Source organism: Loxodonta africana, chromosome 3, assembly GCF_030014295.1.
Source record: "Loxodonta africana isolate mLoxAfr1 chromosome 3, mLoxAfr1.hap2, whole genome shotgun sequence".
NCBI lineage: Eukaryota > Metazoa > Chordata > Mammalia > Proboscidea > Elephantidae > Loxodonta > Loxodonta africana.
Genome location: NC_087344.1, coordinates 62,086,368 through 62,227,783, shown reverse-complemented (window position 1 = coordinate 62,227,783; position 141,416 = coordinate 62,086,368). Strand labels below are relative to the sequence as shown.

General features: G+C 47.5%; 7 protein-coding genes across 7 annotated transcripts; 5 read left to right on the top strand and 2 right to left on the bottom strand.

The window, feature by feature from the left end:
- The first annotated feature begins 9,707 nt into the window (after nucleotides 1–9,707).
- TENT5B (terminal nucleotidyltransferase 5B) lies at nucleotides 9,708–19,180 on the top strand. The gene is made up of 2 exons (XM_003415420.4): nucleotides 9,708–10,144; nucleotides 14,942–19,180. The coding sequence occupies exons 1-2, from the start codon at nucleotides 9,881–9,883 to the stop codon at nucleotides 15,959–15,961; spliced, it is 1,284 nt and encodes a 427-aa protein (XP_003415468.1). The 5' UTR covers nucleotides 9,708–9,880; the 3' UTR covers nucleotides 15,962–19,180.
- A 1,762-nt stretch (nucleotides 19,181–20,942) lies between these two features.
- On the bottom strand, nucleotides 20,943–26,912 carry TRNP1 (TMF1 regulated nuclear protein 1). The gene is made up of 2 exons (XM_064281547.1): nucleotides 25,986–26,912; nucleotides 20,943–21,055 (listed from the first exon to the last, which is right to left on the bottom strand). The coding sequence occupies exon 1, from the start codon at nucleotides 26,821–26,823 to the stop codon at nucleotides 26,155–26,157; it is 669 nt and encodes a 222-aa protein (XP_064137617.1). The 5' UTR covers nucleotides 26,824–26,912; the 3' UTR covers nucleotides 20,943–21,055; nucleotides 25,986–26,154.
- Nucleotides 26,913–62,381: 35,469 nt separating this feature from the next.
- On the top strand, nucleotides 62,382–67,337 carry KDF1 (keratinocyte differentiation factor 1). Its single transcript, XM_023554324.2, has 3 exons — nucleotides 62,382–63,580; nucleotides 64,163–64,237; nucleotides 64,765–67,337. Exons 1-3 carry the CDS (start codon nucleotides 62,542–62,544, stop codon nucleotides 64,845–64,847), a joined length of 1,197 nt encoding a protein of 398 aa, XP_023410092.1. The 5' UTR covers nucleotides 62,382–62,541; the 3' UTR covers nucleotides 64,848–67,337.
- Nucleotides 67,338–67,392: 55 nt separating this feature from the next.
- Nucleotides 67,393–83,105, bottom strand: NUDC (nuclear distribution C, dynein complex regulator). The gene is made up of 9 exons (XM_010595117.3): nucleotides 82,918–83,105; nucleotides 79,952–80,029; nucleotides 70,723–70,926; nucleotides 70,562–70,627; nucleotides 69,676–69,798; nucleotides 69,388–69,582; nucleotides 68,446–68,529; nucleotides 68,231–68,349; nucleotides 67,393–67,817 (listed from the first exon to the last, which is right to left on the bottom strand). Exons 1-9 carry the CDS (start codon nucleotides 82,996–82,998, stop codon nucleotides 67,766–67,768), a joined length of 1,002 nt encoding a protein of 333 aa, XP_010593419.1. The 5' UTR covers nucleotides 82,999–83,105; the 3' UTR covers nucleotides 67,393–67,765.
- A 16,547-nt stretch (nucleotides 83,106–99,652) lies between these two features.
- Nucleotides 99,653–101,463, top strand: NR0B2 (nuclear receptor subfamily 0 group B member 2). The gene is made up of 2 exons (XM_003415261.3): nucleotides 99,653–100,222; nucleotides 101,222–101,463. The coding sequence occupies exons 1-2, from the start codon at nucleotides 99,682–99,684 to the stop codon at nucleotides 101,461–101,463; spliced, it is 783 nt and encodes a 260-aa protein (XP_003415309.1). The 5' UTR covers nucleotides 99,653–99,681.
- A 14,654-nt stretch (nucleotides 101,464–116,117) lies between these two features.
- GPATCH3 (G-patch domain containing 3) lies at nucleotides 116,118–123,231 on the top strand. Its single transcript, XM_003415260.4, has 7 exons — nucleotides 116,118–116,826; nucleotides 118,501–118,925; nucleotides 120,486–120,660; nucleotides 121,013–121,072; nucleotides 121,656–121,777; nucleotides 121,886–122,013; nucleotides 122,823–123,231. The coding sequence occupies exons 1-7, from the start codon at nucleotides 116,376–116,378 to the stop codon at nucleotides 123,037–123,039; spliced, it is 1,578 nt and encodes a 525-aa protein (XP_003415308.1). The 5' UTR covers nucleotides 116,118–116,375; the 3' UTR covers nucleotides 123,040–123,231.
- Nucleotides 123,232–123,343: 112 nt separating this feature from the next.
- GPN2 (GPN-loop GTPase 2) lies at nucleotides 123,344–135,287 on the top strand. Its single transcript, XM_003415417.4, has 5 exons — nucleotides 123,344–124,345; nucleotides 124,896–125,052; nucleotides 126,814–126,974; nucleotides 128,209–128,339; nucleotides 132,049–135,287. Exons 1-5 carry the CDS (start codon nucleotides 123,935–123,937, stop codon nucleotides 132,119–132,121), a joined length of 933 nt encoding a protein of 310 aa, XP_003415465.1. The 5' UTR covers nucleotides 123,344–123,934; the 3' UTR covers nucleotides 132,122–135,287.
- Nucleotides 135,288–141,416: the final 6,129 nt, after the last annotated feature.

Here is a 141,416-nt window from a genome sequence, read left to right as displayed (position 1 = left end):
CCACTGTGTCAGTCTACCTCATTGAGGGTCTTCCTCTTTCCCGCTGACCCCGTACTCTGCCAAGCATGATGTTCTTCTCCAGGGACTGATCCCTTCTGACAACATGTCCAAATTATGTGAGACAAAGACTTGCCATCCTTGCTTCTAAGGAGCATTCTGGTTGCCCTTCTTCCAAGACAGATTTGTTCCTTCTTTTGGCAGTCCACAGTATATTGGATATTCTTCGCCAACACCACAATTCAAAGGCGTCCGTCAGTCCCCCCACACGTCTGTCAGTTTGTCGTACTGTGGGGGCTTGCGTGTTGCTGTGACGCTGGAAGCTATGCCACCAGTATTCAGATACCAGCAGGGTCACCCATGGAGGACGGGTTTCAGCTGAGCTTCCAGACTAAGACAGACTAGGAAGAAGGACCCGGCAGTCTACTTCTGAAAAGAATCAGCCAGTGAAAACCTTACAAACAGCAGCAGGGAAATGGATAATTACTAAAAAGTACAAGGTTTCTTTTTGAGATGACAAAAGTGCTCTAAAATTGACGTGGTGCTGCTCACATAACTCTGTGAATATACGAAAAGCCACTGAATTATATGCTTTAAATGAGCGAGCTGTATATTATGTGAATTATATCTCAATAAAGCTGTTACCAAAAAAAAAAAAAAAAAGACATGACAACTGGATTTAGCAATGTGAAGGTCATTGGCAACCTTGACAAAGGCAGTTTTGGTGGAGTGATGGAAACAAAAGTCAGATTGGAGTGTGTTCAAAGGCGCCAGAAGAACAACTGAATGCAGCAAGCGTTAGCTTTTCCGGAGTTTTACTCTGTAGAGAACTGGGGTAGAAGCAGAGGGAGATGTGGGCTCAATAGAGGTTTTCTGGTTTTGTCGTGTCAAGATGTAAGACATTGTGTTTTAATGCTGATTGGAATGATCCAGTAGAGAGGAAAAAATCACTGGGGTGAAGTCCTTGAGCAGGTGATAGGCATAGGATCTGCTGATGGCCCCAAACAGGAACAAGGACAGCTCATCCACAATAGCAGGTGGGAAGGCTGAGACTATGGCACAGTCCCAGGGGAATGGGAAGGGGGTGCTGAGGGTCTTTGGAAACTCTTCTGATTGCTTCTATTTTCTCAGTGAAGTAGGAAGCAACGTCATCAGCTGAGAGGATGGAGGAGGAGCTGTCTGGTATTGAAAGAGAAGAAGACACGACATGGTACTATAGGACCGCGGGAGGGGAAAGACTGTGATCATATGGTAGAATTGCAACAACACTAAGGGATCCTGGAGGTTAGGGAACATGATTTTAAAGTGAGACCTGCAGCAGGCCTGTGTCTTTCTCCAGCTTTGGCCAAGTGCAGAGTTGATTAATCAGGGTGTGGTTTTGCCAGGTGAGCACAATTTAGCAAGAGCTGAGCGAAGGGGTTCAGGGTGTATGCAAGGAAATAATTATAATGATGGTCCATGGAATCTAAACTGATTAAAGGAGGAAAGTCAGGACATGAGGGAGGTGAGGAACAGTGAAAAAAAAAAAAAAGGTGGGAAGATCAATGGATTGAAGGTCCTGGTGGGTCAAGGAACTGTTGGAGTCAGGGTACTAGAGGGAGTGAGCAGGAAAGACAGGAGGTGGTGTTAGGAAGATGGAATACTTGTTTTTGAAATTATGTGGTGTGGGTAAAATTATGTGCTGGGGGTTAATGACAAGCAGGGCTTTGAACCAGAACCAGTCTGTTCTGGCTCAGACCCCTGCTGATAATTTGCATTTCTAACAAGCTCCCAGCTGAGAATTTGCATTTCTACCCCAGAGATATGGAATCAAAATCTATATTTTAACAAGATCCCCAGGTGATTCTTATGTATAACTTCCAGGGAACTGGTTAGAAATGTACATTGTCATTGACAAAACCCAAAACCAACCCCATTGCCAACTCATAGAGTAGAGCTGCCCCGTAGGGTTTCCAAGGAGCGCCCAGTGGATTTGAACTGCTGACCTTTGTTGGGTTACCAGCCATAGCTCTTTAACCACTATGCCACCAGAGTTTCCAAGGTCTAGGCAATTACCTTGGCCATGAGGGCCTGAGGTAAGGTGGAGGATGATAATCACAGGAAGAGGGAAGGGTGTAGGGGCAATCGTGTGTAATCAAACTCACTTCAGAACTCACCTCACGCCATCCTCAGTGACAGGACCCTAGGTAGGGGATAGGCCTAGGATTCAGCCAGACCTGGGTATGAAGCCCCTTTCCAACTGTGGACTCCTGCACAAACCACTTAGCGTCTCTGAGCCTCTGTTTCCTCCCTTGCAAAGTGAGAGATCACTTCTGCTTCATAAGGTTATGTTCTGAAAAGTGAACAAGAGACTGTGTGGAAAGCACCTAGCACCTAGTTCCAGGCACACAGAGGGTTCTCGGTAATGTGGGCTGATAACACAGCAGCTCCCAGAATACTCATCTGGGGTCTCAGAGCTGAGGTGGGGCCAATGAAGGGACAAAGACTTTGCAGAAATTTCTTCTCCTTCCCAATACCCCGCATCATGGAACTTGTAGGAGGAAGAGCCTCGCTCCTATTTTATAGAGTAGGAAACTGAGGGCCAGACAGGAAAAGTGACTTACTTTTGTCACTAACACTTAATTATCAGGGAATAAATTCCCCTTCAAGGAGCCCTGGTCGCACAGTGGTTAAACACTCAGCTGCTAACTGAAAGGTCGGTGGTTCAAACCCACCAGCATCTCCACCAGAGAAAGATGTGGTAGTCTGTTTCTGTAAAGATTTACAGCTTTGGAAACCCTATGGGGCAGTTCCACTCTGTCCTATGGGGTCACTATGCATTGGAATTGACTTGATGGCGACAGGTTTTGTTTTTGTTTTTGTTTTTTTGGTTAAGTTCCCCTTCAAAATCAGTTGGGGTCAGAATTAAGATGGGAAATTTGCTGGGGGCTGTGAGGTTCATATATAACATTTGAAAGACAGTTGGACCCTTGAGAATATACCCCATCCACTGCCCTTCCCTTCCATCCCCTGGGACAATTAAAAGCTGGTCTTGGTGACCACCAGTGACTGCCCTGACAGGAAACACAACAGAGAATCCCTGATGGAGCAGGAGAACAGTGGGATGCAGACCTCAAATTCTCATAAAAAGACAGATTTAATGGTCTGACTAAGACTGGAGGGACCCCAGAGGTCATGGTCCCCAGGCCTTCTGTTAGCCCAAGACTGAAACCATTCCTGGAGCCAACTCTTCAGACAGGGATTGGACTGGACTATAAAACAGAAAATGATACTGGTGAGGAGTGAGCTTCTTGGTTCAAGTAGACACATGAGACTCTGTGGGCAGCTCCTGTCTGGAGGTGAGATGAGAAGGCAGAGGGGGATGGGAGTTGGTTGAATGGACACAGGAAATACAGGGTGGCAAGGAAGAGCACATTAGAGGAGGAGCAGCTAGGGGTACATAGCAAAGTGTATATAAGTTTTTGTATGAGAGACTAACTTGATTTGTAAACTTTCACTTAAAGCACATTAAAAACATTTTTTTGAAAAGCTGGTCTTGGTGAAAGTGAAGGACCCCCTGAGTATGCCCCTGCTCTCTCTCAGGTTCCTACCACCCTCCCATATCCCCATCACATCTCCCAGCCCCACCCCACTGTCACTATCACAGCTTTTTAGGTCCTGTGATGGGGCAAACATTGGAACAGTTAGCTATGGAATGGAAGTGTCAACAGAAGGCTGATTCACAGTGCATGAATTTGCTAATTGCTCCTCCTAGCCTAGACAGAAGGGAGAGAGGAAAACACGCTCAATGTTTCCTTCCTTAGACCTTCCTTAGGCCCCACCACCTATGTGGTTTCCAGCCTTAGCCAGTCCTCTTAGGATAAATCCCTCCTGCTTTCTGGATCCCAGTTTCCCCATTTATTATGGATTGAATCGTGTCCCCAAAAAATATGTGTTGTAAATCCTAACCCTCATACCTATGGTTGTAATCCCATTTGGGAAGGGACTTTCTCTGTTATGTTAATATGGCAGTATTAGTGTAGGGCATATCATAAATCATTCTCTTTTGGAATATAAAAGGACAGATTAAGCAAGAAGCAAGGAAGCACAGATGGGGGACAATAGATGCTATGCCACATGAAGATCACCACGGAATAAATACCAAAACCCACTGCCATCAAATCAATTCCAACTAACAGCAACCTTATAGGACAGCCCATAGGGTTTCCGCGGAGCGCCTGATGGATTCAAACTTTCAACCTTTTGGTTAGCAGCAGTAGCTCTTAACCACTAAGTCACCAGAGTTTCTCACCAAGGAATAGGAGCTGAAAAGAGACAAGAACCTTCTCTTAGAGCTGACAGAGGAAGAAAGCCTTCCCCTAGGGCAAAAAAAAAAAACGAACCCTTTGCCATCCAATAGATTCTGACTCATAGCGACCCTATAAAAAAAACCAAACCCACTGCCTTTGAGTTGATTGTGACTCATAGCGACCCTATAGGACAGAGTAGAACTGCCCCACAGAGTTTCCAAGGAGCGCCTGGTGGATTCGAACTGCCAAACTCTTGGTTAGCAGTCGTAGCACTTAACCACTATGCCACCAGAGTTTCCAAAAAAAAAACAGCAACCCTATAAAAAAAAAAAAAGGACAGAGTAAAACTGCCCCATAGGTTTCCGAGGAGCGGCTGGTAGATTCAAACTCCCAACCTTTTGGTTACCAGCAGAGCTCTTAACCACTGCACCACCAGGACTCCAAGAGCAGGCATCTGAGTTCAGACTTCTAGCTTCCCAACTGTAAGAAAATAAGTTTCTGTTTGTTAAAGCCACCCACTTGTATGTTATAGCAGCACTAGATGACTAAGAGAACCCTGGTGGTGCAGTGGTTAAGAGCTCGGCTGCTAACCAAAAGATCAGCTGTTTAAATCTATCAGCCACTCCTTGGAAACCCTGTGGGGCAGTTCTACTTTGTCTTATAGGGTTGCTATGAGTCGCAATTGACTCAACGCCAGTGGGTAGATAATTAAGACATCATCTATAAAGAAGAGCAGGTTGAACAAAATGATTGTCAGAGGCCCAGCTTGGGCCTTCAGGGTTCTAGGAATGCTTTGCCCTGGTACATTCTCTGTTCCCTAGCCGTCCAGGGACAAACAAGGGCAGATGGGGCAGAAGTGGATCCAGTCAAGCCAGCAGAAATGCCACCTCCTCAGAGAGACCTCCCCTGATCACCACCTAAGACAATGTATGACGCTCTTTCTCTCTTACACACACATAAACACACACACTCACAGACACAGACACACACACTCATAGACACAGACACACACACACACTGTTCCTCTCTCTCCTATTACCACTTGCTATCGAGTTGACTCCAACTCATGGCAACCCCGTGTGTGTCAGAGTAAAACTTTCCCCCATAGCTTTTGATGATTCCATAGATTTCAGAAGTAGACTGACAGGCCTTTCTTCCAAGGTGCCTCTGAGTGGACTTGAACCTCTAACCTTTTGGTTAGCAGCTGAGTACGTTAGCCATTTGCACCACCCAGGGACACCCTCTCTCCCATTACCCTATTTTATTTTCTTCTTAGCACCATCTGAAATCTCTTGTCTGCTTGACTATTGTCTTACTAGTATGTCAGCTGTAGGGGGCAGGGCAACTAACAACAACACCCCATACACAGTAGGTCCTCAGTATATGTTGGCTGATGAATGAATGATCTGTGCCAAGCATGACTCTGTGATTTATGCCAACTCTTCCAACAAGAGCAGTTGAAAAATAGGGCTTTGGAGTCAAGACACCTGGATTTGAACCAACACTGCTATTTACTGGTTGTGTGACCTTGGGCATGTCACTTGACTTCTCTAAGCCTTAGTTTCGTCATCTGTAAAATGGGGATAGGGATCTCACACCTTGAGGTGTATATTTAAGAATTAGAGGTCATATATGTAAAGTGATCTGGTGCATGGTAGTTATTCAGTAAATGCTAGTTTCCTTTCCTCTCCTTCCTCCTCTGGGGGATGAAGGTGAAGGTAAGAGAGTGGTGTGTTTGAGCCTCAAGTTTTCATCGGTAGCCTCAAGGGCTTGGAGACTCCGCTCAGCTGAAAGAAATTTCTTATCTACTTCTTATCTTTCAAAGGAAACCCTGGTGGTGTAGTGCTTAAGTGCTACAGCTGCTAACCAAAGAGTCCGCAGTTCGAATCCACCAGGCGTTCCTTGGAGACTCTATGGGGCAGTTCTACCCTGTCCTATAGGGTCACTATGAGTTGGAATCAACTCGACGGCACTGGGTTTGTTTTCTGTTTTGTTTATCTTTCAAAAGAAGGTAAAACAGAGTTGCAAGCAATTGGGCTTCGTACACTGGGTGGGATTTACCCAAGGTTACACAGCCAAGAATTGGAGTAAGCAGCAGGGTCTCCTCCCTGGCGGCCAGAGGAAGTCCCTCACCCCAGAGAAGATTGTGTGTGTGGCTGGGCAGGAGAATAAGGGCAGAGCTTGCTTAGGGTGGCCTCCAGAAAGAGGAAGTGCCCACTCTGGTCTGAGAGTCAGGCCCTGTTCTAGTCTCAAGTCTGTCAGAGGCAAGTTGGTGATCCTGGGATACAGTTTACCATTTCTAGGTCTTGGTCTTCCCTTCTGTAAATTCAGCATATTGCTCCTTGCCCAGCTTGACTTACAGGAGAATAGGAAAATGTTAGACGAATGATCGTTAATTTGATATGTTGTTAATCCCAAAACCAAATCCGTTGCCGTCAATTCCGACTCATAGCAACCCTGTAGGACACAGTACAACTGCCCCCTAGGGTTTCCAAGGAGCAGCTGGTAGATTCAAACTGTCAACCTTTTTGGTTAGCAGCAGAATACTTAACTGCTGTGCCACCAGGGCGCCTGATATATTGTTAGGAGAATAATATTTAATCTAAAAAAAATATTGCAGTGATGAATCAAACAGACTCAATTTCTGAATTTTTGCCACAAGCACATATATTTAAAATCAGGAGGAAAAAAAATGAATTTAAAGGTAATAATAAGCCTCATCTCTCTAGGCGCTATAAACTGGGAGAAAATTATGTAAACATTATTTCAATAGACTATATGAACATGTTTTTGCAAACTTTAAATAAACAAATCAAACTACAGGTAGTCCCCAACTTAGGACATATTTGAGTTACGACCAACTGCACTTACAACTGTCTGTGGTTTGTTTTCTTTTTTAATTAATTTTTATTGTGCTTTAGGTGAAAGTTTACAAATCAGGTCAGTCTCTCATATGAAAATTTACATACACCTTGCCATACACTCCTAATTGCTCTCCCTCCAATGAGACAGCACAGTTCTTCCTTCCACTCTCTCTCCTCATGTCCATTCGGGTAGCTCTGGCCCTCTCTGCCCTCTCATCCACCCTCCAGACAGGAGATGCCAACATAGTCTCATGGGTCCATTTGATCCAAGAAGCTCACTCTTCACCAGTATCATTTTCCATCCCCCATTCCAGTCCAATCCCTGTCTGAAGAGTTAGCTTTGGGAATAATTCCTGTCCTGAGGTAACAGAAAGTCTGGGGACCATGGCCTCCGGGGCCCTTCCAGTCTCAGTCAGACCATTAACTCTGGTCTTTTTAGGAGAATTTGGGGTCTGCATCCCACTGCTCTTCTGCTCCCTCAGGGGTTCTCTGTTGTGTTCCCTGTCAGGGCAGTCAGCGGTTATGGATGGGCACCATCTAGTTCTTCTGGTTCAGGCTGATGTAGTCTCTGGTTTACTTGGTCCTGTCTCTTAGGCTCATAATTACCTTGCATCTGGTGTTCTTCATTCTCCTTTGGTCCAGGTGGGTTGAGACCAATTGATGCATCTTAGATGGCTGCTTGCTAGCGTTAAAGACCCCAGAGGCAACTCTCCAAAGTGGGATGCAGAATGTTTTCTTAATAGATTTTATTATGCCAGTTGACTTAGATGTCCCCTGAAACCATGGTCCTCAAACCCTCGCCCCTGGTATACTGGCCTTTGAAGCGTTCAGTTTATTCAGGAAACTTCTTTGCTTTTGGTTTAGTCCGTTTGTGTTGACCTCTCCTGTGTCTGTTTTTTTTTTTTTTTGTACATCTTATCTTTAGTAATACATACTACATACAGTGTTGCAGCAGGTAATTTGCTGATGATATCATTTGCAGATGTTCAAAGATTGGATTTATAGATATCAAAAACCAAAACCAAACCCAGTGCCCTTGAGTAGATTCCGACTCATAGCAACCCTGTAGAACAGAGTAAAACTGCCCCACAGTTTCCAAGGCTGTAAATCTTTTGGAAGTCGACTGCCACATCTGTCTCCAGCTGAGCAGCTGGTGGGTTCAACTGTCCACCTTTCTGTTAGCAGCCGGGCACTTAACCACTGCAACACTAGGGCTTCTTTGTATAAAGATACTGATAATAAAAGGCAATAATAATGAAAAGTTAAAAAAAAATGTATTCGGCTTATGTCAGAACCGACTTTACAACAGAGTCGTGGGAACCGAACCCTGTGGTAAGTAGAGGACTACCTGTAAAAAAGAAAATGTATTCAGCACCTTACCTTTTCTGGGGCAGATGAGGAAATGGTGGCTCAGAGAGGTTAAGTGACTTGCCTAAGGGCACATACCAAAACCAAACCAAACCCACTGCTGTCAAGCCGATTCCGACTCACAGTGACCCTCCAGGACAAGAGTAGAACTGCCCCATAGGGTTTCCAAGAAGCCGCTGGTGGATTCGCACTGCTGACCTTTTGGTTAGCAGTCGAGCTCTTAACCTTTCCATCACCAGGGCTCCAAGGTCACATAGGGCTTCAGAAAGCTGAGAAGCGCCGAGCAGGGCAGCTTATATATAAGGTCTGATGCATAGAATGTTCAGGAAAGGTTTTGGCCAGCCACCCAGGAAGCCCCACATGCAGGGGGCTGGGAAGGGCTGAGATACTGGGTGGGGAAAACTAATCTGTAGTCCCAGCTGCCCTCCATCCTCCAGCCCCGGAAAGGCCCCGTCTGCGTAGGTGCAGTGGAAACAGCACGCGCCACGATTCCATAGCCTTGTTCAGGACCAGAGCCCGGGATTACTCACTGTATATCCTCAGGGAAGTCATTCCCCTCTCTGAGCAGGTTTCCTCTCAGGAACGTTAACGCTGCCACGTTGTGGTTTGGAAAGGCCAATCGACACAGCAAGTTCGAAAACTTCTATCTGGGTTACCTTTCTCGACCTCATCTTCTGGAAGATTGCCGGAGGGCACGAATGCTGTGTGGAGTTGAGCAAGTAGCACAATCTCCCTGAGCTTCGGAAAACAGCGGATTGCCAAGTGATTTTTAAGTTCCTTAAAAAAAAAAAAAAAAATTTTTTTTTTCTAGCGCCGAATAAATAAATAAATCTGGAATGTCTCAGTGGTCGACTCCGCTGGGAACTTCACAGGTCGCTTCCCTCCCTGCTGCCCCTGGATGGCGCTATCTCTTTAAGCAGCCCTGCCCGCCTGGGCCAATCACAGTAGACAGAAGTTCTTTAAAGACCAAAGGAGGGAATTCGGCCCGAGAAGGAAGGCGGGGCGGGGGCGTGCCTTCCAGCCAATCGGAACCGCCCTAGAGACCAATGACTCAAGTGCAAAGCCCTGCTGACCAATGTCAGGGACGGCGAGAGCCGGGGCGGCTCCCGCTGTGTGACAGCTGGCCGGACCAATGGGCACGTGGCCCGCGGCCTATAAGAGCGCGGTGGGGCCCCGGCGGCAGGTTCTATAGGGTCGGTTGGTCGTCGCTGTCGGAGCTGTGCCCTGGGTTTGCCTCGCCGTCCCTGCCGCCCCATCCCTGCATCCACGCCCCCCGCCTTGGCCCTGGCCCAGCCGCTGTCCCTGCCCTTCTACCCTAAACCACCCCTCGGTTTCTGCCGTCGGGACTCCGGGGCCGGTCGGATGATGCAGTCGGAGAGCGGGGCTGAGCGCCGGGACCCGGCGGCCGCGCAGGTGGGGACGGCTGCGGCCTTGGCAATGGCCACGGCCGCCCCGGCAGGCGGCGGCCCCGACCCGGAGGCCTCGTCGGCCTCCTCCGGACAGCACTTTAGCGGGCTCACCTGGCCGCAGGTGAAGCGGCTGGACGCGCTACTGAGCGAGCCAATTCCCATTCACGGGCGAGGCAACTTCCCCACGCTAAGCGTGCAGCCCCGGCAGATCGTGCAGGTGAGAGAGAGCGAGAGTGGGGTGCGGGGCTCTATCCTGAGGCTCATTGTGGCTGGAAGGCACGTGGAGTCGATTCTACTCGCTGGACAGCTAGGGGAACAGGCCCAGAGAGGGGCAGGGTCTGTAATAAATCTCACAGCGCATTAATGGTAGATCAGATCCCTTCCTCCCTGCACCTCAGAATCCCACCCCACTCAATTCCTGGCCCTTGGAGGATCCCCTATTCTCCTCGAACCACTCACCCAGGCCTGGCTGGGAGGGGAGAGAGAGATAGCGAGGAACTTGGCGAAGAGGACAGCCCCGTCTGCAAGGACGAAAGATGCCAGGCAGCTGAGATGGGTAGGTGTACAAGCCTGGATCCAAAATAGCTCTTTTCATCCCAACCCCAGATCTCAAGGTCTTAGGGGCAGCCTCTGCCCTTGTCCTCTTGCAGCCTGTGGCTCAATAACCCACTTTGAGGTGGGATGGCTGAGAAATCCTAGCAGGGTTGTGCTCTTAGCTGGGGTTGTGTCAGGAGGGGATTAAACATCAGGCCAAGCCTGAGGCTCGCATCCCCCAGGACAATATCAGGTGTTCATTTTATGCGTCCTCCTTACTCCTCCCCAGGATTGGAAATGAAGGCCTGCCCAAGTCTCAAGCGCCAAGCCCCACCTCTCTCCTGAGAAGCCAGAGACTGGAATTCTGGCAGCCCTTCCTCATACTCCCAACTCTTCTTTTTACCTGACCCTCAACGACCCCAAAACTGCTCTTTTATCTCTATAGCTCGGGCATTGTCATGTCCCAATATACCAGGGTATAGTAATTATTGTGCTCATTTTATAGCTGGAGAAGCTGAGGCTTTTTTGCACCCTTGCCCCAGCTCCCAAGACTCAAGGCCTTAGGGGATCCCCCTGATGGAAAGAAAATCCAGCCACAATTCCTGCAGATTCATGCCAGCAGATGGACTATCTTTCTGGTGAGGCAGCCCACCAGCTAGGTGAAGCCAGCCATTCCCCTGTCTCCTGCTGCTTTAGCTTCTATCAAAGGGCGCAGGGTGCTTGCTGGGGGATTACCTCGCCCCCACTCCCAAGGAATGGGAGGGGGTGGAGGCAGATTCTCCAGGGCTGACTCACCAGAAGCCCCAGTGGTGCTGGACGAGGCATTCCTGGGCTGCCTGCTGTCATCTGGGTAAATAGGAAACCAATTTAGGCTTTTCTCCCCAGGACAGTCAGGCCAAACATGGAACCCCAGGAATGTGGCAGCCAGGCACAGGGGGAGGGGTCAGTGGAGCCCCGTATGGCAGCTTCCCTCTGCAGGGACAAGGGGAACACTGGACGGGAGTTTCCTGCCCCTGGAAGTTTGGTACAAACTGCCTTTACTACGGATACCTGCTCTGTTCATGGAACTAACCCATTGCCGTCCAGTCAATTCCGACTTATAGAGTCGAACCACCCCATAGGGTTTCCAAGGCTGTAATCTTTTATGAAAGCAGACTGCCACATCTTTCTCCCACAGAACGGCTGGTGGGTTAAAACCGCTGACCTTTCAGTTAGCAGCCAAGGGCTTAACCACCACATCACCAGGGCTTCTGGTTCAAGGCACCAGGGACACAGATGTTTGGGACCCAGTCTCCCTGCCCTCCAGACGCTACCAGGCAGGTGCGGGAGACTGCAGGTCAATAAGAGCTCGTTTTAAGTCAGGTAGTAGTACAGTGTCCTAGAGTAGGGTCCGAGAGATCACAGAACCCAGAAAGCTGTTGGCTGTTGGGGGAGGGGTGACAGACTTCTGAGCTGGACTGGGAGGTTCAAGGCCTGGATTGCTGTCAGTTACTTTGCTGGGCCCAGCGTCCCCATCTGTTCAATGAGGAGATGGGCTAGACTGCTCTCCACTGCCATTTCTGGTTCCAGAGTCCAAAGTGAACAGATAGATGCCTTTGCCTGGCCTGCACAGCTGCCTCCACAGGGAAAAAAGTCCAGTTTCTGGCAGGAATCTACAGCTGGCAGTTTCCAAAGCAGTGGGGATGTGTCTGGGGGGTGCTGGTTGTTGACTCTGGGCTTCTCCAGTCAGAGTTGGCTCACAGCTCAAGAATTAGAACTTTTCTCTCTCTCCATTCCCACAAGGCTTCTACAATAGCAATATGAGGAGCTAGAGCTGCTATTCTGGATTGTAGCTGGGCTGAAGGGACCCACCTCCTGTAGGAGTTCCCCTGCCTGTAGCTCTGGAGACCTGGTAGAGTTAAGTTCTGCCAGTGTTTATCTGTGTGATCTTGGACAGGTTCTTTGCCATTTCTGGGTCCTGATGATTGAATTAGACAATCCTAGAGATCCAACCTCTCCAGTTGCAGCCAGAGAGCCTGCATTAAGCAACCCTAAGTGTGAGTTTTGCAAGCCTGTAACTGACAACGCCTATGGTCTCCCTGCAGGTCTCAGCAGCTGGCCTGGGAGCAGAGTGGCTCTGGGGAGGGCCTTGGCACAGGAGAAGGGAGGGCACAGGCACTGCCTCCTCCATGGCTGGAAAGTTTGATTCAGGAGGTTCCAAGCTGCCCTGCAGTTGCTGGGCGTGGTGGTATCTGGGGACTGTCTGCCAAGCTGGCTGTAGTCACACCTGGAAAAGAAACAACAGCCGCTGGCTGGCTGACACAGCCGGTCCCATGGCCCTGACGCAGGAGATTTAACGAGGGTACTGCTACCTACTCACCAGGCCAGATGCCATGCTTTAGGGTGGGCACCAGCTGGGAGCAGGAGCTGGCACTGAGTCTGACTCCGTTGGCTCTAATGGGACATGGAGAGGGGGCTGCTCTACTCTGCAGGTCTAGCAGAGTCCTTGGGCCAAGGTCTTTGGACCACTTCTTTCGTTAGTCTGTGTGGGCATGCTGCCAGCTGGCATGGCATGGGTTAGAAGGACCACAGGATGGACCGCAGCAATTGACCTTTTACCTCTGGCCACTTCTGTCTCTCTGACCAAGACACCCCCAACTCTCACCTCTCCACTCCCCAACTGCTCCAGCTTTGGGCTTCAGTGACTTGAGGGTTGCCTTCACTTTGAAATTTGGAAAAGGAGGGAGGGTTAGAACCCTAGTTTCTAGTCTCTGCCTCTTCTGAACCCTGACACTGTAATGTAATAGAAAGAGTCAACCATATCTGAGTTTGAAGGCACCTCTTCCTGATTTTGGGCAGGTGACTTCATTCCTGTGAGCTTCAGTTTCTCCGTCTATAAAACGAAGATCATAAAGTCACCCCCACAGGCTCTGGTGAGAAGGTCCAGTACTGGTACCCAGCCAATGTTAACACCCCCCTTTACTTCCCTCCCCCCGCACCAGGTTCCTGATGGTCAGTTGCTTCCCCTGTAGCCATGTGGACACCTTCCCCTAGACAAGGTCCTCTTCTCCCCGGAAGCCTTCCTGGAAGGCACCGCCCGCCTCAGATTGCCCCACTGTGCTTGCCTCCTCAGCAGTTCGTTGCATTCTTTGCAGTAATTCGCTGTGAGGCGAGGAGGACAGCCTGGCCCAGGTGCTGACTTGGCAGCAAGGTGGGGTCGCATTGTTACTCGGGTAGGAATGCTGCCTGGTCACTTTCAGCATGGTGTCCAGCCCCAGCTTCAGTCTTCTCCCCACCTGGTGCTTCTGGCTAAAGGAACAGGTTCAAGGTGACTTTGTGGGTTTACCTGTCATGTTCCTGTTCCTCAAGCCTGAGGGCTGACTGAGGACAGAGACCAAGTCTCTTGGCTCCAGAAGCTTCCTGAGGTCTTCACCTGTCCTTTCTCCCAAGAGTGGAGAGGGCCTGGGTTTTAACTTCCAGCCCTGCCATTTCTGAGTAGCTTCCACTCTGAGCTTTGGGTGTTTCGGTGCTATAAGCCTCAGTTTCCTCATCTGTAAAAAGAGTATAAAAGCATTTGCTACACTGGGTCCTTGTAAGGATGAGTGTGCCCTAGTCAAAAGATCAGGCATGGACTTTAGAATCCAACTGGCCTGGATTCTGATTTCAGCTTGGCTACTCTGTGACCTTGGGCACGTTCCTTAATCTCTCTGAGCCTCAGGTTCCCCATCTGTAAATTGAGACAATAATACTCAAACATAGGATTATTGTAAGGGGAATGTGGTAATGCAGGTGACCTGCTAACTATATTCCCAACACATTTAGATGGACTAGCAGAGTGACTAAAGGAACCCTGGTGGCGCAGTGGTTAAGTCCTTGCCTGCTAACTGGGAGGTTGGCAATTCAAACCCACCAGCCGTTCTATGGGAGAAAGATGTGGCAGTCTGCTTCCATAAAGATTACAGCCTTGGAAACCCTGTGGGACAGTTCTACTGTGTCCTATAGGGTCGTTGTGAGTTGGAATAGGCTTGACGGCAGTGAGTTTTAGCAGAGTGATTAGGACATGTCTCTGTCTGAGTTTCTGAGTTTCGTTTTCAGGTCTGCATTTACCAGCTATGTGACCTTGGGCAAGTGACTTGGCCTCTCTATGCTTCTGTTTCCCCACCTGTAAAGTGGGAATGATAGTACCTCAGAGGTACTATTAGGGTTGTTTTGACGTTAAGTGGGTCTATATCTGTATCTTAGATCAGTGCCTGGTGCTTAGTGAATTCTATGTCTATGGCTGCTGTTGTTATTGCTGTTCTTTCTGAGTCATTCCTCCAAAGGGACCATTCTCCAGATTTGGAATTGAGGCTCAGCGAGATAAATGACTTTCCAATGGCCTGACAACTGGAAAGTGGTAAACAATGATTGGCATAGCTGTGAGAGTATTACATGGAAGCCCATGGCAGACCCCGGGGCCCAGCCTCCTGACTCTTCTTCCCCCTGCTCTCCGCCCCCGCAGGTCGTCCGCAGCAGCCTGGAGGAACAGGGACTGCGCGTGCACAGCGTGAGGCTGCATGGCTCAGCTGCCAGCCATGTGCTGCACCCCGAGAGTGGCCTGGGCTACAAGGACTTGGACCTGGTGTTTCGTGTGGACCTGCGCAGCGAGGCATCCTTTCAGCTGACCAAGGAGGTGGTGCTGGCCTGCCTGCTGGACTTTCTGCCGGCCGGTGTGAGCCGGGCCAAGATCACACCACTGACCCTCAAGGAGGCCTATGTGCAGAAGCTGGTGAAAGTGTGCACAGACACAGACCGCTGGAGCCTCATCTCGCTGTCCAACAAGAGTGGCAAGAATGTGGAGCTCAAGTTTGTAGACTCAGTGAGGCGCCAGTTTGAGTTCAGTGTGGACTCCTTCCAGATCATCCTGGATTCCCTGCTGCTCTTTGGCCAGTGCTCATCCGCACCCATGTCTGAGGCCTTCCACCCGACAGTGACAGGCGAGAGCCTCTATGGGGATTTCGCTGAGGCCTTGGAGCACCTGCGGCACCGTGTGATCGCCACACGAAACCCCGAGGAGATCCGTGGGGGTGGCCTTCTCAAGTACTGCCACCTCCTGGTGCGGGGCTTCCGGCCTCAGCCCAGCACTGACGTCTGTGCCTTGCAACGCTACATGTGCTCCCGCTTCTTCATCGACTTTCCAGACCTAGTGGAGCAGCAGCGCACTCTGGAGCGCTACTTGGAGGCCCACTTCAGTGGGACTGATGCTGCCCGCCGCTATGCCTGCCTGGTGATGCTGCACCGGGTAGTCAACGAGAGCACTGTGTGCCTCATGAACCACGAACGCCGCCAGACACTAGACCTCATTGCCACGATGGCGCTCCAGGCACTGGCTGAGCAGGGCCCAGCTGCCACCGCTGCCCTAGCCTGGCACCCTCCAGGCCCCGACGGGATTGTGCCTGCCACTGTCAATTACTATGTGACCCCTGTGCAGCCTCTGCTGGCCCGGGCCCACTCCTACCCAACCTGGCTGCCTTGTAATTGACTCGGACCCTGGCCAGAAGGGGCTGGACCTCACCAGATTGGGTGGGGTCTCCAGGAGAGTGTGGAGGACATGATCAGAGACAGGCAGCCTGTGGCAGGTGGCCCAGTACTGCTGCTGCAGGGTAGGGCCTTCAACTGAACAGACCAGACTCCCCGAGGGAGACCTCTGTGGGCTTACAGCCAAGCTGGGGCCCTTGGCAGCAGGGTCCTTTGGTTATTGCACCACACACTTGGGCCATATGATTATGGATGCTGGGACCATTTGTCTTGGGGGTAGATCACCTTCAGGAGACAAAGGAAATTTGGAATGGTAGCCATAATGCCCAGCATCTTGAGTTGATTTCCATGGCCCAAAAAGGGTCTTTTTTGGCTAGGGCCAGCCCACAGTGATCCCAACAGCCTCCTTGGAGGGCCAGCAGCCCACACACATAGCTAAAATATGGTATGTTATGGGGACTACTCACTTTGGGTCAGGCTGGGCCACTAACGGGGCCAGTGGTCCAACCTGTCTAATAACCGGGAGGAGGGAAATAGACATGTGGCAGATAGCTGAGTTTGTGCAGGGGTAGGTTTAGCCCAGTGCCCTAACACACCCTGAGCTGTGACACCTGCCTCTTGAGGGGTCTAGGTGTGCAGTGGACAGGAGCCAAGCAGCCTGGGGCAGGACCTACCCATGCCCCTTCCAAGGTGTTGCTCCCTTCCCCTGTGTTGTACGGAGCCCTCCTGCCGGGGAGCTTATTCTTTGGAAAGTGCTGGGCCCAAAGTGGCCACAGTCAAGTGCTCCCTCCCCACTGGCCTGGTTAGAGGGTCCTCACTTGGTAGGCGGGAGCCATGCCCCACCTCCTTCCATCCCTCTGGATTTATTACTATTTTGCACTCTTAACACCTGCCAATAAAGATCATCTAAACTGAGCATAGCACCATGCTTTCTCTTGGGCAAGAAGGACTTTCCATAGCTGTGGGGCCTGCACTGCCTCCTCCAGCCTGAGTCTGGCTCACACTGTAGGCATGGTGGGGTGTCAGACCTGAGCTGTGGCTAGGGAACCAGCCCTCCTTCCTTACTCTCTCCCTCAAGCCGGCCCCAGTGTGATGACTGTGTGCTGGGACCTCGTGTCTACACCTCAGCAAGTCTAGGACTCTCCCGTTAAAAAAAAATCCTGGAATCCTAATGGCCCTGGACCTGGCCTCACTCCAGGTCAGACTGCTTGACCCCAGCCCTGTACAGGAGCAGCTGGAGAATGAGCTGGGTGAATCTGGGCTGGAGGCCCCTCCAGGAATGGGGGCTAAGCCTGGGGGAATTCCAGAGAACCCCAGAGTTAGAGCCTGGGTAGGGCTTCTCTGTCTGGGATAGGGTCCCTCAGGCCTTCAGCTCTCTCCCTCACCCCAAATGCTGATGGGGAAACTACAGCTGTTCCAAGGCATGCCCTGGCTGTCTAAGAGGGTCCCTAGAAGGGCAAGATCTCTCCTTCCCAAACCCAGAGGGGCTATGCGAGGCTGTCTGGGAGCTGGTGTCAGCTGCAGGGGCCCAGGGAGCTGTTACCTGAGGGCATCAGCCAGTCACCAGCCTGGACGCTGCCTACTGTTTACCCAGCCTCTTTGATCCAGGAATTGCAAAGACCTTAACATATTCAGCCCCATTACGGGCCTCTGAAGTGGTGACTTTGATGGTTCTAAGCAAGATCGTAAAAAACAAGGCTGCAGAGGAGGCTCTGGGTCACCAGGGCGAGCCAGCTGCCTCACCTGCCCGGTGGGTCCCTGTGGGTGCCCCCCAGCCCCTACCGCTGGACTCAAAACAGCTGGAAGAATGGGTGGAATGACTTTCTCTGCTGGGTGACTGAAAACAGCCCCCCACACACAACCAAGCCCACCCAGCTAGAGTCCTAGGAGGAACTACGTTTGTCTTGCCTAATTTGGCCATTTGAGCCTGGGCACGAGGGCCTGCTCACAGTGGGTGTAGCTTATTGGGCTGGTGAGTGGATTCACCTGGCTGTGCTTGTTTTAGAGGGTGAGAAAGCCAGAAACCCATGTGGACACCTGCATAGATGCTGCATTCCGCCCAACATGTGCCGGACACCATTCTGGGCATTGGGAATGCCTCAGCGAACAAAACAGATCAGATTCCCTGCCCTCATGGAGATTACATTCTAATTGGGGCAGAAAGAAGATAAGTAAACTACAGTATATGATACAGTAGGGTCAGGGTTGGAAATGCTGGGGTTTGCAATTTTAAAAAGGCTAGGCCACATTGAGAAGGTGATACTTGATTGAGCAAAGACTTCATTAAGGTAGTGGGAAGCGAGCCACATGGACGTCTGTCTGGGCAAAGAACATTCCGGTCAGAAGGAGCTTGTCTGTGAATGTACAAGTGCTCCTGGCAGGCATGTCTGGGGGAGGGCACACGCGCTGCTCGGATGGGTGTGTGGATCCCAGGGTACCTGGCTGGCCTGTGCGGGTGTGTGTGTGCTCACTGCTGCTGATCCGAATAAATGCACAGGGGTGTGGATGTGGGAGGGTGAGACGGGAATTCACAGTAACAGCTACCATTTCTGGAGTGTCTTACTCCAGGCTAGGAACTGTACTAAGGTCTTGGGTGTTGAGAATATATATATACAGCAAAACACACCAATTCAACTGCTTCTCCATGTACAATTCAGTGACATCGATTACCTTCTTCAAGTTGTGCTAAGATCTTCTTGATCATTATTTCATTTCATCCTCAAAATTCCATGAGGAAAGAGGAAGTATTATCATCCCCATTTACAGACGAGGAAACTGAGGCCAGAGAGGTCAAGCAGGCTTGTCTGACTCCATGGCCATTGCTGTTAACCTGTTGGCCACCCTGCTCCTACATCATTGATTTCACATGGATGATTGTGACAGAGTATATCTCTTTAACATGTATGACAGCATGTTTGACATGTGACAGTGAAATAGTTTGTATTACTGTGACATTTGTCATTTTATGACTATGGCAGAGTGTAGCAGAGTGCCAAGATATTTTCTTGATGTACATATGACTCTAGCCATGGCTGCGGTGACCATGACAGGGGCCTGTGGTGGCAACAGGCATGCCTGTGGTTGTGTTTGGGGGTGGTACAGTGTTTCTGGGTGTGAGAAAAAACACTGACTCAGTGGCTGACATTGCTCTTCTCATGGACAATTTCTGCAGCCACCTAAGATGCCAGGACAGGCAGGAATCAGGAAGTGGGAGTCAGAGCCAATGAGGGGATGGCTGAGAAGAGGGGAGAGCCTTGTCCCTCCCCCCCAACCCCACAGTGCTCTCCAAGCAACAATCCACCCACGCCTTTGGACCCAAAAGGAAGAGAGAAAGTCCCAGAGGCGGAAGAAGTATTACTGAACTTTGGGGAACAGAAGATACACCCCCCAGGCAGTTAGTGATGTGCTGGTCCCTCCACCCTTCCTTCCCCCTCCCAGTGCCCTGGGGAGGCTGACCCATGTGGACTGCATCAATGACTCCCTTGTTCCCTGGCTTCCTGTTGGTTTTAGCCAATGAGAGGCCCCAGCAGGAGACTGAGGGGAGGGAGGAGAGAGAGGTGCTTATTCCCGCTGCTTCCTCCCCACCAGTTTGCCATGGTTGGCTGCATCCTTCAACCAAAGGCCAGTGCTCCTATCATCTACACTCTCAGGTTCCTATGCCCTCCTCTCCCTCACCCCTTATGGTCTAGGAGTTGTAAAGGCTCCCACTGTTGCTAGCTCCAGGGCACTGCACCACCCCTTGTAAGCTTCCTAATCGCCCACATCTTTGGAAACGTTGTTAGGTGCAGTCAAGTGGTTTTGAACCCATAGTGACCCCATGTGACAGAGTAGAATGGCCCCATAGGGTTTTCCATCTATGGAGCCACTGGGTGGGTTCGAACTGCCACCCATTTGGTTAGCCGTCGAGCACTTAACCTTTTGCACCACCAGGGCTCCCTCCTTTGGAAGTAGTCCCTTTTAAAAAAACTCTTCCCAGTTTGGTGTGCCATCTCCTGCTGGAACCCTGGCTGACAAAACAGATTCATCCAGTAACCAACACTGACACGCAATCCCACACGGGTCATCGTGCTGCCATGTTATCACAGACATGCACAACCTCCCTTAGTGTCACCAGCCTCATGTGCATTGCCATCCCCAGCCTTCCTCATCACATCCTTCATCAAGGAAGACTTCCTGGAGAGGGTCGGCTCTGAGCTAGGTCAAGGGAGAAATCAGTCTGCAAATCAGTGGACGTGTCCAGGCTGCCAAATGTAACTGAACAAAAGCTGCTCCAGGAACTGCCAACTTAAAGAACCGTGACAGATATAAGCACAAAGGAAAGGCGACATGGACACCTGCAAAGTAAACCTCAAAGCTATACACATTTGCCTCAAATTACTGAAATTTATTTTTCCAGCATGTATAAGTCAGGGGACTGTGTCGATATACATTCACTTTGCAGAATTCTACAAGGTCTGCGCTGTGTGTGAGTAAATGTGGCCCCTTCCCCTCTACGATTAGGATATTTGGATAACTGTGATTCCTTTTTCACATTTTTCCGTTGCCACCACCTCTTCCTGAGAAAAAGTTGTGTCCTCTCTAGGAACCAGCAGCTGATTGTCTTTCTGAGGGGCCACATGCACGCTCCCACACAGGGAGAGCAAGGTCAGTGGATGACGGACACTGAGGGAATTCAAACAGGCCTCCCAAAGCAGTTAGACCGAGAGGCAATGACATCTACCGACATGGAGACCCACCTGCACTGTAACTTGTTTAAGAATGATGACACTTCAAAAAGAAACTCTTTTCCTTTTCACATCGGAAATGTCTGCTGCACCCTTGAGTAATCTGATTACATCTCAGGGGCCTGTTGTAACATCTCCAATTGTACAACGTAAGCTGAAGTCCAGTGTGGCATACATAAGGAAATTCTTAGTATAGGCAACCTCCCAGGATTGAGTCCCTTGCCCCTATAAAGTGAAGGGCTCCTGTGAAGTGAGGAGGGTGCTGAAGTTGCGCAGGGTCAATTCAAGACGTCTTCCTGAAGGAGGTGCCCAGGGAAGAGCAGAATCCAGGAATCCAGATCCACAGAATAGAGGCTCAGAGGAGCTGGGAGGAGCTGGGAAGAATAATTTCAAGAGCTTTAATTACCTCTTTCCCACAGCCACCCGGCCCCACCCAATCCCTTCCACACCCACCTCCTTAAGAGGGACCACTATAGACAGAAGGTATAGGGGGCAATATTATGAAATAGGCCTCCACTGGCTCCCACCCTGGAAGGGGTGGGCCCCTGGAAGCAGCAGAAGTTCCCTTGGGCCTTTGTCCTTGGCTGGCATCCCCACTGGTCTGAGCAGCTAGAATGGAATGTTCCTGCCCCCTCTTCCACCTCTCCCCTTATGGCGTTCCCCAGGCATGGGGTGGGGAGGCTGGGAGGAGGACCGTTCTAGGGATTCCTGATATGGTGATGCTCTGGAAAAGCAAAGCCCACACTGCCTGGGGGCTCTGTTCTGTTCGTCTCTCCTGGACTGGGCAGCTTTCTTCCAGTAAACATTTATAGATTCCTACTATTTTACTATGTACTAGGCACTTAATGGAACCTCTCATTTAATACTCTGAAGTTATCTCCTCCCTAGCTGCCTACCCCCAGAAGAAGACTAAGAAGAGGAGGAAGAAGAAGCAGCAGCTCAGAGAAGTGACTTGTCCAAGGTAGCCCAGCTGTGAAGTTCCAGGCCAGGACTGAATCCCAGGTCTGTCTTGTTCCAAATCTGGGCACTTTCTGTACTCCACCCCACCCCACCGCCCCACCCCACCCCACGGAGCTTGTCACCCTCCTCCTCTGCTATCCAGGGCCAGGCTCTTTGCTCTCCTCTGCACCAAACATTCCAGCAGAGAGAGGAGGCAGCCCTCCAAGGCAAGCCCAGGCCCTGCCCCCAGCCCTCATCATCCTGGGCCCACCCCTGTCAGAAGCCAGGTGTGCTGACTCAACCTGACTCATGCCCCAGGGCCCAGACAACCAGGCTGGCGGTGTGCCCAGGGCTTGGCAGGATTGGGCACCTTATGCCACCCCTCTAGAGTCTCATCGCATCCCTCCCCAGAACCAAGGACCGGGGGTCACTGTACCCAGCCTTAAAGGTGAGAGCCCAGAAATCCTCCCCTCCAAATGGCGCCCTCATCAGCCTAATGAACGAAAAGCCACATAGCCTAATGCTCAAGGGATCCCTACTTGTAGGCTCCTTGACCCTTAGTTTCCTCACTGGAAATGGGGATGATAACCCCTACTTTGCACGGGTGTAATATGCTTAGCACAGAGCCTGGCATAGAGGAGGTAGCTACCATTATTACAGAAACAAGGGTTCCCTTCCAGGGTGCAGCCAAGGCCTAGCGGGGGAAGAGGGCAGCTGGCAGGATTTCAAATCGGCTCATTCTGGTTCAACGCTTGCTGAGAATTTGCTTTTCCAACCCAGATATACTGAATCAGAATGTACATTTTAACAAGATTGCCAGGTGATTATGTTAAAATGCAGATTCTGATCAATATATTATGGGGGAGAGGAGTAGAAGAAATGCAAATTGTCAGCAGGGGGTCGAACTTGAAGGAAGAAGAACCGGTTCAAAGTCCTGATGGCCTGGCATCTCCAAGCTTTCCCAAATACCTCCTCTCCTGCTGGCTATAAGGCACTGAGCCTCTCCTTCAGCTCTGAGAAGCCTGGGTGCCCAGGATTTTCTTGAGGGACCCAGCTGTCAGTAAAGGGATCCTCCTAGAACTTGGCCCCGTTGGTCGCTTCAGCCTAATCTCTAGGAGGCCACCTCAGTCTCCGGGTTGGCAGCTGGGCAGGGTGTTCTGATCAATTATCAGTGTAACAAATCTGCGTGGAGTGAAATGACTCCGGGCTTTTACTCTGATGGTAACTTCCACCAGGGGCAACCCCTCTTTCCAGGAAGCCTGTCCTGATAGACTCCCTCCCTGAGAACCGGGCTCCACCCAGCCGAAGGGTCTCCTCACTACTTCTCCAGGTTAGTCCCTGCCCCCAGAAGGCTGGTGATGGGTGCAGCTCCCGCCTCCAAACCCACCCAGCCCAGTAGGCTATCACTGAAACTACGTGCCCACTCTTGTGCCTCACCAACCACCACTACCTGCTCCCTCTGCCAAACCGACCCTTAAAGCGAAGGCTCTAGGCCAAGGAAGCCTCGGTACCGCCGTGAAGGGAACAGGTGAGGGCGGAGACACTAAGGACCAGGCCTGTTCCAAGCCACGCCCCACAGCCTGCAAGGTGCCATTGCTTACGGCCTGCGAAGCAGCCCCACACCGCTCTCTGGTGGCGTTGACCCGAGATGCCCTCATACAGCTCCGGCCTGGACCAGACTGCAGACAGATGCGCCAAACGGATGGAGGGGTTACCCAGGTGAGGGGCGGGGCCCAGAGAAACCCTGAACTGGTCTCCCAGCTTCGGACATCAGTCTGAATAAAGGCTCTTGTTGCCCTCATTTCCCTTTGCTGAGGTCCCGGATTCACTGGTGGCCACTAATGTCCTCACAGCACATCTCCCCCAAGATCCCTGCTCTCAGTCCAGCCCCAGAACTGGGACCATCAAGAAAGTGTTCATGAAGTTAGGAGGGCGGGGTAGAGCCAATTTCCTACCCAAGGGCAGGGTTGTAGCCCTCCAACAACACAAACTGTCCAGCCCCCAGGAAGCCCCCTGGGATGGGGACCACCAGGAAAGAAGGCTGCCTGAAGGAGGGCTGGGAGACATAATCTCTTAAAAGCCGAGACCCTCTGATTCAGCTCTGCTTCTTGAGGCCCTTTACTGAGTAGATACGAACGTCTGCTGATCAAGGAGAAAATGGAGCCAGGCTGGCGAGCTCCTAGAGGGGGGCCCTAGGTGGCCCACACAGGTGTGAGAAGGTGACTTTTGTTACCCAGGTGAGAGGTAATGGACAGACCACTACCAGGAGCCAGGGCTCAAGTCACAGAGTGCTGTGTGATCTGGCCAAGCCTCTTTATGAGGGACAGTGGGGCAGCCAGAAGTGGAGGGGGAGTCAGAAGCCACCTTTGACAGCAGGGCCAATCTCCATTACTCCTCTGATACAGCATTTTCCCCAGCAAGAACCACCTCTAATTCCCTGTCCCCTCCTCCTCCAAACCAAGCCAAAGCTGATTATCAATAAATCCCGGACAAAGGCAAAAGTGTGGTGGCTGATGAGCACTTTACACCATCAGCTAAAAGCTTCCCTGGGTCAAGTGCCCCCCTGGCACCCAGCCAGAAAACAGTTCTGGCTGCAGCCTAGCACTGTGGCCAGAAAGCCCCCACTGTGTCACCTCCAGCAAGTTCCTGTCCTCACTGGGCCTCTAGCTCTCAAAGGACCCAAGTGGCTTTGGAAGGTTCTCCCTTTCTGGGAAAGCCAAGGATGCCAGCATCCCTCACTGCTCTCCTGGTCTCCAATCTTTGTCTCAGGGGCTCTCGTCCTCCTGGTCCTCTCTTTGCCAGCTAAAAAGGGGTTCAGGAAGGCCTGGCTGTTAGCCAAGAAACCAGCCCAACTTTGGTACCCAGGAAGAGGAAGGGCTGATGGGGGAAAGTCAGGTGTGGTTCCCTGGGACTCAGCCTGTCAGAGTTGTGCACCTGACCTGAGCAGGATTAGACCAGAGTCCCGTGACTCTGACGTTATCCTCCTCCTCCTCCTTCTCCCCATTCCCAAACCCTGACATGGGGGAGGGACAGTTATGGTCAGAGAGTAAACTGACCCAGAGAGGGGGCTATGTTCTAGGTCACAGAGCAGACAAGGACCAGACCCCAACCCTCCCCAGTCCCCACCCCCCGGGCAGGGGAAGAGACACTATGGGAAGGGCACACACAAGCCTAGGACTGATTCTGTCCCTCACTGGTATGTGACCTTGAGAACTCCCCTCTCCTCTCTGTAAAAAGAGGACTCTTTTAAATTAGCTCCTGGCTCCATCAGCAAAAGCAGTACATGTTTCTAGGGCTAACCATGAGATCTAAAAGAATAAAATATTCTTGCATGACTTGTGGGGGCAGAAGAAAGAGCTCTGCCCCCATGCTAACCTCACACAGCCCTTGCGGTAGGTGGTGATACCCACTTCCCAGACTGACAAGTGAGGGAGGCTGCAGTCAACTCAGTCAGTGAGCAGCACGACAGCAGCAGCCAGACCATTCACAGCTGAGTGCAGTCAGAGGATGGGGAGCCCAAGGGGCATCTGAATAAGAAGAGAAGCAAATTTTATTTCAGGTTTGGCCCTTTAAGGCCCCCCTTTCCAGCAGCTGATGCCATACCTGTTCCCTGGGGCCTGTTAAAGAATATCACCTGGCTCCATCCCTGGCAGAGCCATCTTAGCGGCTAGGTTGGGGTAAAGGGTTCCCTAGGTCCTGCCATGTTACAGCCCCGAGAAAGGCAAATGAGGTTGTAGGTAGTTGCCAAACACCGGGCTCTGGTTTTCTGCCAGCTGTAGTCTTACGGGTTTTTTGGGGTAGTCTTGTCAAGGCTGCATGAGGGCATGAGAAAAGACCTGTCTCCTAGAGGCAGGAGTGCCTGAGTATAAGTATGATGGGAACAAACCTTCAACCCCTCTGGGATTCCATCTCCCCAAAAGGGAAACAGGGGTTTAGAAGAGAATTCAGTGGTACATCCCTGCGCCAGCTCCCAACCCATCCCTGACCTCATTATTCTGCCCTCCCGAAGACAGAACTGGGCACTGTCAGAAAGCAGCAACTTCAAGGGCAAGACTCTTGCTACACCCCCACGGAACCTAGGAAAAGTAACGCGGGTGGAGGTGAGGGTGGGGGGTGCAGCAGGCTCAAACTGGTAAAAGTTTGCTGCCGGACCCCTCCTGGGATCTGAGCACAGTGAATTTGTCCAACTCCCCACTGAGGACTTGGTGCTACCACCTCACTCCCCCAGGTGGTCTGGGAGAGGCGGCCACAGAAAGTGGACAGCTTTATCAGGGACCCAGCAGACTCCATAAATCCCAAGAGAGATCGGGAGCCCTACATCACCCACCCCGCGCCTCCCAGATGCACCAACCGCTAATACTGCACCTCAGAGTCCATTACTGGGCCCCTGGCCCCCCGACTGTCTCTTCCTGCGGTCAGTCTGCCTGTCCATCCCCGTCGGTGACACCGTCCCTCCAGCCGGCAGTCCACAATCCTTCGGTGGGTATCTCAGCGACAGCCGATCTGGCGTGGCCGGGGGGTCCGGGCGCCGAGGTCAGCGCTGGGGGGAGGCGGGGCCCCGGGGCGGGCTGCGGCGGAAGGGCGAGTCGGGCTCGGGGCCGTGGCCTCGCCGTAGGCGCCCGGCGCCCCATGGCACGCAGCCGCCCAGGCCGAGCGCCGAGGCGAGCAGCGCGGGCGGGCGGGCGCGGCGGCCACGGCGTGGGCCCTTCTTGAGGCGCGGCCCGTGCGCCGCCAGGTAGAGCTCGGCTTGCGCCACGCCGCCGCTCAGGCGACCCAGGCTCTCCGCGCGGTGCGCCAGGCGCAGCTCGGCGGCCAAGAAGACGCGGTGCAGCTGCAGCACGCGACTCTCCAGCTCCGACACCAGGCGCCGGCGGCCCTCCACCTCCAACAGCCGCCGCCGCGCCTCAGCCAGCTCCAGCGCGCGCCCCCCCGCCCCCGCTGCGCCGCTGCCCGGGACCGCTGCCGGCCCGGGACCCCTAGCGCCCCCGCCAGCGCCCTGGCGCCAGCGCTGCAGCTCCAGCCCCTCGACCGCGCCTGCCGGCTCTGGGACCGCTTCCGATGGGGCTTGGGCTGGGGTCAAGGTCGGAGTTGGGGGCGGGGGCTGAGGGGACGGCAGGGGCTCTCGGGGCGGCGGCGGGGACCCCGGCTCGGCCGTCCCTTCTTGGGCCCCCGGGCCGCAGGCGCTGATGCGGCAGCCCGGCATCCCCCGGCCCCCGGCGGCCTGCGGCTGTGGGTCCGCGGGTCTGGCCGGTTGCCTCCGGGCGGAGAAGGACGGACGCTGTGCACACGCGGAGCGAGACGCGCCCACAGCCTCCGCACCAGCGCCGCGTCGCGCTGCGCCGGCCGCCGGTGCGTCTTATGGAAAAACGGACGGAGCGACTGACAGCGCAGCCAATCAGAGACTGGCATGCCCTGGACCCGCCCCGCCCATTGAGGCCGTTACCCAAACATACCAAGTTAGTCGTTCTTCGCCTGGATGTGCCCGGCTAAGACATCCAAGTTTTGGGTGGAGAGGAAGCCCTGAGTTCCTTCGTCAGGACTCAAAATCATAAGCTCTGGTAGCTGGTGCTTAGGAATCATAGAATCCAGTCCTCACTTGGGGACGGTGAGAGCCTGGACTAGAACTCAGGAAGTCTGACTCTGCGCAGTGCTCGTCCCTGTACCGCACGCTGCCCTTGGCCGAGTCCGTTCTGCCTGGTCTGCTGGGCCACAGGCTCGCCAAGACCCCTTTCTCCCATCTCGCTGGGGCAGTGCAGGACTTAACGCAGAGGAACGACTGGAGTCCCGGTGGGATGGGATGCGGATTCGACAAGAGTTTGGGGTCCACCAGGCACACCCTTCGCTTGCAGAAGAACCACTTCAGTGCTGCCGCTGAGCCTGGGGGGCGGCTCTCGCGACCCTTGGTGGCCCCCCAGAGAAGTCCGGAGCTCCACGGACTCTTTCACTGTCCCTGTTTGCTCCTCCCAGCAGGTGTTCCCCACACCTTTTACACCGAGGGGGAAACGGATCCACAAGGAGCAGTGTGGTGTCTTGCCGAAAGTCATACACTGGGTCAGAGGCTGAATCTGGACGGGAATGGGGCCAGCTGAGCCACTCATGCCCTCTGGGGCCTCAGATGCCTGGGTCTCCACCCTGCTGCAGAGAGGCCATCCTTATCTGGGTCTTTGGTCATCCAGGTAAAATGCCTGCCCACCTTCCCAGCAGTAGAAGTCACCCTGCCATATCCCCTCCCAACACTGGCCCAGATACCATGACCCTGCCTGTTTCTGCTCAAAGGTGCCATCAGAGCTGGGGGGGGGGGGCAGAAACAAGTTTTTGAGATGACTGGGAAAGTCTGCAACAGACCCTGGGTTCAGGAGGACCTGCTGAAGGTGTGGCCAGTGTGGCTACGGCCCCAGCCTGAAGAGGAGGCTGATGAGGGAGTTGAACTCCTTCCACGTGGAGGAGATAAGAACAGAGCTCCCCACCGGCCATGTTCTCTAAGTGCTTTCAGGTGTTTCAGACTGAGTGATGAGAACTCCTGGGTGTGGGTGAGGCAGCTGGTTTCTAAGAGGCAGCTTAGAAGGGTCTGGGGGGTAAGCACTAGGAGGAGGTGCCAGGTTCACCAAAGGGGAAGGGAGGAGGCTTAGTTAAAGGGAGAGATGGAGCAAATGAGAGGAAAGCTGAGTGGCTGGGAGTAGTGGAGGGGAAGGAGGGGGTCACTGAGGGAGCATGGCTGAGCAAGGGAATGGGGCTTAGTGAGGGGGATGGGGCTCAATGAGGGCTGGGGCTTATGGGCAGGGAGGTGTGGAAGGAAGCCACAGTGGGAGAAGGGGGTTTTATGAGGGGGGAGGGGTACTCAGGGAGTCAGAGAGGCTCAGTGAGGATGAAAGAGGCTCAGAAGTTCCCAGGTTGTCCCCAGCAAGAAAGAATGCGCTGCTGAATGGTGTTGTCCCTTTGAAGGTCTCTTTTGTGCCATCAAACCTCATGTCTTTCTCAGTGCAGAGGCCCCCTCCCCATCATGGTGTTTGTGTGTGTCAGGCAGATCACTACTTCGTACACCTGGAGGATGAATCACAGAGAACAAGACCAGGATTTACCTTCCAGCCTGAGCCAGAGAGCCAGCCAGGCCTGGGTTCAAATCCCACACACACTGCCCATTTAGGTGACCTTGGGCAAGTCATTTCTCTGAGTGGTAGGAGATGCGCAACATAGACTTAATGAATGACTGTGCGTCATCCCCGGGAGAGAGGCATCAGCAGCATTTTCTTCCTGATGAGAAGCCAAAGCTCAGAGAAGTAGAGAGGCTTATACGAGGTCACACAGCAGGTAAGTGGCCAAGCAAGGATTCATACATAGGTCTGACCCACTCCAAAGTCATCCCTGACCTACCTGTTATTCTCTGACAATGTTCCCTGTTCCTATCCTTCATGGCCTTTCCTACAAGTCACAGGTATATATGTCTTGTATTTATTGTTTAGTTATTTAACAGTCTCCCCCTAGACTGGCTTTGCTTATCATGAGAATTCCCTGGAGTTAAGCAGAGTGCCTGTGCAAGAAGGCATCGATAACTGTTTGTTTGGATTGAAAAATAACACAAGGGTAGAGCTTATTGAGAATGGAGAAGGCTCCTTTTCCATCCACTATTTGTTCATTTTTTCTTTCACTCCTTCAACAAATTTGACTATTACCTCCTCTGCTGGGCTGGCTGCTGGAGGTACCACAATGATTAGATGGGGCCCTGTAAAAAAAAAAAAAAAATTTTTTTTTTTTCTGTCCTTGGGGAGCTCACAGTCTAGGGTTGATACAGACAGGAGATAGCAGTTCAGAGAGGTACCTGCTGGGATGGGGGAATGACAGGGACCATGGGGACACAGAGCAGTTGCTGAGCCCAGATAGGTGGGAAAGAGATCAGGGGAGGGTATCCTGGAGGAGGTGATATTTAAACTGAGACCTGAAGGATGAATCAAAAGTGAGTGATGCACTTCCCATCCGGAGTGAGGGAGAATGAAGGAGACCAAAGACTCAAGGCAGAAATTAGTCCAAAGGGCTAATGGACCACATGAACAACAGCCTACGTGACCTAGACCAGAAGAACTAGTTGGTGCCCAGCTACCACTACCAACTTCTCTGACTGAGATCACAACAAAGGGTCTTTGACAGAGCAGGAGAAAATTGTAGAACAAAAAATCAAATTCAAAAAGAAGACCAGGCTTACTCATCTGACAGAGACTGGAGGAACCCCTGAGACTATGGCCCTAAGATACCCTTCTGACCTAGAAATGAAGCCATGCCCTGAGACTACCTCCCGGTCTAACAATAGACAAATACATAAGATAACAATAACACCTGAGAGAAACATACTCCTTAGAACAATCAAAAAGGGAATTATCTGCCCAACAGCATAGATGAAAAGGCAGGAAAGGGTAGAAAATCAAGATGAAAGAATGGGGAAACCAGGGCAGAAATGGGGAGTGTGCTGACATACTGTGGGGAATGAACCCTAGGTCATGAAACACTTTCTGTACAAACTATCTGATGAGAAACTAATTTCCTCTAAATTTTCACCTAAAGCACAATTAAAAAAAAAAAAAAAGTGAGTGATGCAGAGATGGTGGGGAACAGGGAGGGAGAAGGTTTCAGGAAGGAAACAGCATGTGCAAAGGACGGGAGGTGAGAGAGGTTTGGCATTTGCCAGCTTTCTTAATTGGCCTGAGCCCCACCTACCCTGGAGTGGTCAGGGGGCACAGCCAACCACTTAGTGCCCAGCCAGCCCTCATTTCAAATACATTTTTGAACTGTAATGATTACTGTGTTTTTCTAATCTTTATAAAAGCTAAACATTCCCTTTGTAGAAGAGCTGAGAAATAAAGAACATACTAAAATATAAAAAAGAATAGAGAAGGGGAAGGGGTATGGAATCAGAGAAACTTGGATTTGAGTAGAAGTTCAGCCCCTTTTTAGCTGTGCAGCCTCCTGGAAGGTACTTTCCCTCTGAACCTCAGGGTCCTCACCCGAGACATGGAATTGCTAATACCTATAACACATAACACAGACATTGGTGGCGTAGTGGTTAAGTGCTACGGCTGCTAACCAAAAGGTCAGCAGTTCGAATCCGCCAGGCGCTCCTTGGAAACCCTATGGGGTAGTTCTACTCTGTCCTATAGGGTCTCTATGAGTCGGAATCAACTCGACGGCAACGGGTTTGGTTTTGGTTTTATAACACAGACAAGGACACGAAGGCTCAGAGAGATGCAGGGTCTTGTCCAAGATCTCACAAGCTGGCCATGGGGTTGAACCACATCTGCCTGATTCAGAGCCTATGCTCTGAGTCAGAGACCCTGAAAGAGACCAGGCAGCCAGATAGGATCAGGTTCCAGAGTCCTGCCTGCCATATACCTATCCCTCCCTTCCAGGACGGGAGACAGACTTCAGAGGGGATGATGAGTGTGGCTGTGGCCCCAAGCAGAATCCCCCCATGAGCTGAGAGTGGAGTGGGCCAGGGGGTCAAGGCCTGAGGCTTCCACTTCCATCCCAGCCTGGAATATTCAAGGCCTCTGCTAAGCTAAGCGATCCAGCCCCTCCCTTTCAGCTTCTTCCTGGCAACCTGGCCTGGCACCCTCCAGGATGTGATCTCAGTTTAATAATTTAGCAGATGCAGACAAAGATAGCAGCTCTGAAAATAACGCAGCCAGGCCCCAGCCTCCATCTCCCCTTTCCCCAGCAGACTCTTCTGCCCACCCCCCAAGGTCTCTGGTTGTCCCACACACCTGTCAGTGCCCCTGCCTGCCATGAGCACCTGACTTTACAGCTCTTTATCTTCCTTCTTGCCTTCCTCCTCTCTCAGCTCCTCTTTTTCTCTATAAAAAGGTTTTATCTCAACGAGGGCTTAAAGGAACCTCGTCCTAGAGGCCAGGAGACTTGGATTTAATTCACCATGTGGCTTGAGCAAGTCCCTGCCATTTCTGAGCCTCTGTTCCCACATTTGTAAGTGAGGCCTCTGGATTCCTAAGTGTGGCATGAACAAAATATTGAGGGTGGGGCTAGCTACTAGGGGCCTGAATGGCTTCCCCAGAAAGGCACGACTGCAGTGTCAATGTCTTTACTTCAGTCAACAGTACTACAATCCATCTTGCTGCTCCAGCCAAAGAGCTCACAGTGTTTCTTTGCTTTCGGTTTCCCTTGTGATGATAATTTTGCCCTGGTTATTATTCCTAGAATTAAAAGGCTGTAACTTGTGTTCACAATGGATATAGCAGGTTCCACGTTTTTGACAATAAGCTTTTCTTTCCTCTGGAAGGTTGGAAAGAGCAATACCTCTTCTTCCTTAAAGCATTGCTCAAATCACTCCATCTTTATGGGTCTCAGTTTCCACATCTCTAAAATGGCCAGGTGTTGAAGGGTAAGTCGGACAAGAGTAGACTCCATGATCTTTAGACTAGAAGGTCCCTAAGGGCTGAGACCACATCTGTTTCCTTGCATCCATTCAACAGTGTAATTAAGCACCAACTATGTACTAGCCAAGGAGCCCTGGTAACACAGTGGTAAAAGCGCTCAGCTGCGAACCAGAAAGCCTCCAGGTCACCACTAACCACTCCACAGGAGAGAGATGTGTCAGTCAGCTTCCATTAAGATTACAGCCTAGAAAACCCTGTGGGACAGTTCTACTCTGTCCTATAGAGTCACTATGAGTGGGAATCGACTGTATGGCAATATTTTTTTTAAATGTACCAGCAATTGTGCTAGGTGCAAAGGGTATACCAATCAATCAGAGAGGCACAGTCCCTGTTTCCATGAAGCATACATGTCTGCAATCAAAATCATTAAATCCCAAGGAATGTGACATGCAGGAATAATAAAGTTCCTGCTAGTATTAACTTAGTGCTTAGTCTGTGCCAGGTTCTGATTCTGTGAGGTTCTGTTTATTATTAGCATACCCATTTTGTAGACCAGTAAATGGGAGGACAGAATGATGAAGTAAATTGGCCAAGGCTACATGGTCAATGAGTGGCCAAGCTAGGATTCAACACCCAGGCAGTTTTCACTCAGAGCCTGTTTTCAACCACGATACCATAGTGCTTCCTGTTGTTGTTGTTAGGTGTGTTGAGTCAGTTTCTACTCATAGTGACCCTATGTACAACAGAATGAAACACTGCCTGGCCCTGAGCCATCCTCACATACATTGCTATGTTTGAGCCCATTGTTGTAGCCACTGCGTCAATCCATCTCACTGAGGGTCTTCCTCTTTTTCAGTGACCCTCTACTTTACCGAGCATGATGTCCTTCTCCAGGAACTGGTCCCTCCTGATAACATGTCCAAAGTACATGAGACGAAGTCTTGCCATCTTCACTTCTAAGGAGCATTCTGGCTGTACTTCTTCCTAGAAATCATGAGTAAGGAATAAAGTGGGTGACATGATCGAAATGGGAGTCAAGGAGGACTTCTGTTGAGAAGGAAATATTTATAAAGTTGAGACTTGAAAGATGAACAGGAGCCGGTCATGTGAAATTAGGGAGATGGACTTCTAGGCAGAGAAGATAGCAAGCGCAAAGGCCCTGAGACAGAAAGGTCACTGTGTTCAGTGCCTGGTAAACCAGCAGGAGAATGGGGAGAGCTGAGGTCAGAGGAGCTGCCTGGACCTGGAGGTCAGGGCAAGGGTTTCTGATTTTACTCTAAATGTAGGGACAGCCTCTGAAAGGCTTAAGTTGGGGATCAGCATGATCTGATTAGTTTTTAAAAGATCACACTGTTTGCTGTGTAGAGAATGGACTGAAAGGGAGCAAAAGGGGAATGAGGGAGATCAGTGAGATTACTGCAGTGATCCAGCGGAAAGAGGATGCGGGCTTGGCCAAGGGGTAATGCAGCGAGTGGGGGTGGGGCTCTAGATTTGACATTTATTTGGAGGTTTTGTGGATAAATTTGTGGATAAGAAATCAGCATGACTCCAGTCCCCAAAATGTGATGATTGATCCAGTCCCCACCTTCCCACTACTCAATCATTTGACACCAGTCGCCCACGCAGCATGCTCTCTCTCTGACCCTGGCCACCCACAGGTAGGGCAGATCTCACAGGTTAAAAGGACACCATCCTTTAGACTGCCAAAGAGGCAGATGCCATCTGAAAGTTTGGGAGTCCACACGACGCCCTCACTTTGACCTGCTGGCTCTGTCTTCTCCTTTGTGTTCGATAATTCCCTGGAACAACTCACAGGACTTCACAGAAAGTATTGTACAAAACCAAACCATGATCTGTTGCCATTGAATTGATTCCGACTCATAGCGACCCTATAGGACAGGGTAGAACTGCCCCATAGATTTTCCAAGGCTGTAAGCCTTTACGGAAGCAGACTTGCACATCTTTCTCCCAATTGTACTTAACTCTTATAGATTAATTATAACGAAAGGATTCAAATCAGGATGATCATAAGAGATGCACAGGTGAAGTCTGGGAGGGTTCCTAACGTGGAGCTGCTTTGTCTCAGAAAGAGCATGTCACCTACCCCTGGCCAACCAGGAAGCTCTGAGCCTTCGTGTTCCAGGCTTTTATTGGTCATGATAGGCTAAATCAGGCCACCTGAGGCTAGCTGTATCATCCTTCCAGGTGAGTTTTTCTGGTCTGGTCAGCCCCCACTCACCAGCACAGAGCCTCAGGTGTGTGGTCTCAACATCCCAGACCAAGGTACCCCAGTTACTCCAAGGGTTATTTCTCTGGAGCCAAGGACAAACACCACCTTACTTAGGGTAAAACTAGGTCCTTTACCCCACAAAGGTGAACCGAGAGGACTTGTGGATGGTTTAGTGTGGGCAGTGGGGGAAAGGGAGGAATCAAGAATGTCCTCTGGAAAAAAGATAGAAGCAACCAAGGTGCCCATCAGTGGATGAATGGCTAAATAAATTGTGGTATATTCACATAATGGAATACTACGCAACGATTAAGAACAACAATGAATCTGTGAAGCATCTAACATGGAGGAATCTGGAAGGCATTATGCTAAGTGAAATTAGTCACTTGCAAAAGGACAAATATATGAGACCACTATTATAAGAACTCAAGAAAAAGTTTAAAACAGACAAAAATATCCTTTGATGGTTATGAGGGTGGGGAGGGAGGGAGGGGGCATTGACTAATTAGATAGTAGACAAGAACTATTTTAAGTGAAGGGAATGACAATACACAATACAGGAGAGGTCACCATAACTGGACTAAACCAAAAGCAAAAAAGTTTCCTGAAAAAAATTGAACACTTCAAAGGCCAGAGTAGCAGGGACCATGGTTTCAGGGGACACCTAGGTCAATTGCCATAACAAAATGTATTAAGAAAATGTTCTGCATCCCACTTTGGTGAGAGGCGTCTCGGGTCTTAAATGCCAACAAGTGGCCATCTAGGATGCATTGGTCTCAACCTACCTGGAGCATAGGAGAATGAAGAACACTAAAGACATATGGTAAAGATGAGCCCGAAAGACAGAAAGGACTGCATAAACCAGAGACTACATCAGCCTGAGACCAGAAGAACTAGATGGTGCCTGGCTACAACCGATGACTGCCATGACAGGAAACACAATAGAGGATCTCTGATGGAGCAGAACAGCAGGATGCAGATCTCAAATTCTCGTAAAAAGACCAGACTTCATGGTTTTACTGAGACTAGAAGGACCCTGGATGTCATGGTCCCCAGACTCTTTGTTAGCCCAAGACTGGAACCATTCCAGAAGCCAACTCTTCAGATAGGGATTGGACTATAATACAGAAATTGATATTGGTGAGGAGTGAGCTTCTTGGTTCAAGTAGACACATGGGACTATGTGGGCAGCTCCTGTCTGGAGGTGAGATGAGAAGTCAGAGGGGGACAGAAGCTGGTTGAATGGACACAGGTAATACAGGGTGGAGAGGAGGAGTGTGCTGTCTCATTATGGGGAGAGCAGCTAGGAGTATATAGCAAGATGTGTGTAACTTTTTGTATGAGAGACTGACTTGATTTTTAAACTTTCACTTAAAGCACAATGAAAAAAAGAAAGAATGTCCTCTGGGTTTGCGGACGGAGCGGCAGAGCAGATTGCGATGCCGATAACTGAGGTGGGGAACACTGAGGAAGGAACCGGTTTGGTGAAGACATCAAGGTCAAGGGTTTTTTTTTGTTTTGTTTTTCCCTAAATGATAATTATTTTACTACAAAAATAAGAACAAAAAGGGTCTACAGTAATAACTCATCCTATCTTCCCATTTTTCAGTCTCATTAAAGAAATACTACAGCTTGCACGGGGTGTACATTCCGTTTCAAAAGTGGAGAGATTATTTAAAATAACTGCCACCTTTCAGACAATATGGCTTGAGTTATTAGGTACTGTAAAATGAAAATCTAACTTGTAGAATCATGTTCATTACATCAGTATAATGTGGAAAGCTGAAACTAAATAAGAAATAATATAAAGAGGAAAAATATATTTCTGGTCAAGGTCTACACACATAGGGGATAGATTAGCTTTTGGAAGGAATTTTGTTTTGGACACTCCAAGCTGGACATCCATGATAGTCAGGTGGTCTGGAGGTCAGTCAGAGCTAGAGAGTCAGGGCTGGAGATTTAAACTTGGGGAGTCATCAATGTATACCTGTTGCTGTCAAGTTGATTCTGATTCATGGCAACCATGTGTATGTCAGTAGAATTGTGTTCCATAGGGTTTTCAATGGCTGAATTTTTGGTAGTAGATTGCTAGGCCTTTATTCCAAGGCAACTCTAAGTGGACTTGAACTTCCACCTTTTTGGTTAGCAGTGAGCAAGCACATTACCTGTTTGCACTATCCAGGGACTCCCATCAATGTATAAGCCAAAAGAACCCATTGCCATCAAGTCCCACTCATAGTGACCCTACAGGACAGAGTAGAACTGTCCCATACAATTTGCAAGGCTACAGTCTTTACGGAAGCAGACTGCCACGCTGTTCTTCTGCAGAGTGGCTGGTGGGTTTGAACCACCAACCTTTTGGTTAGCAACCAAGCACTTAACCCATTGCGCCACCAGGGCTCCTCATCAATTTATAGTTGATATTTGAAGCCATGGGACAGGATGAATCACCTCTGGAGAAAGCATTGCTAGGAAAGAGAAGTGGACAGAGGACAGAGACCTGAGGCAATACCACGTTTAGAGGCCAGGGAGGAAGCAGCAGGAGCCTGAGCAGGAGCGGTTGTAGATAAAGGAGGAAAACGGGAAAGTGAGCTGCACAAGGAATTGAAAAGTGAGGACCAGATCCATGCAAATGTAGACCACCCTTCTGCCAAGTTTTATTTTGAAGAGGAGCAGAGAAATGGGAAGACAGCTGGCAGGAAAGTGGAGTCCAGACACGGGCTTTGTAAGATGGGCAATACTGGGAGCATCTTTGTGTGCTGGTGGGATTGAACCGGCAGATTTTGCTGCCTGGCATGAAATAATAACCTCTGTTGGGACATTCTTAAGAAAGCAAGAGAGGATGGGCTCTCCAACCAGTTCATTCCTGCAACAAGCCTTTATTAAGTTCTTACCGTGTGCCAGACACTGTACCAAGTGCTGGGGATATAGCAGTGATCAAGAGAGACGAGGGTCCTCCCCTCTTAGTGCCTGCAACCTAGGAGGAGTGAAAAGACCATTAAAAGTCAACACACAAATGAGATCATTTCTGACTGTGTTTATGTGCTGTGAAGGAAGTACACAGGATGATGTGAGAGGGGATAACCAAGGAGACCTACTTTATTTACTTATTTTTTATTGTGCTTTAAGTGAAAGTTTACAGCTCAAGTCAGCCTCTCCCGCAAAAATTTATATACGCCTTGTTATACAATCCTAGCTGCTCTTCCTGTAATGTGACAGCACACTCTTCCCTTCCACCCCGGATTTCCCGTGTCCATTCAACCAGCTCCTGTCCCCTTCTGCATTTTCATCTCGCCTCTGGACAGGAGCTGCCCATTTAGTCTCATGTATCTACTAGAACTAAGAATCACAATCTTCCCGAATATCATTTTATGTCTTACAGTCCAAGGGAGACCTACTTTAGATAGGGAAGTTCAGGAGGATGGAGTGGGCAGCTGTGGTTTTTGCCTTCCCAACATCCAGTTGTCCCACTTTTAATAATAGTGCCTTTATATTTTAGGGGAACCATCTCTCCTACACCCTCAGTACATGTTTTTGGTGGGGCCAACCCCAGCCTGTGCCCAGGAATGAGCCTGTACCCTGGCCTGGCCAATGAAACTCAATACTAGGATGTTTGCTGAAGCTACTGAGAGGAGAAGCTCATTGCCTGGGAATTGCTGACGAGGTAGATTATAAATCCCAAGCTTCAGGCAGCCATCTTACAACCACAAAAGAAGTGCCTGCCTGAGGATAAGCGCTACCTGGCAAAAGAGCACAGAAACAAAAAAAGATCTGATGAATAGTAAAATCACTTGAGCACCTGATTCAAAGTGTACCTGAAGGTAGATCTATTTTGGGGCTTTTCAGTTAAATCAGCCAATAAATTCTCCTTTTTTCTTAAGCTGTTTTGAGTTTACTGCCACTTATCATAGAAAAATCCTGCTTGATGCAGAAGGTCTCAAGGATGCAAAGGACCAGCCTGGGAAGTCCCGGGGAGAAGCAGTCCAGGTGGAAGGAACAGAAAGCGCAAAGATCCTAAGGCAGGAGAGAGTTTGGCATGTTTGCCATGAGAGGAGGCAAGAGAAGCTGTAAAACAATGAGCTGTGGTGGTAGAATGGAGATGGGATGATGTCTTAGGCTGGGTTCTCTAGAGGAGCAAAACCAGTGAAGTATATATATAAATACAGAGAGAGAGATTTATTTCAAGGAAATAGCTCATGCAATTGTGGAGGCTGGCAAGTCCCAAATTCGTGGGTCAGGTGGCAGGCTGGAGGCTTCTCCTGACTCATTTGGTTGCAGGAAGTGACAAACCAAAAATCTGCAGGTCAGGTAGCAAGCTGACCACTTCTCATATCCCAGGAACTGGAGGTCAGGGGATGACAGGACGAATTCAAGATAGAGAGAGAGAGCTTTGCCAGAACATCCATTTATATCATGGATGCAGGCCACACTCCCGAGGAAATGCCTCCTCCAACTGATTGGCTGCACACGTCAGAGCACAAAACAGGAAGCGATTACTTAGTATCTGCCAAACCACTGAGAATCATAGCCTAGCCACACTGACGCGTAACATTAACCTTCACAGATGAAACCACAAGGAGGGAGTTCCGTTTCCAGCAAAATGGCAAAAGAGGTATAGAAAAATACCTTTTGGAAAGCTCCAGTGAGTTGACTACCAAAAACCAAAACCAAACCCATTCCATTGAGTTGATTCCAACTCACGGTGATTCCATGTGTTACAGAGAAGAACTGCTGTAATCTTTATGGAAACAGATCGCCAGGCCTTTCTTCTGCCGTGACGCTAGGTGGGTTAGAAACACCAACCTTTTGGCTAGTAGTCGAGCACAAACTGTTTGCCCCACCTGGGACCTGGAGCTGACTACAAAGTAAGGGAAATAAACAGAGGTCAGAAATGACCAAAAAAATCAATTCCTTGGGACATGAGCCTTATGGTTGGCGTTTGCCCTGAGGACATGTATTGCACATACCCCCTCCCTGCCAAACTCTAGGTCAGTCAAATTTTATTACTCCAACCTTTGGTAAGACAAACATTTTACAACAGGACCCAGCACATAGTCAAAAGTTTCACAAGCAACACTTACCCTAATTATGTGTTAACACTTCGCATTCTAATCTACTCTATGCTGTTCTATTTCTTTTTTTTTTTTTTAAGTGCTAATTGAGATTCATTAAATGATAGAGTGCCGGGAATTACAGAGTGTTCTAGTTGCTCTGTTCTTTTTTTTTTTTTTCCTTCCAGTTGCTCTGTTCTAGTTGGGGAGCGGAAGCCAAGTTGCAAGTTGCAATCAGGAAAACATTTAGAAGAACCATGAAAGGCTCCAGCATTTTGTTGGACTCCTTTTCCTTTCCAGGGAGTTCGGTTTGGGATACGTTCAGTTTGAAATGCCTATTACATATTCAAGCAGAGACTTTGAGTGGGCAGTTGATTATGTGTCTGGAGCACAGGACTGAGGAGATGGACTGCAGACATGATTGTGGGGTCATCGGCACAGGGACCATATTTAACATCCAGGGGCTGGATAAGATTCCCGTGAGATGAGTAGGGGTAGAGAAAAGGAGAGAACTGAGGACTGAGCCTTGGGCATGCTGACGTTAAAGCAGTCAGGTGAAGGAGGTCTCAGGTCCCTGGGTGGTGCACATAGTTAACGGGTTAACGCGCTCCGTTGATAAACAAAAGATTGGAGATTCGAATCCACTCAGAGGTACTTTGGAAGAAAGGTCTGGTGATCTACATCTGAAAAAAATCAGCCATTAAAAACCCTGCGAAGGACAGTTCTACTTTGGCACACATGGGGTCACCATGGGTCACAGTCAACTCTACAGCGACTATTAAAAGAGGTATCCTGTGCCCTTGACTTTCTCCTTTCCTCCATCCTACTGTTGGAAACTCAGATGTGGTAGGTGCCACCAAGACCCTGAGGATAAGGGCCTCCTTCTAGGGCGGCGGGACAGTGAGCTGTTGTGTTCACTGGGGGTCCATTGCTTCCAGCTGATCTAATTCCTAACTGATAATACAGTAATAAAATTGACAAACCTCTGGCAAGATTCATCAAGCAGAAAAAAAAAAAAAGAGGTGGCACAAATAATGTTAGATTTGAAGAAAGGGATATAAACACAGCTGTAGCAGAGATTTAAAAGATAATATTAGTTTTCTAGGGTATCTGCTGGAACAAAGTCCCACAAACTTGGTGGTTTAAAAGAACAGAAATTTATTCTCTCATAGTTCTAAGGGCCAACATTTGAAATCAAGGTGGTGGCAGGGCCACGCTCTCTCCGACAGCTCTAGGAGCGGGTTCTTCCTTGCTTCTTCCTAGCTTCTAATGTTTGCCCGCAATCCCTGGCGTGCCTTGGTTTGTAGATGCCTCACCCGAATCCCTAATCTCTGCCTCCGCTGTCACGTGACCAAATGGAGTTTATTCTAGGAAGGCTGATTCCAACATTAGAAAACCTATTAGTGTAATTCATCGTATTAACATGTTAGAGTAGAAAAACCAAGTAAATATTTCAATGTATACAGAAAACACATCTGATAAACTTCAACAACCTTCTGTGTTAAGCATTCTTAGCAAACGAGGTATAAGGCACCCTTAGCCTGCTAAAACGCCCCCTCCTGGAAGGAGTAGTATCTACATACATTATTTGGAATTTTTCCCTAAGGAAATGTCTCTTCTCCCCCATTTATTTACTTATTCAATCACCTTCTGATTTTAAAATAAGTTAACATATTTTTGTGGGCCTCTAAAAGTATTGTGGGCCCTGGATAAGGTGTCTCCTGTGACTAATGGATAAGTCAGCAGGAAAACAAGGCATGATTTCCACCATTTTCAGGCTGATGTTTTCCTCTGGGAGGATGAGGAAAAGGGAGCCCACAAGGGAGCGCCAGACAGAAGGCTTCAAAGGTCCTGGAATATCCCGTTAAACTGGGAATGGGTGCCTGGATGTTTGCTTTATTTTTACTCTTTAAATAATATATATACTTTTACATAGTTATATGTATAAAATTTTGTCTCACATACTTTGGACAGGTTATCAGGAGGGACCAGTCCCTGGAGAAGGACATCGTGCTTGGTAAAGTAGAGGGTCAGCAAAAAAGAGGAAGACCTTCATTGAGATGGGTTGACACATGGCTGCAACAATGGGCTCAAGCATAATAAGGATTGTGAGGATGGCACAGGACCAGGCAGTGTTTTTGTTCTGTTGTATGTAGGGTTGCTATGAGTCAGAACAGACTTGAGGGCACCTAACAACAACAACATGTATAAATAAATATATTCTTATACACACACACACACACACACACAAAGGCTTTCTCTCTGTCGGCTCTGGAAGAAGGTCCTTGTCACCAGGTCGAGGAGCTTCTCAGCGCAGGGATCCTGGATCCAAAGGATGTGCTGTGCTCCCAGTGCTTCTTTCTTGGTGGTGTGAGGTCCCGATGTCTCTCTGCTTGCTTCTCTCTTTTATATCTCAAAAAGGATTGGCTAAAAAAAAAGACACAACTTAATCTTGTACGTTGAGTCCTGCCTCATTAACATAACTGCCTCTAGTCCTGCCTCATTAACATCATAGAGGTAGGATATACAACACAGAGGAAAATCACATCAGATGACAAAATGGTGGACAGTCGCACAATACTGGGAATCATGGCCTAGCCAAGTTGACACACATTTTGGGGGGACCAATTCGATTTATGACAGTGGGTTTAAAAAATAAATAGTCCATTTCTTGTCTACGTAAGTTTGTGCACCAGTATTCATATTCATACTCGCTACACCTCCTTTTTTCTTTTTTTCTCCCTTCCATCTTTTTCGGACTCTCTGAGTCTCTGTCTCCACTGCCCTCTCCAAGTCTTTTTGGGATCGGATCCGGCCTTCCACTCCACCTCGAGCCCCGCCCTGCCCCCCCTCCCCCGCATCCAGTCGCTCTTAGGGGAGACTTCCTGTCTGATTCAAAGCGCTGATTCCAAGGAAAAGAGGCTGTAGCTGTGAGTGCGCCAGATGTCAGAACCTTCCTTCCCTCTCCTTTCCTCCTCATCCATCCTGCTCCTCAGACTTAGCAGCTGCCCCTCACTCGCACCCCGACCCCCAGGCAAGCTGGGAGGAGGAGCAGCAGGGCTCTGGATGTGAAGAGCTTGGCTGGCTCCTGTATTATTGAGCCCCTGTGCTGGGGGCACAATTGCCGAGTGCTGGGGTGCCCTGGGGACCAGCCCAGAAAAGCGGGACAAACTCAAGGTCACTTACGTTGAGGCTGCTAGCTCCCCTCCTAGCCCCCCGCCCAAGCCCCTGGGACTAAACCGGGCAACTACCCATGCTTCTTAACTTGATAAAGAACGCTGCTCAGACCAGCTAGAGCTACCCCCTTACCGCCACACATGGTTTTCCTCCATCTTTCACCCCTTTAGACTAGGGACCCCTGAGATCACATATGTGTACCCTTCATCCTTTAAAGACTTTTCAGGTTCTCTACCTCGATTATTGCCCCTGCCCAATTCCCACTCCATCCTTTCCCAGCCTCACTATATCTGCCAGAGACTTTGTGTCCCCACTGCTGCTGGCTCTACCAAGCCTAATGTCCTCCTCAGCGTCTAACTTGGGGCAGGGAAGTCCTGGGGCAAGACACTGCACACACACACGCACGCACGCATGCACACACACACACACACACACACACACACATATCCATGTCCTTTAGAAAACCCCATCCCTTATCCCAGAAAAAATCAAACCCATTGCCAGCAAAGCAGATGGTGGGTTAGAACCACCAAACTTTCAGTTAGCAGCCAAGCACTTCAACCACTGTACCACAAGGGCTCCTTACCCCTTCCCAAGTACTCTCCAATTTCATCCCTTTCCTCAGGCCAAAAAACCCAGAGGGTTGCAGTAGACTTACATCGGTGGCCCCCAGTGAACCAGGTCTCTTGCCCTTGTGTGGTCCCCTCCCACATCAGCTCTGGGCTTGGTTGTGTGAATTGCCTCAGCCAATGGGATATCAGGAAGGGTGAAGCAAGCAGAGGTTCATTAAACAGTTGCACATTGGGGCTTGTCACCTCCGAAGCCAACCACCATGCTGTAAACGATGTTGTTGTGGTAGGCTGAAAAATGGTCCTAATCTCTGGAATCTGTCAAGTTACCTTATATGTTAAGAAAGACCTTGCAGATGTAATTAAGTTAAGGATCTTAAAATGGGAAGATTATCCTGAATTATCTGAATGGGCCCTAAATGGAATCACGAGTGTCCTAATAAAAGGACTTCAGAGGGAGATCTGACACAGAAGACATCAATGTGACCACTGAAGCTATACAGTTAGCATTAAAGTTGGAGGAAAAGGCCATGAGCCAAGGAGTTCAGGCAAGGAAAGGAATTCTTGCCTAGAACCTCCAGAGGGAGCGAGGCCCTGTAGACACCCTGTAGATCAGTCCAGCAAAACTGATCTCAGAAGTTTAACTTCCAGAACTATGAGAGAATAAAATGTATGTGGTTTTAAGCCACCAAATGTATGGTAATTTGTTACAGCAGCCATGGGAGATACAATCAGCTAGACTTCTGAATGATGAGAGGTCATATGACAATCTAGCCCCAGCTGAGCTCCCAGTTGAATGCAGCCACAATGAGTGAGACTAGACAAAACCAGCAGAAGAACCGCCCAGCTTGAGCCCCAAGCATACATTGCTGTTCAGAAACAATGATAATTATTTTTAGAAATAATACATTATTATTGCTTTAAACCACTAAATTTGGGGGCAGTTTATTTCTCAACAATAGGTAAATGAAACAAGGGCCATCCTTGAGCCCTCTCTTCCCCTTTCCTCCACATCTAGTCTCATGGGTTCCACCTACAGAATATATCATGTATCTGACCACTTCTCACCACTTCCATGGGCTCAGTCCTAATCCAGGCCACCATTAACTCTCACTTGGATCATTGCAACAGTTTCCTCACTGGACTAGTTGCTTCCAGTATTACCCCACTGCGATCATCACACAGCAACCAGGGTGAAGCCCTTGAAGCACAGGTCAGATCAATTCACCTCCCTACTCCTGACTCTCCAGTCAGCTTAAAAACATTATGCTTAGTGAAATAATTCAGTCACAAAAGGGCAAATATTGTATATCCCTCCTATATGAAATATCTAGAATAGGCAAGTGTATAGAGACAAAAGCTTAGTAGTGGTTACCAGGGGCAGATGGAAGGAAGGGAGAGGGTAAGGAAGACACAATGCTTAGGGGACACCGAGCTTCTGTTAAGTGTGATGGAAAAATTTGGGAACAGTTATGGGTGATGACTGAACAACATGTTGAATATAATTAATGTCACTGAATTGTACGTGTGAAGATTATTGAACTGGCAAATATTTTGTTACTCATGTATTTACCAAAAAAAAAAAAAAAAAAGACTCTCCAGTCAGTTTTCATCTCACTTAGACTAAAAACAGAGTCCTCAGTGGCCTCCAAAGCCCCGTGTGGTCCCATGCTGCTCATCCCTCCGTCCCTCTCTCCAGTCACTCTCCCTCCGTTCCCTGTACTCACTTGTACACTGGTTTCCCCTCTGTTTCTAGAATTTCCAGGCTTCCCTGGTTGTCCCTAGCCTCAGGACATACTAACTTTTGGTTAAAGAAAGAGAGGCCACTCTGAATGGCCATTGGATCAATCCCTGCCCTGCAACGATAGCTTGGCCACAGGAGCCAGGATACCCTCAACTGCCACATTCCAATTCTGCTTCATCCCACCCCATTCAGCTCTCTTTCACTCCACTGGGCTTGCTTCCCATTGATTCCCTTTCACTTATTCCATTCAGAATTCCAGAAAATTCTGTCTGGGGAAGGATGAGGACGGCAGGCAGGATTGTAGTTAATTATAGAAGGAGTTCTGCTGTGGCCTGGGGTGGCCCCAAGGGTCCAGTCTCCAGACTACCCAGAGAGGACATGACAAAGTGCTCAGACTCTGGACCAGAAAGGCCGAGGCTCAGCTCTGGGCTCTGCCATTACTAGCTGGGCAAGTGGCTAAAAATCTCTGAGCACCTGTTTTCTCAGCTATAAAATGGGGGGTTTAGATTAAGCCACTGAGTTATTGTGAGGATTAAAGGGAACAAGGGACATAATATACCTAGCACATAGTAGGTGGTCACTGATAGTGCTTTGTTTCCCTGCTTACTCTCAAAGGCAGCATGTGGTCTTGTCTCAGAGAGTCCTAGCCCCAGAACGACTGGGGATGTGGGAAAGTTAAAATAAAATAGATAACATGTGCTGGTCTCTGTTGTAATCATCACCGCCCTGTGAGGCAGAAACCATTACTACCTCCACTTTACAGTCGGGGCCCTGGTGGAGTAGTGGCTAAGAGCTCAGCTGCTAACCAAAAGGTCAGCAGTTCAAGTCCACCACCTGCTCCTTGGAAACCTTATGGGGCAGTTCTACTCTGTCCTATAGGGTTGCTGTGAGTCGGAACCGACTCGACAGCACCTAACAACAACAACTACTTTACAGACAAGGAGTCAGAGGCACAAAGAGGTTCAATAACTTGGTCGAGGTCACACAGCCTAGCAAGTAGTAGAACCAGAAAAAAACCAAACTCACTGCCATTGAGTCAATTCCGATTCATAGTGACCCTATAGGACAAAGAAGAACGGCACCATAGGGTTTCCAAGGCTGTAAATCTATACAGAAGCAGTCTACCACATCTTTCTCCTACGGAGTAGCTGGTGGGTTCCAACCACCGACCTTTCAGTTAGCAGCCGAACACTTTAACCACTGCACAACCAGGGCTCCTGTAAGTGGTAGAGCTGGAGCACAAATCCAGGCTCTCTAGCTTCAGAGCTTACATTTTAAACCACTATTGCAATCGTGTCGTGTGTTAAACCCATTTTTGGATGAAAAAACGCCAAGGTTCAAAGAAGTTAAGTTCACACTGCAGCTGAACAGGGCACATCTAGGATTCCAACTCAGTGACTCCAAAGTTCTGGCAATTTCTGCTGTTGTGTGCTGCCCCCTAGTGTCCCCTATGGGAGAAGTACACCAGAGGTGAGCCGAAGGCATCCCTGGAAGGGCGGAAGGGAGGCAGGCTGACTCTGAAGCTGGCTCTACACCCCACAGCCCATATTCCTCTGATCCACTGCTGCCCCTCCCCAAGAACTTACTTCTGCAGCAACTTACTTTTCCCACCTCAAAGTCAGGGCACATAACAGCCGATGCCATGACAATGACAGCATCTTGCTGTGGCCGGGAGCGGGGGGGGGGGGGGCGCGTCTTTCCCTCCAGCTCCCTCTGCCAGCCATTTGGTGTCAGGTTCTTTTCTGACTTACTGTACGTCTTCATTCTTCCTTGTCTTGAAATAGTCCCTCCTCTCTCTGCTTTCAAGATCTTGCTCTCTCCCAAGTCTCCTCCTGTTTGTTAACCAGTGCCTCTCAGCCTCCTTCTTCCACTCACTCAAATAGATGTTAGCTATCTTATTAACCATCATAGAGTGGTCCCGAGGAGACATTTCCTTCAAAAAATGCTTATTGAGCACCACTAGGTGCTAAATTTGAAGACAGATAAAGAGCTTAGAGTCTAATGGGGAAGTTAAGGAGCTTAGCCTCTAATGGGAAAGTTGGATAATATACAGGTAAATAAATTTGCTGAATTCAAGATGGCACAAACAGTTAAGCACTTGCTTGCTAACAGAAAGGCTGGAGGTTCTAGTCAGTGAGAAAGAGAGACCCTCAATGAGATGGATTGAGGGTGGCTGAAACAATGGGGTCAAACATAGCAATGATTATGAGGATGGTGCAAGACTGGGCAACTTTTCGTTCTGTTATACATAAGATTACTATAAGTCGAAGCCAACTTGACAGCAGCAAACAAGATAACTTCAGTGGGAGATAAATTGTGCAAAGAAGCTAAAGATTATTAGTGCAGAATTTTCCTGTAGAGAGAACAGGCACAGAATTTCTCAAGCTGAAAGAACTAAAGAAAAAATTCAAGCCTGGAGTTGCAATACTGAAGGATTCTACGGGGAAAATATTAAATGACACATCTTCAAAAGAAAATGGAAGGAATACACAGAGTCACTATACCAAAAAGAATTGGTCGACGTTCAACCATTTGAGGAGGCAGCATAAGATCAGGAACTGATGGTACTGAAAGAAGAAAGTCTAAGCTGTACTGAAGGTATTGGTGAAAAACAAGGCCCCAGGAACTGACGGAATATCAACTAAGATGTTTCGGCAAAAGGATGCAGCACTGGAGGTGCTTACTTGTCTATGCCAAGAAATTTGGAAGATAGCCACTTGGCCAAACGACTGGAAGAGATTCATACTTAGGCCTATTCTCAAGAAAGGTGATCCAATTAAATGTGGAAATTATCGAACAATATCATTAATATCACTCTTAAGTAAAATTTTGCCGAAGATCATTTAAAAGCAGCTGCAGCAATACATCGACAGAGAGCTGCCAGATACTCAAGCCGGATTCAGAAGAGGACGTGGAACCAGGGATATCATTGCTGATGTCAGATAAATCTTGGCTGAAAGCAGAGAAAACCAAAAAGATATTTACCTGTGTTTTATTGACTATGCAAATGCACTTGACTGTGTGGATCTTAAGAAATTCTGGATAACATTGTGAAGAAAGGGAATTCCAGAACACTTAATTGTGCTCATGAGGAACCTGTACATAGGTCAAGAGGCAGTCGATGGAACAGCACAAGTGGATACTGCGTGATTTAAAGTCAGAAAAGGTGTGTGTCAGGGTTGTATCATTTCACCATACTTATTCAATCGGTATGCTGAGCAAAGAATCCAAGAAGCTGGACTATATAAAGAAGAATGCGGCATCAGGGTTGGAGGAAGACAGCACCTAGCTAACAATAACAAGTGTACAATTCAGTGGCATTATTTACACTCACGATGCTGAGAAACCATCGCCACTATCTATTTCCAAAATTTTTTCATATCCTTGGTTTTTGACAGAGTTACTGAACATGGACTGTGGCAGATCCTGGGCATATCCGGTGTCTCCCGGTGCAGGAGGGGGAGGCACAATGAAAGGGGGAGGTTCTCATGGGATGGTAGATAGATTAATAACAGCCAACTTGTGCCTACTGCAAAACAGCCCATAAAACACTCCAGAGGGGAAAATATTATCAACCCCATTTTACAGATGAGGAGAAGGGAAGTGCTTGTCCAAGGTCACATAGCTGGTGAGAGGCAGGGTTGGAGCTCCAGAGAAAGCTTCCCTCACACACCAGAAGGGGCAAGCAGAAGTTCAGATACCATAGCTCCTTTCTCTCTTTTTTCTTTCTTCCTTCCTTCCTACCTTCCTTTCTCTCTCCCTTCCTTCCTTTCTTTCTTTTTTTTTCTGGGTAAAGAAAGTAACTCTGAGCTATTTCAGTCATCATATTAATTTTATTTTATAATTACATTATATATAATATAATAAGTATTATTATATATCATTAATCTACAGCATTTTAGATACCACCGAATTAGAATTTTGAAGTGCAACTTTGCACTTTTAAAAGTAAAACAAATTCTGGCACAAGCAAAACTACGGGGCCTGAAAAAAGATCAGTAGTTTCTGGGGGCTGGGGTTGAGGGGAGGGATTGACCATAAAGAGGTCTGGGAGAATTTTTTTCGGGTGATGGAACAGGTATATATCTTCATTGTGGTAGTAGTTATGGAACTGTATTTTCAAAACTCACAGAACTCTACACTAAAAAGGGGTAGTAGTTATAAAAAGGGTAAACTTTACTATATGTAAATTGTCCCTTAATTTTTACAAATAAATAAATGAACAGTAAAAGAACAAGACTCCAGACTCAATCACACATTTGCATACCTTTGGGAACTTTGCTATTATTTAGAGTTAGAGCATAAATTTCTATTTGCTCATTCATTCATGATGAAATGAAAGCTTTTGAGTCGACCTCCAACCTAAGAACCAGCACACTACTAAAAAGTAAATTTATCTGCGGGCTCTTCCCTTACCCCTGCCTCCCCCCAGGAGGTAAACACTATTCTGAATTTTGTGTTCCTTATTCCCCTGTTTTTTGTTTTTTGTAGTTATTCACATATACATTAGGCTGAACAATATGAATCGCCATTTTTGTAGGTCAAAACAGGCTGAATAACAGCAATTTCACATGGTTCAGCCTAATATGTGCAATGACCTAGAGTTAGAAAACCAAAAGGGAAGAACACGCTCAGCATTTCTCAAGCTGAAAGAACTGAAGAAAAAATTCAAGACTCAGGTTGCAATATTGAAGAATTCTACAGGGAAAATGTTAAATGACAAAGGAAGCATCAAAAGAAGATGGAAGGAATACAGAGTCTTTGTACCAAAAAGAATTAGTGGGCGTTCAACCATTTCAGGAGGTAGCATAAGATCAAGAACTGATGGTACTGAAGAAGTCCAAGCTGCACTGAAGGTGTTGATGAAAAACAAGGCTTCAGGAACTGATGGAATACGGATTGAGATGTTTCACAAATGGGTGTGTAGGGCTGGAAGTGTTCACTGGTCTATGCCAAGAAATTTGGAAGACAGTTACCTGGCCAACTGACTGGAAGGGATCCATATTTGCGCCCATTCCAAAGAAAAGTGACCCAACTGCATGCAGAAATTGTCAAACAATATTATTGCACACAAGTAAAATTTTGCTGAAGATCATTCAAAAGTGGTTGCAGCAGTACATCAACAGAAAAGTGCCAGATATTCAAGCTGGATGTCAGATGAATCTTGGCTGAAAGTAGAGAATACCAGAAATATGTTTACCTGTGTTTTATTGACTATGCAAAGGCATTGGACTGCGTGGATCATAACAAATTATGGATAACATTACAAAGAACGGGAATTCCAGAACGCTTAATTGTACTCATGCCGAACCTGTACATAGACCAAGAGGCAGTCGTTTGAACAGAACCACGGAATACTGAGTGGTTTAAAATCAGAAAAGGTGTGCGTCAGGGTTGTATCCTTTTACCATACTTATTCAGTCTGCATGCTGAACAAATAATCTGAGAAGCTGGACTAAATAAAGAAGAATGCGGAATCAGGATTGGAGGAAGACTCATTAACAACTTGCAATATGGAAATGACACAACCTTCCTTGCTGAAAGTGAAGAGGACTTGAAGCACTTACTGATGAAGATCAAAGACCACAGCCTTCAGTATAGATTACACCTCAACATACATAATGAAAACAAAAATCCTCACAACTGGACCAATAAACAACATTATGATAAATGGAGAAAAGACTGAAGTTTTCAAGAATTTCATTTTATGCAGATCCACAATCAATGCCCAAGGAAGCAGCAGTCAAGAAATCAAACAATGCATTGCATTGGGCAAATCCACTGCAAAAGACCTCTGTAAAATGTTAAAAACCAAAGATGTCAATTTAAGGACTAAGGTGCACCTGTCCCAAGCCATAGTGTTTTTAATGGTCTCATATGCATGCAAAATCTGGACAATGAATAATGAAGACTGAAGAAGAATTGATGCCTTTGAATTATGGTATTGGTGAAGAATATTGATTATACCATGGACTGCCAAAAGAACGAACAAATCTGTCTTGGAAGTAGAGCCAGAATGCTCCTTAGAAGCAAGGATGGCGAGACTTCTTCTCATATACCTTGGACATGTTTTCAGGAGGAACCAGTCCCTGGAGAAAGACATCATGCTTGGTAAAGTAGAGGGTCAGTGAAAAAGAGGAAGACCCTCAAGGAGATGGATTGACAGTGGCTGCAACAATGGGATCAAGCATACTAGTGACTGTGAGGATGGCACAGGACTGGGCAGTGTTTCGTTCTGTTGTATATAGGGTTGTTGTGAGCCAGAATTGACTCGATGGCACTTAACAACAACAACAACAATATTAAGCCTAGTCATATTTCTAGTTGTTTTTGAACTTTATAAAAAGGATACCATTCTGTATGTCATCTTCTGGGACTTGCTTTTTTTTACTCGATTTATTCCCAAGATCTAGCCATGTTGCTGTGTTTTATTCATTTTCTTGTTGTTATTGTTAGTTGCCATCAAGTGAGCGCCGACCCATGGTGATCCCATGTACAACAGAACGAAACACTGCCCAGTCCTGTGCCATCCTCATGATTTTTGGTAGGGACAATATTCTGTTGTGATCCATAGGGCTTTCACTGGCTAATTTTCAGAAATAGATATTCAGGCCTTTCTTCCTAATCTGTCTTAGTCTGGAAGTCCCTGAATTGTGTCCAATTCAGAGAATTGGGTGACTGCTGGCATTTGAAATACCAGCGGCAGAGCTTCCAGCATCATGACCACACACAAGCCTCCACAGTGCGGCAAACCGACAGATGGGTGGTAGTTCATTTTTGATAGCTCTGTAAGTATTCCTTTGCATGAATATTCCCCATTGCTTATCCATTCTCCTGCCAATGGCATTTGGGTGTTTTCAGCTGGGGGCTGTTATGAACAATGTTTCTACTAACATTCTTGTGTATATCTCCTGGTGCACCCGCGCAAGAGCTTCTTGTGGCCGTACCCTAGTGTATTAGTTATCTAGTGCTGCTGTAACAGAAATTTATTTCCTCACAGTTTAGGAGGCTAGAAGTCCGAGTTCAGGGTCCTGGCTCTAGGGGAATGCTTCTCTTTCGGCTCTGGAGAAAGGTCCTTGTTTCTTTAGCTTCTGTTTCCTGGTTCCTTGGAGATCTCCATGAGTCTTGGCATCTGTCTTACCCCATCTCTCCTCTGCTCGTTTGTTTCATCTCTTTTATATCTCAAACAAGATTGACTCAAGACACACCTGCAGTGCAATGAATTACTTAATATGGCCCTTCTAGCCATAGTCTTTGTAACTCACACACAGTGATTGAGTGGAACTATGCAAATAAGGTACATGGAACCCTAACAAAGGGATTGGTCTGTTTTGCCATCCTGCTAGGTTTAAAATGAACCATCTCAGAGGTGGAAGGGAGGAACTCACCACCACCAAGAAAGAAAAGCCTGAAGTGGAGTGCATCCTTTGGACCCAGTTTCCCTGAGCTGAGAAATTCCTGGAACCAGAAGACAGAGAGAGAGAGCTATAACACCGAAGATGGTGAGAAGTGGCAGCAGAGAAACGATGGCAGAAGAGGCAGGAAACCACAGGAGATGGTACAGTGAGCTTCCTGGTTCACAGAGTGAGAAGGCTGAGCACCTTCAGGCCAGGGTTTACGGGAGGAGTGGGATGCCTCTGGGCACTTACCAACAGATCTAAAAGAGCTTTGTAACACTTGCCTAAGCAGGGCAGAGGCCAGGCCAAGGGGGCAAGGGACCAAGGGTCAGGGAGAGACCTGCCTGTGGGCACAGCTAAGAAGAGGCTGTCCTGATCAAAGAGCTATATCCTGAATGTTCCTGAACCTGAACTGTAACCTGTTAAGCAAAAAAAAAAAAAAAAAAAACCAAACCCGTTGCTGTCAAGTTGATTCTGACTCACATCGACCCTATGGGACAGAGTAGAACTGCCCCATAGGGTTTCTAAGGAGGTGAATTCAAACTGCTGACCTACCTTTTGGTTGGCAGCCAAGTTCTTAACCACTGTTCCACTAGGGCTTCTGTAATCTGTTACTTCCCTCATAAACCCCACAGTTGTGAGTATTGTCTGTGAGTCTTCAGCAGAGAAGTAGAGTATGCCATGGGAAGGACAGACTGTCAGAATTGGTAAAAAGGGCTGGAAAGAGGAGGCATGTCTGACTTTTGCCTCTGAGGAATCAGCCTTGGGCTGTTGATCTTGATTTTCCTTCCCCTTTGTGAAGTTAGAGGAGGTCAGATGCCACCCCCACACCATTTTTGGAACATCCTACACTAATCCTGCCTCATTAGCATAACAAAGGCAACCCATTCCTAAATGGGACTATAATCACAGGCATAGAGGTTAGGATTTACAACACATATTTTGGGGGGACATGATTCAATCCATAACACCCAGGAATGGACTTACGGATCTTAAGGTACATGGATGCTCACTGTACGTGGTGACACACTTTCTGAGCTCCAAATGAGAATACAATGAGCCATTTGCCCCAAGTGGAAACATGAAGCAGATGTGGTGGAGGGGCTGCCATGGAAGCTCTCTGATGGAAACTGAACACCTACCGTGTGCAAATTGTGGGATGACATGACGGTGCCCTAAGAGGTGAGACAGGGAAGGAAGCTCCCCAGCTGCTATGGGAGTCATCATCCAAGAAGTCTCTCGCCCTGGTCAGGCAAGGAGAGAGCTTGGCAACCCAAAAGGGACAAAGGGCTTGTCTTAATCAGTAGTATCTCCATCTTGGGGAGGCTGAAAGGGGGCTCAGGGGTGGGAGATCAAGTGTCTTTGTTATAGAGTGGAGGGGAAGAGGGCTAGGCAGTACTGAATTCCTGCCACTTACCAATCTTTGACATCCACTAGGCAGTACCTAACAACAACAACCAATCCTTGGGTGGTGCAAACAGTTTATGTGCTCAGCTGCTAACCTAAAGGTTGGAGGTTCGAGTCCACCCAGGGGTGCCTAGGAAGAAAGGTTTGGCTATCTGTTTCTGAAAAAGCAGCCACTTAAAATCCTATGGAGCACAGTTCTACTCTTACACACATGGGGCCCATCATGAGTTTGGAATCCACTCAAGGGGCAACTGGTTAACCAATCTTTATCTTAGTTACCTTTTCCTACATCCTTTATTTCCCTTCACATCCATTATCTGTTTAATCTTCTCAGGTGGAGAGAGAGACTATTATCTCACAGATAAGGAAGCCAAGTTTGTGCCAACTGCCTGAGCAAATAATTCCCCCCCCCAAGCCTCAGTTCCCTCATCTGTAAAATGGGAATGACAATACCTGCCCTACCTCGCAGATTAGCAGAAAGGTTAAATAATACTACGCAGATACAGAATTTAGCATGGATCCTGGAGGTGCTCCCTAAAAGTCATTTTTTTACTGGCACTATTATTGTTAAATTGGGGAGCAGGAACCCAGGATAGTCTGAGCACCGACTTCTAGCCACCTGACTGTGTTACCTGTTGCAGAGATGGCTGTGGGTTGCAGATGGTGATCCTGGCCTGTTTTGGCTGCCCTGGGGGATCTGTCCGGGATGTGTCTCTCAGGGCTGCAAGCCCCACCCCTCCTCCACCCTGCTCAAGCCCAGAACCGGGGAACTTGTACTTAACATCTGCAGATTTTCCGAACAAAGGAGAAGGTGAACTGACCATCGAGTACGGGACTCAGGCCCCCAGTTGCACCTCAGGGCAAAGGAAGAAACCACAGCCTAGCCCAGCCATTCATTTAATCGAGAATATTTGCTGAGAACCTCTGTGCCAGGCCCTGTGCTGGGCACCAGGAACATAGCAGAACAAGACCAGATTCTGTCTTCAAGATCAGAGCTAAAGGAGGAGACAACAAAAAAACAACAGTGTGGTGAGTATTCTGACAAAGAAATACAGAGAAGGGTTCTATACAACAGAAAACCAGGTGGGGTCAGGGAAAGCCTCCCAGGAGACATGCCTTTGGAGCTGGGCCTTTAAAGCCTGGCAAGCGCTCCGGGCACTCAGGGACAGCTAGGACCACCTGCCCGTTAAAGAGAAGAGGAGACTGAGGCTCAGCGCCTGGCCGCCCAGCTCCATAAAGCCTTACCCGACTGGGCCCAGCTGAGCTCTGAGTCTACAGGCCCAGCTTTCAAGCCCGGAGGCGGGGCCTCGGCCCAGGTACGCAGCTGCCGCGGCGGCACTTCGCGGAGGCAGGAAGTGTGTCCCCAGCGGCGGCCCGTGCAGCGCTCCCGCGAGACGCTCACCTGGGCCCCAGGTGAGCGGCGAGGGGGGCGGGGGGAGGGGCCGAGCCGGAGGCGGTTCACCTGGCGGGATAGGTAAGCCTCGCGCGGGCCCGAGGGGGCGCGTACCAGGGCGGGGCCGGTATAGGGAGACCCCCGAGGTTGCGGTCGGGCCGGGGAGGGTCCCGAGATCCGTTCCTCGCGGGCCACCCTCCCACTTCCGGGGTGCGCGGGCCGGGCCGAGCAGCGGCCTGAGCGGGCGCCCCGGCTGGACGGGCAGAGGGGGGCCGGTTCGTCCTTAGGGCGGCGCTGTCTTGGGGCGGGAGTCGTGTCCGCCCGAGGGGCAGTGTCGAAACGGGGGAGGGGGCCGTGCCCACCCTGAGGAAGGGCGTCGGGCGGGAGAGAGGCTGGGTCCGTCAGCGGGCTGAGGCCCTTGCAGCTGGAAGACTTGGTGCTCTTCCAAGGGCAGTGCCGGCGTCGGGGCTTTGCTCGCCCTGAGGCATTGCCAGGCTCTGGTTCTCCGTTGTCGCCGGGACTAGGTGCCTGCGGATGGGGGAGTCGCGGGCTGCGCCTTTGGGGCAGGAGACCGAGGGTGTACGGATGCCCGGCGCCATACCCGACAGCTGTTTCGTGAGCAGGGCTGGGAACCCTGGGAAGAGAGACGGTGTGGAGACAGACCCCTGAATGTGTGCGTGCTCGCAGGTACTAAGGAAGGGGGTGGGGAAGCATCAGTGAGAAGTCCCAGCAGGGCGGACCCGGGACCGGCTGGCTCCTGGGAAGATCCTTGCGGTGCTTTTAGGCGCCTAGTGACTGAGCCCCGAGCTAAGGCCCTACACGCAGTATCTAATTTAAGCCTCGCGGTGGCCCATCAAGATACTTCTTTCCTTTTTACAGATGAGGAAATTGAGGTTAAGAGTCTTGCCCCAGGCCTTTTAGCAGGGACTCTTAGCCTCACTAAGCCAAGTGACCAGTGTTCCCAGGATTTGGGCGGTTGGGACAGCAGCAGGGAGGTGAAAATGTAGCCTGAAAGCAGTAGCCTGGGTTTGGCTTCAGAAGGGTTCAGGGTTCAGGAGGAGAAGGGGAAACTGAGGCTAGGCCCTGTCCTTATCCCGGGTCTTGACCCCTCTCTGTGCCACCCCCACTCCAGATGTATGGTACAGAGCAGGACAAATGCTGCTCCTTTCCAGCTAGATGTCTCTAGGCAAGTCACTTTATCTCTCTGAGGTTCAGATTCCTGATCTGTACAGTGGGGATGCTAATACTTACATGGCAATTGTGAGGCTTAAATAAGACAAAAGTTGTCTTGGACTGGAGCATGTTCTGGCCCATTAGCTGCTGTTGCCCTAGCATTTAGTACAGTATTGGGCACATAATAGTACATGCTCAATAACTATCAGATGAATTTAATGAATAATAGTGAGTCTTTCAGCCTTGGGGATAGGGGAGGAACGGATGACCCAGCTCAACATCACAACCCTTTGATGCTCTTACCAACCCCAGATCTCCAGAGCTCAGTGTGATGGAAAGAGTGTAGATGTGCCCACCCTCCTCATCCAGACCTGAGCCCATAAGATTCAGGGCTCCCAAAGTGGGCCCTGCTGGGCGCAGTCTTCTCCATGGAGCTGGCAGCTGGCTCCCTCCCTCCCACCTCATCTTCTGTCCTCCTTTGAGACATGGGCTGGAGGAGTGGATAAGAGTCTGGAGCCAAGCTGCTTGGGTATAAATAGATGTGTGGCTTTGGACAAGTTATTTAGCCTTTCTGTGCCTCAGTATCTTGTTGTTAGGTGCCATCAAGCCGATTCTGACTCATAGTGACCCTACGTACAATAGAATGAAACACTGCCCAGTCCTTCACCATCCTCACAATCGTTGCTATGGTTGAGCCCATCGTCGTAGCCACTGCGTCAATCTGTCTCTTTGAGGGTTTTCCTCTTTTCGCTGACTCTGTACTTTACCAAGCATGGTATCCTTCTTCAGAGGCTGGTCTCTCCTGATAACATGTCCAAAGTTATGTGTGCTTCAGTATAGTAATAATAATAATACAAAAAAAAAAAAAAAAACTCGCCATCAAGTCAATTCTGACTCATAGTGACCCTATAGGACAGAGTAAAACTGCCCCATAGGGTTTCCAAGGAGCAGCTGGTTGATTTGAACTGCTGACCTTTTGGTTAGCAACTGAACTCTTAACCACTGCACTACCAGGGCTCCAATAATAATAATATCTACAAATAGGGTTGTTACTACATCTAAAGCACTTAGAACAATGTAAGCCATCAATAATTAACTCTTTCACTAGCTAGAAACTCCTGAGAGTAGGAAATTCTGTTTTACCACTGTACCCACAGAATTTAGAACAGTTTCTTACACAGCAGATCCTCAGTAAATATTTGTTAATTGAGTGAGTGAATGAATGAACCTCCACCCATCCCCACATTGCTTAAACCAAGGCGAAGGTTTTTAAACCACTGCCTGTCTGGGTTCTGAAGGCTTTTAAAGTCACCTATTACAACTTCAGGGGCCCTGACGGCATCATGGTTAAGAGTCCGGCTGCTAACCAAAAGGTCAGCAGTTCAAATCCACCAGCTGCTCCTTGGGGAGATAGACTTATCCTCAAACAATGGGTACAAGGCCGACTCAGCTAATAGCCCAGCAAAAGGCTGGGGCGGGAGGCAAGTGGGGGCTTCCTCATCTAGGGATTCTGGAGGGTCCTTGGAGAAGGAGTGCTGAATGAGGCTTGGGGAGTGGGTTGAAGAATTGCAAGTACAGTTAAAGAACTCCTGTGTCCTCATCATCCCAGTTCACCAGTGGTCAGTATTCCCTCCCTCTTCTCTTTCTCTCTGTACACACATGCCTTATTATCATTTTTTAATCATCTGAGATTAGGTTGCAGAGATCATACCTTTTTAACTCTAAATGCTTCAATGTATATTTCCTAAGAATAAGAACATTATCTTATGTAAATACAGTAATCAAATTCAGAAAAGTTCATGCTGGTATATTATAGTCTGTTTTCAGATTTCACCAGTTGTGCATATTACTGTATTTCCATCTTTCTCCCCGATACCGGATCCAATCCAGGATCACACATTTCATTTAGTTGTTACGTCCCTCAACTTGTCTGATGTTTCCTTATGATTATATTCAGATAATACATTTTTGGCAGGAATATTTCATAAGTGTTTCTTAGTGCATTGTATCAGGAGGCACACGATGTCAGTTTGTCCCATTGTTGGTGATACTGATCATTTGATTAAAGTAGGTGTCTGCCAGGTTTCTCCAGATTTGTGTGTGTTTTAAAAGTTTTCACTGGCTGCAGCAAGTAGAAGGGAATGGAGGTGGCCAAAAGGGAGCTTAGACAGTGCTTGGGTGAGAGAGTGGTGACCTGGTTTAGGAAGATAGCACTGATTTGCTCAAGACACATAGCCTATTAGTGCCAGCGCCGGAACTGTTGTTAGGTGCCAACCAAAGAGTTCTGACTCATAGTGACCCCATGTAAAAAAACACTGCCTGGTCCTGCACCATCCTCAGAATCATTGCTATGTTTGAGCCCATTGTTGCAGCCACTATGTCAGTCCATCTCATTGAGGATCTTCCTCTTTTTCACTCACCCTATACTCTACCAAGCATGATGTCCTTCTCCAGGGACTGATCCCTCATGATAAAGTGTACAAAGAATGTGAAATAAAGTCTCGCCATCCTTCTAAGGAGTATTCTGGCTGTATTTCTTTCAAGACTGACTTGTTCGTTCTTCTGGCACTTCATGGTATATTCAATATTTTTACGAACATGTAATTCAAAGGCATCAATTCTTCTTCGATCTTCCTTACTCATTGTCCAGCTTTCATATGCATATGAGGCAATTGAAAACACCATGGTTTGGGTCAGGCACACTTTAGCCCTCAAAGTAACATCTTTGCTTTTTAACACTTTAAAGAGGTCTTTTGCAGCAGATCTGCAGAACGCAATGCATTGTTTGATTTCTTGACTGCTGCTTCCATGGACGTTGATTGTGGATCAAGTAAGATGAAATCCTTGACAACTTCAATCTTTTCTCCATTTATCATGATGCTGCTTATCGGTCCAGTTGTGAGAATTTTTGTTTGCTTTATGTTGAGCTGTAATCCATACTGAAGGCTGCAGCCTTTGATCTTCATCAGAAAGTGCTTCAAGTCCTTTTTGCTTTCAGCAAACAACGTTGTGTCGCCTGCATATTGCAGGCTGTTGAGTCTTCCACTGATCCTGATGCCACATTCTTTTTCATATAGTCCAGCTTCTCAGACTATTTGCTCAGCATAAAGATTGAGTAAGTATGGTGAAAGGATACAACCCCGGCGCACACCTTTTCTGATTTTAAACCACTTAGTATTCCATTGTTCTGTTTGAACAACTGCCTTTTGGTCTATCTACAGGTTCTGCATGAGCACAATTAAGTGTTCTGGAGTTCCCGTTCTTTGCAATGTTATCCACAATTTGTTATGATCTACACAGTCAAATGCCTTTGCATAGTCAATGAAACACAGGTAAACATCCTTCTGGTATTCTCTGCTTTCAGCCAAGATCCATCTGATATCAGCAACAATATCCCTCTTTCCAAGTCCACTTCTGAATCTGGCTTGAAATTCTGACAGTTTCCTGTGAACATACTGCCACAACCACTTTTGAATGATCTTCAGCAAAATTTTACCTGTGTGTGATACTAATGATATTGTTCGATAATTTCCGCATTTGGTTGGATCACCTTTCTTTGGAATGGGTGCAAATATGGATCTCTTCCAGTCAGTTAGCCAGGTAGCTGTCTTCCAAATTCATAGACAAGTGAGCGGTTCTAGCATTGCACCCATTTGTTGAAACATCTGAATTGGTATTCCATCAATTCCTAGAGCCTTATTTTTTGCCAATGCTTTCAGTGCAGCTTGGACTTCTTCCTTCAGTATCATTGGTTCTTGATCATATGCTACCTCCTGAAATGGCTGAACATCGACCAATTCTTTTTGGTACGGTGACTCTATTCCTTCCATCTCCTTTTGATGCTTCCCGCGTCGCTCAGTATTTTGCCCATAGAGCCCTTCAATATTGTAACTTGAGGCTTGAATTTTTTCTTCAGTTCTTTCAGCTTGAGAACTGGTGACCACATTCTTCCCTTTTGGTTTTCTAACTCCAGGTCTTTCACATTTCATTATAATACTTTTTCTTCTCGAGCTCCCCTTTGAAATCTTCTGTTCGACTCTTTCACGTGATGATTTCTTCCCGTCACTGTATCTACCCCGTGTTGAAGAGCAAGTTTCAGAGTCTCTTCTGGCATCCATTTAGGACTCTTCTCTCTTTCCTGTCTTTTGAACGAGCTTTTGCTTTCTTCATGTATGATGAACTTGAACTTTATGTCATCCCACAACTCAACTGGTCGTTGGTCGTCGGTATTTAGTGTGTCAAATCTATTCTTGAGATGGTCTCTAAATTCAGGTGGGATATACTCAAAGTCATACTTTGGCTCTAGGGAACTTGTTTTAATTTTCTTCAGCTTCAGCTTGAACTTGCGTATGAGCAGTTGATGGTCTATTCTGCAGTCAGGCTCCTGGTCTTGTTCTGACTGATGATATTGAGCTTCTGTATCGTCTCTTTCCACAGATGTAGTCGATTTGGTTACTGTGTAATTCCATCTGGTGAGGTCCACTTGTATAGTCGCTGTTTATGTTGGTGAAAAAAGGCGTTTGCAACGAGTAAGTAGTTGGTTTTGCAAAATTCTATCATGGGATAGCCGGTGTCGTTTCTGCCACCAAGGCTGTATTTTCTAACTACCAATCCTTCTTTGTTTCCAACTTTACCATTCCAATCACCAGTAATTATCAATACATCTTCATTGCATGTTTGATCAATTTCAGACTGCAGAAGATGGTAAAAATCTTCAGTTACCTCCTCTTTGGCATTAGTGGTTGGTGCATAAATTTGAATAATAGTAATATTAACTGGTCTTCCTTGTAGGCGTATGGATATTATCCTATCACTGACAGCATTGTACTTCAGAATAGACGTTGAAATTTCTTTTTGATGATGAATGTGGCGTCATTCCTCTTCAATTTGTCATTCCTGGTATAGTAGACCATACAATTGTCCTATTCAAATTGGCCCATACCAGTCCATTTCAGCTCGTCAATGCTTAGGATATCGATCTTCAAGCGTCCCATTTCATTTTTGACGACTCTCAGTTTTCCTAGATTTATGCTTTGTATGTTCCACGTTCTGATTATTAATGGATGTTTGCAGCTGTTTCCTCTCATTTTGCACTGTATCACATCAGCGAATGAGGGTCCTGAAAACTTGACTTCATCCACGTCATTAAGGTCGACTCTACTTTGAGGAGGCAGCTCTTCTCCAATCATATTTTGAGTGCCTTCCAACCTGAGGGGCTCATCTTCTAACTCTATACCAGACAATGTTCCACTGCCATTCATAAGGTTTTCACTGGCCAGTTTTTTCAGAAGTAGATCAGCAGGTCCTTCTTCCTAGTCTCTCTTAGTCTGGAAGCTCCACTGAAGCCTGTCTACCATGGGTAACCCTGCAGATATATGAAATACTGGTGGTATAGCTTTCAGCATCTCAGCACCATCCAAGCCATCACAGTGTGACAAACTAACAGATGAGTAGCAGAGAGCTGGAACTAAAACCCAGATATCCTGACTCCCAGTCCCCGGTTTGTAACACATCACCAGCCCCAGGACCCCAGTGCTATTAAATTAGGGATAAAAAGATAAGGATTGGTGTCTCAGAAAAATTCAGGCTACCAATAGTTACTCCCTGGCAAACCGTTACATGTGTTCAAGGCCTCTTTCAAATACGCAGCTGCATAATTTTCCCTGACTCCCTCAGGTAGATTTATTTACTCACATGATGTCTCATATAGCCTACATTCTCTATTTTACCAGTTTTCCCTACAAAGCCACGTGTGGATTATCAAGAGCTGGGTCCATAGTTCATTTATCTTTGGTTCTTCAGACCCAAAACAGGGCCAGGCTTAGTGTTTATGGAATGAATGAAGTTTTAACTCAGTTTCTTAGCAAACATGTCAAAAAAGGAAAGATGTATTTTGTAACTCAGCTAATCAAAGGAAGCAAAATAGTGCTTGTTGTTAAATGTTGATTGGAGGGCAAGTCTGAGCCAAACTGAAATACTGACAAGGGATCTGTTACATTCATTCCGTGTCTGATTTGAAAGAGGAGAGGAAGGAAGGGAAGGTAGTAATGATCAGGGCCCATAACAAGTCATATGGAATGGCATTTGGTGAGCTGCCTCAGAGGCTCTGCACTGGGCTCACCAACAGTGGGAAGAAGTGGGGAAGCCCATACCTCAGAAAGTAGGATCCCAGGAGATTTTGAAATCTGGGTTAGACCACAGAGAAGGCTTTCATTTTGGGGAGGGAAGAGCTCAATAGTTTGGGGTTTACGGGCGTACTTAACACCCAGCCACATCCCAGGCCTCTCAGAAACCAGAAGTCTGAAGCTTCTCAGTCCAGCCCAGGAGCTTGCCTCTGACCTCTGATCCTGACCCCTTCCTGGTCTCTTCCACACAGGTGCCTGGTCCAGCAAACCATGCAGTGAGCAATGCCCCGCCCCAGACACCCTCGCCCAGTATCTGGGCCAGCCCGTTTGGGACCCTGGGAGCGGCCAACAGAGCAATGCCTGGAGGTGTATGATGAGCCACCTAAACCCCCACAAAGCCGTCACACCCGCAGGCCAGACCCCAAGGATCCTGGCTGCCATGGGCCCGAGAGCCTCACCTTCATATCTGGCTCTGCTGAGGCAGCCACTGAGCCCCCTGCCTGCTGCCAGCTCTGGCGACCCTGGGTGTGGGACTGGTGTCGGGCTGCCTTCTGCTTCCGCCGCTGCTGGGATTGCCTCCAGCGCTGCGGAGCCTGCGTGCAGGGCTGCAGTCCCTGCTTGTCTGCCAGGGACTCTGCTGAGGGGGCTACAGAAGCCAGCTGGGCCAAGGAGCACAATGGGGTGCCCCCTAGTCCCGACCATGCACCTCCCAACCGCCGGGATGGCCAGCGGCTCAAGTCTACTATGGGCAGTAGCTTCAGCTACCCTGATGTCAAGCTCAAAGGCATCCCTGTATATCCCTACCGCAACGCCACCTCCTCAGCCCCTGATGCGGACTCCTGCTGCAAGGAGCCACTGGCCCAGCCCCCGCCCACAAGGCACAGCCTACCTAGCACCCTTGCCAGCAGTTCCCGGGGCTCGGAGGAGTACTACTCCTTCCATGAGTCGGACCTAGACCTGCCAGATATGTGTAGTGGCTCCATGTCGAGCCGAGAGATCGACGTGCTAATTTTCAAGAAGCTGACAGAGCTGTTCAGTGTACACCAGATTGACGAGCTGGCCAAGTGTACGTCAGACACTGTGTTCCTGGAGAAGACCAGTAAGATTTCGGACCTTATCAGCAGCATCACGCAGGACTACCACCTGGACGAGCAGGATGCTGAGGGCCGCCTGGTCCGTGGCATCATTCGCATCAGTACCCGCAAGAGCCGTGCCCGATCACAGCCCACGGAGGGGCGCTCAACTCGGGCTGCTGCCTCTGCTGCTGCTGCCCCTGACAGTGGTCATGAGACCATGGTGGGCTCAGGCATCAGCCAGGATGGTACGTGGGGCTCCATGGAACCGAGGGGCATAGCAGAGGAGACTCTAGGCAAGGGAGGGTTGGACTGGGGGCTTTGGCCACTGTGTGCTCAGTTCCCAGCTAGTTCCTGCTCTGCCTCCTCCTCTTCCTCTTTTCTCTCAGCTCCTCTGCATCCCACCCCTCACTCCTGCCCTGGCCCTTCCCAATTCAGCCATTCTGGGAAGAGATGAGAGGGGCATCCCGAACCTGGGAGCTCTGCTGCCCCCCAGAGAGGACAAGGCTCTCTCCCCACCAGCAAACCCACCTATAGGATCCTTCTATCTACCCCCAGAGTAGATTCCAGGCCTAGCCTGGTTAACAAGGCCCAGGAACCTATATGAATTTGGATCTCTGATCTGCCTTGGCCTAACCAAATCCCTGACATAGTCACTGCTGCGTGCAGCACACACACACATTGTCTACCCATGTGTCTTTGTTTTAAACATTATCTTCCCAGCCCTGTCCAGGGTTGGGTGGCCCCTCCCTCACTGGGTTGGGGGCAGAGTGGGGGGTGGGGTTGAAAGGAGGTGAAAATGACCTCTGCCCCCCCCATTCCCTCCCTAGAACTGACAGTGCAGATCTCCCAGGAGACGACCGCCGATGCCATCGCCAGGAAGCTGAGGCCTTATGGAGCCCCAGGTCTGGTCCTGGGCTAGTGAGGAGTGCGGAGAGGAAGGGGGACTGCCCTAGAGGCCTTCCACATGCCCCTCTCCCAGCTTCCTCATGGGGTGGGTGAGGATGGGAACAGAAAGGGACGAGGGGGCTGAGCACCCACAAATTCCCTTCCAATCCTGCAGGCTGGCTTAAAGCAGTTCATTTGGGAAGGATTCATAGGGTGGTCCTGAGCCAGCAGGGGCCAGGTGCCCAGGACTGGCAAACTGGAAAAGATCCGACTCCAGCCCCTAAGCCCAGATTGCTGGGGGTAGAAAGCAGAGGGTCTGGTGCTGAAAGGCACCATGTGTGGTTTCTACTGCTATCGTGGCCTTCACAATAATCCCCTGGGTGTGGAGTCATTACCCTTTTACAGAGGGGGAGGCTGGGGCTCAGAGAAGCTGAGTGGGTCACACAGCCAGGATCAGTCTGCCCCAGGCTCAAATCCTAGCTGTGGACCTGGATGAGCTCCTTCCCCTCTCTGAGCCTGTTTCCTCCTCTCCCTTTTCCCCCAGGGTACCCAACCAGCCATGACTCATCCTTCCAGGGCACGGACACAGACTCCTCAGGGGCACCCCTGCTTCAGGTGTACTGCTAACCTCTGCCAGGCCCAGCGGCTGCAGCCCCTTCTGAGAGAAAGCATTGTCTACAGAATGGAAAGGGAGACCAGGACCCTCTGGGCGAGTCTGGGCCATGAGCCTAGGAGCAGTGCCCACTCTGGTTCCTCCTGTCTTGGCTGACTGGTTCCTGGACCACGTGCATTTCATTGGGCCATGGTGTCCACATCGCCTTTGCATCTCCAGCTGGCCCGAACCCTACCTGGCCTGTTCCTTCTTGCCCATGGCCTTCAGGTGGCCTGGGTCATGGAAAAAGAGTTACCTTTTGGGATTGAATCCCAACTCCACCCCCATACAGGGCTTGGAACCGGTTGATTCTGGTTGGAACCCTTGCTGAGAATTTGCATTTCCACCCCCCCAGGTACACTGAATCAGAATCTACATTTTAATAAGATCCCCAGGTGATTCTTAGGTATAATAAAATTTTGAGAACCACTGCTGTACTAGTGGTTCTCAGAATTGGTCCCTAACCAGCAGCATTAGCATCGCCTGGGAACTTGTTAGAAATACAAATTCTCACCAGGGGCTGGAACCTGAATGAACAGGTTTAAAGCCCTGCCCCCATAACATGCCACCCTAACTGATCATGTAAACTTCTCCCTTCCTGGGGGGGCCCCAGCAGCTAAAAGAAGCTTGTCTTACATGGGTGGGGTTAGGGGGCAAGCAGGGCCTCTACGGAATCCTGTGGGCAGTGCCCACTTAGGGGAGATGACCTACGTGAACATTGTATCTGGTTCTTTGCTGATGCTCTGCATGCTAACGTGGCTAGTTGCAACTACAAGGGTAATAGACGTATCCCTGGTCATCTCGGCTGTGGCACCGTCCTGTCTGTCTTACTGCCCTGACTGCTTCCCGGAGCAGGAGACAGGATAGAACCCAGCCTGGTTCAGTATCGTGGGGTTGAAGTCAGAAGGAGCACTTTCGGAGTTGCCTCATCGGTACGACACCAATGATAATGCCCACCTCTCAAGGTCACCGAGTTCCAGGAGATGAAAGGCCGAGTGTCTGTACCTGAAAACGGTTAGCAAGTGGTTTGTCACTGTTGAGAAGTTCTCGGCAGGCCTATCTGGACGCCTCCTGCCTCCCTGCCAAGCCCACTGCCGCAGGCTGGCCTGCCTCTGGCCATCTCTTCCACTCCCCTAAATTCCTCTACCTTTGTCAGCCCCAGCCCAGTCCTGCTGCTCCTCTACACTCCTCCTGGTGCTGACAAAGTTCTCTTCTCGGCCTTCCCAACAACTATGGGGTGGGATGGAGTCATTGTCCTTTCAGAGAAGATTCAGAGGCCAAGGAACTCAGTGGGTCATGCAGCCAGTAACTGTGGCTCTAGGCTTGAAAGCTGGGAACCTGGATATTTTGCCCCAAAGCTAGCAAGTTGACCTCCTGGAGGCAGCACCAGGGCCCCCTTGTTTGGGCACTGGAGCCCTGCTGTCCTCAGGAGGATCCCACTTAGCTGCTCCATGCAAACACTGGACTATCTAAGTCCTCTTTTGGCAGGGAGGCCAGGGCAAGTCCGTGGGCTCATTCTTAACTAACAAGCTGGAAGGTATTTAGGATCCCTCATCCCCACTTCACCTACAGCCCTTTTTATTGTCCCCAAGGGAACCCTTTGGAAAGTGACTAGACAAACTCTACTTAACCAGTTTCCTATGGGGGCTATGACATTAAGCCAGCCCCTTCCCTTAGGCTCTTGGGTCTCATCCAGATCATGGCCTCAATATAAGATTGCAATGACCACGGGATGCTGGAGCCCAGAGCTACGGCTGCAGAGTAGAAGCAGTTCACCCCAGCCTCAGCCCTACAGCAGCACTTTCCAAACAGCCTTGGGTACTCTTATTGGCATTTTCAGAAAAAAGGTTTATCAAAGTTTGGAAAATAGACAAAACTAGGTGCCACACCATCTCTCTGATGTCCTCTCTAAGCTATACTGAAATTCCAAAAGGAAGGACATACTGTGTTCCAGAAGTTCAATGAGGGTCACCCAGGGCCCACAGAGCAGAGCACTCTGGGAAGGTCAGCCTTGACATTCTTGCTATGACCTCTGTGGCCCCCTGTACTCAATGATCACCACCCTCTGGCCAAAGTAGGGCAGGATCCAGGCAGACGGGAGCACCTCAGCCAGCTGACTGGGCCTGCCCCAGTGGCTGGTTCTGATGCCTAAAGTCTATAGAGGTCCAGGTCAGAGACAAACAATGGGGCCCACGGACTTTAACCCTGTTCTCCCAGCCAGGTCCCTGTGCCACACAGCAGATCCAGGGCCTGGGCAATCCCCCACCCCACCTCCCAGCTGGGCAGGGCCCCCCAGCCCTAGCTTCTCTTCCACCTCTGGGAAACAAGGGTGCGAAACTGATCCAGGGCCAGACGACAGACTAACCGCAGTGGAAGTTCTCTTGGAGATGAAAATTCAATCAAAAGCCTAGCTGGTCTTAAAACTTTGCTGGGTCAAGGGGCCCTCTGAGAATCTGATGTACATTCTAGTCCCTGTAGCCTGAAAAACTCACTTTTGCTCAGAATCATACGCATACCAAGTTTTGTTTTAATACTCCCTTTAATGAGGAGAAACTGAGGCCCAGAAAGAGTCAAGTCACATGGCAGAGTTCGGGCTAGAAGTCAAGCATTCAGCTCCTAAGAGCAACCCAAGAGGCCTGTTCTCCAAGGAAAGGCCAGAGGGAGGAAAGGACACAGACGGAGTTGGGTAAGTAGCTTTAATGTAACAGTAGACCAACTGGAAAGGAAGAGACCCCCAAGGCCCCAGCCCTTCCCCCACGATGCCCTGGGACCTGTGGGCCTGGGCCAGTCCCATGCCTGCCTAAGCCCTGAGGCCCCTGAATCCCAGGGAAGGGGGGGAAAGGAAGCTGGATGGCTGGGATCTGAGTCGCAAGAGTTCAGGGTTGAAAACAGGCTAGTTGAATTTGGCCTTGGAAAAATCCATCTCTGGATGCTGATCCATGAACCTGGGAAGGAGGAGGAAAAAGGTAAAACAGGACACCTCTCCCCCAAACCCAGCCCCTTTCTCCCAGCCCCTCAAGTCAGGGCTAATCTCTTAAGGACTCTGAGCAACCTGGAGGGCTACCAACCCAGGCCAGGCAGGGGTGGGGCTCCAGGGCTCCAAGGCTGGAAGATGAGGTGCATCCAGGCTGTTTTCCTGGGTGGCAACGACTGCCTGTTACCCTGAGTTGGCCTTGCCCTCAAGATGACCTTAGCAGGTGATTAGGGGAGGCAGGCCAAGGCCATAAAGCCACAAACGTGACTCGCTCACCCTGGAAGGGGGGTTGGTAGCTCCTGTGCAGGCTCAGTGATTTACTTCCTGCTGTTACCCAGGCCTCCAGGTGCCCACCCCCTCCATCCCTATCTCTGAAATGCTTACTTCTTCAGAATCTCCTGTTTCTTCTGCTCATCAGAGGTAGGCAGCCCCATGGACTTCTGTCTCTGATCATACATCATCTTCTCCACCATGCTGCGGGTCTCACTGTCCAGGTCTGACAGCTGGGGACAGGCAGTGTGACAGGGATGGGTGAAGCTCTGGGGCCACCCAGACCCTTCACCTCTCTGCTAGAACTCTCCCAACCAGTCAGGGCTCACCTTGGAGTTCTCAGGATTGATCTTCTTGGTATTGATCTCGGGGTCACTGGACACCAAGCGGCTCCACCACTCCATCTTGTTGATCTGCAAGGAAGGAGAGGAGAGCTCACTCTGTGCCCTGGGAACCACCCCCAACCCTCCCAGAACCAAACTCTCTCCCACCCAGTTCCTGCACTTGATATCCATGCAGGCCTGTGCTGGGCATCAAGGGTCCAGATCAGTGAGGCCCAGTCCCTCCCCTCCCCAGTGGCTGGGGGAGACAGACATGAAGACAAACTGTGATGAATCAGCATGGTAAGTGGAAGAATAAAATATAGAAGCAGATATTCATCCAGGGGAGAGGGAAAGAGGGCCTTAAGGGACAAGCAATAAACCAGGTAAAAAAGGCAGAGAAGGACATTCCAGTCAGGAACTGCAAGAGGAAGGGCACGGGAGGGGCAGAAAGGCCAGGTGGGCTGGGAGAGGGCCTCAAGTGCTATGGAGGCTTTCCTTAGACCCTTGACTCTTTACAGAGACACCTTTTTTACTGGTGTCTGTGTCCCCTCTTCCTGTGAAGGAAGTGGGGGAGGGAGTATAGGTCGCCCAAGGACACGGATTTTTCCGTTTTATTCACTGTTCTCTCTGCAACACTTAGAACAGTGCCTGGCACACAGGTGTTCAAATGTTTGCTGAACTGAATGCACATACCTAATCGAAAGAAAGAGGCTTTGGTACCAGACTTACCCTACCCCTTCCTAGAGGTAGGACCTGGGACAGATCTCTGAGCGGCCCCTTTCTTGACTGTAAAATGGGGACAGACCTACTTTAAAAGTCCTACTGTGGGGATTAAGTATGTCCAACAGCACCCAGCACAGTCCCTGAGTGCATAAGTAGATACCCTCCCCTCTTCCTCCACTGCCATCTCAGGCAGAAGTGCCAGGCCCCAGGCCGGGCCCCTCGCACCTTCTCCAGATGCACCGTCACCACCTTGCCATCCTCGATGAGCCACGAGCTCTCCTCCACCTTCACCTCATTGTACAGCTCCCCGTCAATGATCGCCGGCTGCCCCTTCAGCCCCACCCGGAGGTGCCGCCGCTGGATGTCCACCACCATGTCCTTCCCCTTCAGCCGGAAGTTCACGCAGAAGGGCACCACCAGCTGCATGGGGCAGGGGCAGTCAGGAACAGCCGCCGGGGAATGCCAGGACCCTACACGGGTTCCCTCACCTCCATCCCTGGCTCCGCCACTCACATCCAGCTCCGACAGGGTCTGGGTCCAGCGGTAATTGGGCAGGTCTGCCCCGTTGCCTAGGTTGGGCTTCAGTTTCCCTTTGTCTTTCTCATCTTCCTCCTCGTCCTCGTCCTCCTCAGCCTTCTGCTCACAGTCAGGAGTGCTCAGTGACTTGACAGACACAGACTGAGCCCCTACCTGGGCCAGGCCCAGGGCTGGCACTGGGCAAACAGCCACAAAATGAAAGAGACCTGGTCCTTGCCTACTCCAGGTTCTGTTCTCTGCCTCAGAGGACCTCAGACCGTTTGTTACACCATGACACAGGACATGATTAGGGGACAGTGACAGTCAGAGTTAGACCCAGAGGACCCAGCCAGTCCGAGCTGAGGGAGATGGGAAGAGAGCCTAGTACAGACTGGGATAGACAACACCATCACTGAGGTGGCCTTGAGCAGGGTTATTCTGAAATAAAACCTTGCTGCCAAATAATTCATTTCTTTTTCTGTGCTGGAGACCTCCTCGTCTCAGCCCAGAACCTTTCGAAAGCCAAATGAATGTCCTGAGAACTGCCCGGAAAGCTGGACTCAAGAGTCAGAAGAGAAAAAAAAAGTAGTGGGAGGGGCCCTGAGGGGCATGCCCTGGAGATCCGTTCTGAGTGGCCTACCACAAAGCGCCAGTCTAGCCCACAGACCCCAGGCACCTTGGATGGTACCTGTGCAGGCACTGCCCTCTCTGGCTCTTTGGCTCTCTTGCTCAAACTTAAGGTCAGTGGGTTTTTTTTTTTAAATCCAGATCCTGAAGTACGAGGATGATTCTGGAACCCAAGGAGGAGAGGGAAGGCATTCCAGAGAGGTGAAGGCTGGGGAGTTGCCCCTAGCTAGTCCTTAGCCCCTCTAGCCCATCTTACCTGCTTTCCTGGTGAGCCAAGGCTGCCATTCTTGAGCTGGTTCTCATGATTCTCTGTGTCCCTTTTCTGTGGCAATGGGCGGAGCAGTTGGCAAAGAGGGCCCCTTACTTTCCAGTGTCAATGAGGGTCTGGGAGGTGGGGGGAGGGAAGCCCACTCTCACCTGGTCAATCTCCAGCTGCAGCCTCTCTGCCTCCTCATCAGTCAGCTCCTTGATCTGGGGCCCAGGGGCCTCTGACTTGGCTTCCTTGGCCAGTCGGGCAGCCCGCTCTGCCTTCTCCCGCTGCTCAGTCTCCTGCCGGGCTCTCTTTTCCCGCCGGGCTGTCTGTGCCAGCTGGTTATGGTGGTTGAATGTCTGTGTGATGAGCTAGGGAAGGAAGAGAAGGCATTAGGGCGGGAGACCATGTCCCCAGTCCTGGAGTCCGGTCCCACCTCTATCAGCCATATGCTTGGCCAAGGCACTTCACTCAGAACCTCAGTTTCCTTATTTGTAAAACAGGGGTAATACACCTAGTTCATAGCATTAACGAGAACACCTGCAAAGAAAACCATCAAGAGCCTGGCACAATCCTTGCCACATCATAGCCACATATAAAGTGTTGGCACCCTTTGCCTGGCTCAATTTACAGTGTTTTGTTTTGTTTTTCTTAATACAGCCTAGTAACCAAGAGCATAGACAGTGAAGGTGGACAACCTGCGTTCTAATCTTTGCTGTAACCTGCTAATGGCAAACTGCGTACCTTCTAATGCTTCAGATTCCTCATCCATGAAGGTGAATCCTTATCTCACAGGGCTGTCAGACCAAAATGTAAGTGCTCTAAAGCTCTGGATATCCAGTGAAGCGGTTATGAGCCGTACTTGAGCCCTAAGCACTTTGAGAAGCCCCCCTTGAGCTCTCGGGCTCACACCGCCCTGCCCTCTGGATGATAAGTGATGATAAATGGGAAGAACATGCATGTACCCCATCTCCCCGCTGGGCAGCACTACTCCCAGAAGCGCCACATGAACAGAAAGACAGAGATCTTTCTTGAAGGAAGAGGTTAGTCTCTTCTTCATGCTGGCAAGCTATCAATTTCAAACGCTTTCTCTCCCGTTGAGCCTGCTCGGGATGTTTCTCCACATCCTGCTACCTGGCCTCCCTGCCACCAGGTGCTACCTGTCACTACCAGGCTGTGTGGCCTTGGACAAGTGAGCAACTTTGACTCTTTCTAAGCCTCAATTTCCTCATCTGTCATGAGGATCAAATGTGACAGCACCCATGAAGAGCCTGGCATGGTCCTTGCCACATGAAAGCCACATAAAGTATTGGCACCCTTTGCCTTGCAAGGGCTAGCCAAATGTCAGTTGGTAGGGAGTGGTGACAAATACTCTCTCTGCCATAAAAATAAAATAGGAGACGGCTCCACCTTGCTATTTACATCAGTAGGCCTCCTGTCCAATCCTCATGCACAGCTGAGAGTCACACCTAGGTTTGGGTTCCTGGTCTACTCTTTCTACCTGTGTGACCCTAACTCTCTCTGCCTCTATTCTGTTCTTTCTAAAAGCAGTCTTGGCATATGCTGTTCTTTGCCTAGAATGCCCTCATCCCGGTTCCCAGGTCACTCGGCAGACTCCTACTCACAACCTAGGAATAGCTCACGTGCCTCTTCAGTCTCTGACACACACTCGCCTGCACGAACACACACATCCCTGGAAGAACCCTCAGAGTGCCTGCCGTGTGATCAGTGGTCAATAAACCGTCTTTTAAGCACCTTCCTGAGCCAGAGCTGAAAGGAGGGAGGTATCTGCAAGAGCTGGTGGCCCACATGAGACCTAGGGTGACAGGAGCTGCCCATGGGCTCCCAGACCTAGTGTTCTGCCAAATGCCCTATAGATTGTCATTCATCTGATGCCAATTCCTCCTGCCACCCCCACCCCCCAGCCTCATGCCTCACTGAGTAGCTGTACACTCTGCAGGGTTAAAGGGTACCAAAAGCACTCCCCAAGCCAAAAGGGTTAGTAAAATGGAGAGTGAGAGGAACAAGCCTCCTGAAGGCCATTCTGCTGTGAATACAAAGAATCAGTCACGAGATAATCATGCCGGTGGGGGCTGCTCCACTACACAGCCTTGGTTCCAAGTCCCTAATTGGAGAGACCTTGAACTCGAGCCATTTGCCAGCCACTGGCCCAGGAGAGGCAGGAGCAGGGCCCTCCTCTCTCCCAGCTTTAGTGAATTATGTCACAGCCCATCTGTCCTGTACCTTCCTAGCTCCTGGAAGTTAACTCAGGGGTCAGGTGAGGGCAAGTATGAACTGCCAGGAAGTCAGGGCCAATCGCAGCAGCCTCTGCCTCCTCCTCCCAGTCTCCTCCCAAGCCCCCTTCAGTTAGCTTCACCTAGGCCCAGCTCTAGCCAGAGACCCCTGGTGGTCTGGCAGCCCATCCGAAGATACCAATCAGCAGTGTGCCACTGGGTCAAGCCTTTGAGGCTGGGCACATCTTTGGGAACCACAGCCCAGCTGGGTGGGGAAATGGGGAGAAGGCCTGCTCTAGAAGACAGACTTGAATGCCAGTGGAAACACCTGAGCACAGGCTTCACCTGACCCATGCTAGGCTGGTGGGGGAGTAAAGCGTGGTTACCACCAGCCTGGCCAGAGAAGACCTTGCTGAGGAGAGGTATAAAGGCTGAATCGGAAGGGGCATGAACAGAAGTTAGCTGTTAGCTGGTCCAGAGGTCCTGAACCTGACCACCCTGGCGAGTATGGGGGCTCCCCCAGCACAACTGACCCACTCCAAACAGTAAATAACAGTGGCTAATTTTGGCAGGGATTCTCCGCCCTACGTGAGGAATTCTCATATTCCCCCACACTGAGAAACCAGGGCACTGGAGTGATGCATATGGACCCCAACCCCCTCTTCACTTCCCAAGCTTCCCCTGACACAAGGCCCTGGGGAAATACTGACAGGCTATCGGCTGTGGGGATGCCTATGGTGAGCTGGAGTGAAGGGTAGGCAGGCTTGCCTCTAAGGCACAGATCCAAAAGGTCCTGGTGCTGCAACTACCCAGAACATCACCGGGGACCACTGCTATGAGCCCCAGAGCCAATTCATGGTCTGCTTACCCACACCCCCAAGCCAGCCCCCTCATCAACTTTTTCTTCCTCCTGTGGCTCCCATCTCAAGGAGTAACATCACGTCCCTCCACCCAGGTGCCTAAGGAGAGACTGGAGTCATCGGTGAACACCCACCTGGTACCAGTCCTACCACAGATGCCACTCCACTATCCTCGCCACCTCAGGCCAGGCCTATCCCTCTCCCCTAGGCTCTGGGCCTCCAGCAAAACCATCAGCAGCCTCTGCTTAAAACTGATCACAGCTCTCCCTGGCCTGCACTGCAAAGCCTGAGCCCCACAGCCTCGCTCTACATGGATCCTTCTGCCTGGACCGCTCCTCACTGACCTTGATCTCCTGGGAGTGCCTCCTCAGCCCTCAAATCAGCACAGCTATACTCTTGCCCAGGTGGATTTAGGCTCTTTGTTCATAATGCTATTGCTACCGCCTTAGAAGTTCCCTACACCGAGAAACACCCTTCTGCCCATCTTCACCTGTCCAAATCCTACTTCACCTGTCAAGGCCAGACTGAATGGCATATCCTCCCCCAAACCCTTCCTGAGTCTCACCAAATTAAGTGTTCTCTCTCCTTCCCGTGAACTCCACAGAATTTTACCTCAACTCCTCTTATAAGTACTTTCTTCCCTGAGTTGTAATTATCTGAGGCCATGCTTCACTGCCCCCTGAAAGCAGGATCCTTAACTCATTTATCTTTGTAGCATCCAAAGTACCTCAAACATTTTTTTGGAGGGGAGAATTTTATGGAACTGTTTTTATGAAAATGTTAATCCACTACGGAACTCTATCTGTACAAAATGGAAATCTAAACACTCTGCTGAAATGATGCTGCCTTTCAGTGACACATGAGCAGGAAGAACCTTCAAGTGAGAGCCAAAGACAATGAAATAAGAGGATGCAGATTCACCTATATGTTGTGATTACTTTTGTGTGCAGCCTTTCTAGCCATGGGCTTGTAACTCCCACCCAGGTGACTGTGTGATAGGGTAACTGCGGCCACGAAGGGGATTGATCAGTTCTGTCTGAAAAGAGAGCCAATTCCAGAGCAGAAAGGAGGAGCCCACCACCACCAAGGAAAGAGAGGCCTGCAGGAGGCATGGTGGGCTTCCCACAGAAAGAGAAGGCTGAGTGCCTTTGAGCAGAGACTGAGGGACAGAGAAAGGCATGCCTGAAAGCACGGCTGGAAGAGGCTGTCCTGATGGAAGAACTGAATCTTAAGTGTTCCTGAGCCTGAATTGTAACTGTTACTTCCCTAATAAGCCCCATAATGGTGAGTATGGTCTGTGAGTTCTGTGTGGCCATTGCAATAAATTATCAAACCCAGCAGAGAAGTAGAGAGTGCCGTGGGAGGGATGGTTGGTGTCAAGAGTTGGTAGAGATGGAGAACAAGAGAGGTGTGTCTGACCTCTGCCTCACAGGAATCAGCATTGGGCTGTTAATCTTGGTTCGCCTTTCCCCTTGTGACATTGAAGGAGGTCAGATACCTCCCCCAGGCCATTTTTACAACCTAAAAGTAGGGAGAGAGGATCTGGGGAAGTGCAGTAAGGCATAAAAAAACACAAACATCTCATGATCCAGAGGCTTTGTGAAAGTTGAGGGGGCATGCACAAGAAATGGCAGCACGGCTTTACACTGGTGGCACTGATGCTGGTATGGTGTCCCATGCTAGTATCAGGAGCCAAAATAGACTACCTCCTTTGACATGAATTTCCGCCTCAACCGACTCACTAGGGATCACAAATGGCATGCTACTGTGTCAATAAAAATAACTGAAATGGATTGAAACACAAAATATATTTAAGTCCATGAGTTTATGACGACACTGGGAAAAACATTCACCTCATTGGTCACCTTTGGAAGATGCTAGGAAACCGAGTAATTACACCCAAAACAGTAAGTAAGTAAATATATTGTATGCTCTCAGGTAAGCAGCTAACAAGGGAAAGTTTCTTTAGAAGAATTACAGCTAATAAAGGAGGGAAGAATGATAGAATATTAGCATTTTACAAACCTGTAATAATGAAACAATAAATTTAGGCAACATCACATGCGAAACAACCAGGCAACATGGGCTTCCTGATGGAGCACACAAGACCATCAATGAAGTAGTCTTGGGGAACAAAAAAATCCCCAAACTGAATCAGATCAAGCTTCTAGATCTAACTACCAACATGCAGGAAATAAAAAAGACAAAGGGGTTAAACGACACCATAGATATGCAATAAGCAAAATTCAGATTATGGGAAACTTGCCAGAACAAAAAACCAGGTCTCGTCAACAAATAAACTGCAAGGGGAAAAAAAAAAGATGTCTCTTAATCCATAGGTTCCTCCTATCAACCAATGAAATGTGGGGACCTTGTCTGGAACCTGAATCAAAGAAAAAACAGTAAGCTGCAGTGAATCTGAAAATGAAATTAAGAAAACAATTTCATTCACAATAGCATAAAAAAGAATAAAATAAAAATAAATTTGATAAAAGTATAAAACTTACACTTTGAAAATTATAAAATATTGCTGAAAGAAATCAATTGAGGACCTAAATAAATGGAAAACATTCCATGTTCATGGGCTGGAACATCAGCATTAAGATGGCAATACTCCTCAAACTGATCTACAGATTCAACACAATTCCTATTAAAATCCCCAGTGACTTCTTGGTACAAACTGACAAGCTGATTATAAAATTCATTTGAGAATTGCAAGGGACCCAAAATAGCCAAAACAATCCTGAAAAAAGAACAAAGTAGGAAGACTAACATATCCCAATTTCAATACATACTACAAAGTAACAGTAATCAAGACAGTATGCTATTGGCACAAAGACAGACATACAGATCAATGGAATAGAACTGGGAGTCCAGAAACAAACCCATACATCTATGGTCAACTGATTTTGCACAAGGGTATAAAGTCTATTCGATGGGGAAATAAAAAAACAGTACAGAGACAAATGGTACTGAGACCGGCTATTCACATGTAAAAGAATAAACTTGGACCCCTACCTCACGCCACATACAAAATTAACTCAAAATAGAACTCCATGAAAAAAACAGCAGTGAATCTTCATGACCTTGGATTTGGCAAAGGATTCTTAGATAGCAACAAAATAAAACAAATGAATTGAATTTCATCAAAATTAAAAACATTTATAAGAATTAACTTAGGTGAAGGGAAGGACAACACACAACACAAGGGAAGTCCGCACAAATGAACTAAACTAAAAGCTAAGAAGTTTCCTGAATGCAACCAAACACTTCGTGGGAGACAGGAGCAGAGGTGGGGATCTGGGGACCATGGTTTCAGGGGACATCTAAGTCAAGTGGCATAACAAACTTCATTAAGGAAACGTTCTGCACCCCACTTTGGTGGGTGGCATCTGGGGTCTTAAAAGGTTGCAAGTGGCCATCTAAGATACATCAACTGGCCCCAACCTACCTGGAGCAAGAGAGACTGAAGAACACCAAAGACACAAGGAAAATATTAGCCCAAGAGACATAAAGGGCCACATAAACAAGAGACTCCATCAGCCTGAGACCAGAAGAACTAGATGGTGCCCAGCCACCACCAATGACTGTCCTGACAGGGGACACAACAGATAGTCCCCAGTGGAGCAGGAGAAAAGCAGGGCACAGAACTCAAATTCATGTAGAAAGACCAGACTTAATGGTTTGACTGAGACTAGAGGAACCTCAGAAGACATGGCCCCCAGGCTCTCTGTTAACCCAGAACTAAAACCATTCCAGAAATCAACTCTTCAGACAAGGATTAGGCTGGACTGTAAAACGTAAAATAATACTCATGAAGACTGTGCTTCTTAGTTCAAGTAGATACACGAGACTAAACTGGCAGCTCCTGTCCGGAGGTGGACATTAATTTGCGCTGTAAAACTTCACGTAAAGCACAATAAAAAAGAGAAGAGCTGAGTCATTAAAAAAAAAAATTTTTTTTAAACATTTGTGCTTCCAAGGATACCATTGAAGTGAAAAAGTAATCCAAAGAATGAGAGAAAATATTTGCAAATCCTCCATCTGATAAGGGACATGTGTCTAGAATATACGAAGAACATTTACAACTCAATAATAAAACGACAAATAACCCAATTAAAAAATGGACAAAGGATTTCAGTAGACATTTCTCCAAAGAATATATACAGATGGTCACAAATATTTATAGCATCATTAGTCATAAGAGCCAAACAGTGCAAACAACCCAAATGTCCATCAATGAACAAATGAATAAACACAATGTGGTATACCCATAAATGGAATATTATTCAGCCATAAAAAGTAATCAAGTACTGATACATGAATGAACCTTGAAAACATACTAAGTGAAAGACACCAGTCACAACCAACCAGAGTGTTATCATTCCATTCATATAAAAGTCCAGAATACAGAAATCTATGAGACAGAAAGTAGATTGGTGAGGATTGCTTAAGGGTTGGGAAAGGAGCCCTGATGGCACAGTAGTTAAGCACTCGGCTGCTAACCAAAAGGTAAGAGGTTCAAACTCACCAGCCACTCCATGTGAGAAAGATGCGGCAATCTGCTTCCATAAAGATTACAGCCTTGGAAACACTACAGGCAGTTCTACTCTGTCCTATAGGATCACTATGAGTTGGAATTGACTCAACGGCAGCACACAAGATTTTGGAGACGACTGGACGGGGTGGGGTAGATAGATAATAGCTAGAAGACACAGGGTTTCTTCTTAAAGTGATGAAAACGTTCTAAAATTGACTGCAGTGATGGATACATGTATCAGTGAATATAGATATCCCCCATTCTTTGAAAGTTCGCTTTATACCACTTCACTTTTATGGAAGATCTACATTAATACCGTTTTTGCTAAAAGAATGAAATCCAAAGAGGATTTTCACTTCTACAAAAAAAAGATGAAAAGCGGAAATAGCATTCAGCATCGCAGCGAGGTGCTAAAGAGGCAGCTTGCACCCCAAGAGTGACATCACCAAGCTCCTTCCCCATGAGCTACATTCAGCATCTACTTTATATAGGCTGTGTATTTATTTATCATTTCTGTTTTTACTATGTTAGTTTTATTTTAGGTTTCATGTGGTATTTGGTATGATTTGGTAGGTTATTTTTTGCATTTGGCAACACTCAAAAATTTCGTAGTAGTAATTACTTCATTTTCCTGCATTTCAGCTTATGAAGGTTTGTAATCGGAATGCTGTACTTCTGGATAGGAGGGGAAACCTATATACCAAAAGCCACTGAATTGTACACTTTCAATGGGTGAACTGTATGGTATGTGAATTCTCTCTCAATAAGGCTGTTTTAAAGAAATAAAGAAGCAAAGCATTGGGGGAAATATGAATCCTAAGTGGATACTGGATGATATTTAAGGAATTACCATTTGCTATTTCTTTTTTTTTTTATTATTTCTTTTTAGATGTAGTCCCTGAGTGGTGCAGATGGTTAACATGCTCGGCTGCTAACCTAAAGGTTGGCGGTTCGAGTCCACCAAGATGTGCCATGGAAAAAAAGGCCTAGCAATCTACTTCCAAAAAATCAACCTCTGAAAACCTTATGGACTACAGCTCTACAGTACTCTGGCACACGTGGAGTCACCATGAGTCAAAACTGACTTGATAGCCAACTGGTTTATTCTTGTTTTTTTAATTTCTTTTAAGGAAAATTTATAATCAATTAGCATTAAAGATATGTTGATTAAAAATTATCCTTTTTAGGTATTCACAAAATATTTGCAAATCCAAAAATATGCCTGGAACTTACTACAAAATAACCTGAAGGAAAGTGGTCAGGAGTTAACAATTGTCGTAGCAAAGGGATGGGTTACACAGGGATTCCTGGGACTACTCTCTCTACCTTTGCTTATGTTTGAAATATTCTCAAGTTTTTAAAAGCTATAATAATTTACCTTCACCAGCAATGTCTGAAAAAGTGTCCTTTCTTCTACATCACTGCAATGTTCTTTTCGATTTTTGTCAGTCTGAAACTTGTCAGTCTTCTGAGAATTGCCCATTTTTCTGTTGCAAAAGATCCCTGACCCACTTTCCTCATTTGTAAAAATGGGATAGTAACACCTACCTCTCTTGCAGAACTTCTAAGGATCATATGAAAATCACGTGGATAAAGTACATGGTTAACAGTGGAGCTTCAAAAAATGACAACTTGCATCCCTTCTCCCCCTTGCCCTTGGCATTTTGCTTCCGCTAGAGATTACTATTATACCAAAGGAAGGCCAGGTGAATTTTTCTGAAGAGACAGAGCTGCTCAAGGGACAGCAGCCCCCAATGCTCACCTTCTCTGCCATCCCCTCTTCTCCTCCAATGAAAAAGTCTGTTTTGCGTCGAAGGAAGCTGAAGAAGGTGTTCACAAGCTGAAAGAAAAGAGAGAAAACTAAAGCTATGGAGACGCCATATTGGGAGGCTCTCAACTAAATAGAAGCCAACTTCCTTAGTCTAGGAGGGAGCTTGGGACTTAACTCTCTCACCTTGGAGCCTCTCAACTGAGACATCTCCCTCCTCCAGTTCCCTTAGTCACTCCCACCAGGAAGCTTACTCTAACTTTGGACCATCTGGGAGGTCTCACTTTCTTGTGTGTGTTTACATGTAGCCTGAGGATGTGAAACATTCAGTTCTCTGTATCCAGAGCTTAAAATGTCTGGGCCCAACCTTCCTCTCCAGAAAAATAAAAAAAAACCCATCAGTAGTGCTGGCTAAACTACCAGGGCAGAACTGGGGCGGGGGGGGGGGGGGGCGGCGGGGGGGCGCAAATGAAACCACTTAAAAGAAGGTCAAGACCAGCTGACTCTGGTTGGGTTACCAGTGTAGCCAGGTGATTAAGAGCATGGTGTCATGGATTGAATTATGTCCCCCCAAAAATATCTGTCGACTTGGCTAGGTCATGATTCCCTTATATGGTTGTATGATTGTCTATCATTTTATCTTCTGATGTGATTTCTACGTTGTAAATTCTATCACTATGATGTAATAAGATGTATTTGTGGTAGTTATACTGACAAGGTCTACAAGATTAAACAGTGTCTTAAGCCAATCTCTTTTGAGATATAAAAGAGAGAAGCAAGCAGAGAGACAGGGCGACCTCATACCACCAAGAATGCAGTGCCAGGAGCAGTGCGCATCCTTTGGACCTGAGGTTCCTGTGCTGAGATGCCCCCTGGCCAAGGGAAGGCTGATGACAAGGACCTTCGTCCAGAGCCGAAAGAGAGAGAAACCCTTCCCCTGGAGCTGGTGCCCTGAATTCAGACTTCTAGCCTACTGGACTGTGAGAGAATAAACTTCTCTTTGTTAAAGCCACCCTGGTGTGATATTTCTGTCATAGCAGCACTAGATGGCTAAGACACGTGGGTTTTAGTTTCAGACTGACACTTATCAGCTGTGTGACCTTGGGGAAGTTTCTTAACTCTGTAAAACAGGAATAGCAGCAGGACCCATTTCTGGGGACCTTGTGAGGAATAAATGAGGTAATGAAAGTAAGGCCCTTAGCAGTAAATGGCACAGCACAACAGACCCACTGCTAAAGGATGAACCCCTAACAGCAGGAACGATTAACTTAGCCTGTCTACATCCCCAATGTCTGGCACCATATCAGGCTCAGAGTATATGCTCAGTAAAATATTTTTTGAATGAACAGATCTAATGGTGATCTAGAGTTAGCACATTCAAGCCATTTTACTCGCCCAAGGGTTCTAAATCTGATGCTAGAATTTACCTCAATAATTTCAATAGGGAACTGAAACTTCTAGACATGTTATCTCATACTCATACTTGAGGGCAGTGGGTGGGTGGTAGACATGTTATCAATTCTCTCAAAAATGAACTCTCTCAAACCTGGTATTGTGTCAACAATTTAGGGGAACAGGGGGAGGGGGAGCCTTTTCACACTTGCAAATTAGTAACACCCCCCACACCTCAAAGGGCTTGGGAGCCCTTGGTCACAACAGGCACCTGAGTGAAAGAATGGAAATGGATAGGTCAATGAAAACTTGTCCCCACTGAGGAAGAAAATCAGCAAAAGGACTGTGGAAAGTACAACGGCCTACGGAGTCTGGTCTCGCGGAGGTCAGGAGTCACTGGGTCTCCATTTCTTTATTTATAAAATGAAGCTTTGGACTGATTTTGACAACTGTTCTACCTCTAACTTTCCAGATTTCTGCTTCAAAAAACCAACTCAAGAATCTACACTAGTTGATCCTTACCATTCACAGACTACGTGTTATTATTGCGGGGTCGCTCAGCATGCTTTATGCTTTTTAAAAAAGCTCTTTGTAAGCTCTTTCAGGGCAAGGACAAGTTTCTGCTCACCTCCATATCCCCGGGACCCAGCCCAATGAGTCCAAAAAAAATGTCTTAAAAAAAAAAAAAAACTCATTCACAGAGTGGATTCAGACCCATCGTGACCCTACAGGACAGAGTAGAACTGCCCCCATAGGGTTTCCAAGAAGCAGCTGGTAGATACGAACTGCTGACCCTTTGGTTAGCAGCTGAGCTTTTAAGCACTGTGCCACCAGGGCTCCAGTGAGTGTCTGACAGACGTTATTCACCAAACACTGGCTGAATGAACAAGCCTGATTATTTATAACTCCTCACTGCTCTTCAAGATACCACTCTCCTACAACGATTCAGGAAAACAGGGATTTGCAGCTCCATTTTAAGAGATAAGAAAAATGCGGCTTGGAAAGGTGGGACGGTCCCAAGCTTCCCAGGTAGTGGAAATCAACTGCGAGAACAAGCCTCCTACTCCCCCATTCACACCCTGAAAAACCACGTGCTAACATCATCGCTCCACACACACCCCGCACACACTCATCGACTCACTACAAGTTGTGGTAGATGCAAATGAGAGTCTGGCATGGCTCGTCGTAAAGAATGCTCTCTGGAAGCAGCCACCTATGGGGCACCGGGACTGGAAGCATGTGTAAGACCAAGGGCATATACCAAGGCTCTGGGGGAAGAATCTGAAAGGGTCGGGTCAGGAATGCCACGTTTACTTTGTTAGAAGTTACTGAAGGGCGCCATGGGGCCGGGATTGACACCCGAGGAGTGGGACACGCTGGCTGGGAGGCCAGACCGGAAGCTCAAGAGCGGTGGGAATGTCGGAGCGTGGGGGTCCCGGAAGCGAGTGAGGCCCGGAGGAAGCTCTCGGGCCTCGAGGGCAGAGAAGGGCTGAGAGAGCGTGGCTAGGGCCGCCTGAATGGGCCAGCACCGCCGGACCAGGCCGGGCCGACGCCGCGCGGGCGGTTACCTCCTGCACGCCGCCCTCGTGCTGCTGCGCCATGGCCAGCAGCATGCCGTCGAACCGCTCCTCTTCCTGCTCCCCTCCCATCGCGCCTGTCCCTTTCCGCGCTAAGAAATCCGCGCTCAGCACTGTCGCCCGCCGCTCCACGCTCCTCCTGGTCGCCTCGGGCCCAACGGCTCCACTCCGCCTTCCGCAGCGGAGCAGGAAATACGCACTTGCCACACCGCCCCGGCCCGCCTTCTCCCCTTCCCTTCCCGCCTTCCTCCGCTCTCTCGGCCATTGACTGCGCATGAAGCAGCCCGCTTCGCCGACCATTGGTCGGCTTTCTGAGCCTATCAATAAGCGAATCCAAGAAGTGGTGGGAGGAGCCCAGAGTTGGGGAGCTTGGCGTGAGTTGCTATGGTCACCAGATGCTTTGGAGCCTTCCAGAAAGCCTTGGGCTCAAATATGGGGGGGTTGGAAGTGAAAAAGGCACAAACTTTGGTCCTTTGCCTTGTTCCCTACTTGTAGAACGGTGGAGCTGAGATGAAAGTGCCCTTATCATCTCTTCCAACCCTTCCATGAGGCAATTGAGACCCAAAAAAAAGAAACTTGCCCAAACGACAGCCTACTTCTGTCATCATCACGTACTTGACCAAGGCTGGCTTCATGAGCATCCAAAGCCGCACAGGGTCCCAGGTCTGAAGAGCCTCGCACTTGGTTTGATGCTCTGCTGGCACAGTCTTGAAATTCTTAATGATTTTTTAATAAGTGGTTCTACCTTTTCATTTCGGACTCCGCGATCATGGAACCGGCCCTTTAGTCTACTTTGACTCCTGTTAATGTGAGGGACAGGTCACGGTCACCTAAGGCCAATCCCTCTACTAATGCAATGAATTTCACCATCTTAGTCTTCTCAGGGATCCTAACCCTGCAATTATCCTTTTTTTTTTTTTTTAATCTCCTGCTTCACAAATTTCTTTTGGATCATTCCCATCAATTTACAAACATGCTTTAGTATCTTTTTTTTAATAGTCTGTGCACTGAGTTTCTGATCCAGTTACCTCCCCACTTTTTAGCTCTTATTCACAGCAAAGCTTTTTTAGAAGTTTGCTATACTTGTTTCTCTACTTCCTCAACTCCCATTGGTCTTCAACTTATTCTAATTAGTCTGTTCTTAAGAGGTTTGATGAAGATCAGATGGCCTACACATTGTCAAAGTCAATGGACCACTATTATCTTACTTGACCTCTCAGCTGCATTTGACACAGTTGACCCCTTCTTTCTTCTGAAAATTCTTTTTTTCTTTAGGCTTCTGTGTCACCACAGGGACCTGGTTTTCTTTCCACCTCTCTAACACTCTCTCAGTGTCTTGTGCTGCGCAGACTTGTAAATATTGGAGGTTCTAGCCACTGCTCTCTCCTCTATTCTTATCTATAGTCTCTCCTTAGGTGATCTCACTGAATGCAATGGTTATAATTACCAACTACATGCTAATGAAGCCCAAATTGACATCTCTGACCCAAACCTCTTGTGAGCTCCAGGCTCATCTATTGGACTGCCACCTGGACACCTCCATTGGAGTTAGTAGGTATCTCAGAACTAACATGGCCAACATTAATACTCCCCCTTTGTTGTTGTGGAGCCTTGGTGGTGCAGTGGTTTATAACTGCGACTGCTAAGCAAAAGGCCGGCAGTTCAAATCCACCAGCCGCTCCTTGGAAACCCTATGGGGCAGTTGTAGTCTGTGCTATAGGGTTGGTATGAGTTGGATTTGACTTCACGGCAGCGGGCCTTGTTCATGTTGTTGTATGCCATTGAATAGACACAACAAATTAATTCTTCCCAAAATCTTCCCCATTGACTTAAGTGCCCCGTTCAAGCACTCATTTGCCAAAGGCAAAACCTCCACCCATTTTCTCAAGCCCAATGCTAAACTAAAATGGTGACCCTATATATTCCAGAGTAGAATTGTGCTCCCTAGGGTTTTCAAGACTGACTTTTCTGAAGCGGATTGCCAGGCCTTTCTTCCAAGGTGCCTCTGGGTAGGTTCGAACCACCAACCTTTTGGTTAGTAGTTGAGCACTTAACCATTTGTGTCACTCAGAGACTCCAGCCAAGTTCTAGACTCATTTATTAGTACTGTCTGTCTCTCCCCAAAATACATCCTGATTCTGTTGCCTTCTCACCATCTCTGCTGCTGCCACATCAGCCTAAGCCAGTACATCTCTTATTTGGACAGCTGCTCCTGTGGCTTCCTAACTGGTCCCCTTACTACTTTTCTTGTCTCTTTTAATAATCCATCCCCCACCCAGCAGCCAGAGCAATCCTTCTAAGATGTAAAACGTATCTTGTTACTCCCTTGCTTAAAATTAGCCCTTTACTGGGTAGCCATAGCATTCAGAATTAATTCCAAACTCTCAAGCACGACCTCTGAGGAGCAACACCATCAGGGCCCTGGCTACCTCGCCAGTCTCATTTTGTCCCAAGCCCACCTTTACTCACCAGGCTCCCTCTTCAATGGCTTCTTTCAGTTCCTAAAATGTCCTGTCCTGATTCCTAAGCCTTTGCCAGCCAACTCATTATTATCCATCAGGTCTCAGTCCAAATGCTACTTCCTCTGCGAAGTCTTTATTAATCCTGATATATAGATTAAATATCCATGACTTTTGCTTACAATGCTCCTATGATGTAAATGCTCTTATCATTCCCATTTAGAGGGTGAGATATAGGGACAGAGAGGTCACGTGCTCAAGGTCACATATCTGGAAGGGAGAGCCAGGATCCAAACCCAGGCAGCCTGGCCCCAGAGCCGACACACTTACCCATTTCGTCTTAGAGTTCTGCCTCCCTAAATTGGCATTCTGACTTTGTAAGTCAATTCCCATCACTGTTTTATGTGACTCCTCCCTGAGAAACCAGCCCTGATCTTAGACCCAGAAGAATTCACCTAGATGATAAACTTTGCCCAAGATGGCGTCTTGATGACCAGTCAGCCTCCTTTAATGACCTCTGACCATATCAATGTTTGAACACTACCACCAGCAGTTAAGTGTGTAAGTACAGCATTGTCTTAATTATCTAGTGCTGCTGTAACAGAAATACCACAATTGGATGACTTCAACAAACAAATTTATTCTCTCACAGTCTACGAGGCTAGAAGTCTGAATTTGGGCTCCAGCTCCCCAGGAAGGCTTTCTCTCTCTGTCAGTTCTGGGAGAAGTTCCTTGTCATCAATCTTCCCCTGGTCCAGGAGCTTCTTTGCGCAGGAACCCCAGGTCCAAAGAACGTGTGCTGCTCCTGGCACTTCTTTTTGGTTGGTATGAAGTCTCACTCCTCTTTGCTAGCTTCTCTGTTTTATATCTCAAAAGAGATTGACTCAAGATACAGCATAATCCTGTAGATTCTGTCTTACCTTATCAACATAACTGCCTCTAATGCTTCCTCATTCACATCATAAAGGTTAGGATTTATACAACACACAGGATAATCACATCAGATTCCAAAATGGTGGACAACCACACAATACTGGGACTCATGGCCTAGGCAAGCTGACACATTTTTTTGGGAACACAATTCAATGCATAACAAGCACTGTGAGCTAAATGCTATATTAGGAGTGTGGATTAGATGACCTGGGAACTCAGAGATGGAGCAATTTATGCTGCTGGAGAGGTGGAGAGGGAAAGGCGGGAAGGCTGTGGACAGTAACACTGAGTTAGACCAAGAAGGGTGACCAGGAGCTTACCAAACAGACTGGGTAAGGGAAAGGCATCCCAGGCAGGAGGAACAGCATGAACAAGATCTTTGAGGCATGAAGGTGCATGACGCGTTCCAGGAATGAGAAGTTGCCTAGTGCTGGCTATCTCCCAGTTCCAAGCCTAAAGCCAGGCCCTCTGCACTCCAGATCTCCCAGCCGCACCTCCACCAGTCTGAGGCCTCTGTACACACCAAGAGCAAACATGTGCACCCTGGTCATGGGATTGTAAAGCATTTTCAAACACCTTATCTCATTGGTCTCTCTTTAATTTTACAGATAATATGCAGCCCCGTGCCTGGCACAGGTGCTCAATAAGTGGCAGTCATTACAATTATTAGGATGATGATTGTTGCTCCTGCTTGAATAGTCACACCTTAACCCCATTGTTATGTGAGGACTAACTGAGATAATTGTGAAAGTGCTTTAGAAATGTAAAGTACTGTACAGACGAGAGAATATTATCATTAACTTTTCCTTCAGAAAAAGGAAAAAAGAAAAAAAACTGTTGAGTCAATTTCAATACATGGTGACCCCATGTGTGTCAGAGTAGAACTGTGCTCCACAGGGTTTTCTTTCTGTCTTTGTATTTGGACATTTTATTGTTGCTTAGGTGAAAGCTTACAGAGCGAATTAGTTTCCCATTCAACAATTTGTACACAGCTTGTCTTGTGGCATCGGTTGCAAACCCCTGAATGTGTCAGTACTCTCCCCACTTCCTCCCTGGCTTCTCCGTGTCCATCCACCCAGCTTTCCTGCCCCTACTTCCTTCTGAACTTTGCTTTTGGGCAAATGCTGCCCTTTAGATCTCACAGATAGTTGATTGTTCTGAGGTGTATATGCCTCAGGGCATTCATTTTATAGACCTGTCTATTGTATGGCTATAATGTGATCTCCGAGAGTGATTTCAACTCCAAGTTTGAAGGACGCCTAAGGGACATAGTCTCGGGGTTCCACCTGTATCTATCAAACCAGAAAGTCTGGTCTTATTTATGAGTTTGAATTTTGTTCTACATTTCTCTCCCACTTTGTCCGTGACCTACTATTGTGGTCCCAGTCAGAGCAATTGTTAGTGGTAGCTGGGCACCATCTAGTTCTCCTGGTCTCAAGCTAGTGTTGGCTGTGGACTAATTGCTCCCTTGAGTCTTTGGTTTTCTTCACTCTTCTTTGCTCCAGATGGGAAGAGACCAATTGTTTTATCTTAGATGGCTACTTGAAAGCTTCTAAGACCTCAGTCGCTACTCACCAAGGTAGGAGGTAGAACACAGTCTATATGGATTTTGATATGCCAATTAACCTAGATGTCCCCCAAGACTATGATTCCTAGCTCTCAAGCCCAGTGAGGTGTATGGTTATGACTCCTAAGGCTTTCAATGGCTGATTTTTAGGAAGTAGATCAGCAGGCCTTTCTTCTGGGTGAACTCAAACCCCCAGAATTCTGGTTAGCAGCTGAGTGTGTTAATCGTTTGCATTGCCAGGGATTCCAGAAAACCTTCCCAATTCAAGCTACTCAGCTCCACCAATCTATTTTGTATTTTCTCCCCCCAGTGATACGGGGGGTCCTGGTTCCTCTATCAGACTTGGAGCTACTGAGACCAGAGTTGTATCTCTCTCTGCAGAATGGGGACTTTTGAGGGTTGGCCTATGTCTCCCCCATCAGACTGAGGGCCCCCAAGAGCAAGGCTCATCTCCTACTTCAGACTATGGTCTCTGAGGGCTGGCCTCGGTCACTCAATCAGATTTGGGGTTCCCCAGGGCAGGACTGTCTTCCATATCAGGCAGAGGGCTTCTGAGGGCAGGACTCTGCCCTCCCCTCAACAGACTAAGGGTAGGGCCTGGTCAGAGAGCAGCTGATGGACTCTCTGCCCCACACAGGCCTCCACCCCTCTGAACAAATGACTGAGGCCTTCCTCACCCTCCAAGACCTCTAGGACGGTCACCCTGGCCTTTAGGCCACACAAAGGGCTCAGAAAACACAATCCACTGCAGTGCAAAGAACTCAAGACTTAGAGCCAGGAACCCAACTTCCAGCCCAGCTTTGCCATGACACCTGCAGAAGGGCCTCATCCCTGCTCTGGGTCTCCTTCTCCTCTAGCCTCCTAGAAAATGAGGACGGCAGCAACAACAACAGTAATAATAATCACCATCATTTGTGGAGTACTTGCTATGTGTCAGGTCCTTCATGTCCTCACAGACACCTCCTTTGAGCCTTGTAAATGCCCAGGATAGGCACCACCAGAGGCGGATTTTCTGTGAAGCAATGAAGCTTGAACTACAGGACCTCACACTTGCATGGCCCTATTCAAGGCACTGGGTGAGGCCCCAGCAATGTCTTCACAGGATCAAATACATTTTTTTTCTTTTGAATTTAGAAAAATAAGACTTTTTAACTGCAATCAGTTAAGACCACTGTTTCTTCCCACTCTAACCTCCCCCTCTATCACACTTCCTCGCAAATCGGATGATGTTGGAGAGGCCACAGGAATTTTGGACTCTGGTGAAGGAGAAGTTAATTTGGGGATACATTTAGTTTGGATTTGGTGGGATATAGTTAGGTGGTTTGCAGTCATTTTTCACAATGTGTCATCATTCTCATTCATTGCATTCTGGTTGTACCATTTCCAGTGCTCTAGTTTCCCTGCCCCTTCTCATCTTTGCTTTAGAGTGATTTTTGACCATTTGGTCTCCTAAGGATGATTTTTTAAAAGAAGTTCATTACTCACGGGTGATATTCTCTATTTTATGAGCCAATCTGTTATTCAGCCAAAAGGTAACTTCAAGGGATAATTTTGGTTTATGGTTTAAAGGGTGTCGCAGGCAGAAGAAAAACTAGATAACTGGGAGCTCCTAAAAATCAAACACCTATGCTCATCCAAAGACTTCACCAAAAGAGTAAAAAGATTACCTACAGACTGGGAAAAAGTTTTTAGCTATGACATTTCCAATCAGCTCCTGATCTCTAAAATCTACATGATTCTGCAAAAACTCAACTACAAAAAGACAAATAACCCAATTAAAAAATGGACAAACGATATGAACAGACACTTCACTAAAGAAGACTTTCATAGCTAACAGATACATGAGGAAGTGCTCACGATCATGAGCCATTAGGAAAATGCAAATCAAAACTACAATAAGATTCCATCTCACTCCAACAAGGCTGGAATTAATCCAAAAAACAAAAAAATAATAAATGTTGGAGAGGCCGTGGAGACATTGGAACACTTATACACTGCTGGTGGGAATGTAAAATGGTACAACCACTTTGGAAATCGATTTGGCGCTTCCTTAAAAAGCTAGAAATAGAACTACCATATGATCCAGCAATCCCACTCCTTGGAATATATCCCAGAGAAATTAAGAGCCTTCACACGAACAGATGTATGCATACCCATGTTCGTTGCAGCACTGTTTACAATAGCAAAAAGATGGAAGCAACCAAGGTGCTCATCAATGGATGAATGGATAAATAAATTATGGTATATTCACACCATGGAATACTACGCATCAGTAAAGAACAGTGATGAATCTGTGAAACATTTCATAACATGGAGGAATCTGGAAGGCATTATGCTGAGTGAAATTAGTCAGTTGCAAAAGGACAAATATTGTATAAGACCACTATTATAAGAACTCAAGAAATAGTTTAAACAGAGAAGAAAATATTCTTTGGTAGTTATGAGAGTGGGGAGGGAGGGAGGGAGGGAGGGAGGGAGGGAGGGAGAGGGGTACTCACTAATTAGACAGTAGATAAGAGCTACTTTAGATGAAGGGAAAGACAGCACACAATACAGGCGAGGCCAGCACAACTGGACTAAACCAAAAGCAAAGAAGTTCCCTAAATAAACAGAATGCTTCGAAGGCCAGAGTAGCAGGGGTGGGGGTTTGGGGACCATAGTTTCAGGGGACATCTAAGTTGATTGGCATAATAAAATCTATTAAGAAAACATTCTGCATCCTACTTTGGAGAGTGGCATCTGGGGTCTTAAATGTAGCAAACGGCCATCTAAGGTGCAGCAGTGGGTCTCAACCCACCTGGATCAGAGGAGAATGAAGAACACCAAGGACGCAAGGTAATCATGAGCCCAAGAGACAGAAAGGGCCACATAAACCAGAGACTACATCAGCCTGAGACCAGAAGAACTAGATGGCACCTGGCTACAACTGATGACTGCCCTGACAGGGAGCACAATAGAGAACCCCTGAGGGAGCAGGAGAGCAGTGGGATGCAGACCCCAAATTCTCATAAAAAGACCAGACTTAATGGTTTGACTGAGACTAGAAGGATCCTGGTGGTCATGGCCGCCAGACCTTCTGTTGGCCCAGGACAAGAACCATTCCCAAAGCCAACTCTTCAGATAGGGTTTGGACTAGACATGGGTTGGAGACGGATGCTGGTGAGGAGAGGAGTGAGCTTCTTGGATCAGGTGGACACTTGAGACTATGTTGGCATCTCCTGCTTGGAGGGGAGATGAGAGGGTAGAGGTAGTTAGAAGCTGGCAAAATGGACACAAAAAGAGAGAGTAGAGGGAGGGAGCAGGCTGTCTCATTAGGGGGAGAGCAACTGGGAGTATGTAGCAAGGTATATATAAGATTTTGTATGAGAGACTGATGATTTGTAAACTTTAACTTAAGGCACAATAGATATATTTTTTTTTTAATCTCAAAGAGTAAATTCGTGGTTGCCTAAGGCTGGGGGTCATGGGAGAATTAGGGATGATGGCTAAGTGGTGTGGGATTTCTTTATGTGATAATGAAAATATTCTAAAATTCTGGTGATACATAACTCTGTGAATATACTAAAAGCCACTAAATTGTACACTTGAAATGAGTGAATTGTTTGCTATAGAATTATATCTCAATAAATCTGTTTCAAAAAAAAGAAAAAAAAAAAGGGTATCTCAGGGTGACAGTCTCAGGCAGTCCTCTAGCCTCAACTAGTTCAGTAAGTCTGGACTGTTTAAGAATTTGAGTTCTGTTCTACATTTTTCTCCCATTCTATCAGAATCCATCTAATGTGGCCCTGATCAGAATGGTCAGTAGCAATGGCCAAGCACCACATAGTTCTGGTCTCAGGGTAGATGAGTCTGTGGTTTGTGTAGACTATTAGTCCTGTAGACTACTTTCTTCTCTGAGTTTTTGGATTTCTTCTTTCTCTTTTGTTCCGGATGAGACCAATACCTGTATCTTAGGTGGCCGCTCACAAATTTTTAAGACCTCAGACACTACTCACCCCATTGGGATGTAGAACATATACTTTATAAACTATATTATGCCATTTAACTGAGTTGTCCCATGAGAGTATGGTCCTAAGCCTTCAAATCCAGAAAATCAACCCTCGTGAGGTGTTTGGCTTAGAAATTTATTTTTAAAACCATTGACAGCTCTACCTCTTCCTCTTCTCTCCCTTCCTGAAAAATTCAGTCCTAAAATTGTTAGGTAGAGCAAAACTAGGTAGAATTCTGCACCAGAGCGGGGAGGGAGGCACCCAGAACAGATGTCAGAGCCCCAGCCAGGCAAGGAAGGTGTTTACACAGTATAGTGGCCTGGCATGGCACTGTGTGACAGAGCCTCAGCAGCATGCAGGTGTCCTGAAGATGAGGCGGCAGCCTGGCACGAGCTGTCAGAGCTCAAGTTGGGTAAGGAGAGCATTCATAGGAGAGAGGTAGGAGTCAGAAACAGAGATTGGTTACAAGTACGGACCTGATCAATTGCGTAAATATACTAAGGATAATGGGAATCAGATTTCTCAGTGACAGAAAAACCCATCACCACCGAGTCGATTACGACTCATAGTGACCCTATAGGACAGAGTAGAACTACCCCATAGGGTTTCCAAGGAGCAAGTGGTAGATTTGAACTGCCAACCTCTTGGTTAGAGCTGAGCTCTTAGCCACTGTGCCACCAGGGCTCCAGTGGCAGAGAAAAAAACAAAAACAAACCTGTTGCCATCAAGTCGATTCTGACTCATAGCGACTCTATAGGATAGAATAGAACTGCCCCACAGGGTTTCCAAGCAGTGGCTGGTAGATTTGAACAGCCCACCTTTCGGTTAGCAGATACAGAAAGGGTGAAAACTAGAATGAGCCCTGTTGTACTGGATTGGAATTGGAGACATTGATCTGAACTCATGTTCTTCAGTATGTATAAATAGACACAGAAATAAATGTAAATGTGTGTGTGTGTGTGCATGAGTGTACATTCATTTCTTAGCTCTGGGAGGGCCTGGGAGCAGTGATATCCTAATAGTAATGAAGGGATCTTGGTTTCTAAATACAATTCTAGTGCCCACATCATGATTTGTAAATACCATTCACCACTAAAAGACTGAATCAGAGCTCCTTAGAGTACTGATTGATCTCCAGGGCCAGGGCTGGAGAATTAATGTCTTATCAGAAAATAGAAGGGTTTTTTGTGTGTGTGTGCTTTAAGTGAAGGTTTACAAATCAAGTCAGTCTCTCAGACAAAATTTATACACACCTTGCTATATATACCTAATTGCTCTCCCCCTAATGAGACAGCCCACTCCTTCCCTCCACTCTCTACTTTCGTGTCCGTTCCGCCAGCTTCTAAGCCCCACTGCCCTCTCACCTCCCCTCCAGACAGGAGATGCCAACATAGTCTCAAGTGTCTACTTGATCCAAGAAGCTCATTATTCACCAGCATCTTTTTCTATCCCATTGTCCAGTCCAATCCCTATCTGAAGAGTTGGCTTTGGGAATGGTTCCTGTCTTAGGCTAACAGAAGGTCTTGGGGACCATGACCACCTGGGTCCTCCTAGTCTCAGTCAAACCATTAAGTCTGGTCTTTTTATGAGAATTTGGGGTCTGCATCCCACTGCTCTCCTGCTCCCTCAGGGGTTCTCTATTGTGCTCCCTGTCAGGGCAGTCATCAGTTGTAGCCAGGTGCCATCTAGTTCTTCTGGTCTCAGGCTGATGTAGTCTCTGGTTTATGTGGCCCTTTCTGTCTCTTGGGCTCATGATTACCTTGCGTCCTTGGTGTTCTTCATTCTCCTCTGATCCAGGTGGGTTGAGACCCACTGCTGCACCTTAGATGGCCGTTTGCTACATTTAAGACCCCAGATGCCACTCTCCAAAGTAGGATGCAGAATGTTTTCTTAATAGATTTTATTATGCCAATCAACTTAGATGTCCCCTGAAACTATGGTCCCCAAACCCCCACCCCTGCTACTCTGGCCTTCGAAGCATTCTGTTTATTTAGGGAACTTCTTTGCTTTTGGTTTAGTCCAGTTGTGCTGGCCTCGCCTGTATTGTGTGCTGTCTTTCCCTTCATCTAAAGTAGCTCTTATCTACTGTCTAATTAGTGAGTACCCCTCTCCCTCCCTCCCTCCCTCCCTCCCTCCCTCCCTCCCTCCCTCCCTCCCCACTCTCATAACTACCAAAGAATATTTTCTTCTCTGTTTAAACTATTTCTTGAGTTCTTATAATAGTGGTCTTATACAATATTTGTCCTTTTGCAACTGACTAATTTCACTCAGCATAATGCCTTCCAGATTCCTCCATGTTATGAAATGTTTCACAGATTCATCACTGTTCTTTACTGATGCGTAGTATTCCATGGTGTGAATATACCATAATTTATTTATCCATTCATCCATTGATGAGCACCTTGGTTGCTTCCATCTTTTTGCTATTGTAAACAGTGCTGCAACGAACATGGGTATGCATACATCTGTTCGTGTGAAGGCTCTTAATTTCTCTGGGATATATTCCAAGGAGCGGGATTCTTGGATCATATGGTAGTTCTATTTCTAGCTTTTTAAGGAAGCGCCAAATCGATTTCCAAAGTGGTTGTACCATTTTACATTCCCACCAGCAGTGTATAAGTGTTCCAATGTCTCCACGGCCTCTCCAACATTTATTATTTTTTTGTTTTTTGGATTAATTCCAGCCTCGTTGGAGTGAGATGGAATCTCATTGTAGTTTTGATTTGCATTTCTCTAATGGCTGATGATCGTGAGAATAGAGAAGTTTTTAAAGAATGATGGGGACGTGTCAAGAGGGCATAGACTTCCGCTTAAAAGGGCTTCCATTGGCCAAATATGTGAAAACCTGAGCATTAAAATAAATAGTGATAATAGATTAGAAATCCCTGAGTGGTGCAAACAGTTAAGCATTCGACTACTAGCTGAGAAAGGTTGGTGGTTGGAACCCACCCAAAGGTGCCTCAGAAGGCAGGTCTGGCAATCTGCTTTCAAAAGGTCGCAACCTGGAAAACCCTCTGAGCTGTTCTACTCTGCACACATGGAATTGCCATGAGTCAGAATTGACTGGACAGAATGAACAACAACAGTAATAACGGACTACAACCCACTGAATAAAATTGAGGCCGTGAGTTCATATGGCTATAAATACATATACAAATGCATGCATGTATTCGAAGCATGCGATGGAACATCTACATAGTTTCAAAATACTCATTTATTATGAAGGGGAAAAGAGCAGCTATAGTGGAGAAACCTGGCACACACCACCTTAATCAAGTGACCAGAGTAACCATGGACAAATGGAAGATGTACTGAGAAGAACACGGTATCGCTTCTGTAATATTCCAGCTAAAGACACATAACTTGAATCTAATCACAAGGACATTGGTGTTTCAGTGGTAGAATTCTTACCTTCCAGGCAGGGGACCCAGGTTCAAATCCAATCTAGTGCACCTCCTGCGTAGCTACCACCTGCCTGTCAGTGGAGTCTTGGGTGTTGCTATGATACTGAACAGGTTTCAGAGGTGCTTCCAGACTAAGACGGACTAGGTAGAAAGGCCTGGCAATCAACTTCTATAAATCAGCCAATTAAAGCCTATGGATCACAGTAGGCCAATCTGTAACTTATCATGGGGATGGCACAGGACCAGGCAGTGTTTTGTTCCTTTGTGCATGAGGTCGCCATGAGTTGGGGTTGACTGGAAGACAGCTAACGACAACAACAATCACAAGGAAATCTCAGAGAAACCCAAATGGAGAGACAGGCTTTAAAATAACTACTACTCTTCAAAAGCGTCAAAGTTGTGAAAGACCAGGACAGACTGAGGGGCTTTTCCACACTGCCAGAGACTAAAGAGCCATGACAAATAAATGCAATGTAAGATCCTGGACCGAGTCCTCTCAGTGCCACAGATTTCTCTGGGGCATTTGGTGAAATTAAAATGTGGTTTAAGATTAGCTGGTGGTACAGATTGAGTTGTGTCCCCCAAAAAGATATGTTGAAGTCTTAACCCTGGAGCCTGTCACTGTTTGGAAATAGGGTCTTCGAAGATGTCATCAGTTAAATTAACATGACGTCATAGTGGAGTAGGGTGGGTCCTAATCCAATCTGATGGATGTCTTTATAAAAGAGAAGAGACACAGTGAGACAGAGGAAAGACTGCCTTGTAAAGATGCATTTACACACCAAGGAATTCCTGGGGCTACCAGAAGCTGGAAAAGACAAGAAAGGAAATTCCCCTAGGGACTTCATAGACTATGGCCCTGTTGACACCCTGAATTCGGACTACTAAACTCCAGGACTGTGATGCAAATAATTTCTGTTCTTATAAATCACCCAATTTGTGGTGTCTTATTGCAGCGCTAGGAAACTAATACAGATGTTCAATGTTCAATGTTCAGTGTTAATTTCCTGATTTTTATGGTTTTATTGTGGTTTGTAGGAGAAAGTATGTGGCTATTTCCTGATTTTGCCTTATATTACAGGGAATTATGGGACATGAGATTGACAAATTACTCTCAAATGGTCCAGGGGAAAAAAACTTCCCTGTACTGTACTTCCAACTTTTCCATAAGTTTGTGATTGTTTTGAAATAAAAGCAAATAAATCATTGACATGTGAAGAGGTGAACAAAGAGTGTGTAGCTAAAAATTGTAGGCAAAAAAATTTTGGATATAGTGGTGATAGTTGTACAACATTGTGGATGTAATTAATGCCACTGAATTGTATGTTTAAAAATGGTTAAAATGGCAAATTCTATGTTATATATGTTTCACCACAATTTAAAAATATGTAGGCAGATATTATCAGGAAATTTGTTAATAAAAATATCTTGCTATTCTCCTGGGTTTGTTTGTGTTTTCTGTCAGTTTATTTTAAATTTATAATTCGTAGCAATTTGTTTTCGCATGCTTAATATTCACATTGATATCTAATTTTCTCTTCTTAAAGAGGACCCTGCGATTCGTATAAGACGTTCAAAGCCCCATAAAACCAGTATCCACCTCTGGCCATTCTTGCCACTATTTTAAAGAGGAGGAAACTGAGGCACAGAAAGACAAAGTGATTTACCCAAGGTCACTCAGCTAGGAAGTGATGCAGCAGGATTTGAACCTAGGCAATCTATCTCCAGAATCTCCTCCAGTGGGATGCAGTGAGGATCCAGCGAGATAAAAGGACATGACAGGAACTTTATAAATTCAAGGAACCAAGATTATTCACAATTAAATGAAAGATGTGTGCCTGTTTTTCTGCAGGTATTTAGTTCCTTAGGCAGAGGAAAAGGGGAGTAAAGTCCCCCTACTGTGTGCCAGAAGCTGCTTGGAACTTGAAATCAGGATTTCATTTTGTCCTCACAGCAGCTCTGCTGGCAGGTATTATTGTCCCAAATGAGGTGTCGGGGGCCCACAGAGGACACACAGCCAGAATGTGATGGAGCCTGGAGCAGATGCCCAGGCTAGGTGGTGACAGCACGTATCTCTCCCTTTCCAGGGTAGCAGGCTGCCCTATACTCTGAAAGCAAAAGGTTTGCCAGGCTGAGCTTGCCCAGGTGCAGGGATGTGACACAGGTGAGGACCTCCTCACCTCCTCCCCCACCCCACACCCCACCGTGAGACAGATGCCCAGGACAGAGGAGTCATGTTGTGGGCAGGGCAATATTTCTGCCCAGAGCACAAGTGGGCATCACCTACAGATCCAGCAGCAGCAAAGTGGGTGCTCACCCAGGTAGCCACCAGCTCTGGTTGCATGATTGGACCAGTGGCTGAAGGGAACAAACAAGGACTTCCCAGTCAGACAGATCTGGGCTCTGTCCCTTCCTAGCTGCGTGACCTTGGGCAAATGGCTTCACCTCTTTAAGTCTCACAAAGTAAAAATCTTGCCCCTTAAGGAAGTTCTGAATATTAGAGTGCAAAGTACCTGGCATGTAGTAGGTGCTCAGTAAATGGCAGCCATGTTTTATTATTAATCTGTGAGGGCTTCTCAGCAGATGTGGCTTTTTGGGAGCTCAGAGAATCCAGGCTGGGGAGAGGGAATTCTAAAGGAGCTTATTTCTGCAGGCCCCTGTCTGAGTCACCTAGTGCTGCTATAACTGAAATACCACAAGTGGATGGCTTTAACAAAGAGAAATTTATTTTCTCACAGTCTAGTTGGTTACAAGTCCAAATTCAGGGTGTTGGCTCCAGAGGAAGGTCCTTGTCCTTAATCTTCCCATGGTTGAGGAGCTTCTCAGGTGCAGGGACCCGTGTTTAAAAGACCCACTCTGCTCCTGGTGCTGCTTTCTTGGTGGCATGAGGTCCCCAACTCTCTGCTTGCTTCCCTTTCCTTTTATCTTAAGAGATAAAAGGTGGACATAAACCAGAGACTACATCAGCCTGAGACCAGAAGAACTAGATGGCACCCGGCTACAACCGATGACTGCCCTGACAGGGAACACAACAGAGAACCCCTGAGGGAGCAGGAAAGCAGTGGGATGCAGATCTCAAATTCTTGTAAAAAAGACCAGACTTAATGATCTGACTGAGACTAGAAGGACCCCGGAGGTCATGGTCCCCAGACCTCCTGTTAGCCCAAGACAGGAACCATTCCCAAAGCCAACTCTTCAGACAGGGATTGAACTGGACTATGGGATAGAAAATGATACTGGTGAAGAGTAAGCTTCTTGGATCAAGTAGACACATGAGACTATGTGGGCAGTTCCTGTCTGGATGGGAGATGAGAGGGCAGAGGGGGTCAGAAGCTGGCCAAATGGACACAAAAATAGAGAGTGAAGGGAAGAGCGTGCTGTCTCATTAGGGGGAGAGCAATTAGGAGTATATAGTAAGGTGTATATAAATTTTTGTCTGAGAGACTGACTTGATTTGTAAGCTTTCACTTAAAAAAAAAAAAAAAAGCACAATAAAAATTAAAAAAGAGAGAGATAAAAGGTAGTGTAGGCCATGCCCCAGGGAAACTCCCTTTACAGTGGATCAGGGAGGTGACCTGAGTAAGGGTGGTGTTACAATTCTGCCCTAATCCTCTTAACATCAAATTACAACCAGAAAATGGAGGACAACCACACAATACTGGGAATCATGGCCTGACCAAGTTGACACAAATTTTTGGGGGAACACAATTCAATCCATGACAGGCCCCCAGAGCTGGAGTCAGGGAAGGGGCCTCTAGATAGTGGGCACAGTCCTCCAGCCTCCCAGGGTCCTGGCTCCCTCCCCCACTGCCTGTTACTTACCAACAACAGGCTCAGGGCCCCAAGGTTAGACAAACAAGCCAGCGATAAGGCATTTCCAGGTTGGGCTTGCGTTCAAGGCTTGCGCAGCTCTGGGCTGGCTGCCTGGCTTAGTGAGAGCCCTGGTCTTGCGTGCACACAAGAGCAGGGCACCAGTAGGGACACCTGCCATGGTCACCTGCTGATTGCGCACCTGAGGCCTTGGTGCCCTGGTACAGCCTGGGTTAATGACCCTGTTTATCCGCTTGAGTCTCCTGATAAGGGGCAGTGGGGTCAGCTGGCAGGCGGCCTTGTGCCCTGCACCGGCCCTTTCATTGACAGAAGTGATATCAGTGCCACATGGAGCACCCACTGTGCCCCTCCCCTGCCACTTCCCTGTCAGTCCTGCCAGGGTCAGTGTGTGTGTGTGTGTGTGTGTGTGTGTGTGTGTGTGTGTGTGTGTCTGTATGTTTTTCAATGAACATGACTCCAGGAGTCAAGGTTGTCTGGGCATTCCCCCCTCCCGCCCTGGGGGATATAAATAGCACCCACAGCTCAGAGCAGAGGGCGGGAGAGCTAGGAAGAAGGAGAAACAGATCCCAACCATGAGCTCCAGCCAGCCAGCGGCCTGCCCATGCCAGGGTGCTGCCGGCCGCCCAGCCATCCTGCATGCACTCCTGAGCCCTAGCCTCAGGGCCAGGCCCTTCGTCCCCCCAACTCATAGCCGCTGCCTGTGCCAGCAGCACAAGCCTGTCCGCCTGTGTACTCCCCACCGTACCTGCCAAGAGGCCTTGGATGTTCTGGGCAAGACGGTGGCCTTCCTTAAGAACCTGCCATCCTTCTGCCAGCTGCCCCCCCAGGATCAGCGGCGGCTGCTGCGGGACTGCTGGGGTCCACTCTTCCTGCTTGGGCTGGCCCAAGACACTGTGACCTTCGAGGTGGCCGAGGTCCCAGTGGCCAGCATACTCAAGAAGATCCTGCTGGAGGAGCCTGGTAGCAGTGGCAGCAGCAGTCAGCTTCCTGACAGGCCCCAGCCCTCCCTGGCTGCAGTACAGTGGCTTCAGTGCTGCCTGGAGTCCTTCTGGAGCCTGGAGCTGGGCCCCAAAGAGTATGCCTACCTGAAAAAGACCATCCTCTTCAACCCTGGTGAGCCTCCGGACACTCTTGGAGGGATGGGTCAAGGCTTGGGGTGGGGGGAGGTGGATAAGGCTCATCCAGGGAAGGCACCTTCTAAGGGCTTGACATCCTTTATCTCATTGGGTCCATATTATCATTAAATACTCATCTCAGTGAAGAGGCCCACAGAGGCTAGGTGACTTGTTGAAGGTCATGCAGCCAGGTAGGGGCAAGACAGGTATCAAGAACTCAGGTCTATTCGCTCCAGAGACTGGCCCTTATTACTCTGTACCCAAAATGTTTCCCTACCCTTAGGGAAGGCAGGAATGGGGTGAGAACGGGCAGATGCAGCTGTGTTTCGATCCCATCTCCAGGGGCAGACCGTGTAGTAAGCTTCTCTGAAGGTAGAACTCCGTGGGTTCAGAAAAACCACATAGAAGGGAGGAACAAAGGGCGTGTTCAGGAGAGGGAGGGAGTCTTAGTGACATTCACCAGGACAGCACCAGTTGGAGATACAAGCAAAAAGTTGGAGATAAGGCTCTTTTAATCTGGAGAGCATCTGAGATGAGAGTTCCCCACCAAAGGGCCTCACAGAATGCTTACTTACAGTAATTCATTATAATAATAGTAGTGAATGCTCATATTATACTTACTGTATGTTAGGCCCTATTCTAGGGGTTTTACATACACTAGCTCATTTAAACCTCAAAATAAGCCTATGAACTAGGTACTATTACTTCCATTTTACAGATAGGGAAAACTGAGGCACAGAGATGAGGTAACTTGCTTAAGGTCACATAGCTTATAATTGACAGCACTGGGATTCAAACCCAAGCAGCTCTTAACCATTACTTTATACTGCCCCTCTATACATAGATGGATGAATAAAGCGAGCAACGAATAGGAGGAGGTCATGACTGGGCCTCAAAGGCTGAGCAAAGGAGGCAGAGAGGTGTCTGCTGGCAGCCTTGCCCTTTGATGGCTGGGAGTGGGGTGCTCACCAGTCCTTTTCACCCTGTCTGCCCACAGATGTGCCGGGCCTCCTCGCCCCCTCCCACATTGGGTACCTACAGCAGGAGGCTCACCAGGCGCTGTGTGAGGTCCTGGAGGCCTGGTGGCCAATAGGCCAAGGCCGATTGGCCCGGATCCTCCTCATGGCTTCCACCCTCAAGTCCATCCCACCTGGCCTGCTTGGGGACCTCTTTTTTCGCCCTGTCATTGGAGACGTCGACATGGCTGGCCTTCTAGAGGACATGCTTTTGCTGAGCTGACTTGCTCCGGCCCAGGCAGAGATCAGGTGTAGGCTGGGCAGAGGTTAGCAGCACTGACTCAGCCTGGCTGACCCCAGGAGTCACCCAGTGCTTCTGAAGGGGGCAAGCCTATATAGACAGCAAGCCACGCCTAGTCTAGCCAGATGGGCTATGGGACCTTCACTCAGCTCCACCCTGCCTTGGCTTCTTTGGTTTGGACACAGTGCTCCAGCTGTCTGGCTAGCCCTTGGTGGTCCCCAGGGCCTCTGGCCCAAGACTACTCTCCTGTCTGGGATGAGAATGGACACTTAGGCTGCTCGTTGGGCCAAAAGTCTACTGCCTTGTACAGAACTCACTTAAGTTATTGGTTTTTGTAATAAAAGGTATGACACCCTCAGAGTCTGATACTGTAGTTTGTGCGTGTGGAAGGGACCATCTCACCTCCAGGGTCCATCCTGCCCCTTTCAGAGGGAGTCTGGGGGGAAGGAGCCATAACAGGTACAGGAGCTGGGCCTTGGGGAATTGAGGTATTAATTTTTCAGGATGGCTTGATGATTTCATTTTCTGGGAAGATTTATTTTGCATCTGGGTCTGAACTCAGGGGACAGGATTAGTTCAAAACCCCCGTACCTCCTTGGTTTTATCCTTGGAGCAGGGGCTTCTCCCCCATCCCCAAACCCCCACTGACTCCTTCTCTGGTCCTTACCCCCTACAGGTTCCCACTCCCCTCACTAAGAGTCTGATCATAGCCAATCAGGCAAATGAAGCAGCCCATTCCCAAGTTGAAACAGACAAGGCCTCTGGAACTGCTATAGTAGAATAATTCACTTTCCCCATTCCTGCAGTTAATGAACGAGAGTGGTTCATGCTCCCCCAACGGGAGGAGGTAAGCCTTGTACCTGCTTGGAAGACAAGATAGACAGAGATTTAGCTGGTCCACAGTGGTATAGTCATGTTGTTGTTGTTAGGTGCTGTCGAGTTGGTTCTGACTCATAGTGACCAGGCCCCATCCCCCCTCACCACCACAGTTTGGATTCTTCTCACGGGGGCCAAGTTAATTATTGCTCAGTGAAAGGTCATTCACTTGCGGACAACAGTCTAGGAGTTGTAGCTCAGCCAGTATAGGGACTACACCTGGAATGGCCATGTACCCTGTATGGGCACCAGTGCCAGTAGCAAGGCCACCTCTGTCCCTTACCCAACCACCCATTCACAACTCAGGCACCCAGAAAGAGACAGAAACACACAACTGAGGCACTCAGGCCCCACAACAAAGATACATACAACTCAGATCTACAACTCTGACACACACACACTAAGGCTACAACTTAGACACACCGACACAGACCCAACACCCACACATAGCATGGAAACGCACAGCCCAGATCCACTCAGTTAGGGACGTACAGCAGATGCACACCCAAGCTGGACAGTCACACATATGCCCCTGCTCTGAGGGTGGGGGACACAATAGGAGACACCCCCAAACAAGGGCATGTTCTTCATCATCGGTATGTTAAAGTAAAGGGGAAAGCACTCCCCAAAGGAGGCAGACCTGTGTCTGCACATTTTCAGAGTCTGTCCAGAACCTGCAAATCCAGACCAAACTGCTCTGCCTGCCATCTGAGGCCTCAACTAACCAATAAGCCCCTTTCCCCACAGTGACTCCAACATCTGCCCTCCTGCCAGGCCAGGCCTGGCTTAACAACTCCATCTAGAATGTGCCCTCCCCCCAGTTAGGATCTATCCAAACACCCAAAGTGAAGCATCCTTGGTAACCCAAAACAAGCCCTGAGCCAACCCCGCCCCCCACCAGATCACCCAGACCTCAGGCGCTCAGCTGCCTCTCCCTGGACTGCCCTCTCTAGTCTGGTTCATACCACCACATACAATCTTGCAGACTCCTGAGGCCACTCTTTCAAGAGCATAAGCCTTGTTCCCCAGTCAGCTGTCAGGGCTGAGGTATGCTTGGTTTTTGTTCTTCTAATACCCTATTCTGGACAAACAGAAGGTAATTGGTTCAAGTTTCCTAAACAGAATTTTAAAGTTCATGGAGTCAAATTGAGTAGATTCAGGGACTCTGGGCTATTCTGTTTTGGAAGAAGTACAACCAGAATGCTCCTCAGAAGGAAGGATGGCAAGACTACATCTTACGTACTTTGGACATGTTATCAGGAGGGATCGGTCCCTGGAGAAGGACATCAGAGTCAGTGAAAAAGAAGAAGACCCTCAACAAGTTGGATTGCCACAGTGGCTGCAACGGTGGGCTCAAGCATAACAACGATTGTGAGGATGGTGCAGGACCTGGTGGTGTTTCATTCTGTTGTGCATAGGGTCATTATGAGTCAGAACTGACTGGATGGCCCCTAGCACCTAACAACAACATATCTTTTATGCCCTTAGCTACCTGCACCCTTAGTTAGCCGTTGCACCTCTCCGAATCCTCAGGCCAACTCTTCCTGCCCCACCTCTCCCTTCCTTTAGCCTTAAACAACCTCTAAAAAGCAGTCCTCTCCACTCCCCAACCTAGCCTTCTTACTCAATGCTTCTATCATCCACATAGCTTCCTTTATTGACTTTACCTTGCTCCTTTCCAAATTTCTTCCCTTCTCCTCCACAAGGTTGGGGACCTATACTCTTGTCTGTTACTTGTCTGTATCCTTTGTGTCATTCCCTGTGCCCTAGCCCCAGGCCTTGTGCTAGGAACATAAAAATAAATAGAGCAAAACTAAGGAGATAATTATTCTACAATACAGTAAAGCCAATAATGCTTTCTCCATGAGACTGAAGACTCCCCAAGGTGGTTGAATGTGTCTCCATTATCAGTGGCTCATGGGGATGGGATCTGTGTCTCATCTCTCAGGGAGGGTAGAGGGGGACACAGGCAGAAAGGGTATATAACTTACTCAAGGTTCTGGGCTGATACCGCCTGCCTTGGGATTCAAACACACGCGTTTGTGACACTGTGGCTGGGCTCTCCCCACCAGCCTAGGCCGGAGTGAATCATGGTGGGGATCAGGCAATCTGGAGCCAGCTCAGCCACTATCTACTGACTGTCTACCTCCCGGCCAAGACAGAGGTCCCCAGGAATGACTCATTGGGAAGCAGGAGCATGGCAGTGGCTCTGGGTCAGCCTAGGGTACCTTATTATTGCCACGGTTATCTCTGTCTTCACTAGCCAAATCACTGACTGCTTATTAAGCAGACTGTCAGTCACATCCTGCCCTTGGAGCATTCACATTCTAGAATCAAAAAGCCAACCCCCACTACCCTCCATCCATTCTTTCTATCCCTCAATATCTCTTGACGTCCACTTGTACCAGACCCTGTGCTAGATGTCGGGGACACAGAATAAAAAAAGCAGGGACCCTGCCCTCTTAGAACTCCCTGTCTGTGGCGAAGGAAGACACATAAGAAATTGTAGCAGAATGATCTCAACTGTGATACAGGGATATACAACAGGCAACAGGAGTACAGAAGAGAAAGTGGTTAAATCTGCCTGAAGGTGAGAAAAATGCTTCATCCAAGTGATGACTGATTTGAGCTAAAGAGAATTAATAGGGGTTTGCCAGGCAAATCAAGGCTAGGCATTCAAGACAGAGGGAATGATATGTGCAAAGGCACAGAGGTATTAGAGAGCAAGGGGTCCAGGGAAGAAAGAGATGAACCTGGGGAGGTGGGGAGAGACCACATTGAGAAACAAGGCAGAAGAAAAGAGAAATTCCCATGAAACTGGTGGAGCAATGAGAATAATGTCTTCAGGGAACAGGGTTAACAAAGCAGACCTCCCATTCCTGGCAGGGCATGTCCAGGGGAGACCCAAAGGTATCAGCTGCTCACCCTGGGTAGCTACCAAACAATAACCAGCTAACATGTACTGAGAACTGTGTTCTAAATAGTTAGAGGGATTATGTTATTTAATTCTCACAATAGCTATGTGCTGTTAGTACTATCATCACCTCCATTTTATAAGTGAAGAAATTGAGGCACAATTGAGTCACTTGCTCAAGATTACACAGCTAGAAGGTGGAGCCAAGATGGCAGAGTAGCCAGACACTTCCAGTGATCCCTCTTAAAACAAAGACCAAAAAAAAAAAAAAAGAAAGAAACAATTATATTTATGACAAGCTAGGAGCCCTGAATATCAAAGGCAAAGTTAGAAAGTGGACTGAGTGGCAGGAGGAGGGAGAGACGGTTCAGAAGCGGAGAGGAGTTGCTGGACCTGAATCGCCGGGATCCCCCAGGCACCATTCCCAGGAGTGACTGCAGTGGGCTGATAGTAGCGTTCAGCCGCAGTTTCCTCAGGAAGAAACAACCAGCTGCACAGCCTGCTCACACCTCCAGAACCAGAGAAGAATGGCACTCTCGGCAAGAGCTAAGTACTTGTGTATATTTTACTGTGTCCCCATCCCCAAGCTGGCTTTAGTGGCTGTTGATTTCCCTGAGGCTGAAATAGACCCTGATGAGCACTCTGAGCCATTCTCCCAGCCTTGGAGAAGTAATAAATTCACAATTGAGGAAAAAGATAATTTGCCAGCTCCACTAACCTGGGGAGCTCAGGACAGAAACAACTCCTGCCCAGGCATAAACAATCTGTGGATTTTGAATACCTTTCCCACCTTCATGGACCTGTGTGGGCCTATTTCAGGAGACTAGACCCTTGTTGGCTGACTGCAACTGTTTCAGCTGTGTGGTGGAGAAGTGGGTGTTTGATGTTTGACACCACTTTGTCTATTAAACAGGGTCCTCACCTACCCACATCAGGGGCCTAAGGACTGGTGGCTCCACTCAGATCACCCTGTCACCCATGACAGGGGTCCAAGGATAACTGGTACCTCCCAGTCCTTACAACCAAAAGCATTGGGTGCCCATGGTCTGTCTGCAGAACCCACCCACCTGTGTGCTCTAGGGACCAGGGACATGCTTTCCTCACAGACACTCAGGGGATGGTTGTTAGCCCCCTGCCTTGTTCAGGGTGTGACCCCCTGCTGCAACCAGACACCGGTACCTACACCAATCACCCCTGCCCCTCCAAGACCGTAGGTCAGAGCCTGTACCACACACATGATGACCAACTACCTGGACACCTGAGCTGAGTCCATACAAGAAAAGTGAATGGGCTCCTAGGCTCTAGCCACCTGGTGACAGGATGTTAGAGCTTCAAAGGTGAAAATAAGCTAGCGCACTCAAGCAACCTATTTGGGCATATCAAAACAAAACAAAGCAAGAAGCTAGGATACAGTAAGCAAACATAAAATGAACTAATACAATAATTTATAGATGGCTCAGAGACAACAGTCAATATCAAATCACATAAAGAAGCAGACCATGATCGTGTCAACAAGCTCACAAAACAAAGAATCAGGGGATCTTCTGGATGAAGGTGCCTTCCTGGAATTGCCAGATGTGGAATACAAAAGATTAATATACAGAACTCTTCAAGACATCAGGAACGAGTTTAGGAAGGAGATCAGGCAATATGCAGAACAAGCCAAGGAACACACAGATGAAACAGTTGAAGAAATCAAAAAGGTTATTCAAGAACATAATGAAAATTTTAGTAAGCTGCAAGAATCCATACAGAGACAGCAATCAGAAATTCAGAAGACTAACAATAAAATTACAGAATTAGACAACTTAATAGAAAGTCAGAGGAGCAGAACTGAGAAAGTGGAAGGGAGAATTGGTGAGACTGAAGATAAAGCACTTGGCACCAATATATTTGAAGAAAAATCAGATAAAAGAATTTTCAAAAATGAAGAAACCCTAAGAATCATGTGGGACTGTATCAAGAGAAATAACCTATGAGCGATTGGAGTACCAGAACGGGAAAGAATAAAAGAAAATACAGAGAGAATTGTTGAAGATTTGTTGGCAGAAAACTTCCGTGATATCATGAAAAATGAGAAGATATCTATCCAAGATGCTCATCAAACTCCACATAAGGTAGGTCTTAAAAGAAAGTCACCAAGGCATATTATGATCAAACTTGCCAAAACCAAAGATTAAGAGAGAATTTTAAGAGCAGAGAGGGATAAACAAAAAGTCACCTACAAAGGAGAGTCAATAAGAATAAGCTTGGACTACTCAGCAGAAACTATGCACGTAAGAAGGCAATGGGATGACTTATATAAAGCATTGAAGGAAAAAATTGCCAGCCAAGAATCATATATTCAGAAAAACTGTCTCTCAAATATGAAAGTGAAATTAGGACACTTCCAGATAAACAGAAGTTTAGGGAATTCGTTAAAACCCAACCAAAACTACAAGAAATACTAAAGGGAGCTCTTTGGTTAGAAAATCAATAGTATCAGGTATCAACTCAAGACTAGAATACCAGACAGAGCAATCAAATGTCAACCCAGATGGGGAAATCACAAAAATAAATCAAGATTAAAAAAAAAAAACTCAAAACAGGGCAACAGCAATGTCATTATGTAAAAAAAGATGGCACTAAAACAATAAACAGTGACTAAGAAATGTAGTCGTAGATCTTTCATATGGAAAGGAAGACAAGGAGATATAAAGAAATAAAAGTTAGGTTTAAACTTAGAAAAATAGCGGTAAATATTAAGGTAATCACAAAGGAGACTAAAAATCTTACTCACCAAAATAAAATACAAGAAAAAAATAGAGACTCAGCAGAAACAAAATCAGCTACAACGAATAAGAGGAAAGGACAATATATAAACTACTCAGCACAAAAAAATTAAGTGGGAAAAAGAAACTGTCAACGACACACAAAAAAAGACCTCAAAATGACAGTGCTAAACTCATACCTATCCATAACTACGCTGGATGGAAATGGACGAAGTGCACCAATAAAGAGACAGAGAGTGGCAGAATGGATAAAAAACATGATCCATCTACATGCTGCCTACAAGAGACACGCCTTAGAATTAGAGACACAAACAAACTAAAACTCAAAGGATGGAAAAAATGTATCAAGCAAACAACAATCAAAAAAGATCAGGAGTGGCAATATTAATTTCTGACAAAAACAGACTTTAAAGTTAAATCCGCCACAAAGGATAAGGAAGGGCACTATATAATGATTAAAGGGACAATATACCAGGAGGATACAACTATATTAAATATCTATGCACCCAATGACAGGGCTGCAAGATGCATAAAACAAACTCTAACACAATTGAAAAGTGAGATAGACAGCTCCACAATAATAGTAGGAGACTTCAACACACCACTTTCGGTGAAGGACAGAACATCCAGAAAGAAGCTCAATAAAGACACGGAAGATCTAAACGCCACAGTAAACCAACTTGACCTCATAGACATGTACAGAACACTCCACGCACCAGCAGCCAAGTATACTTTCTTTTCTAGTGCACATGGAACATTCTCCAGAATAGATCACTTATTAGGATAGAGCAAGCATTAGCAGAATCCAAAACATGGAAATACTACAAAGCATCTTCTCTGACCATAAGGCCATAAAAGTAGAAATCAATAACAGAAAAAGCAGGGAAAAGAAATCAAACACTTGGAAACTGAACAATACCCTGCTCAAGAACAACTGGGTTGTAGGAGACATAAAGAATGAAATAAAGAAATTCATAGAACCCAATGAGAATGAAAACACTTCCTATCAGAACCTCTGGGACACAGCAAAAGCAGTGCTCAGAGGTCAATTTATATCAATAAATGCACACATACGAAAAGAAGAAAGGGCCAAGATCAAAGAATTATCCCTACAACTTGAACAAATAGGAAGAGAGCAACAAAAGAAACCCTCAGACACCAGAAGAAAGCAAATAATAAAAATTAGAGCAGAATTAAAAGAAATAGAAAACAGAAAAACAATTGAAAGAGTTAACAAGACCAAAACCTGGTTCTTTGAAAAAATTAACAAAATTGATAAAGCACTGGCCAAGCTGACAAAAGAAAAACAGAAGAGGAAGAAAATAACCTGAAGAAGAAATGATATGGGTGATATTACAACAGACCCAACTGAAATTAAAAGAATCATATCAGAGTACTACAAAAAATTGTACTCTAACAAATTTGAAAACCTAGAAGAAATGGATGAATTCCTAGAAACACACTACCTACCTAAACTAACACAAACAGAGGCCGAACAACTAGATAAACCCATAACAAAAAAAGAGATTGAAAAGGTAATCAAAACACTCCCAACAGAAAAAAAAAAAAAAAGCCCTGGCCTGGATGGCTTCACCGCAGATTTCTATTAAACTTTCAGAAAAGAGTTAACATCACTACTGCTAAAGGTATTTCAGAGCATAGAAAAGGACACAACACTCCCAAACTCATTCTATAAAGCTAGCATATCCCTGATACCAAAACCAGGTAAAGACACCACACAAAAAAAAAAAAAAAATTACAGACCTATATCCCTCATGAACTTAGATGCAAAAATCCTCAACAAAATTCTAGCCAACAGAATTCAACAACATATCAAAAAAATAATTCACCGTGACTGAGTGGGATTCATACCAGGTATGCAGGGATAGTTCAACATTAGAAAAACAATTAATGTAATCCATCATATAAATTAAAAAAAAAAAAGAACCACATGATCTTATCAACTGATACAGAAAAGGCACTTGACAAAGTTCTAGACCCATTCATGATGAAAACTCTCAGCAAAATAGGAATAGAAAGAAAATTCCTCAACATAATAAAGGGCATTTATACAAACCCAACAGCCAACATCATCCTAAATGGGGACAGTCTGAAAGGATTCCCCTTGAGATCGGGAACCAGACAAGGATGCCCTTTATCACCACTCTTATTGAACATTGTGTTGGAGATCCTAGCCAGAGCAATCAGGCTAGATAAAGAAATGAATGCCATCCAGATTGGTAAGGAAGAAGTAAAACTATCTCTATTTGCAGATGACATGATCTTATACGTAGAAAACCCTAAAGAATCCTCAAGAAAACTACTGAAACTAATAGAAGAGTTCAGCAGAATATCAGTATACAGGATAAACATACAAAAATCAGATGGATTCCTCTACACCAACAAAAAGAACATGGAGGAGGAAATCACCAAATCAATACCATTTACAGTAGCCCCCAAGAAGATAAATCTTACCAGAGACGTAAAAGGCTTATTCAAAGAGAACTACAAGACACCACTGCAAGAAACCAAAAGAGACCTACATAAGTGGGAAAACATACCTTGCTCATGGATAGGAAGACTTAACATTGTAAAAATGTCTATTCTACCAAAAGCCATCTATAGATAGAATGCAATTCCAATCCAAATTCCAACAACATTTTTTAATGAGATGGAGAAACAAAACACGAATTCATATGCAAGGGAAAGAGGCCCTGGATAAGTAAAATAATACTGAAAAAGAAGAACAAAGTGGGAAGCCTCACTCTACCTGATTTTAGAACCAATTATACTACCACAGTAGTCAAAACAGCCTGGTACTAGTACAACAACAGATACACAGGCCAATGGAACAGAATTGAGACTCCAGACATAAATCCATCCACATATGAGCAGCTGATATTCGACAAAAGCCCAAAGTCAGTTAAATGGGGAAAAGACGGTCTCTTTAACAAATGGTGCTGGTATAACTGGATATCCACCTGCAAAAAAAGAAAATGAAACAAGACCCATACCTCACACCATGCACAAAAACAAACTCAAAATGGATCAAAGGCCTAAATATAAAATCTAAAACGATAAAGATCATGAAAGAAAAAATAGGGACAATGCTAGGAGCCCTAATACATGGAATAAACAGTATACAAAGCATTACTTACAGAAGAGAAATTAGACAACTGGGAGTTCCTAAAAATCAAACATCTATGCTCATCCAAGGAAACCCTAGTGGCATAGTGGTTAAGTGCTATTGCTTCTAACCAAAGGGTCAGCAGTTCAAATCCACCAGGCGCTCCTTAGAAACTCTATGGGGCAGTTCTACTCTGTCCTATAGGGTCGCTATGAGTTGGAATCGATTCGACAGCACTGGGTTTGGTTTTAGTTTTATGCTCATCCAAAGACTTCACCAAAAGAGTAAAGAGATTACCTACAGACTGGGAAAAAGTTTTTAGCTGTGACATTTCCGATCTGCACCTGATCTCTAAAATCTACATGATACTGCAAAAACTCAACTACGAAAAGACAAATAACCCAATTAAAAGATGGGCAAAGGATATGAGCAGGCACTTCACTAAAGAAGACATTCAGGTAGCTAACATATGCATGAGAAAATGCTTACAATCATTAGCCATTAGAGAAATGTAAATCAAAACCACAATGAGATTCCATCTCATTACAACAAGGCTGGTATTAATCCAAAAAAACACAAAATAATAAATGTTGGAGAGGTTGTGGAGAGACTGGAACACTTATACACAGCTGGTGGGAATATAAAATGGTACAACCACTTTGGAAATCAATTTGTCGCTTCTTTTAAAAACTAGAAATAGAACTACCATACCATTCAGTAATTCCACTCCTTGGAATATATCTTAGAGAAATAAGAGCCTTTACAATGCAGCACTGTTTACAATAGCAAAAAGATGGAAGCAACCAAGGTGCCCATCAATGGATGAATGGATAAATTATGTTTTTTTTTTTCATACGGTGGAATACTATGCATCAATAAAGAACAATGATGAATCCCAGAAGCCTTTCATAACATGGAGGAATCTGGAAGGCATTATGCTGAGTGAAATTAGTCAGTTGCAAAAGGAAAAATATTGCATGAGACCACTAGCATAAGAACTTGAAAAATAGTTTAAACAGACAAGAAAGTATTCTTTGATGGTTACGAGAGTGGGGAGGGAGGGAAGGAAGGAGAGGGGTTTTCACTAATTTGATAGCAGATAACAGCTTTTTTAGGTGAAGGGAAAGACAACAAACAATACAGGAGAGGTCAGCACAACGGGACTAAACCAAAAGCAAAGAAGTTCCCTAAATAAAGTGAATGCTTCAAAGGCTAGCATAGCAGGGGCAGGGGTTTGGGGACCATGGCTTCTGGGAACATCTAAATCAATAGGCATAATAAAATCTATTAAGAAAACATTCTGTATCCCACTTTGGAGAGTGGCGTCTGGGGTCTTAAACGCTAGCAAGCGTCCATCTAAAATGCATCAATTCATCTCAATCCATCTGGAGCAAAGGAGAATGAAGAACACCAAAGACACAAGGTAATTATGAGCCCAAGAGATAGAAAGGGCCACGTAAACCAGACACTATATTAGCCTGAGACCAGAAGAACTAGATGGTGCCCAGCTACCAGCAATGACTGCCCTGACAGGGAACCAACAGAGAACCCCTAAGGGAGCAGGAGAGCAGTGGGATGCAGACCTTAAATTCTTGCAAAAAAGTCCAGACATAATGGTCTGACTGAGACTAAAAGGACCCCGGAGGTCATGGTCCCAAGACAGGAACTATTCCCAAAGCCAACTCTTCAGACAGGAATTGGACTAGACTATTGGATAGAAAATGATGCTGATGAAGAGTGAGCTTCTTGGATCAAGTAGACACAGGAGACTATGTGGGCGGCTCCTGTCTGGAGGAGAGATGAGAGGGCAGAGTGGGTCAGAAGCTGGCCAAATGGGCATTAAAAAAGAGTGGAGGGAAAGGAGTGTGCTGTCTCACTAGGGGGAGGGCAACTAGGAGTACATAGCAATGTGTATATCAATTTTTGTATGAGAGACTGACTTGATTTGTAAACTTTCACTTAAAGAACAGTAAAAAAAAATTTTTTTAATTACAGCCAAGAAAAAAAAAAAAAGATTGCATAGCTAATAAGTGGCAGAGCCAGAATTTTAACTCAGGTGGTCTGGCTTCAAGGCCCACACTCTTAAACACCAAGCAGTGTTACATTTTTAAAAAGTCAGGGATGGACAACTAGAGAATAAACAGTACCTAAGCGCCTTCTCCTCTACATTCCATTATAAGGTAGTACGAGTGTGAAAATGAAATCTTGGTTTCTTTTGGGTCTGGGTTATTGGTGAGCAATCTGGCCTGTGCGTTCCCCCAGGGAAGTGGCCCCACTTTCCCTGAACGGCCTGGAAAGAGTCCCCTGAAATGCCGAGGGCCGCATCCGCACGTTAGTGTCGGGGATGTTCATTCTGTCAGTGAGGATTTTATTAAAAGCCTACTATGTAACATTCTAGGTCCTGGAAATTTAGCCCCACAAATGGGGAAGGATCCAGAAATGAACAACTTCTTGGGCCATCTAACAGCTTATCCAGAGAACATCATCTTTATTCTGGGCTATATTGTCTCCTCTATAGCACTTCTTTTTCAATTTCCAGATTTCTTTAAACTTCGTTTAGTTTTGACTAAACTTTCTTGTATGAAAAAAAGAAAAGTACGCAAATCCTAAGTGTACAGCGTGATGAATTATCACAAAATGAACACATCCCTGTAACCACCATCCAGCTCAAGAAGTAGAGCAGTAGCAACACCCTAGAAACCGACCCCCCACAACCGCACTCTTCCTCCTCTCCGAAGGTCACCACTGCCCCTAGCTTCTAATACCATAAATGAGATTGCCTGTTTTGAACTCTATATAAATAGTATCACACTGCATGTACTCCTTTGTATTTGGCTTCTTCCACTCAACATTTTTATGCCTGTGAAATTCATTTTATTGCTCTGGGTAGAAGTAATCCATTCACTTTCATTGTGGTAAAAAAAAGCATCCCATTAAAACCACAATTTATCCATTATACTGTTGATGAATATTTGGGTTGTTTCCCATTTTGGGCTATTATAAATAATCCTACTAGGATCCTTCTTGCACAGGTCTTTTGCTGCACAGATGTATGCAGTTATTTTGCTATAAAACAAGAACGAGAATGTATGTTCAACTTAGTAGACTTTGCCAGTTTTCCAAAGTCACTGTACCAATTTACACTAACACCAGTGAAGTAGAGAAAGTACATTCTTTCCAGTGTTTTAATATTAAAGTAGAGGGAATATATCTTCCTTTGTTTTAGTATAGCTGTATAAGCGGTGACTAATCTCTAGTCTTTGGAAAATGGCACAGGTTCTGTTCAAGACGTGGCTCACCAGCCTGTTCCACTTAACATAGCAAACACCCTAATACCTTACAACATGTTTTCTCCTATTCACAATGGGTGATGGAGAGCTTGACATAACTAATGCCATAATGATGCGCTAAGTAATCTCTAAAATCATTTTTTATTGCACCAGCTGCACCGGTCTCTTCCAAAGGGGTGTGGAGCTCTCTCAGCTCCTGTGGCCTTGGTCTCTCTTCTTTGTTCTCTTGAGAAACGGCCTTCAGCCTGCAAGACGGCAGCTACAAAAGCTGCCTGACATTTTTAATCTGCAACTTTCTTTCTTGCTCCCTATCTCAGCCAGAGTGGACTTGGCAGAACAGTTCCACTAGCCGAGAGATTCTTATGTGAGTTTTTTTCAGCGTGTTACAAACATACAGATTAGGGTCCAGATGTCTGACATGAATATCTTTAGTTTAATAGTTTCTTGTAGTTGTTTTATGATGTATAAGACCATCTGTGGGCTACGTGCTGAAAAACCCTAACTTTCCCCCTATAAAACCCTTCTGCTAGCTCTTTAAAATTAGACAGAATTTGGGAGAAATCTAACCCCCTCTATCTCTTGAATACTGGTATTCCATAAAGCCCTCTCGCTGCTTACCTCCTCCTGTCTCAGTATTGGCTTTGCAGCAGGCAGCTCGAATCCGCAATTTGCGGTAACTCCAGCAGATACACAGCACTTTTTTATAACCCATGTATGTTGTTCCTACCCACAACGATCCAACCACTCATTCACACTTATTTTTCTTCATTTTATGGGTGTATATTTGTGATCACCAAAGTAACCACTTGCTTTTCAAAATACGAGTTACGTTTCTCTTTTAGGATAGTTTTTATTATATGTTGTGTAAAAAAAAAAATTATAAAATATATGTAAAGTATAAGGAGTAAGAGTACAACAAACCCTCATCACTGTCTCATAGAACATTTTTACCATTAACTTCCAAGTTCACTTTCCCCCATAGTCACTACACTGAATCTTGGGTTAGTCTAACCATTCCTTTGCTTTTCTTTATGGTTTTACAACATATTTATTTATGTATCCCTAAAAAATATTTTTAGTTTTTATTTTTTGAACTTCATAAAATGAAGTAAGTCTGCATGTATTTTGCGACTTGCTTCTTCATTCAATATATCGGAAATTATTAGTACTAAATGCCAATTTTTTGCTTTTACAGACACTCCAGCTATGAATATTTATATATAAGTATTCTGATAAGCATGTGGGTCAAAGCTATGTGCACCTTAAGCTTTAGAGATAATGCCGAATTGTTTTGCAAGGTGGTTTACCAGTTTGCACTCACACCAAAAGTACATGAGAGCTCCAGTTGCTCCACATGGTCACCAACACTTGAGGACTTTTTTTTAATTTTTGCCAACTTGGTGCACGTGAAGTAGGTCTCATCGCATTTCCTTGATGATTAATGACGCTGATTAACCTTTCATCGTTAATTAGACGTGCCTGTTTCCTGTTCTGTGAAATATCTTCGGCCTATTTTTCTATGTTTTTTTCTTACTGATTCGTGGGAGGTCAATACGTTTCGGAAGAAAAAATGGCTGAAAAGGCTCTGAAATGAGGAAGAACTGAGATCAGCTTTGGGAAATCCCCAACAGCGAATCTTAAAAATTGCCCCTCCCGCAGGCTTCTTAGTTGATCCTCATCAGAGCCTTAGGAAAGAACTTTATAATCTCATCTCTCAGGTGAGTTTTTCCAAATCGCCCCGAAGTTTTCCCCAGGTCCTTCCCCACTAAAACCCACCTTGCCAACTACCTGTTGCAAATCCAAACAATGCCGGCTAACCAATAGTGAGTCTCAAGATACTGCTACGCAAGAAGCCTCATTACGGCTCGCGAGGTTCTTGCGAGAGTTGGTTCCAGCAGATCATGTGACAACCCAAGATGGCGGCGCCCAGCGAAGCAGAGGCGGAGCAGACCTTTTACTTGGTAGTGAGCGGTATTCCCGCGGAGTTGCGCTCGGCTCACTTACGGAGCTACTTTAGCCAGTTCCGGGAACAGCGCGGCGGTGGCTTCCTCTGTTTCCACTATCGGCATCGGCCTGAGCTAACCCCTCCTCGGGCTGCTCCCGACTCTGCCCTAGCTCCCATCGATCCTGCCGCTGAGGGCCAGGTTCTCGCTCAGACTTCGGACGCCGATGCCCGTGCTCTCTCCGCCCGGGACCCGGCTCCGGTCCAGACTCGCACCTGCTGCTGCGTCATCTCCATACGCGGAGCGGCTCAGGCCCAGAGGTTTCTTCGCATGTACTCGGGCCGCCAGTGGCTGGATTCTCAGGGGACTTGGTTGCCGGGTCGCTGTCTCATCCGCAGACTTCGGCTACCTACCGAGGCATCAGGTATGAATGAGAAAGACAACAGACAGGGACAACGGCTCCTGGAACAGAGGCACCTTTCCTGGGAAGTAGGGAGTGATAAGAATAAATCACACTTTCTGGTTCCGACTCATTAATAGTTTAGGTCATTTCTTGCATTTCTGGACAGAGCTTTAGGCTCAACTTGAACTTGAGTGTAATTGTAAAATGGTAGTAGTAGCATCAGAGCCTGTCTAACTTCAGGGGAGATGATGAGAATCAAGGTCAGCCCAAGGCTGATCCCTGTGAGGTGGTAGTCAAACATACCTCCACTCTCCAACCTTTTTACCGGTTTTGACACCATTCATCCCTCGCAGGGCACTCTCTCCTTCTCTTATGGTTTCAATAATCTGTTGCAATGGCCGCACAGAACTCACAGGCCATACTTAAGTGGCGTATTAAAGAAGTAACAGGGTACAACTTGGGATCAGGAAACATGTAGGCAAGGTCTGGAAGGTTTCCCTGAAGTGGAGAGCATCTCCCTTCTTTCTTTAGTGCAGGACAGTTTTCTTTGCTTCTCTCGCTGTGCAAGGAAGCCAGCCCTTCTCTCTGCTGAGCATGCCCCCTCTCAGCCCACCCCCTCTCAGCCTGCCCCCTCTCAGCCTTGTAGGAATCCTTTCAGCCCCCTCGGGACAGGCCTCTCTGCCTTCTGCCTGCTTGCTGTCACCAGTGACTCTGGCACACAGCTCCTTCTGGTCCTGTCAATGCTGGCTCTGCCACTGGGCCCCCTCTGGGCCTCTTGCTGTCTTCAGTGTTACAGCCCTTGACCTGTGTTACAGCTCTTTTAGGAGGTTCTTTGCCTCTTTCTGCTTTTTCTGTCTTCTTGCCTCTTTTGCCTTTTCTCCTTTCTGCTTCCTTCTTTTCTTTCTGTCTGCCAACCTCTATGGGTTTGGCTACATATACTAGCAAACTCCTGGTCAATTTTAAGGTATGGCCTTCTTGGTAGGCCACAGACACTTCATTTGCTTAGTAGGCTACAGTCACTTCATTTACATAAGTATATTGACCAGTCACAGAGGAAGCTGCAGCGCAGGCCAGACAAAAAGTATCAAACTACCAGTGGTTTACAGTTTATGCAGGAAATGTCAATCAGCCTGGACAAAAGAAACAAGCCCACCAGGGTAGAAAACTAGGGCAAAGGTAACTGCTTGGGGCTTAGAGAGAAAATCTCTCAAGCTGTTTTTCCAAAGAACCAGAGCAAAAGGCCACATAAAACTCATTTTACCACAGTAATGCAGAAAAGAAAAAAAAAGAGGAGAGAGGCTTATTTAGGTGATCTTCTAGGTACTAACTTATTGGGTCATTTGCAAAGACACAGAGCAGTGAAAGCCCATGAAACTTTCAGGACATGTTAAATCATTCAGTGTGGTTGGAATACGTGGTATGGGGGTGTGAAAGGGGTGGGAGTTGGTGGCAGTTGAGGCTCGAAAGGTCAGCAGGAACCAGATATGGAAAACCTTGTGTGTTTGTCTGAGATGATGAGAAATGGCAAGAAATTGCTAGGTGGGTTTGGCCAGGGAGGGGAGGAGGGGACTCTGGAATGTTGGAAAGAGAAGAACAGCATTAGGCTAAGGAATTTAAATTTTGACCAATTTCTGGCCCAAGTGTTGCTGGAGGCTTTCTGGATTTCAAGATCCATTCTTCTCTCTCCTTCCCAAGATTTGGACTCCTTTCCCTTCAAGACCCGGAAAGAGCTGCAGAGTCAGAAGGCCAAGAGCAAAGTCTTCACCCTGGCTGATCTGAGACAACTGCCGGAGCTGAACCCACCGGTGCTGATGCCCAATGGAAATGTGGGGACTCCCCTGCGGGTCTTCTTGGAGTTCATCCGGGCCTGCCGCCTACCGCCCCGAATCATCACCCAGCTGCAGCTCCAGTTCCCCAAGACAGGTTCCTCCCGGCGTTATGGCAATGTGCCCTTTGAGTACGAGGACTCGGAGACTGTGGAACAGGAAGAGCTTGTGTACACGGCAGAGGGTCAGGAAATACCCCAGGGAGCCTGCCTGGTAGATACACCAGCCAGCCCTTGTGGAGGGCCAGAAGAAGAAGGGGAAAAGGAGGAGGAGGACGAGTCTCCCTCAGATGATGTGAGTACAGTGAGGCACCTATCCTTGCTGGCAGCTTGGAGAGGCCAGAGCATTAAGAATACCAAGCTTTAATTGTATATTACAAGAGTTCCTAATTAACCTGGGGTCCTCAGGAGGTTCGAAGGAGTATGAGAACTCCCTGACATTGAGTGTAATACTGCATTTGCATGTACATATATGCATTTCTTTAGGGAGGGAATCCACAACAATTATCAGAAGATTCTCAGAGGGGTTCCCTTTTCATTCCTTCAGAAAGAATGAAAAGAGGGTCCCATTTCATAAATGAAAACCTGCCAACCAAGACATGTGCAGTGACTTCTCTCAGACCATCTCAGAAAGTAGAGACAGAGCTGAGATGTGAAGCCAGTCCCCCTCGCTGGGTCTCTAACCTCCATGTGCTTTCATATATAGTTGAGAAGTCAATTCTGTTTTCTGACCTTGGGTCTGTGGATTCAACACTAGCCTCCACTCTAACCTTGTTATCGGTGAAATAGACATTTTTTCCACTCCTTTCTCTAAACTTGGTTGTCCATCCATAAAATCAGGTGAGCTGTGATTTGTTGGGGAAACTTTTTTTTAATGCATTTATTTATACTCTAAATAAAAATAGTTCATCCATGTCTTCAAAGTTCCCAGCCCAGCGTTGTTAACACGTTTGAACTACATCCTTAGTGTGGTACTACCCTGACTTTTTGCCAGCATCTGGTCTGCAGCAGTGATTCTGAAGCCTCTTAGGGATTTAACGGGAACAGGGACCCACACAGTTTTGAGCTGAGCGTTATCCCATCATTCCACAAGTCCAGTCAAGCAGCTATAAGCCAGGAGCTTGTCCAGGATTCCAAAGACATGCTAAGACCTATTTCCTGCCTTCAAAAAGCCTCAAATCTCAGTAAAGAGAGTCCCAGCACCTGGAGAGGCTGCATGGTGTGGCAACCTCGGTTTGAACACAGGCTCTGCCACTCTCTTTTGGTGTACTATTTTGAGTGATTCACTGTTTCTCTGAAGCTAGGTTTTCTCATATGCAGAATGGCCGTAATGGTACTTATTTCACAGGGTTGTTGGGATGTTATATGAAGGGCAAGTCACACAGTAGGCAGTGTTAGTTTTTGTTCTTTCTCCTTTCCTTGTGAAACAATGTGTAGAGGACCAGACAGTACATACTGATTACCACCGAGTCGTGCAGAGACTGGAGAATGCGCTGTGGGCCCGAGTGTAGGCAGGCTTCGTGTAGACTGTAGGACTTGAGGGATGAGGAGGGTTCAACTCAGTAGAGGAGAGGAGGGCAGATATTTCAGGCAGGGGAAACAATATGGCCAAAAATGCAGAGACGGGAATGGGTCAGGCTTGCGGGGGAAAGGGCAAAGTATGTTGAGAAACAAGGGATGGAGATACGTTGGGCCAGGCCTCCAGGGCCAAATTCGTACTGCTTCTCAGAGAAATGTGAAGGAATGGAGCCAAGGGGCCAGCTTCACATGACGCCTGTGTCCTGAGCTGCCCTTCTGGGCATGAGGTCAGGAAGCCAGAGCAACAGGTGACCTCTCCTGTCCCTCCTTCCACCAGGACGATGACCGGTGTGAGGAATGGGAGCGGCATGAAGCGCTGCATGAGGATGTGACCAGGCAGGAGCGGACAACTGAGCGGCTCTTTGAGGAGGAGATCGAGCTCCAGTGGGAGAAGGGTGGCTCTGGCCTGGTGTTCTACACTGACGCCCAGTTCTGGCAGGAGGAAGAAGGAGGTAATGCAAGCACCCAGACGGGCACTGCACCCAGACAGTACCTGCTGCATTCTCTTGGGGCTCTCTGTTTCATGCGGTATGTTCCCTGGCAGTGAGTCCAAACAAAAAGCTAAGGAAGAGGTTTACCTTTATTTTTTAGGAGGAACTAATCATTCTTTTTAGGGGTGGGGGGATCAGTGGGGTGGAGGAAAAATGCCAGCCCCAATTCTGAATGACCCTCTCCTCAGAGGAGAGATTTAAAAATACAAACAAAAGCCCCAAGTTCTAAAACATGTATCTGACTCTAGATTTAGCTCTTAACAGAACTGAGCATCCTTACCCCACTCTTCTGCATGCTTTTATGTCTCTGCAGACTTTGATGAACAGACAGCTGATGACTGGGACGTGGACATGAGTGTGTACTACGACAGAGGTAATGGGCCAGGGGTTGTAGTACTGGGAGGTAGAACTGATGACCCAGCCTTGTGACATAGTCAGACCTGCGTAGCAGAGACTGAGACAGGGTGGGGAAGGGACCATCCCTTGGGGTAGCCCACTGAAAGAGTTTCTCTTAAAACCAAACATCTCTAGTTGGGTATATTCAGTGCCGATTGTGGGTAGAGCCTCATAAGCTTTGTGGAGGAGGAAGGACACCTGGGGACAGCGCTCAGGGAGCTCTGGGTCTGGTGGGCAGGCCCTGGAAGAGCAGGATGGTCAAGAGCCCAGGCTCTGGTTAAGAGTTGAGATTCTGGAGTCAAAACTGACCTGGATTCTAATCTCAGCTCTGTCATTTGTTGGCTCTGTGACTTCTCTTCACCACAATTTCCTCATCTATCAAAGAGTGGAGACATAGTTCCTACTCTTGGCCAACTCCCAGGCTACTGAGCAAGATAAGGTAATATAACAGAGCTCCATAAAAATAAATAAGTAAATCTTGTGAGGGGGTTCTAGAAACCTGATTTTCCCTGCCTTCTGCTGAGAAGAACCGGCCCCCAAACTGGGTTCTGGTTTCTTAGATGGTGGAGACAAAGATGCCCGAGACTCTGTCCAGATGCGTCTGGAACGGAGACTACGAGATGGCCAGGAGCATGGTTCCGTGATTGAGTGCCAGGTGGGCACTTTTGAGCGCCACACCAAGGTGAGCATTGTGCCAACTCAATTAACCCCCCTCTCTTTTCTTTCCCTACCCCCATTCTTTGCTTTCCCCTCTAAGAACCCTGTCTGAGTCTTGTCTCTTCCTCTGCAGGGCATTGGGCGAAAGGTGATGGAACGGCAGGGCTGGGCTGAGGGCCAGGGCCTGGGTAGCAGGTGCTCGGGGGTGCCTGAGGCCTTGGATAGTGACGGCCAGCACCCCAGATGCAAGCGTGGATTAGGGTGAGTGTGGCCGTGGGGCTTCCTGGGGGCCTGAACCAGCCTTTCGGCTATACCTTGGTTTCCATCTTCCCACTAGTTTTGGGATGGGTGCTGGGGACTACTGGAGGAACTTCAAAAGAGAATTAGAAGGAAAAAGTAGGTCTGGTACTTTGTCTTTTTTTTAGACTAGGCTTTAAGGCTTAACAGTACAGCAGTCCCTGCGTTATGAACGTCCAACTTACCGACAACTTGTACTTGTCCTCTAGAATCATGTAAACTTGCCCTCACTTTGAAACAAGTGAACCAACCCCCCACTGCAATAAATCCTTCATCATAATCACCTTCTTTTGCTGCACGTGCAGCTTTTAAATCATTGAAAAGGGTTTGAGCCTTTTCTGGCACTAAAGTGAGGCTGAATGAGAACTGTATGCTCCTGTTACTGACTTACAAATTCAACTTAAAGCCACCGTTAGGAATGGATCTTGTCAGTAACCCTGGGACTGCCTGAATTATTGATTCCTTGTGAGAGTCCTTCCCCCTACCCCTCAGTTTGAGAAGATGGGACTTGATTTAATGTGATTGTCCTTAGGGAGTCACTGATAGTCCTTGAGCAGAGTGGTAACAGAATGAAAGCAGTATGTGAGGCCTTGGATGCTTGCACTGTTAATGGATAGATGAGGGAGCTAAAGAATGAAGATCCAGATTTAAGGGTTCTGCCTTTGGGACAAACCAGGTATATTGTAGCTATTTCCCTGTCCCTTCCTATTCCCTTTACTGGGCTCTGAGAGACAGTAGCCCAGTAGCCCTCTCACTGAGAGTTCTTTATCCAGGTACCATGGAGAGAAGCTACAGCCACTTGGGCAACTGAAGAGGCCCCGTGGAACTGGCTTAGGGCTCATCTCCACAATCTATGATGAGCCCCTGCCCCAGGACCAGCAGGAGTCATTGCTCCGCCGCCAGCCACCCACTAGTATGAAGTTTCGGACAGATACGGCCTTTGTGAGGGCCTCCAGCTGTGCCTTGGACAGTGCCTCAGGACCCAAGTAACAAGGTCAGGGGCTTCCTTGGTCAGGATCACTCATAACTGCAAGATCCCATCTCTGCCCAGCTGTATCTACCGGTTAGAAAGAAGTCGCTGCAGCAGACAGAATGCACCTTGTTCAGAGTGCCCTGTTCTCAACTTGCCTTCTGGTTCTCTACCTCAAGGGCATTTTTTTTTTTAAGCCCCCTACCTGCCCCTTTCTCTTCACTGGTCTCCTAACCCTAGTTCCTCTGGGCTTGCCCCTTTTGCCTCCCCAGTACTTTGAAAAACTGGATTAACCAAGGTTATCAGCACACCCTTCCTCGGGAGCTATGAAGGAGTCGCCAAGAAGCCCAAAAAGAGAATTAAAGGGAACCGGATGAGGAAGACGATTTGTGGGCCCGAAAGAGATGGTCTTGGGGCGTCCACTGCCGCTACTCCTCTGTCCCTCTCTCGGACCAGACAGCTGAGACTCCGCAGGAGGAGGCCCAGGCCTGCGACGTAAAAGGAGAATAAAGTTTACGACTAGATCTTTCTGTTTCTCTTCTAACGTGGGCCTGGAAGAAGGTCGGGAAAACTCAGTTTCCTCCCGAGGCCCCACCTTGGCCCATCCCTTAGTGGGGAAAACCACGGCTGCTTGGCCACGCCCCTGCCGCTCTGCGTCGCCGTCGTGTGGGCGGGACTTCCTCTCCCGGCCCTGCCGTTTCCGACGTCGCCCGGAAGTCGAGTGCCGGTCTCTTTGTTCCTTTTGCATCGGTCGGCCCCTGGGCTGTTCTGCCTAGGCGGCCCCTAGGACTTCCGGCGGGCCTTCAGCGAAGTGCGCGTTGGGGGTCCCCTCGCCCTCATATCTCGTGGTTTGCCCAGCTCCTGCGCCGTTTTCCCGCTAGGCCGCTCTGCTCCGCACGCAGCCGCGTTCTGCCCATGGCGGGGGCCTCCCCGACCACAGCCTTCGGGCAGGTGGTGATTGGCCCGCCAGGCTCGGGGAAGACCACGTACTGCCTGGGCATGAGTGAGTTCCTGCGCTCTCTGGGCCGGCGCGTGGCCGTGGTGAATCTGGACCCGGCTAACGAGGGGCTACCGTACGAGTGCGCTGTGGATGTGGGAGAGCTGGTGGGGCTGGCTGACGTGATGGACGCCCTGCAGCTTGGGCCCAATGGCGGCCTGCTTTACTGCATGGAATACCTGGAGGCCAACCTGGACTGGCTGCGTGCCAAGCTCAGCCCCCTCCGCGACCACTACTTCCTCTTCGACTGCCCCGGCCAGGTGGAGCTCTGCACACACCACGGCGCCCTGCGCAGCATCTTCTCGCAGATGGCGCAGTGGGACCTCAGGGTGCGTCTTGGGTCAGGCAGGCCCATTGTGCAGATGAGGCTTAGGGAGGAGGGCAGATGCCACGTCCCCGTGTCACACAGCGGGGCCGAGTTGCTTTGTAGTAAAACAGGTGTGAGTTCGAGTTCTGGCTCTGCCACTGACTTGCTATGTGGTCCTGGGTAAGTCAGTTTCCCTGTCTGAACCTCAGTTTTTTCATCTGTAAAATGGGTATTATCGAACTCTGGGTTATTGCAAGTATGGAAGGGGTTATGTGGGCAGTGGTATGGTAATGTGAGTTGGCAGGCAAAAATAAGGGTGAAGAATGGAGTCATATGCATTGGGAAGTGAACCAGTTGCTCACTGGGTGGCTCGATGCAGGGCATCTTATAAGAAAAAATGTTCCATATCCCCTGGGAGGAGGAAACTAGGGTGGATATTAGTACAAAACAGAAGCAGGAAGACTAATGGGGAAGGCTTGCACTCTGTCCTCAGGAGCTCCCAGTCTGCTGAGAGAGAGAGGCCCTAACATTCCGTGCCTTCCTGCTCTCACTCTCTCTTCCTTCCCTCCCAGCTGACTGCCGTCCACCTTGTGGATTCTCATTACTGCACAGACCCAGCCAAGTTCATTTCAGTACTGTGTACCTCCTTGGCCACCATGCTGCATGTGGAGCTGCCCCATGTCAACCTCCTCTCCAAGATGGATCTCATTGAACACTATGGGAAGCTGGGTAAGGGCCCCTGATCCCGCCAGGCAAGGAGTAGGGCAGCAGCTGGGCAGGAGTGAAGCACAGATGTCAGCTAGAAGAAGCAGCTTCAGACCATGCATGGCCTGATGATAATAGCCACAGGCAGGCTCTGACCTCTCCCAGTTATTTTGGGCCACTCTGTGCCAGATAATGTTCTGGGTTTTGGAGACAGAAGAATTAAGGATGACTCAGGTTTCAGACCCAGCCAGTGGATATATGGGGGTTCCATTTGTCAAAGTGGGGTAGACTTGAGGGAGAAGCAAGCTGATATGAGGCAGGGGCCCAATAGCCAGCACTTAGTGCTCTGCTAAGCTAGGAGCATCAGCACCCTAGATAGTATCTCCAGCCACAAAGGAACCTAGAGAAGATAGCTGAGATGACCAGAACTGAACAAGGAAAAAAGTTGTTAGGAAATTGACAAACGAGGGGCCTCCTCCAAGAAGGCTGACTGGCTGCCCTACGAGGTATGTCAGCTCCTCGTAGGGGCCTCCTTAGCCCATGGTCCTGGTCCCTCTCTTGCCAAGCACAGAAGCCCTGTTTTATTTTTACTCAGATATATAATCTTCCTAAGTTCGTCTCCCCCTTCATAGCCTCCAGCCCAGATGGCTACATGATGGTCCTAGACCCCTTTAGCTCTGACTCTTCCCAGTCATTCACATAAGACACTGCTCTTGTGAGATTAGCAAACTGAGGCCTAGAGATAGTATATGACTAGCCCAAGGTCGATCACATAGCTAGTATGTTAGCTTAGATGAAATCCAGTCCCAAGTGTACGTGGCCCCAGTTTCTTAATTCTTAGGGAGAAATGTACCTGTCAGGCAATCCAGCAAGTGTGTATTGGAATGCCTAGTGCATCCTTTCTTGTAAGATCGGGGAAGTCAATTTCTAATCAGCCAATTGCTTCTTAAGCTTGGAGGCAGAGGCAGGGAGTTGCCGGATCTCTGTCTGCCTGCTTCCCCCAGCTTGCTTTGGGGCAGACCTGGCAAGCAGCCCAACTGCTCTAGTTTTCCAGACAGAGATGGACAGTTGCAGGAGGTGGAGTGGCACTTACCTTCTCCTAGCAGGAAGTTTGTATTCCTAGACCAGAACCGGGGACCTCAGAATTGTCTACCCTGGCCTCTTTATTTTATATTGAGAAGGAACAAGTCCAGAAAGGGAAAGTGATTTACCCAAGAGGCCACCCTGCTATTTTGTCAGCATTTATGGAGCTCTGGCGGTGCAGTGGTTAAGAGCTCAGGCTGCTAACCAAAAGGTCGGCAGTTCAAATCCATCAGCCTGCTCCTTGGAAGCCCTATGGGGAAGTTCTACTCTGTCCTATAGGGTTGTTATAAGTTGGAATCGACTCGACAGCAACAGATTTTATGGAGTCTTTACAGTTTGTGCGCCAAGCCCTAGGGATACTACCTATCTGTGAGCTCCATGAAGCAGGGACCATGTTCACCACTCTGGCTCCAGCTCGAGCACGATTCTTGGTACATGTTCACTGTCATTACTTACTGTCATTAGTCAAACATTTGTCTGTACTGGAGTTAATCACGTTTAATCCTTACAAGAGCCCCATGAGGTAAGCAGAGCTGGTAAATGGCAGAGCTCGTAGGTAAAACCAAATATTCTCTTCTTACCTCATTTCACTGCCTCAGTATTGGTTGAATGAATGAATGAATGAAAGCAAAGGAAGAAAGTGTGCTCCTCGAGTCTTTGGCCTGATGCCAGCTGCTTCTCAATGCTAATCTCTCACTTTAGCCTTCAACCTGGACTATTACACAGAGGTCCTGGACCTCTCCTACCTGCTTGACCACCTTACCTCCGACCCATTCTTCTGCCACTACCGCCGGCTCAACGAGAAACTGGTGCAGCTCATTGAAGACTATAGCCTGGTCTCCTTCATTCCTCTAAACATCCAGGTACTGGGAACTAGGAGGCCTCTTCCCCTTGGCTGTGGACCCAGACAGTGGTCTTTGTCCCAGGTCTGACTATTTTTGGGTCCCCTTGGTTTCAGGATCAGGGACTGTGGTGGGCAGGATTCTAGTAAAGAGGGTGAGCAGACTTGGACCCTGTCTGTTCTATATTGAGCTAACTTGTTTCTTTTTCTAATGCCACACCTTTCTCCTCTAAAATGAAAAAGTTGAACCCTGTAACGTTAACTGTAACAACTAACACTTACTGAAGGCTTTTTGTGTGCCAAGCACTGTGCCAAAGACTGAACATGCATTATCTTAATTTGTCCCTTCCTATCTTGTGATATATATATATATATTTTATCTTGTGAGGTATGGACTGTTCTTAACCACTGTTAGTAAAAAAAAAAAAAAAAAACCGTTGCTGTCAAGTTGATTCCAACTCATAGCAACCATATAGCTAGAGTAGAACTTCTCTATAGGGTTTCCAAGGAACCCCTCATGGATATGAACTGCTGACCATTTGGTTAGCAGCTGTAGCTCTTAACCACTGTGCTACCGTATGGATGAGGAAATAGTTACGGCCAGGTTACATAACATGGATGTTTACTGAGTGCCCGCTGTTAGCTAAGGACTGTACCAGGCTGGAGATGCCTCACTAAACAAGTCCCTGACCTCAAGGGGCACATGGTCAAGAAGAGGAGGTAGATGAGTTAATATGCATTTCTAAGATCTACAAACCAGTCAACAATTACTTTAAAACGAAGATGAGAATGTAAGGGGGCAGGGAAACTAGATTAATGGAAATGGAACAACCAGAATGGAAATAATGAGAATGTTCACACATTGTGAGGAATCTAACCAATGTCACTGAACAACTTGCATAGAAATTGTTGGATGGGAACCTAAAATGTGTAAATCTTCACCGAAAACACAATAAAATATTTTTTTAAAAAGATGGCAAGATCAGAGCTACCAGAGGGAGCAACCCAAGGCAGTGTGGGTGTGCATAAGGGGGGTGTATCTGTTCTGATCTGGGTGGGCTGGTGACCAGAGAAGGTGAGATTTAGCCAGACCACTGGGGGTGTAAGGACGCCAGGCCACGGAAGCTGTGTGTAGAAAGGCATCAGGAGGCAAGATCCAGGGTGGTGTGTTGGTAGAGTGTGACCCGTTTGGTACAGCTTCAGTCCTGCACACCTCTTTTGTCACTCACGGAGCTGTTTCTGTCTTCCCCACCCAGGACAAGGAGAGCATCCAGCGAGTGCTGCAGGCTGCGGATAAAGCCAATGGCTACTGCTTCGGAGTCCAAGAGCAGCGAAGTCTGGAGGCCATGATGTCTGCTGCAGTGGGAGCCGACTTCCATTTCTCCTCGTATCCTTGCTCTCTAGCCTTACCCTCTTCCTGGCTACAGCCAAGAGGGTGAGACATGGGGCTCAGGGATAGCCACAGCTTTATAGATGGCTGATTTCATGTTGACCCGTCAGGCTCCCTGGTGATTGTCTTTCATGTTCACATGCTTCAGTTGGCTGTACCTGAGGAGGAGGGAGGAAATTGATTAGAAGGAACAACAAATACAGAGCCCCAGAAATGAGGGGGCAGGGAGAAGTACAGGGGGCTAGGTTGCTTGGTGTGTTGAGTGTGAAGGGGAGGTAGGCAAGGCTGACGATGGAGAGCCGAGTGCCCTGCTAAAGAGCATGGACTTCAGCTCGTAAGTGGGCAGTGGGGAGCCAGCCTAGTATTGTTGAATGCCTGATTACATATATATTTTAGAAAAAAGCCTCTGAGTGTGTGTCTTAGGTATCTAGTGCTGCTATAACAGAAATACAACAAATTGGTGGCTTTAAGGAACAGAAATTTATTTTCTCACAGTTTAAGAGGCTAGAAGTCCGAATTCAGGGCACCAGCTCCAGGGGAGGGCTTTCTCTGTCTTTCAGCTTCTGTTTCTTGGAGATCTCGTGTGACCTGGCATCTATCTTCCCCCATCTGTGCTCGCTTCTTGCTTAATCTGTTTTATATCTCAAAAGAGATTGACTTAAAACACATCCTACACTAATACCACCTTGTTGACATAACAAAACAACTTCCCAAATGGGATCGTAACCACAGGTATAGTAGGATTTACAACACCTATTTTTAGGGGACACAGTTCAGTTCATAACTGGGAAAATGCATTTGAGGGATGCGCTTGGGAACAGGAGAGTTTGCTTTCTCTTTAGGTGAGAAGAGATGAAGGGATGAAACATTTACAGTGAGAGTAGAAAGAAGGGTGTGGACTAGGAAAGTATTAAGGTATTAGACTAGGAGTCCGACATAGGATTGCTATGAGTCAGAATTGACTTGATGGTACACAGCAGTGAGACTGCGAGAGTTAGTGACTGGCTGGTTGTGGGAGAGATGGAGTGGAGTGAAATTTAGACTCCATGTTTCTGGCTTGGACTCTGGGGTGAGTGGTTGTGCTGGTCACTGAGGCAAGGCTAAGAGGAGGGGTCAGGTTTGTCCTGGGGGTGGAAGGGATGGAAGCTGACAGGTGTGCTATGTGTGAGGGGGCCTGGTACGTCCAGAGAAGATGTCCAGGAAGCAGCTAGACATTTAGAACTAGGGCTGGGTGAGTGACGAGTAGAGGTGAAGCCAAGGGCATGGGCAGGGTGTCCCTCAGGTCACAGGCCATGCACGAGGCAGGACAGGGAAGTCCAGACCCTCTAGGCTGATAGTCTCAGAGCATCTGAACACAGGATGCTAGACACAAAGGGGGGCTCCAGAGTCCCTGGGCATGAAGGGAAATAATTGTAACCAGCACTTATTAATCTGTGTCAGGCCCTCTCGCACGTAAGAAACAAAGCTCACCAGGGGACAGACAAGTCATAAACAATGGCTATAGAGCGTGCAGTGTCTGATGAAGGTACCAAGGAGCTGTCTCACACGGGCAGTTAATGTCGGCACATTTCAACTGCATGTGCTCAGCAAAAAACGGAAGGGGGCAATTTAAATAGTTATATTTTGCGCATTGTACCTTATGCATTCGTACATATTATACAGGATTGTATTCACAAAACCATGTACTCTATATTTAATGAATGGTTTACGGAATTTTCAAGGGTAATTTTGATCATAGACATTTATGCTGATTTTAGGCCCTGACCCCCACCCTACCCACTTAAAGTCGACTTCACTGTGTGTATAAGGCGGGGATTGGCCAAGAAGGGAATGGTCAGCCCTGCTGGAGGTGGTGGGGAAAGGAAAGCTTCTGGGAGGTTGTGCCCTTGAGTTGCATCATCTCAAAGCAAGGGTTAGCCAGGCTAATTAAGAGGGAAAGGGAACTGAGGGCAGAAGGAACAGTGTATTGCGAAGGTGTGGGGGTTCAGGACTGAGACATTTTGGGGGTTGCCAGTAGCATGGCATGACTCATGGGCAGAGGTGTCAGGGCTTCTGGCTGGGGAGCAGCAACAGGGCGAGACAGGTGGGTGGGCAGAATTAGGGGCTTCATGTGCCCTGCTCAGGAATCGGAGCTTCAGGCCTCAAACAAGGAAGGTTTTCAGGTTATTCCACGTCAAGCAAGGGGAGTGAGTGATCCTCGGGGCCAACATGGGCAGGAATGGGCTGGTTCCTCCTGAGGAAGATGAAAGCGAGGGGCACAGGTTCCGGAGAGTAATTTTGAGTAGGGGTGAGGTGGATTTTTTTAAAGTTTTTTTGTTTAATACACCTGAAAAGAATGCATATACAGAGAATCGAAACATGACAAAGCACTTGTTCAGTATTAATGAATCTATAAAAATTAGGATTTGGGGAAGGTGGAAAAGATTGCCTAAACATTAAAAAAAATTAGAAACTGCAACCAAAATAAGCTGATAAAATCCTTATTAACACTAATGAAGAGTGTTCATAAGACTATGATTTTTTTAAACTCGAGAGCCACAGCTGACTGCTGTAGGGTTGCACATGTGCAAAACAGAAATAAGGGGGTTCCCCTGACTGGTCCCCATGGGAGTGAGATGGATTTGATTGATGGCCCCATAATGAATGGTAAAGAAAGGTCTGGGTACCCAGAGCATCATTTGGTGGCCAAGCTCTTCACTTGCAGGGTTTCATTTAATCATCATTAACCCGCTTTTATGGATGAGGAAATTGGGGCTTCTGGAGGAGGCAGAAGGAGCCCTGATGGTGCAGTGGTTAAGCACTCGGCTGCTAGCCAAAAGGTCAGCAGTTTGAACCCAGCAGCTGCTCTGTGGAAGAAAGATTACACCCTTGGAAACCCCATGGGGCAGTTCTGCTCTGTCCTATACGGTCATTATGAGTCAGAATCGACAGCAGTGGGTTAAAGGAGGCAGAGCGGCACCCCCAAGTTCAAACCTATTTCTCCCTGGTTGTTATTTCCAGTTCTGACATTGGGGTCATCTAGTAGAACAGCCATGATGTCCTAAGTTGTATTTCTTGGCTGACCACCATCTAGTCATACCCCAGACCTCAGGCCAGCCAACCTCACAGTGCTTCATCTGCAGGGTTACGGTCTTTTTCCAGGTTAATCTGATGCGTGACTTCCTGCTCCACTCCCCTGCTGTCCCAGGGAGGGGTAGGAGGCACCCTACAGCCCACGCAGGAATTTTGTCACTTTTCCTTGAGCTCCTGTACGTTACTTCCCTTGTCAGAAAAATAGAAGTCACGAATAATTATTGAGCACCAACTCTGTGCCAGATACGCTAGGCAATTCTTATTGTCTCATTTAATCCTTACAACAACTCTTCAGCTGAAAAAGGGAGTGGTAAAATCAGGATTTGAACCCCTGCAGTCTAGCTCCAGAGCATGTGCACTGAACCAAAGCTGTAGGGTTAGTGCTTTGATCATCAGCCACATGGGGAGGAGGCACGTGCTATAGGAGCACATGGGTCCAGATGCTTTTGGGGGCTTCTCAGGCCCAGTTGGCCCCTTTTGCCTGTAGCGTGAAGCTATAATTACGAGGAAGGGAGAGGGCTGGCAGGAATATGCCAGACATGGTTGGGGGGCGAGCATCATGGAGGTCAGGTCCTGCCCAGACCAGCTTCCCATCCTTTGCTTATGCTATCAGCCTTGACAGGCCCTCCTGCAGCACTCTGGGCATCCAGGAGAAGTACCTGACACCCTCGGACCAGTCAGTGGAGCAGGAAGCCATGCAGCTGTAGCCACAGGCTGGGCCCTGAGAGCAAGACTCATCACCACAGCTCTGGGGAAAGTGGAGGCTCCCAGTGGGCGGCAGACGGCTCAGCAGACTGCAGAACCAAGAGCAGGTCCTCCCAGCCAGACCTTGGAGGCTGGCGAGAAGACAGCTCTGTAAAGGACTGCTCTTAGGAAAAGCCAAACATGGTGTCAAACAGCACCGAGCAGAGCACCCACCCACATCCTTGGTGCTCATGAGCTCTGGGCCCTGCCACCAGGTACATGGAGCACTGGCCCTACTCAGGCAATGATGGAATGTGCTTTACTACAAGAGTTTATTTTCTACTCACTGTGGCTTCCAAACTTTCTTTAACCATCCAGGCGTAGGGGGTCGGGACAGAACAAAGAATGTCTCTCTCTTCCCTCCAGTGGCTGCCTCTTCACCAGAGTCTGTTTCTTCCTATAGGGCAGGCAGTGTTTCCCAGAAAACAGCATCATACTAGACGATCGACACTCAGTTTCCAGTCTTGTGCTTTTCTTAATCAGTTTTAACAGGGAGCCAGCCTCAAGCTTGAGCACTCACAGGCAGCACTTTCTAGCTAGATTTTAAACACATTGTTTTATTTTCATTGTATTTATTTTATAGTTTTTTTCTATTTTTGGCAAGTGTTACTAGTTTTCCATTTATAGTAGTGATTAAAAGCTTACTTTAAAATGAAATTATTTATATAATGTGAGTTTATTTAAAGAAGAAATATTAAGTATATAATATGACAGTTTTATGAGAGTATAGTAAAAATTGTCCAGATGGCTTAAGTTGAAAAATACTGGAGCTGGCTTCCTCTGGTCTTGCATCTGGTTGAGTGCAGGTCATATTTTCTGCCAATAGGTGGCAGCCCAGGCTCACTTTTGCAGTTGTAGCCTGGCGGCAGAGGGTGACAGATGGACTAGGGAAGGCTGTTGTCCCAAGTCTTCTTTGCAGATATTCGGGCCTGTTAACACATGAAGGGCTTGGCATTTTATGAGGTGCTTTCACACACATGGTCCTCATGTGGTTCTCACAGCAGCCCCTAGAGATACACAAGATAGGGACTGTTACCAAGCCCAGTTTTATAGTGAGGAGACAGATGAGTTAGAACTTCGATCAGCCTGGCCGTCCCCTGGCCCACTCTGCTGACTTCCTAATTGCAAGTGTCCCTCCTTTGATACGCTTGCTGGTGAAAAGTCCCAGTTCTTATCCCCAAGATTCTGTAGCCAACCAGGAGAAAGAATCTAGGCATCTGGGAAGCATGGCTGCATTCAGTCAAGAGGAAGATCATTCACTGGTGGTTTGGGCACTTGGAGAATTCAGTTTAGTAAAATCTGTTCTGAAGTGGCATTGGGGTGGGGGTGACAGCTTTGCCTCCCAGTTTCGGAAGCCAGAGCACAAGGCAGAAGAGTGAAGGGGCTCTGAGGAGGCTCCTGCGCCCGGAACAGTATAAAAGCCGCGACCTCAGCTCCCACGCCTGGCTGTACGGGGGATAATAACTGGGGTGCTGTCCCCATAGCCTCTTTCATCTGAGTTCAAAGCACGTCAGCCCTATTAACGCCCCGCACAGTAGGTGGAGAGTGTCAACAGAGCAAGCCCGGGAAACTGAGGCCAAGAGGTGCAGCCTGGGGCTGGCTGTGAGTCATTTATGGAGCCTGGAGCCCAGGAATCCTGACGCCCAGACTGCTGGACAAATCCTTCATCAGCTAGGGTGTGAGGTGGGTGCTGTGGTCACAGATTTTGATGTGCACCCCTCACCGAGGCCCTCGCTCTCACCAAAGCAAAGCAGGCGTGGGGACTAGACGGCGTCAGTAGAGCTTTATGACCTTGTATCCAAGCATCCTCAGCATTTATTCTCTGCAGTCATGGAGTGGAGAAGAATGGGAATAGTCCACAACATTATTTTCAGGCCTTAGTGTGACAACAGGGTGTTTCCTTCTCTGGTAAATAGCTTCCGTTTGCCTCCCACTGATATCAAAGTAGATTTCTGTTCACTTGTGCATACACCTACATGATGGGGAGGGAACGGCACAATGCAGGAGGGAGAAAGGGCTGGGTTCCTGGCGAAGCCTGTTTAGGCTGAGACATGGGGGGTGAAAGACCATCTTCCAACATGGCCACCACAGGGCAACCATTCTGAAGGTTTCTTTTTGTTTTGGAAATTGAAGAGAAAACTATAAGTCATACATAATACCATGACACAGAAATAATCACTAATATTTGTAACCTCTAATGTACTTTTATATATATAAATACATAGCCTACTTCCTTGTTTTATTTTTCTGTACATATGTAGGGATACAGGATATATATGTGGGATATTTTATAATTACTTCGTGATTTGCTTTTTTCAGTTAATATGGTATGCAATTAAAAATATAAAGACTTAAAATTGGCATAATAAAACCTATTAAGAAAACATTCTGCATCCCACTTTGAAGAGTGGTGTCTGGGGTCTTAAACGCTAGCGAGCAGCCATCTAAGATGCATCAACTGGTCTCAACCCACCTGGATCAGAGGAGAATGAAGAACACCAAGGACACAAGGCGATTACTAGCCCAAGAGACAGAAAGGGCCACAACCACATGAACCAGTGACTGCATCATCCTGAGACCAGAATTAGATGGTGCCTGGCTACAACTGATGACTGCCCTGACAGGGAACACAACAGAGAACCCCTGAGGGAGCAGGAGAGCAGTGGGATGCAGACCCCAAATTCTCATAAGACCAGACTTAATGGTCTGGGACTAGAAGGACCCTGGTGGTCATGGCCCCCAGACCTTCTGTTGGCCCAGGACAGGAACCATTCCGGAAGCCAACTCTTCAGACAGGAATTGGACTGAACAATGGGTTGGAGAGGGATGCTGGTGAGGAGTGAGCTTCTTGGATCAGGTGGACACTTGAGACTATGTTGGCATCTCCTGCCTGGAAGGGAGATGAGAGGGTGGAGGGGGTTAGAAGCTGGCGAAATGGACACGAAAAGAGAGTGGAGGGAGAGAGTGGGCTGTCTCATTAGGGGGAGAGTAATTGGGAGTATGTAGCAAGGTGTGTATGGGTTTTTGTGGGAGAGACTGAATTTGTAAACTTTCACTTAAAGCACAATAAAAATTATTTTAAAAAAGTATAAAGACTTAGACAAAAGCAGATTAGTGGTAACCAGGAACTGGGGGGCAGTGGGGGGGGGGGAAGGAGTTACTGCTTAAAAAAAATTTTTTTTTTCTAGAAAGTTTTATATTTCTCTAGGATTTAAAGCAAATGTTTTGTTGATTGTTTTAGATCCGGAGTTGGTGGGACAAAGGACCATTTATGATGCTTGAAATTTATAGACTCAAAACAAGATTTTCTTTCACTGAAAATGTTCCACTAAAAAAAAACAAACCAAACCCACTGCTGTCAAGTCGATTCTGACTCATAGCCACCCTATAGAACAGTAGAACTGCCCCATAGTTTCCAAGAAGCGCCTGGTAGATTCGAACTGCTGACCTCTTGGTTAGCAGCTGTAGCACTTAACCACTACACCACCAGGGTTTCCATTCCATACTAGTTGCCTTGAATTATATATCATTTTAAAGTGGAATGTGGCATTAAAAAGTGCCAATCCAGGGCATTTAGCCCATTTAAAAGAGATATATAAATATAAAATTTCCTGTCTTCTCTTGCAACAAGTGTGTGTGTGTGTGTGGAGAGAGACACCTTTAGAATGCCTACTTTAGAATGCCTACATAATAATAATTCATTGTATGGCTATAACATTGTTTACCTATCCAGACTTCCATGCTTAACCTATTTATAAGTCATTACCAATTTTTTGCTACTGTAAATAGTACTGCGATTAACATCTTTATATCCAAATCGTTGAGTCTCTTATTTTTTCTTTATGATAAAGTTCTACAAATGAAATAGCTTTTATTCATATTGCCAAAATGCTTTCCAGAAAAGTGACTTCACCCTTTCACTGACAGTGTATGAAGGTGGTCCTCTCGCTTACAGACCTCACTGGGTAATTGTAAATAACTTCTGGAGTGCCTTAGAAGGACCTTTTTGGTCATCACTGGTAACCACTGATGTTAGGATACAGGTGTTTCCTTGAGTTGAATTGGAGACAATGAGATGATAGTATTCCTAACTCAGGGAGCACAGGTAATTGGGAAGGCTTCCAGCCTAGACAAAGAAGCTTAGGTTAGAGGTAGGGCCCTAAAGTCCACAGACCTGAAACACACCCATTCTGCTCTCAGCTGTTTCTGAATTCCCAAAATACCCACAGTTGGCTGAGAATAGGAAGTCTGATTTCATTAGGGTATGTAAGAAAGAGGAAGGGAAGGTAGATTTTAGGGATTTTCTGTCCCTTCCCAACACTCCTGGGAGGGGAAGGGGAGAGGCTTCAAACTCACCCCAACATTACCAAGGCCCACCCTGTTTTTCAAACCAATGGGGAGGCCCAATTATCTCAGAATCCTAGACTGGAAATTCTCTGACAAGCAGAGGAGCCCCTCTCCCCCCACCTCCTTCCTTTTCTTTCTCCTTTATTGCTCCTGGCTGTTGAGCCCTCACCCAGCCTATTCTGGGCTGCCCACCTCTTCTTCCTTTCTCCTTTAGAAGGAAGAGTCTTAGATTATTCATACCTCAATGGTGTCAGGACAATTTAAATTTGTGTCCTCTTTTAGCCAGCCCCCAACTCACAAAGTCACACCATAGGCCACATAATGTATGCTAAGCTAAAAGCCAGTCTCCTCTACAGTCTGACAAAGAAATTTCAGGTAAGTTTTTCTCTGGAGGAGGAAAGGGGAAAATGTGCCTGCCTTCTTCCTTCCTTCCTTCCTTCCTTCCTTCCTTCCTTCCTTCCTTCCTTCCTTCCTTCCTTCCTTCCTTCCTTCCTTCCTTCCTTCCTTCCTTCCTTCCTTTCCCTTCCTTCCTTCCTTCCTTCCTTCCTTCCTTCCTTCCTTCCTTCCTTCCTTCCTTCCTTCCTTCCTTCCTTCCTTCTCCCTCCCTCCCTCCCTCCCTCCCTCCCTCCCTCCCTTCCTTCCCTCCTAACAAATATTTATTGAATGCCATAATCTGAGGTATCCAATGCTATACCTAGTCACATGAATAGGGATTTCCCTCTTTTATCTCTGGACAAATAAAGAGTTAAACTTCCCAGAGAATGCTACAGAGAAGATTGGGTGGAGATGAGAGATGAATCAGCCTCTGACACCCCCAGGGCGACATACCTGTCTGCTGCTCCTACAGACATTCCTGGCTCTTGACTCAGTGGGTAGCTGGGGATGGGGGGGTGGGTGTTTCTGAGGAGATGAGGACCTCCCCTGCAGAAATTTGCCCGCCCTACCCCCCACACACAGCAAGGATTTGGCGTGTGGGGGTGGACCCTGTGAACAGGGTGAAGAACTTAAAGGGATTGGAACCAGGTAATGGAAGCCTGAACTTGGTGGATGAGCCAGGAAATTGGTCCACTGCCATTTAAGGCCGTTCCTATCTGCTGGGCCCTGGAGCAGAGTAAGGAGGCTTTCTTGATTCTTAGAAAGTCCAGGAAGGGAGCAGGGCAGCATAGCAGAATGTGGTTCTTTTCAAACTTATTTTTAGTTCATGAAACTACAATATGCAAAACAGACATATGTGTGGCTATTTTAGCCAAGTATGTGGAAACAGGGGAAACCCTAACCACTGGGAAACTTCTAGGGAATCCTCTGAGCAGTTTGAAAATAACCTCTGTAGTTCTAAAAGCATGGGCTTGGAGTCTGACCCAGTTCTCCCTGAGCATGTTTAAGTGTTTGTATAACCTTGGTTAGTAGGTTATTTAGCCGCTCCTAGCCTTTTTTTTTTTTTAGCCTTAGTCTCCTCATATGCAAAACAAAGATGATAATGCCTGTTGCTGTGAGGATTAAGATATGAAACTGCCTGACACACAGTAGTCATGCCAGCTGCTTTTATTACTGTATTCTCTAGGAAGAGGCAGGAGTAGGGCACTATTGGTCAGAAGAGCAATGTTGGCACAAGCAACTGAAATCAGAAACTTCTCTGAGAAGACATTGGATATGTGTGTGAGGGGGAGAAGTATCTGGCCTTTCTGGAAGGAGCCACAGTGGCCTGTCTGACCCCATACCTTGGCCCCGTAGGATGCCTGGCTGATTCTGAGAAGGCAGTCTTGGCCTGTCACCTCCTGTGGATCTACAGAGCCAATTTGGACTTTGTTGTCTGAAGTAACTATAGATAAGAGAAAGAGTAAATACCTTTTCTAGAGAATTTTAGGTTGCAAATGTTCCTCATACCACTCAACAAATCCTCTTGGGAGAAGATCTTTGCAGGCCCTGGGCTCCATTTCCTGGACCACAATCTGGTAGCACAAAAAGGATAGGGCTGGGGTTGCTGCAATCTTTGTGAGCCCAACCTCTGACTAGGAGCCGTGCCTCATTCCAGAACCAGCTGTATTTCAATTTTCACAGCAGAAGAGCTGGACTGGCACTAACCTTTCTTCCAAGCATTTGGAAGGATAGTTTTAAACCTAAGTTCTGAGTATCGTCTTGTACACAAAGCTTTGCTGGAGTCACTGTGGGAAGAAAGGCAGAAGCATGGGACAAAGTTTCATTCTTGGGGAGCTCTGTAATTGAGGAGATAAGAAATAATCCCGGGATGTAGCTATAAACCCAGAGGCAGAATAGGTAGATACAAAATCATAGCTGAATAAATATCTACATAAACGTAAAGGATTAGTATAGCCAAAGCTCTGTGTGTATGTTAAAAGGAGAGGAAAAGTGGCTAGTCAAGTTTTGACCTGCAATTTGAAGGAAACCAAACCCGTTGCCTCAAGTTGATTCTGACTTATAGCGACCCTATAGGACAGAGTAGAACTTCCCCATAGGGTTTCCAAGGAGTAGCTGGTAGATTCAAACTACCGACCTTTTGGTTAGCCACCCAGCTCTGAACCACTGAGCCACCAGGGCTCTGAAATTTGAAAAAGGTTAAAAAAAAAAGTGATCAAGTGGAGAGAATAGTGAGAAGGGGAGAATGGCCACTGTCATGGATTGAATTGTGTCCCCTAAAAATATCTGTCCACTTGGGTAGGTCATGTTTCCCAGTATTGTATGATTTTCTACCCTTTTGTCACTGATGTGATTTCCCTTTGTATTGTAAATCCTATCACTATGTTGTAATGAGATGGATTAATGGCAGTTATATTGATGAGATCTACAAGATTAGATAATGTCTTAAGCCAATCTCTTTTGAGATATAAAAGAGAGAAGTGAACAGAGAGACATGGAGACCTCATACCACCAAGAAAGCAGTGCCAGGAGCTGAGCATGTTCTTTGGACCTGAGGTTCCTGCGCTGAGATGGTCCCAGACCAAGGGAAGGCTGATACATCACAAGGACCTTCCTACTGACAGAGAGAGGAAGGCTTCCCCTAGAGCTGGCACCCTGAATTTGGACTTCTAGCCTACTGGACCATGACAGAATAAACTTCTCTTTGTTAAAGCCATCCACCTGTGATATTTCTGTTATAGCAGCACTAAATGACCAAGACAGCCACCATGAAATTTCCAGTGGAACTTAGTATTCTTATATGCTTCGCCTCTGGCACTGATTTTCTTTTTTTTTAATGAAGATATCGTTCACATATCATAAAATTCGCGCTTCTAAAGCATACAATTCAGTAATTTGGGATATATTTACAAAGTTGTGCAACTTTCACCACTATCTATATCCGGAACATTTCATCACCCTTTAAAAGACCCCTGTACCCAGTAGGAACCCCTGGTGCTGCAGTGATTAAGAGCTCAGCTGCTAACCAAAAAGTCAGCGGTTTGAATCCACCAGCCACTTCTTGGAAACCCTATGGGGCAGTTTAACTTTGTCCTATAGGGTCACTATGAGCGGGAATCCACTCAACAGCAATGAGTTTATCTTTTTGGTTGGTACTTAGTATCAGTGTGAGGATGGCACAGGACTAGGTAGTGTTTCATTCTGTTGTACATTGGGTCGCTGTGAGTCAGAACCAACTCAACACCACCTAACAGCAACTCAGTAGCAGTGAGACAGAAGCGTTTTAAATGTCAAACCTAGGCCAGGAAAAGATGGCAAGAAATGCTCATTGAGACCCCACCTTGGGTAAAAGTAAAAAAGATTCTAGCTCTAGAGAGAGAAGATTTTTTTCTAATGCATCGTGGACAAAAGGTCTGGGACACTTATGGTCAAAGTTGGTACCTAAACCAGCTTGCATCTAGCCCACCCTAACAACCATCTGATCTGGTGATGTGCCAGTCCACACCACTGCCTTTGAAATCCTTCAGTACCAACATGCTGCCTTAAGGTAGCTCATTTATTTCCCCATTATAGGCCAGCCATGTCAGAGTTCTCTAAAGTCCAAAAGGCAGATGCTAGAGACTGAAATGGAAGAAAGAAGTTCCTTTCTCAGGACCAGCCCCGTTAAGAGAAAGTCACCAGACCTGTCTGGTGAGAGAAACCGGGTCACCTCCAAAGCTGTGGGGGAGTCACTTGCCATAAGAGTTTCTGCCTGGTTTGGAACCTTGAAACAAACCCAGCACATCTTCAGGAAAAAAAGGAGAAAACCGGGGACCCAGAAGGCACCAAAGTGGGCCTGCCAGCTTCCCCTGTAGAATTAGCTCTGATGAGAGTCCTTCACTTGAGTACCGTGATGTGGCCAAACTTCAACTCTGGGGAAGGAACTTGATGAGGCTGACTGAGTTCCAGCAATCTTGCCAGTTGGAGGAGCCACCCGTTGATGTCAGGCCAACCAGCGTTCTCAGTGGTCCAGCGAGCATGCAAGTCATCTTTGGCAGTAAAGCTGCTCCTCAGGGCTAAGGCCTGATTATTTTGCTTTTGGCACAGAATTGTGCGACAAATGCTAGACCGTTGACGCTGGATTAATACCAGCTAATATTTGTTGAACGTGTACTATGGCACTTTGTGTGCACTTATTTTATGAAACTGCACAGCAATTCTAAGAGGAGGGTACCGTTTTTATCTCCCACTTTTTTACAGACGAGGGCACAAACGTGAGCCAGGTTAAAAGCCTTGGCCAAGGCAGGCCAGAATGCAAACCCAGACAGTCTGACTCCAGAACCCACATTTTTCACTTTTATTGAGTTACACAGCCTTTAGGGCAAGCCCCTTATGTTACAAACGAGGAAACTGAGGCTCAGGAAGGTACAGTGGCTTATCCAAGTTCGCACAGCCAGTCAGGGGCACGATTCAAGTCTCCTAGAGACCAGTTCAGGGCTGCCTGGACTCTGGGGTGTGGTGGGGGCGATTTGGTGACTTTTTCCAGCCGAAGGGCTG

Coding starts and splice junctions, on each gene's coding strand:
- NUDC (XM_010595117.3), bottom strand. CDS start 82,998: ATGGGAGGGGAGCAGGAAGAGGAGCGGTTCGACGGCATGCTGCTGGCC. Junction 80,030..82,917: donor ACGAGGGCGGCGTGCAGGAG/GTAACCGCCCGC, acceptor CTTTTCTTTCAG/CTTGTGAACACCTTCTTCAG. Junction 68,350..68,445: donor TCAATCCTGAGAACTCCAAG/GTGAGCCCTGAC, acceptor GCCTGTCCCCAG/CTGTCAGACCTGGACAGTGA.
- GPATCH3 (XM_003415260.4), top strand. CDS start 116,376: ATGGCGGCGCCCAGCGAAGCAGAGGCGGAGCAGACCTTTTACTTGGTA. Junction 116,827..118,500: donor GCTACCTACCGAGGCATCAG/GTATGAATGAGA, acceptor CTCCTTCCCAAG/ATTTGGACTCCTTTCCCTTC. Junction 118,926..120,485: donor ACGAGTCTCCCTCAGATGAT/GTGAGTACAGTG, acceptor TCCTTCCACCAG/GACGATGACCGGTGTGAGGA.
- GPN2 (XM_003415417.4), top strand. CDS start 123,935: ATGGCGGGGGCCTCCCCGACCACAGCCTTCGGGCAGGTGGTGATTGGC. Junction 124,346..124,895: donor TGGCGCAGTGGGACCTCAGG/GTGCGTCTTGGG, acceptor CTTCCCTCCCAG/CTGACTGCCGTCCACCTTGT. Junction 128,340..132,048: donor GCCGACTTCCATTTCTCCTC/GTATCCTTGCTC, acceptor GCCCTCCTGCAG/CACTCTGGGCATCCAGGAGA.
- TENT5B (XM_003415420.4), top strand. CDS start 9,881: ATGATGCAGTCGGAGAGCGGGGCTGAGCGCCGGGACCCGGCGGCCGCG. Junction 10,145..14,941: donor AGCCCCGGCAGATCGTGCAG/GTGAGAGAGAGC, acceptor CCGCCCCCGCAG/GTCGTCCGCAGCAGCCTGGA.
- NR0B2 (XM_003415261.3), top strand. CDS start 99,682: ATGAGCTCCAGCCAGCCAGCGGCCTGCCCATGCCAGGGTGCTGCCGGC. Junction 100,223..101,221: donor GACCATCCTCTTCAACCCTG/GTGAGCCTCCGG, acceptor GTCTGCCCACAG/ATGTGCCGGGCCTCCTCGCC.
- TRNP1 (XM_064281547.1), bottom strand. CDS start 26,823: ATGCCGGGCTGCCGCATCAGCGCCTGCGGCCCGGGGGCCCAAGAAGGG.
- KDF1 (XM_023554324.2), top strand. CDS start 62,542: ATGCCCCGCCCCAGACACCCTCGCCCAGTATCTGGGCCAGCCCGTTTG. Junction 63,581..64,162: donor CTCAGGCATCAGCCAGGATG/GTACGTGGGGCT, acceptor TTCCCTCCCTAG/AACTGACAGTGCAGATCTCC. Junction 64,238..64,764: donor GAGGCCTTATGGAGCCCCAG/GTCTGGTCCTGG, acceptor CTTTTCCCCCAG/GGTACCCAACCAGCCATGAC.